The following is a 142,787-nucleotide window of genomic DNA, read 5'->3' on the forward strand; positions in this document are numbered from 1 at the left end:
AAGATGCAAAATGACCACAAAGCGATGCAAAATGACCACAAAACGATGCAAAATGACCACAAAAAGACGCAAAACGACCACAAAAAGACGCAAAACGACCACAAAAAGAAGCAAAATGACCACAAAACGATGAAAAATGACCACAAAACGATGAAAAATGATCACAAAAAGATGCAAAAAGACGCAAAATGAGCACAAAAAGATACAAAATGACCACAAAAAGATGCAAAATGACCACAAAATGATGCAAAATGACCACAAAAAGACGCAAAATGACCACAAATTGACCACAAAACGATGAAAAATGACCACAAAACGATGCAAAATGACCACAAAACGATGCAAAATGACCACAAAACGATGAAAAATGATCACAAAAAGATGCAAAATGACCACAAAACGATGCAAAATGACCACAAAGACGTAAAAACACCACAAAAAGACGCAAAAACACCACAAAACGATGAAAAATGATCACAAAAAGATGCAAAATGACCACAAAACGATGCAAAATGACCACAAAACAAATCTTTTTGTGCTCATTCTGGGTTAGGGTTAGGGTTGGGGTTGGGGTTGGGGTTAGGGTTAAGGGTCAGGGTTGGGGTTAGGGTTAGGGTCAGGGTTAGGGCTGGGGTTAGGGTTAGGGTTGGGGTTAGGGTTGGGGTTAGGGTTAGGGTTGGGGTTAGGGTTAGGGTTGGGGTTAGGGTTAGGGTTGGGGTTAGGGTTAAGGGTTGGGGTTAGGGTTGGGGTTAGGGTTAGGGTTGGGGTTAGGGTATGGGTTAGGGTTAAGGGTTAGGGTTGGGGTTGGGGTTAGGGTTAGGGTTAGGGTTAAGGGTTGGGGTTAGGGTTAGGGTTGGGGTTAGGGTATGGGTTAGGGTTAAGGGTTAGGGTTGGGGTTAGGGTTAGGGTTAGGGTTGGGGTTAGGGTTAGGGTTGGGGTTAGGGTTAGGGTTGGGGTTAGGGTATGGGTTAGGGCTGGGGCTGGGGTTGGGGTTAGGGTTGGGGTTGGGGTTGGGGTTAAGGGTTGGGGTTGGGGTTGGGGCTGGGGTTGGGGTTAGGGTTGGGGTTGGGGTTAGGGTTGGGGTTAAGGGTTAGGGTTGGGGTTAGGGTTAGGGTTGGGGTTAAGGGTTAAGGGTTGGGGTTGGGGTTAGGGTTAAGGGTTAGGGTTGGGGTTAGGGTTAAGGGTTAGGGTTGGGGTTAGGGTTAGGGTTGGGGTTGGGGTTGGGGTTAGGGTTGGGACTGGGGTTAGGGTTGGGGTTAGGGTTAGGGTTGGGTTTAAGGGTTGGGGTTGGGGTTAGGGTTGGGGTTAGGGTTAAGGGTTGGGGTTGGGGTTAGGGTTGGGACTGGGGTTAGGGTTAGGGTTGGGTTTAAGGGTTGGGGTTGGGGTTAGGGTTGGGGTTGGGGTTAGGGTTGGGGTTAGGGTTAAGGGTTGGGGTTGGGGTTAGGGTTGGGACTGGGGTTAGGGTTAGGGTTGGGGTTAGGGTTGGGGTTGGGGTTGGGGTTGGGGTTAGGGTTGGGGCTGGGGTTAGGGCTGGGGTTGGGGTTAGGGCTGGGGTTGGGGTTGGGGTTAGGGTTAGGGTTAGGGTTAGGGTTGGGACTGGGGTTAGGGTTGGGGTTGGGGTTAGGGTTAGGGTTAGGGTTGGGACTGGGGTTAGGGTTAGGGTTAGGGTTGGGACTGGGGTTAGGGTTGGGGTTGGGGCTGGGGTTAGGGCTGGGGTTAGGGCTGGGGTTGGGGTTAGGGTTGGGGTTAGGGTTGGGGTTGGGACTGGGGTTAGGGTTGGGGTTGGGGCTGGGGTTAGGGCTGGGGTTGGGGTTGGGGCTGGGGTTAGGGCTGGGGTTAGGGTTGGGGTTGGGACTGGGGTTAGGGTTGGGGTTGGGGCTGGGGTTAGGGTTGGGGTTGGGGTTAAGGTTGGGGTTAGGGTTGGGGCTGGGGTTAGGGTTGGGGTTGGGGTTGGGGTTAAGGTTGGGGTTAGGGTTGGGGTTGGGGTTGGGTTTAAGGGTTGGGGTTGGGGTTAGGGTTGGGGTTAGGGTTAAGGGTTGGGGTTGGGGTTAGGGTTGGGACTGGGGTTAGGGTTAGGGTTAGGGTTGGGTTTAAGGGTTGGGGTTGGGGTTAGGGTTGGGACTGGGGTTAGGGTTGGGACTGGGGTTGGGGTTAGGGTTGGGGTTAGGGTTAAGGGTTGGGGTTAGGGTTGGGACTGGGGTTAGGGTTAGGGTTGGGGTTAGGGTTGGGGTTGGGGTTGGGGTTGGGGTTAGGGTTGGGGCTGGGGTTAGGGCTGGGGTTAGGGCTGGGGTTGGGGTTGGGGTTAGGGTTAGGGTTAGGGTTGGGACTGGGGTTAGGGTTGGGGTTGGGGTTAGGGTTAGGGTTGGGACTGGGGTTAGGGTTAGGGTTAGGGTTGGGACTGGGGTTAGGGTTGGGGTTGGGGCTGGGGTTAGGGCTGGGGTTGGGGTTAGGGCTGGGGTTGGGGTTGGGGTTAGGGTTAGGGTTAGGGCTGGGACTGGGGTTAGGGCTGGGGTTGGGGCTGGGGTTAGGGTTAAGGGTTGGGGTTAGGGTTGGGGTTGGGACTGGGGTTAGGGTTGGGGTTGGGGCTGGGGTTAGGGTTAAGGGTTGGGGTCAAGGTTAGGGTTAGGGTTGGGGCTGGGACTGGGGTTAGGGTTTTGTGGTGGTTTTGCATCTATTTTTAGTCATTTTGCATCTTTTTGTGCTGGTTTTGCATCTATTTTTAGTCATTTTGCATCTTTTTGTGCTGGTTTTGCATCTATTTTTAGTCATTTTGCATCTTTTTGTGCTGGTTTTGCATCTATTTTTAGTCATTTTGCATCTTTTTGTGCTGGTTTTGCATCTATTTTTAGTCATTTTGCATCTTTTTGTGCTGGTTTTGCATCTATTTTTAGTCATTTTGCATCTTTTTGTGCTGGTTTTGCATCTATTTTTAGTCATTTTGCATCTTTTTGTGGTGGTTTTGCATCTATTTTTAGTCATTTTGCATCTTTTTGTGCTGGTTTTGCATCTGTTTTTAAATATGAAACTAACTTTGATCATTTTGGATCCCCTCTTCTCGCTGCTGTCTCAGTTTCTGTGCAGGAACTTCTTCATATTTGGCGTTGAACAGCGAGACGGGGAACGTGACTTTGACCTCTGACCTCACCCACGTCTCCAATGACACCACGCTGGTGCTGACGGCCGCGGCCACCGACCACGGCCGGCCGCCCCTGAACGCCACAGGTCAGTCACGCTGAAGCAGCTTCTCTGTTCACTCACTTTTTAACTTTTTTAATTAAAATATTTAAAATTTAATAAAAATCTGAATAATAATTTTTATTTGTGATACATTTAAAATATTTTGATTTCTTTTGAATCATTTAAAAATCTTTTTAATACTTTTTTTTAATATGTTTTATTTTATTTACAATATTTTAATTTATAAGACATATTTTTTTTAAATTTTAATAATTTTTATTTGAGATGCATTTGAATTATTTGAATTTTTGAATAATTTAAAAATATTTGTAATAATGTAATTATATGTTGCTCCACCCTGGTGGTGTAAATAAATAAAGCGTTGTGTGTGTGTGACGTGTGTGTGACGTGTGTGGTGTGTGTGACGTGTGTGTGACGTGTGTGTGACGTGTGTGTGACGTGTGTGTGACGTGTGTGTGTGACGTGTGTGTGACGTGTGTGTGTGTGTGACGTGTGTGTGACGTGTGTGACGTGTGTGTGACGTGTGTGTGTGTGACGTGTGTGTGACGTGTGTGTGACGTGTGTGTGACGTGTGTGTGTGTGACGTGTGTGTGACGTGTGTGTGTGACGTGTGTGTGTGACGTGTGTGTGTGACGTGTGGTGGTGCAGCGCGTGTCGTGGTCGACCTCAGGCTGGTCAGTCTGGTGGAGGGCGTGGCCTTCAGGGACTCCTCCTACAACTTCAGCCTGGAGGAGAACCAGGCGGCGGGGGCGGCGGTGGGGAAGGTCCTGGCCTCGGCAGGAAGTGACCTCTACGGCGTCACCTACGCCCTGAAGACACACGGCCACCTGTTCTCCGTGGACGCCAGCGGGGCCCTCGTGACCACGGCGCGGCTGGACAGAGAAGAGCAGGAGTGGTTCATCCTGGAGGTGGAGGCCGTGGACACCAGGACCCCCCCCACCACCGCTGCTGCAATGGTACGGTCCGGTTTCACCCTGCAGGCGTGGGAACAAGCTGATGATATTTGATATTATAATTAACAATAAATTATTATATATTATAATATATATATTACAATTATTAACTACTAACAATACTTTTTCTCCTTCCTCCTCTTCTTCTATTCCTTCTTTCTCTTCTTCCTCCTCTTCTTCTCTTCTTCTTTCTCTTCTTCTTCTACTTCTTCTTCTTCTTTCTCTCCTTCTTCTCCTCCCCCTTTTTCTTCTCTCTCTTCTTCTACTTCCTCCTCTTCTTCTTCTTCCTCCTCTTCTTCTTCTTCTTCCTCCTCTTCTTCTTCTTCCTCCTCTTCTTCTTCCTTCTCCTTCCTCCTCCTCCTCTTCTTCTTCTTCTTCTTCTATTTATCCTCCTCCTTCCTCCTCCTCTTCTTCTATTTCTTCCTCCTCTTCTTCTATTTATCCTCCTCCTCTTCTTCTTCTACTTCTTCTTTCTCTCCTTCTTCTCCTCCCCCTTTTTCTTCTCTCTCTTCTTCTACTTCCTCTTCCTTCTCCTCTTCTTCTTCCTCCTCTTCTTCTTCTTCTATTTATCCTCCTCCTTCCTCCTCCTCTTCCTCTTCTTCTATTTCTTCCTCCTCTTCTTCTTCTTCCTCTACTTCTCCTTTTTCTTCTCCTCTTCTCCTCCTTCTCCCCCCCCCTCCCTCAGGTCAGAGTTCAGGTGGAGGACGTGAACGAGTCTCCTCAGTTCCTCTCTGACGTGTTTAAAGCGTCTGTGTTCAGCATCGCCCCGTACAAGACCCCTGTGCTCCGAGTCCAGGTACACACACACACACACACACACACACACACACACACACACACACACACACACACACACACACACACACACACACACACACACACACACACACACACACACACACACACACACACACACACACACACACACACACACACACACACACACACACACACACACACACACACACACACACAGAGATGATGAGCTTTTATTTTGAAACTCTCCCAGGCTTCAGACCCTGACGTGGGGGAGGCGGCTCAGCTGCTCTACAGTCTGACGGCCGACAGCGGCTCCTTTGACGTGGAGCCGTCCTCGGGTCTGATCTACGTGGTGTCGGCGCTGGAGCTGGCCGGACAGACGGCCGCGGTGGAGGTGAAGGCCACGGACCCCCGGGGGCTTCACGCCACGGCCAAGGTGGAGGTGAGTGTGGAGGAGCGGAGGGAGGAGCGAGGGGGGAGCGGAGGGAGGAGGGAGGAGCGAGGTAGACTTCTTCTCTTCTCCATCTGCTAAAAATGTCCCTAAAAAGCTGAAAACGCTGTCGACGACTGACTTAAACGTCCTTATTCATCGGATTATTCCAATACTCCTGAGTGCGTTTCCTCTGCAGAGCTGTGGACGTAGCTGAGTGCGGGTGTGTGTGCTCTTGCGCCCCCAGGTGGAGGTGCAGGGCGGAGCGAGCAGCGCTGACGTGGTGGTCCTGTCCCTGAACCAGCCCCCGAACACGGTGGAGAGGAAAGTCCCGGAGCTGGAGACGTGAGACGCCTCTCTCCTCATTAACACCACGTCTGCGTTTATTCTCTTCAGATTTCTAAACACGTGTTTCCCGGCTCAGGTCTTTGGGCGCGGCGCTGGGCTGGACCGTGAACATCCTCCAGGTGTCGGGCGCCAGCGGAGGATCCTCCAGGACGCCGAGCGCCGCCGTGAAGACTCTGGTCGGCTTCATCAGTGTGGACGGAGGAGACGTCGTTTCCTCCGCAGACGTCACAAAGTAAGTTCACTTAACCAGGAACAGTTATGATCACACACGCACACACGCACGCACGCACACACACGCACACACACACACGCACGCACGCACGCACGCACGCACGCACGCACGCACAAAATGGAGAGATGTCAGAGTGAGGGGGCTTCCAGTGGATCAGCGCCCCGGGCAGTTGGGGTGCCTTGTTCAACTCAGGAGATGAGTCCCAGTCCACACTCCATTCATGCTCCGCACAGGGACTCGAACCCGCGACCCTGTGGTTCCCAGCCAAGTCACCCATGGACTGAACTCCTGCGGCCACTTTGACGACACTGTAGAGACGACGGGGGGACGGAAACTCCTCCAGCTCTCTGTTTCTCTGCTCAGCCGGGAGATCCTGAACTCTTCTTCTTCTTCTTCTACTGAAAGCACTCGTTCTTCTTCTTCTGTTCTCTGACAGGAAGCTGCAGAGCCAATCAGCCGCCGTCCGAGCCGAGCTGGTCAAAGTGTTCGGGGACGGTCTTCATTTTGAGGTGGAGACGACGCCTCTAAGCCCCGCCTCCACCTCTGACCAGGCCGCGGTCATCGCCCTGGCGACCCTGTTGGCCCTGAGCATGCTGGGACTGATCGTGGTCGTGGCCTTGATCATCAGGTGAGAGCGGTTCATACGTGACACACGGGCTCACGGGGGTTTGGTACATTTAGGGGTCAGCGCCGCACGGATTAAGACTCTTACATACAATCATAATAAACGAGCACGGTGATTTCTATATTTATAAAAAAGAGAGAAAGCCTCTAAAAATCATTTCACGTTGTCGATGAAACAAAAATGGCGACGGCTGAAACTGAAGGTCACGAGGGTTCGGCCGGAAGAACGAAGAACGCAGTTTTTCTAACTCCTCAAATCTCTGCACGGAAAATCTGTCGCTCTGGAGAAAAGGGGGGGTTTGATTCTCTCTGGTTACTTTAGATATAAATATATTTATATTCAGTAAAACACGTGAAACAGGTCGTACTTCTAATAAAAGTATATTCAGTTTTTATAAAAACTTAATAAACTTTATAAAGTATAAAACGTTATAAAACTTATTTAAGACACTTTTGGCTGCAGGAAAAAGATCTAACGACCCTCAACTCTGGAGCAGTGATGTGGGATCCTCCTCTTCTTACTCTCCTCCTCCTGTTCTTCTTTCTCCTCCTACTCTTCCTCCTAAACTTCCTCCTCCCTCCTCCTCCTCTTCTTCTTCTTCCTCCTCCTCCTCTCCTCCTCTTCCTCCTAAACTTCCTCTTCCTCCTAAACTTCCTCTTCCTCCTAAACTTCCTCCTCCTCCTCTTCTTCTTTCCCCTCCTCTCCTCCTCCTCTTCTTCTTCTTTGCCCTCCTCTCCTCGTCCTTCTGCTCTTCCTCCTCCTACTCTTCCTCCTCCTCTTCTTTCCCCTCCTCTCCTCCTCCTCTTCCTCCTACACTTCCTCCTCCTCCTACTCTTCCTCCTCCTCTACTTCCTCATCTTCTTTTTTCCCCTCTCCTCCTCCTCCTAAACTTCCTCCTCCTCCTCTTCTTCTTTCCCCTCCTCTTCCTCCTACACTTCCTCCTCCTCTACCTCCTCCTCTTCTTCTTTGCCCTCTCCTCCTACTCTTCCTCCTCCTCTTCTTCTTTCCCCTCCTCTCCTCCTCCACTTCCTTCTCCCTCTTCCTTCTCTTCTTCTTTCCCCTCCTCTCCTCCTCCACTTCCTTCTCCCTCCTCCTCCTCTTCTTCTTTCCCCTCCTCTCCTCTCCTCCTCCTCTTCCTCCTCCTCCTCTTCTTCTTTAAAGAAAGTTTGAAAGAACTTCAGATTAATTCATCGGGTAAAACACGTTGATGCAGGACTTTCTGACACTGATGAAGCTCCACAACCAGCTGCACCGACTCGTTATTAATTATTAATAATTAATAATTAATAATAATTAACGTGTTAATGAGCAGATAAACAAACTTTAACAGACGCTGCATCGTTTCTCTACAGTTTAACAAAATTGTAATAAAATACAGACTTTTCTCACGACCATTTCCAGCTTTAACGGCACCTTACGGTTTAGGTAAACTACACTTTCTACTGATGTTAAAAATGATTATTTCACCTTTATTTTGACGTTAAACTCACGTTAAAAGAGACGATTTAACGCTAAAAATGTTTCAGAACAGCAGAAGAGTAAGACATTAAATTACATTTGTTGTGCGGCGTCTTCTTTTTCCACGTTCAGCACTTTTTAAGCCTTAAACACATTAAAATCGGAGCGTGTTCGAGGGTTCGATCCCCGTACGCACCTGAAACAGAGCGGCTTCACTGTGAGCGCCTCGTTTCCTCCGTCAGGTTCAAGGTGACGCAGAAACGCCACGAGGATTCGGACACGGAGAGCTTCGACATCGGCCGACGCGCTGAAGGTTTCACGTGAGTCCGTTCAGATGCTGTGTTACGTTCAGATGTTCTTCGGCGCTCCGCGTTTAACGGAAATCCTCCGTTTTGTTCCAGGAACTGGTCCCAGAAGAGTCCGGAAACGTCCGCGCAGGTAAAGGAAACACGAACATTCGGCTTCAGCGCGGTTTTCACTGAACAGGAAGTGGAAACATGAAAAGTGTCTGAAGCTGAAGAACAAAGTTCACCGCAAATGATTCTGACGCTTCACAAAATGTGATATTTTTAAAAATACCTTAAAATATCGCAACTTTTATTTTATTAAAATATTAGGCTACGACTTCCTTTTTTGAAAATACGACGACTTCTTGAAAAATTAAGGTTTTTTTTACAAAATATTACGAATTTATTTTTTTAATATTACGACTTTTTGCTTAAAAAAATTGTTTTTCACGACTTTTTTAACTAAAAATCATAATTTTTTTCACGAATTAGGCTACAACATCATTTTACTTGAAATAGTCCAACTTTTTGAAAAATTGCATTTTTTTCTCAAAATCTTAATACTTTTAGCAAAAATCACGACTTTTTTTGCTAAAAAATCTTCCGACTTTCTTAAAATATTACGAATTAATTTTTTTAATATCACGACTTTTTTACTAAAAAAAATTCTGACTTTTTTCACAAAATTACGAATTTAGTTTTTTAATATTACGACTTTTTCCAGAAATCTTCCGACTTTCTTAAAATATTACGAATTAAGTTTTTAATATTACGACTTTTTTGCCACAAATCTTCCGACTTTTTTTTCACGAAATTATAGCTTACAACTTAATTTCTCTTGAAATAGTCCAACTTTTCTTCAGATCTTCGCTCTTTTGGGAACAATCAACTTTTTTTTTGCTAAAAAAATCTTCCGACTTCTTAAAATATTACAAATTCAGTTTTTTAATATTACGACTTTTTAAAATATTACGGATTAAGTTTAATTTTACGACTTTTTTGCTAGAAAAATCTTCTGACTTTTCACGAAAAATTAGCTTTAACTATTTATTTTTTTCTTGAAATATTACAACTTTTTTTTCTCTTTAAAAAACTAAATTCTTATATTTTAATCTTCCAACGTTTTCTTGAAAGAGCTTTTTATGTCGGCATCAACACGTTTGCAGAGTCGTGGTTTTCATCGGACAGGAAGTGGATGAAAAACTCTGAACTTTAGTTTCGTTTCACCAACGATTTGTGTTTCAGGGACAGAAGACGGAGTCACAAGAGCAGAGAACAGAGGACGAGCAGCAGGAGACGGACGGAGACAGTGTGAGATCCACACAGGACGGACAGACGGAGGCCGGACAGACGGAGGCCGGACAAACGGAGGCTGGACAGACGGAGGACCGACAGACGGAGGACGTAGATGCCGATGAAAGCCGCACTTCTCTCTAGATTACAGAGGACGAGCAGGAGACGGACAGAGACGGTGTGAGATCAACACAGGACGGACAGACGGAGGCCGGAGACGAAATTATCAAGGCTAACTCTTCTCGGTGTAGGCTAGCGCTACGTTAACTAGATAGCTAACGTTTTGCTAACATTAGCTAAACAGGAAATGCGAGATTAAAGAGCAAATACAAGGAATCGGCTTTTGATAATTTTTACAAAATGTAATAAACTGTTAAATTGATCCTGTGGCGCTCTGCGACCTCCGTACGACTGCAAACGTTTATTAAACGGTTTTTAATAATAATGAAAATCAACTGGACTTTTATTTTGAAGTAATTCTCTGTTCAGACGGAGACAAATCAGGAGCTAAACGGCACTTTATTCTGGAAAAACACAAATTATTCCTTCAGTTTTTAACGAAGAGTAAAAGACGCAGAGCAGAATGTTCTGGAACAAACACATTTATGTTTCTGATGCAATAAAGTTTTAATCGTTTTTGTCTGAAAAGGCGCCAAACTGAATTTTTCATGTTTATAATTTAACAAAAATGTTCAAATGTCACTTTTTGTGTTTTTGTTTTTTCTTCTTTGACGCACTTTATTATGAGAAAATGTAAATAATATTATTGCATCTGTGCAGAAACACTGGAACAAATCAAGCTAACAAAGAAATGAAACATTCACCGTGGCGTTTCTGTTTCTTATGTTTGCAAATTAAATAAAAACTGGGAAACGTTTCAGTCTCATGATGCTTTGTTGTGTGTGTAGGGACTCTTCTCATGCTGCTGCAGAGGTTTGCTGTTATTTTCAGCAGCATTAGTGGTTAAAAAAGACCTTTGAATGCCTTCACCGTGCTGCCCCGAGCTAACCACTGTTAGCCACGTCCGGCTGTTAGCGACTCTGGGATTTCACTTTAACAGGAAGTTAGCTTAACGTCACATCACCAACATGAGCTAGGTTTGCGTTCTTCTCCTCTCTGTCTGAATGTTAGAGAAGATGAAATTACATTTTTTATTATAATTTTACAAATAAACACTCAGGAAGGATCAAGGCTAGCTCTTCTTGATGTTTGCTAGCTCCGCATTAACTAGCTAGCAGTGTTAGCCACATCCCACTGTTAGCGACGTCTCGATGGTTATTTTGATGTGTAAGTGCTAAAAAATTAGAAGAATTCGACTTTAACCGTGACATAGATCTGACTTTTTTTTAAAGCTTTGACACTTTACGGACTATTAATTGTGTTTATTCTATAATTTTTAAAACGTAACGCGTCTCAAATGTGTTGTTTTGGTGAAATCGGTGCATTAACAGGTGCTTTCATTACATCGTCGGACAGAAAGATTCGACGACTCCCACAAAACTAAACTAACCGACATGATTTTGCACAGTAATCTCACTTGAACAGGAAGTTAGCTTAACGTCACATCACCAACATTAGCCAGGTTTGCGTTCTTCTCTTCGACCGAATGTTAGAGAAGAAGAAATTACATTTTTATGAAGACAAATTATAAACACTCAGGAAAGATGAAGGCTAACTCTTCCTGATGTATGCTAGCTCCGCGTTAACTAGCTAGCAGTGTTAGCCACGTCCCACTGTTAGCTACGTCTCGATGGTTTATTTCATGGGTGTCAAAGTCAAAGAATGATCTTAGCCCCCGGGATGATATTTGATTAGTATTAGAACCGGCCCGCACGCCACAGCCGCCTGCTGGTGTTTTTCACGCACCAAACTACATTACCCACAATGCAACGGTAGCCTGTGAACTCACTGCAGCGCCGCAAGTGGGCAGATGTGCTTTCATTACATCGTCAGGCAGAAAGATTCAACAACACTAAGAGAACGACAGAATAAAAGCATCCTGAGCTGTGACGGAGGATTTCCACACATGAATGAGGAGAAGATAAAAAGATGGCGTACTCACGTTCACGCCGCGGACGCTCGACTCCACGCCGCCGCGGAGAAACCTGAAAACAACTTTGAAACTTTTCCCTCGTTAGACACAAAAAAAAAACCTCAGGGCTCGACAGGGATTTAGTTCATAATCCTTCATATTAAAACTGTTTTTATTAATTTATTCTCTATTAAAATAAAATCAGGAGAAAATCAGAACACAGCAGAAGAAGCAAAAATAAACCATAGATTAAGGAATGTGCTTCAGGAACGGAAATAAGAGCTCCAGCTGGTCCGACATGGGGGCTTTATTACAACCACAGTCAAATAAAGCACCGCTTTGATATATTCATATATATATAAAGATATTTATATATATATTTATATAGTTTTCATATACACCTTCAGGCAATGACTAGAGAGGATCCTTTACAGAATCAAGTTTTCTCGTGGTTCTCTTTAATTTACAGGTAAACTCAGTTTCTGGATAATTAAACCACAGAAGAAGTCAAGGCAACCATTTTGTTTTTGCCCCGTTCGTAAAGTTCATAAAGTACAAAACTGGCACAGAGGACGACCGTTTTTATACACAGTAAAAATGCAATAAAATTAAATTACATACAGGAGACGAAAGTCGTGTAAACCTTTCCCCGTCACAGCGAACGCAAACAAATAAAATCACGTTTCAAAACAAAGTCAAATCAGTAAAAAACACGCGAGAAACAAAAGGTGGGTTTTTTTTTGCCCTTTTGGAGAAAAGTGCGATCGCTCTTTTCTTCTTCGCTCGTCACACGCGGTGTGTGTGTGTGTGTGTGTGTGGGGGGGGAGGGGCGTCGGCCGCGCGTGGAGCCGGGAGTTTCTGTGAGAGAGCGGGGACGACACGGCGAGCGCCGAACCGACCGACTGAACATCAGCAGAAGGCGACGGACAGCAGCACACGAACAGCAGAAGAAGAAGAAGAAACAGGAAACAGTTCGTTCCAAAGAGAGAAGAAGAAAAAAAAAAAGGAAAAAGTTTCAGTTAAAGATCTCATGGCGGCTGTGGGTTGATGATGTCATGAAGAGGGCGGGCCCTTAACGGACAGTTTGGTAACTATGGCGATGGTCGCTTCCACCGTCCTGTACAGCATGTCCAGCATGTCGGGTTGGGGGCCGGCGCCCGGAAACAACTGTGAGGAGGCGTGGCAGCCCTCAGGCCCCTCCCCCGCCAGCGCCAGGGAGGACGGGGCGGCGGCGTCCTCTGAGAGGGGCGGGGCCGAGCTGCTGCCGCTCTTAGAGCCCGCCTCCTTCTCTTCCTTCAGCTCCTCTGACGCAGCAGTCGTCGCTTCGCCCCTCCTCTCCTCCCGCCGCTCCTCCTCCTCCTCCTCTTCTTCTTCTTCCTCGCCCGCCGCCACGTGTCGCGTCGGCTCAGGCTCCTCCCCCTGCGCGAATCCCTCCCCCGCCTCCTGCATAAGAGAGGAGGAGGAGGAGAACGAGGAGGAGGACGACGAGGACGCCTCCATCTTCTCCTCTTTGGGGGAGGAGTCCAGGTTTGTGGAGGGGGCAGGGGCGGCGTCGGGCGAGGGCGGGTCCTGCTCCGTGCCCGGGTCGATCAGCGAGGAGGAGTCTCGCGTCTCCGTGTCCGAGGTGCTGGCGGGCGTCAGCGCCTCCTGGTGGTCGGGCTTCGGGTCGCTGCAGGGCGGCAGAGCCGAGGAGGAAGAGGAGGAGGAAGAGGTGGAGGCCACGCAGAGTGGCGGCGCGGCGTCGCCGGCTCTGTCGTCGTCGCTGCTCACCCTCCGCCGCTTCACCGGGGTCGCCCCTTCGTCCTCAGCTGACACACAAACACACGCCGCTTTAGTTCTGACACGTCGTTTAACAGTCAAAGGATAAACATGAAAGTGCTGAGTCACGACTGTGCAGGTTCTCCCACTTATAATGCTAGCAGTATGCTAATGCTACAATGCTGACTCAGCGGCGTCACGTTCATCACAGCTGCTTACGAGAGACAGAAGGAGGACGAGAGACAGGAGTGTGTGTGTGTGTGTGTGTGTGTGTGCGTGTCGTACCTTTAGCTTTGTGGTCTTTGGCCTCCAGCTCCAGAGCGCTGCGCTGCTGCACACACACCCGACAGCGGCCCAGCAGCTCCTGCAGCGCGGGGCAGAGCGCCGGGTCGATGCTCTGAGGAGGCTGCACAGAGAGCAGCAGCAGCAACGCCCGCAGGTCCTGGAACACACACAGAGACACACGCACACATGAGATGAGCTGTTGGTCTGCGCGTGTGTTTGTATGTGTGTGTGTGTGTGTGTGTGTGTGTGTGTGTGTGAGCGTGTTCGTACGGCGTTCAGCAGCCCGCTGGTCTTGCTCAGCTCCAGCCGGTGAGCAGCCAGCTCAGGCTGCAGGCTGCTCTGTTCACTCAGCAGGTTCGTCACCAGAACACTGATCAAGTTGGAGCAGCTGGGACCCGACAGCACCTGGACCTGAACACACACACACACACACAGAGACACACACACACACACACACAAGGACACAGACACACACACACACACACGCAGGATAAACGTTGAGCAAATGTTGCATCAGAACAACGTAAAGCAGCTAAAGATGATTAAGGTAAAGCAGCGGTTCAGCTCAGGGTCGGGCTGGCGTTAGTTCTGCGTACCTTGTGCAGGAAGCGGGTGAGGAAAGCGTACGCCACGTTGTTGTTGAGAAACGTCCTCTCGTCCATCAGGATGCACTTGATGTACTCGCTGAAGGCCGGGTCCTCGCACAGCAGCTTCACACACGTCTTCGCCAGAGCGGACTGAAAAAGAGCAAACGAGTGCGTCAACGTCAAAGAGCACGTCAACGTCAAAGAGCGTGTCAACAACAAGCGCTTCAACATCAACGAGCACGTCAACGTCAACGAGCACGTCAACGTCAACGAGCACGTCAACGTCAACGAGCACGTCAACGTCAACGAGCACGTCAACATCAACGAGCACGTCAACGTCAACGTCAACGAGCACGCCAACATCAACGAGCACGTCAACATCAACGAGCATGTCAACATCAACGAGCATGTCAACATCAACGAGCACGTCAACGAGCGCGTCAATGAGCGCGTCAACATCAACGAGCATGTCAACGTCACCGAGCACGTCAACGTCAACGAGCACGTCAACATCAACGAGCACGTCAACGTCAACGTCAACGAGCACGCCAACATCAACGAGCGCGTCAACATCAACGAGCATGTCAACATCAACGAGCATGTCAACATCAACGAGCACGTCAACGAGCACATCAACGAGCGCGTCAACATCACCGCGGCTGCATTAAAACAAAGCGTGAGACCCACCTGCGACTGACAGAGCTCCGTCCACAGTTTGGGGAAGAGAGCGAGATGAAGAGGAAGTCCTTCGTACGCGATCAGCACACCTGAGACACACAGTTCATATGGAGATGTAATGAATTAATAATGTTAATAATAATAATAATAATAATAATACTCAGATTGATACGTACTTAGTTTGACGAGCGTGTCGGTGAATTTCTCGCAGTTGATGGCGACGCGACACAGCAGGTGACTGAACTGGTGATAGGACAGGAAGTAATCCAGCAGCATCCTGTCGTACACCTCGTCTTTGCCCTGAGAGAGAGGGAGGGGGGGAGAGGGAGAGAGGGAGGGGGAGAGAGAGAGAGAGAGAGAGAGAGAGAGAGAGAGAGAGAGAGACAGAGAGAGAGAGACAGAGACAGAGAGAGAGAGAGAGAGAGAGAGAGAGACAGAGAGAGAGAGACAGAGACAGAGACAGCAACATCAGACCAGGAATTGACGCTGTGCAGGTGATGTGGCGGTGATGTGACGGTGATGTGACAGTGATGTGACGGTGATGTGACAGTGATGTGACGGTGATGTGACGGAGCTGCAGGTGATGTGACAGTGATGTGACGGTCATGTGACAGTGATGTGACGGTGATGTGACGGAGCTGCAGGTGATGTGACAGTTGTGTGACGGTGATGTGACGGTGATGTGACAGTGATGTGACGGTGATGTGACGGTGATGTGACGGAGCTGCAGGTGATGTGACAGTTGTGTGACGGTGATGTGACGGTGACGGTGATGTGACTTGACGTGATGTGACGTGACGGTGATGTGACGTGACGGTGATGTGAGGGTGACGTAACGGTGACGTGACAGTGATGTGACGTGACGCTAAATTTGACAGTGATGTGACGGTGATGTGACGGAGCTGCAGGTGATGTGTGACGGTGATGTGACGTGACGTGACGTGACGTGATGTGACAGTGATGTGACAGTGATGTGACGGAGCTGCAGGAGATGGGATGGTGATGTGACAGTGACAGTCATGTAACGGTCATGTGACGGAGCTGCAGGTGATGTGACAGTGATGTGACGGAGCTGCAGGCGGGCGGTGTCAGGTGAACCTACCTTGCTGCTCTCCACCATGGACGGCAGCAGACACATGTTGAGCTCCGGTCTCGGAGGGCGGATGTTGTTCTTGGCCCCCATCAGCTTGATGTTCTCTCTGCAGGGCAGGTACGGACCGAACGACACTGCGGACACAAACACCGTCACTCACACTGACCCTGGACCCAACTACCTTAAAGAAGGAGGTGGAGGAGGAGGAGGAGGAGGAGGAGGAGGAGGTGGAGGAGGTGGAGACTCACTGGGGATGTTGCTGTGGTGGTAGGTGCAGTGGTTGTGCTGCAGGAAGGGGACCAGAGTGTGCAGGAAGTCGTGAGGACTCAGCAGAACCAGCTCCTTCAGAACGTCTGCAGGAACCAGAACAAAGAGAACCAAGCGTTAGAGCCACAGGTGGAGCCACAGGTGGAGCCACAGGTGGAGCACAGAGGTGGAGCACACAGGTGGAGCCACAGGTGGAGCCACAGGTGGAGCAAAGAGAGAGAACGTCCTGGAGCCAGTCTGTGAGAAGGTGAAGTCCTGCACGCACTAAAGCTCTGTACGTTTAATCAGTAACGTGTTAAAACTGTGACTTTTATATTCTGTCATTATTAATATTCATGCATTAATGTAAAAGCAGGATTTTACTGCTGTGGTTGTTTAAAGTGGAGCTCATTTTATTAAGTTATTATTGTTTTTATTATGAATAAATCTGCAAATTCTCTTTACCGCAACATTTTAACTTAACATTTGCATTTTTGACAATAAATTAAAAATTTAAAAATCTAAAAAAATAATGTAAATAAATTACGATAAATACAAAACAACACAATTAAATTAATTGATAATAATAATTCAAAAATAATAAATAAAAACAAAATAATTAAAAACAAATCTAATTATTTGACACAAACCTCAACATTACCAACATTTTAACATTATTTAAAATGTTTTACATGAAAAACATTTTTAATTTTTTGTCTATTAAATAACTGATGAATTGTTTCAGCTGAACTTTTATAAACTGTTGGAGTTTAATTTATAATAAAACATCAAATCTTATAAACTCATCATATGTGTCTCTGTGTGTGTGTGTGTGTGAGTGTGTGTGTGTGTCCCTGTGTGTGTGTGTGTGTGTGTGTGTGTGTGTGTGTGTGTGTGTGTGTGTGTGAGTGTTACCCAGGCAGGCGTTGCGGAGCTCAGGTGGGCTGTAGGAGTTGAGGAGTGTGAGCAGCTTGTGGGCGAAGTCGATCCTCTCCTGCCACTGGATCAGAGCCTGCTTCACATCTGGGGACGCACACACACACACGGACACGGACACACACACACACACACACACACATACAGAAAAACACACACACACACACACACACAAATATAAATAACAGTATTTCTAATGACTGTATATATAAAAGCGCGTGAGTGTTAGCTGTGGGTGAGTCTGACCTTTGCGCTGCAGGTACGGTCGAGTGGCTTTGAGGACGGACAGAAAGATGGACAGCAGCTCCACCAGGTCTCCTGTGACGTGACACGCCGTCGCCTCGTGGTACATCATGTGCAGAGTGTTGAAGGACTGCAGAGGACGGACGGACAGACAAAGGACGGACAGACGAACAGAGGATGGACAGGAGAGGACGGATGTCCAGAGGACGAACAGGAGGAGGACAGACAGGAGGACAGAGAACGGACAAAGGACGGAAAGATGGACAAAGGACAGACAGTAGGACAAAGGAGGATGGACAGAAGGACAGAGGACGGACAGATGGACAAAGGACAGACAGGAGGAGGACGGACAGATGGACAGGTGGAGGACAGACGGACAGAGAGGAGGACAGACAAAGGACGGACAGAGGACAGACAGACAGAGGACAGTGAGCGTCTTCAGATGCACCACATCAGAAAAAGCCTCACCAAGTTTCTTTTGGATTAACTTTTAATGGTTAAATAAAACCTTTCATTTATTCAGAATTATTAGTTATTGATTATTAATTCAGCTTCATTAAAACACTTCAGAGTTCCCGTCTGTTCCTGAACGCACCAACAGCAGATACATAAACATATATTTATATGTTTATGTTTAAATAAGTGGTGGTGGTCGTACCTCGGTCATGAGGATGAGTCCTCTGTTGAAGACCACCAGCAGCCGGTCCTCGTCGTTCTCCAGCAGAACCCTGAAGGCACTGAGAGGAGCAACACACACGGCTGTTAGGACACGCACAGGAGAGGACGCACGCCCAGGAGAGGGCGCACGCCCAGGAGAGGACGCACGCCCAGGAGAGGACGCACGCCACTTTATATGCTAACTTTGGGATTAATAAGAAGCACAGAGGCCGTGTCCGTGCCCGCGTCCTGACCTGATGAGCGTGGTCCAGCAGGAGCGTCCGTCCAGGCAGCGCAGGTAGCAGCTGATGGTCGTCTTCTTGAACTGTTTGACGTCCTCCAGCTCTTCTTCTCTCATGTCGGCTCGCTGCGCCACAAATAGCTGCATCAGGTTGAACAGCTCCTCCACGGCCTGCAGGGGGCAGCACACACGCACACACACACACACACACACACACACACACGGTTGTAGTTTACATGATCCCACATAAAAAAACACAATACCTAGAGAGTTTATTCTTTCTGCGGCCGAATGTTAAAGCTTCTGTGTCTCTCCCGTCATCACACACACGCTGACTTTCATTACGATGGTGTTACAGGTGAACAGGGTGTCGATCGCAGCAGCTGCGCCTTGAATGCCGACCCCTCAGAGACTTGAAGCCCAGCCCGAGGTTGTACAAACGCCCCCGTTGAGAAACCCTACTCTAGAGTTGTCTTACAAGTTTGAAACTCACGAGTCTGAATCAGTCCAACAGCAGCCGCCAAAGGAATCTAAGGGCGCACTCACACTGTGCCTCCATACCGTGCCCAAACAGGTTCCACGGCTAAAGTCTGGTTCCTTTGACCAGTGTGAGTGCAACTGGACCGCGTCTAGGAGCAGCACGCTTGCCGTCCACGGGCCGTTTGGGAGAGGTGGGCTTTAGTAAAGCACGTTTGCACGTGTACGAGCACGAGCGTGCGCACGTGTACGAGCACGAGGCCTACGGCGGTTCTGAGGTCATTTCCTGTGCGCCTGTTGGGACGTAGAGAAAAGAAGGAGGGACCATGCGCGGACATTTAAAACAATGGCGGTGAAAGGTTCACGTTGGTGTGATGCGGAGGTGGAGTGTTTACTGCAGATTTGGTCGATGAAAATATTCAAAAACAGTCGACAAGACGCACAAAAACTCTGAGGTCTACGGAAAGATCTGGAAACAAAGCCACGCATCGCCATGACGTCATCAATGCGTGTGACGTGTTACGGCGTGATGACGTATAGGCAGCAAGAAGCATTCTCCGAGGCCCAGGTAGTGTGAGTACAAACGGGCCTAGAGGGGGGGACAAGGACCCTAAAGCACGGGGCACGGGACGGAGGCACAGTGGGAGGGCGCCCTAAAAGAAGAGTTTAAAATCCCTACGCAGGAAATAAACTGTTTCACGAGCACAGCGCTCAAACAAACTGATCTGAGGTCAGCCGCTCTGCTCACCCCGGGGTACTGGCTGGCGTGCGGCGTCAGGTTCTTGAAGGCCCACTGGATGTTCTGGTGCGAGGCCAGCTGGCGGGTGAAGGCGGGCGACTGCTCGCAGCACATGCGCAGGATGCCGTAGTAGGCGGGCAGCATGCCGCGGTTGAAGAGCACCACCTCCTGGTCGTCGTGGTCGGCCAGGATGTAGTTGAAGGCGATGTTTTTGGTCACGACGGGGTTCTGCACCACCAGGCGCACGTTCTCGGGACACTCCACGCACATGTTGTACCAGAAGGACAGCAGCGCCTGCTTGTTATGGTTGGTGGCGATGGCCGGCTCCGACAGTTTGGGCTGGAGGAGGAGGAAGAGGAAGAGGAGGAGGAGGAGGAAGAGGATGAGGAAGATGAGGAAGAGGAGGAGGAAGAGGAGAAGGAGGAGGAAGAGGAGGAGGAGGAGAAGGAGGAGGAAGAGGAGGAAGATGAGGAGGAGGAGGAAGAGGAGGAGGAAGAAGAGGAGGAAGAGGAAGAGGAAGAAGAGGAGGAGGAAGAAGAGGAGGAGGGGGAGGAGGAGGAGGAGGAAGAGAAGGAGGAAGAGGAGGAGGAAGATGAGGAGGAGGAAGAGGAGGAGGAAGATGAGGAGGAGGAAGAGGAGGAGGAAGATGAGGTGGGGGAGGAGGAGGAGGAGGAAGAGGAGGAGGAGAAGGAGGAGGAAGAGGAGAAGGAGAGGGAGAAGAAGAGGGAGAAGAAGGAGAAGAAGAGGAAGAAGAAGAGGAGGAAGAAGAGGAAGAGGAGGAGGAAGAAGAGGAGGAGGAGAAGAAGTAGAAGAAGAAGGAGAAGAAGAAGTAGGAGAAGGAGAAGAAGAAGCAGAAGGAGAAGAAGAAGAAGAAGGAGAAGAAGAAGCAGAAATGAATTAATAACGTAACATTTTGACCCTTTTTTAAATGTTAAAGTCCACATTTCCTCGTCGTTCTCGCTGCTTTAAGGGAACTTTTCCCAGCGGAGACAGAAACACATGAGGTAAAAGCATAAAACAACAGAAACAGAAGGATGTCCGTACCTGGAACAGGTTCCAGAGGTCCATGAAGTATCCGGAGAACATGAGCTTCTCCGTCTTGGAGATGAGGCAGTAGGTCATGAAGCTGAAGTACTGCACCAGCTTGGTGGTGCCGTGGACACTGGCGTCCACGTACAGCTTGGCGCGTCCCAGCAGCCCCAGCAGCAGGTTGTAGACCTGGTGCAGGACCACGGTGGTGTCGGGCGACAGCGGCAGCTCGCGGGTGGGCAGGTGGAGCGAGCGCGTGGAGCGAAACATCTGGCGGAAAGAGTTGCTGGGGATGAGGGAGACGAGGAGGTACGCCGCCGCTGCAGGGACGAGAGAGAGGCGGTTTGATTCTCAGTGTGTTTAAGAGTGTTTTAAAGTCTTTAAAGTCTAAAGTTCTGAGTTCAGAGTCACTTCTTTCAAACCTCTGGGACCAACGTCGCCTCAGGAGTCGGACAGACTCCTAAACTAAGACGAGAGGGCGGGGCGGACCTCGCTGCTATGGATGACATCACGCTCATCCATGCTATGCCCACAGTGATTGGCTGAGAGGGAATGAGTCCTGTACCAGCTCCTCTCATAGTAAAGTCCATTACAGTGGAAGGAGCCCATTGGTGCTTTGTTGTGTGTGTAGGGACTCTTCTCATGCTGCTGCAGAGGTTTGCTGTTATTTTCAGCAGCATTAGTGGTTAAAAAAGACCTTTGAATGCCTTCACCGTGCTGCCCCGAGCTAATCACTGTTAGCCACGTCCAGCTGTTAGCGTCTCTCTGGGATTTCTACGTTAATAGTTATTTGATGTGGAAAAAGACCATGGGATGATTTTTCGCTGGAGTGACACTCTAAGTGTGGGCTGCACTTGTTAGCTGTAAACACTGGGGGGCAGCAGAACGCTTGAATCACAGTCTGAACTGAAAACTTGAGCCATGAGATGAGATTTCCCCGTCTTGATTTAGCAATAATTAGATTAAACAGATGATAAAAACACTATACACCGAGGTGTGTCTGCACACGATGCATTAGCTCATGTTTATCAGAGGTGGCTGGTTTTTGCCCAGAGACTCTCTAATGTTTCATCAGGTTAACTCCTGGAGACTGAGGGCGCACTCACACTGTTCCTCCGTACCGTGCCCAAACAGGTTTTATGGGTAAAGTCTGGTTCCTTTGACCAGTGTGAGTGCAACCGTACCGCGCCTAGGAGCGGCACGCTTGCCGTCCACGGCCCGTTTGGGAGAGGTGGGCTTTTGTAAAGCACGTTCGCACGTGTACGAGTACGAGCGTGCGCACGTGTATGAGCACGAGGCCTACGGCGGCTCTGAGGTCATTTCCTGTGCGCCTGTTGGGACATAGAAAAAAGAAGGAGGGACCATGCGCCGACATTTAAAACAATGGCGGTGAAAGGTTCACGTTGGTGTGATGCGGAGGTGGAGTGTTTACTGCAGATTTGGTCGATGAAAAGATTCAAAAACAGTCGACAAGACGCACAAAAACTCTGAGGTCTACGGAAAGATCTGGAAACAAAGCCACGCATCGCCATGACGTCATCAATGCGTGTGACGTGTTACGGCGTGATGACGTATAGGCAGCAAGAAGCATTCTCCGAGGCCCAGGTAGTGTGAGTACAAACGGGCCTGGAGGGGGGGACAAGGACCCTAAAGCACGGGGCACGGGACGGAGGCACAGTGGGAGGGCGCCCTGAAGGTCACTTAGACGTATTGAGGCTCTTACATGTGCGGACTCGGGGGTAGTTGTGGGCCAGCAGGAAGCGCTCCACCCAGTTCTCCATGTTCTGCAGCACCCAGCTGTGGGCCAGCTTGTTCCTGGGAGTCTGGACGGCGAGCCAGTCCAGACACTGGGACGGGTTGTACTCGATCACCTGACGGGAACAACACAAACGGGTTCATGAGACGACAGCTTCATTTAGAAAACGCTGCTGCATCCAAAGAAGCGAGGAAACAGTCTGCTGCACGTGTGTGTCGGTGCTTTACCTCCCAGATCCTCTGCAGGATGTAGGAGGCGAAGGAGGGCATCCCCGGGGGTCCGCCCGCAAACTCCATCAACATGGTGAGCAGCTTGAAGAAGGGATTGGCCGCCTGAGGGAGGAAGAGAAGAAGAGAACAGCCGTATTTCACATGGTCAAGTGTCTCTGAACGCTCCGACTCACAGACTCAAGAACAGCAGCAAGTTTAAACAGAAATATACATTTAACACATTTTATCATTTAATTAATTAATATCTACATTTAATTTTAATATTATTTTACATTTAAACAGGAATATTTACTATTTTTGGAGTTATTTATTTAATATGATTTTTCATACATTTAAAAAAACATTTATCATTTATTTATGGAGTTATTTTTAATATTATTTTTGGTACTTTTAATGGCATATAAAATTATTGTTTATTTTTAATATTATTTTACATTTTAACAGGCTTTACTATTTTACTATTTATGGAGTTATTTATTTAATATTATTTTTAATACATTTAAAAACATATTTATTTATTATTGATTATTTATGGGGTCATTTCTGTAGTTATCTTTAATATAGATTTAAAGGCATATTTAAAACTAAATCATGGAGTCATTTATTTAGTAGTTTTTAATATTTGTTACATTTAAATTTAACATGAATAAAAAATATATAAATGGAAAAAATATAGTAAAATAAATAAATGGAAGAATGAAGCAGATGTGAAGCAGCACATTTAACACATTTTATCATTTAATTAATGAATATCTACATTTATTTTTAATATAATTTAACATTTAAAGTGGCAGATTTATTATTTATGGAGTTATTTATTTATTTTAATATTTTCAATACATTTAAAAAACATATTTATTTATTATTCATTCATATCATTTATGTAGTTATTTTTAATATTATTTTTATTATTTATTTTTATAAGTCATTAATTTAGTTGATTTTAATATTATTTTTGGTAGATTTAAAGGTATATTTAAAACAAATTATGAAGTAATTTATTTAGTAGTTTTTAATGTTTGGACACATTTAAAGGCATATTTCATTATTTGTATTTATTATTTATAAGTCATTTATTTAGTTATTTTTTATAATATTTTTAGTACTTTTAAAGGTTTATTTAAAAAAAATAATGATGGAGTAATTTCGTTTGTAGTTTTTAATATTTGTGTTACATTCAAAGGCATATTTCATTATTATTTATTCTGTATTTTGTTGTTTTTGACGCGCTCACCTCAGGTGTCAGCTTTGCGATGGAGGTGAAAAGCATCGACACAATCTGTGAAGTCAGGAGGAAAATTATACTTTTAATACATAAACGATGATGTGAACGGCTGCAAATGTGAATATATTCTTAAAACATCTGACATTTAAAGCCAAAAACAGTTTCTTCTTTCAAACAAATCAGAAATAAAATGAGTATTTTTTTATCAGACGGAAGAAACGGAAACATCACAGCGATCAAAAAGGAAAATATCCATAAAACACACATTTCAGACGGACTAGAAGTAAAAAAAACATAATACAGGATAGCGTTATACATGCATTTACGTTTTTATGATACAGAAAATTAGATTTCTGCGTTTGCGGTGAACCTACGTGCTCGGCCAGCCGGTTGTTATAGCGACAGAGGCTGAAGATGAGGTTGCAGGTCTGCCTGATGTTGATGCCGTCTCTGATGTGCTGGAAGAGGAAAGGGAAGCCCTTCCCGCCAGTCAGCGCCGCCAAGTCGCTCTGAGACAGCGTCAGATGTCTGCGGAGAGAGAGAGAGAGAGAGAACAGAGTCACGTGACCTCCTGCGGCGTTAGAAAGAGCCGACGGCGTCTGCTTCCTGCGGTCGCCGTACCTCTCGGAGCGAGACTGCTCCACCAGCAGAGCGATGAGGGCGATCATCTTCTCCAGAGCTGCGGGACGATACTTCTCCTCCGCCAGAGACAAGATGTCCTCCTCCTCGTCCTCCTCCTCTCCCTCCTCCTCCGACAGCACCTCCACCTGAGGCTGAGGGAGAACACGCATGATGTCATCACGCCACATACATCACACGCCATCCAGCTCAGACACGTCGGTGTCTGCGTGAAACTTGACTAAAGTCCTCATAAGTGTGTGAAACATGACTAAGGTCCTCATAAGTGTGTGTGAAACATGACTAAAGTCCTCATAAGTGTGTGAAACATGACTAAAGTCCTCATAAGTGTGTGTGAAACATGACTAAAGTCCTCATAAGTGTGTGTGAAACATGACTAAGGTCCTCATAAGTGTGTGTGAAACATGACTAAGGTCCTCATAAGTGTGTGAAACATGACTAAAGTCCTCATAAGTGTGTGTGAAACATGACTAAAGTCCTCATAAGTGTGTGTGAAACATGACTAAGGTCCCCATAAGTGTGTGTGAAACATGACTTAAGTCCTCATAAGTGTGTGTGAAACATGACTAAGGTCCTCATAAGTGTGTGAAACATGACTTAAGTCCTCATAAGTGTGTGTGAAACATGACTAAAGTCCTCATAAGTGTGTGTGAAACATGACTAAAGTCCTCATAAGTGTGTGAAACATGACTAAGGTCCTCATAAGTGTGTGAAACGTGACTAAAGTCCCCATAAGTGTGTGTGAAACATGACTTAAGTCCTCATAAGTGTGTGTGAAACATGACTAAGGTCCTCATAAGGGTGTAAACTCACGTTCTCGGGGCCTTTGGTTCCCATGTAGAAATGCACCATGATGGAAATGGCTTGAAGCGACAACAGGAACTGACTCTGGAGACACAAACAGACGTGTGACTCACTGAGAGAAAGACCTGACATATAAAATACAGTTGTAATAACACGTGTTCCTGTGTTTCACGCGTGGACTCGAGTGTGACCGACCTCCTCCTCGCCCATCTTGGCGAACTCGTAGAGAAAGGCGAAGTACTCGGTGAGGTGTTTGCTGTGGGGCTTGACGCCGTGCTCCATGATGGACAGGAGGGTCTTGACGAAACGAGTGACGCAGGAGCGGCTGCCGATGTCCTCCACGGGGCCGTCCATGTCGTCGGAGCTGGGACGCAGAGAAAAGGTGGTTTTAGTGCAGGAGGAACGGTTCGATCCTCTTTGAACAGCTGAGGGGCTCTGGTTTGTAAAACAACGATGTGGAGCCGCAGACTTTCTCAGAGTCCAGAGACAAAGACGCTGAGAGACACGCGGGTCCTGTTTGGGTTTCTGTCGCCGCCGGATTTGACAGCAACACCACTGTGTGTGTGTGTGCTGCACGCTCTCAGGGCGCGGAGGGAGGTATAAATAAATACAGTAAAGAGTAAACAGTTAACTCTTAGTTAAATAAATACAGAAACTGCAGCAGCGACTGAAGCAGCGACTGAAGCAGCGACTGAAGCAGTGACTGCAGCAGTGACTGCAGTGGCGACAGCGGTGACTGTGGCGACTGCAGCGGCGACTGCGCTGCGACTCACCCGTCCTCCATGCCCGGCTGCAGGTAGAGGTGCGCGTGAACCGGACGCAGCCTCTGGATGACGTGGATACACAACCTCTGGAACATCTGGAGGAAGGAAAGAAAGAAAAGAGCGGTCGTTTACTTCTCCTCTATTCTGGAGACGCAGACGCCAGTGTGGTGCACGTACGGCAGGTTACCATGGTAACAGAGATAAGAAAACTCACCTGTCTGACGATCTGGTTGGGGCACTTGATGAGGATCTGCATCGGCCACCAGTTGTCGTCAGCCATCCGATCCAAAAACCACTGAAACGGAGGAAAAGTGAAATGAAGAAAACACAGAAACAGGAAAAAAGACAAAAATAAACGAGAAAAAAGAGAGAAAGAAGCTGGAACCTCGCACGCAGCCTGACTGTTGTTGAACTGTTTGGTGAGGAGCTCGATCCACTGCAGCATGGTGGGCTGGAGGACACACACACACACACACGGACACACACACACACACACACAGGTCAGTCTGCAGCAGTTATGAATCACATATTAATAATAAAGTAACGCAGTGAGAGATGTGTTACCTTCTCCTTAGAGTGGATGAAAGTCTCAAGGACGAACGACGTGCTGAGCTGCAAAGAAAAAAACATTTACAGGAAAAAAAAAGCACAAGTTTTTCTGAATTTCTTACAAAAGCAGCAGCTTGATGTTAAAATAGCACACACTTTTATAACAGCGCGTAACACCGCAAACACCTTTACCTATGAGGCTACATGATGCTCAGAGTCTCTGCAGTCTACGGTTTCGTTTTGTCTCATTAAAGCTGCTACGGTGTGTGTGTGTGTGTGTCTGTGTGTGCGTGCACGCGTGTTGGTGTGTGTGTGTGTGTTGGTGTGCGCGTGCGTGTGTGTGTTGGTGGCTTGTTGTTGCCAGTGCGATAGTGATGTTGGTGTTGTTTTCACATAGTGCGTGTGTGTGTGTGTGTGTGTGTGTGTGTGTGCGTTCGGTGTGTGTGTGTGGTGTCATGATTACTGCAGAAGTATTGAGTTAAGGACAGAAGGTCACAGTGACCTTTGACCTCCAAAATCCTGACACAGAGAACAGGAAACATGACGTTGATCTTCCATAAAAACAGGTTTAAGTCGTGAGTCGCTGCATTTAAATCAAAATAAAAGCCATTTACCTGATTTCAGTGTAAAAACTGACAGTAAAGGGTAAAGTTCTCACCTTGGCGGTCATGAGGGAGACGGCTTTAGGGTCGGGTAGAGTGCTGGGGATGCTGCTGCAGAGCTGCCACATGAACCTGGGACCAGAGAAAAAGTTGTGATTATCAGCAAAAGTGGATGCGGAGTCGTGTGAAACACATCTGAGAAACGAGCCTGTGAATGTTCTCATGTGTTCAGGTCGTCGTTCTCCTCAAAGCAACTTCAGTCCAAAGCAACTGGACTTGGTTATTTATCTAGGAAGACGTTTCACCTCTCATCCAAGAGGCTTCATCAGTTCATGTACGCATCTGACCAGGACCAGGACCAGGACCAGGCTGGGACTGGACCAGGACCAGGCTGGGACTGGACCAGGACCAGGCTGGGACTAGCTGGTGTGAGATCCAGGTATTTAACCTCTCACAGGGCCGATGATGTCACTGGAACCCTTTGTGCTCCAAGTGCCAACGACCGTCGTTAGAGTGACAGTCATTGGTGGGAAGTTGGTTTGGACTTCGTTAGTGCTGGTCCAGTCCCAGCCTGTTCCTGGTCCTGGTCCTGGTCCAGTCCCAGCCTGGTCCTGGTCCAGTCCCAGCCTGGTCCAGTCCCAGCCTGGTCCTGGTCCTGGTCCTGGTCCTGGTCCTGGTCAGATGCGTACATGAACTGATGAAGCCTCTTGGATGAGAGGTGAAAAGTCTTCCAGGACAAATAACCAGGTCCAGTTGCTTTGGACTGAAGTTGCTTTGAGGACGTGTAAGAAACGGAGCTACTCACCCAAAGTAGGTGTGTTCAAATATGTTTTTATCCTGGAGGAACTGCATGTTGTCGTGCCAAATCCACTGAAAGAGACGACACGTGCGTGAGTTTAACATCTATATATATGTTCTCACATCATTCACACGTTAATCACTTAAAGTACCTCCAGCAGATCAGGAGACACGTCAAAGCTGAAGTCCTTCCCGTTCTCCTCCTCCAGCTCCACCCTCTTGTAGAAGAGCATGTAGGCACTGTGCGTCTGCAACATCAAGCAACATCATTACCTTCTGAACCGCAAATACAACACAAGGAGACTAAAAACATCAAACAGACGTCATCTTCACCTTCTCAAAGGAGAAATCCATGAACTTGTCGGTGACGGAGTCGTAGGTTTTAGTCTGGAAGACAAAGGGACGTCAGTGAAATCCAAAGTCACGGATGAAATAAGGTAAAAGTGAGTGTTGGAGTCTGAGCGCAGCCGTACCGTCATCTCTCCTCCGAAGCACTCGGACGCCAGCTGGGCCGAGTCGAAGGGCTTCACCTCGGCGTCGTTGAACAGGTACCTGCAGGACGAGTTCAAAACCTTCAGATCTCACTGGATATTAAAATGTTCACGTGTAGAAGACATCACATTTAAAGCAACACCATGTCGTTTTTCAGACCCTGGTGATGGTTCATCAACTTAATAATAACGTTAATTAGACTCAGACGTCTCTTTATTGAGCCTCTGGGATGAACTCCCGCAAGAAGATTGAGGTTCCAGCAATGAACTCTTAGCTAAATAAATACAGAAAGTATAAAACAACAATAAACTCTTAGTTAAATATATGTGAGGTAGATGTGAGAATACAGGTCAGTGGACAGTGGGAGTGCGCCCTTAGACCGTCAAGCGGTCGCTCGAGAGACTCACGTGCAAATTAGGTATTCGACCCTAATGGAAACACAACTCAGGGGATAGTGACAGAACTTTGAGGGTGGACGAGGCTCAATGTTGGCCCAGCGTTCTCTCTCTGGCGTGAACTAAAGGAGGAAGAGACTTGGCTCTTCCCACCAGGAGGTATATCGCTTGGACACTATCTCTGGTGCATTCCACTCTCTGCTTCTTTGGGCAGACTGCGTTGCGTGTCTCCCTGGCTTGTCAACGAATGCATGTGCATTAAATAATACTAATGACGTAATAAAAATGTACTTCTCACTCCTTTTTGTGTCTGTCAAACCTCCATCACCGCGCTGCTGCACTCACCACTTGTTGTTCTTGTAGGCGTGCGGGTTGACGATGTCTCTGATGAAGCTGTAGTAATGGCCGCCGTCCGCCGTGCCCGTGTGCACCGTGACGCCGATGAGGTCGTACTCGTAGCTCTCCGTCACCTTTGCCTCGCCTTCTTCCCGGAAACCTGCAGCACACAAACCAGGACGCCGCTCACAAAACTGTATCGAGGCTCGTTTGGACATTCCCGTGGTTCCTCTCGTGTCTCGTGGACGTTTGGACGCACCCTCTTTGCGCTCTCCTTTGCCCATGAGGAAGTCCTCGGTGTAGGGCGTCATGTCCAGGCGCAGCGGGAAGGAGAAGTGCGTGTTGACCTTCTCCTTCATCATCGTCACCATGTTGAAGGTGTACCTCATGGTGTTGAAACTCAGGATGCGGGGCAGCTTTTTGAAACACGCCCTGCAGAACGAGAGACAGAGGAAACGATCACACGGGGCTAAAGAGGGAAACTTTTGTTTTGTTTTTTTATGCCACTTTAAAGCGATTCTTCCCTTTCTGGTATTTTGTATCTTAAAATGCTCCTAATAACTTATGGCACTAAAATGTAAAAGAAATCCACCAGGTGTTGAAACTCATCAATATTCAGTTCTCATATAGTTCTGAGAGAAGTCTGACCGATCATTTATTCGGTCTCCTGTGACAGACTGGCGTCCTGTCCAGGGGGAACCCTGCCTCACGCCCGATGTCAGCTGGGATCGGCTCCAGAGAGGCAGAGTTGTTCATGTTCAAACGTGCTGTGACACGTGCCAGAAAGGAAAGAACTGCTCTAAAGCTGTAGTTTCTAGCGGCGCCTTTGGCGGTAAGTTGTAACTGCAGGCGCGCCTGTTCCTTCAGAGCCTCCTCTCGTCATGTTCACGGTCGTTAAGTGTGCAGACTTTTTGCTCTTTTGTAAACTTTACTGACACACATTCGCCTCTTTACGTCCGGTCAATTCCCTACATGTTCCCCTCTTAAATCCACACACACACACACACACACACACACACACACACACACGTTCCTGTTACACTTCTGCCCTCACTACAAGTCTGACTCAGAAGTTGGAAGTTCCAGATGGATACAAATTTAAGGTGCACGACTTAAATTCAACAGATTAGAGACACAGAAATGCCTCAAATGCTGATATCTGTAATGGCGAGACTGTAATTATTTGCTCGTTAAAACACGCTGGCCGTGTCGACGTCACCGGGATACGACCGTGCAGGCGTCGATACCCAACGCCATCCAACGGCTTTAACAGACAGTTACGAAGTGAGGCGACACTTTTTACTGTGAGGAAATGACAAATATAATAAATACTATGAACTTCGTCAGGAATCTGATGTGAAATGACAACAGCAGACGTCACTGCTTGCTACATGCTAACGTCAGGGAAAGCTGTAATCTCTGTTGATGTTATTACTGCTGGGAAGTGTTTGATTGGACTGTGTTGTTTTTGGTGTATAAGCCTTTCTTGGTGATTTCTCGCTGTAATAAAGTGAACCAGGTGCAGCTGTACCCCGTTAATGTACACGTATTCTTTTAAACGCACTGGGACGAGTTCAGGTGTTCAGATCCACAGACCTTTTCTCTGCGCGGACCTTCTTCCCGCACTGAGAACAGGTGTACATGTTGTCGCCCTCCAGAGTGTCTTTGATGGTCACTTCATCCAGAGATTCCTGAATTAAAACCACAAGAAACAAACAGTTAAGAGCCTTTTTTTGCACCATGTTACATCTGTAAAAGTGCCAACGCCACACTGAAAACACCAGGAAGAGTGTGTCTCAGCTAAATGTAGTTCAAGGCTGCTGTAGTTCAGTAAAAGGCTCAAAATCCTAAGACTGGGGCGGCTGGTGGCATAATCGTTAGAGCAGTCGCCCCAGTGTAAAGAGGCTGAAGGTCCTCGAGGCAGCGGCCGCGGGTTCGACTTCGACCTGCGGCCCTTTGCTGTATGTCTCACCCCTCACCCTGAACCTTTCACCGCCATTGTTTGAAATGTCCGCGCATGGTCCCTCCTTCTTTTTTCTACGTCCCAACAGGCGCACAGGAAATGATGTCAGAACCGCCGTAGGCCTTGTGCTCGTACACGTGCGCACGCTCGTGCTCGTACACGTGCAAACGTGCTTTACTAAAGCCCACCTCTCCCAAACGGGCCGTGGACGGCAAGCGGACGCAGCTAGGTGCGGTACAGTTGCACTCACACTGGTCAAAGGAACTAGACTTGGAACCTGTTTGGGCACGGTACGGAGGCACAGTGTGAGTGCGACCTAGTACGACTTTAGTCTGAAAATATTACAGCTACTAACTCAAGCTGTCAGACAAAAGTAGTGCAGTGAAAATGACATTTATTGAAGTATAAAGTGACGGAAACAGGAAATAGTCGAGTACCTCAAACTGACGCTGACGTGTTGTAAATACTCACGTAGATGTTTTTCATGTCGGCCACTTGACATCTGACGGTGTAAAACTCCTCCGCCGTCTGACTGACGTGGTCACAGTCCTGCAGGACACAAGAGGAACTCAAACACTCAACAACTGGAACTTTAAAGTCGCCTCCAGGTTCAACTTTCTAACTCCTGAAAGAATCAAACTCAACTTAAATCAACATTATTTCTCCAAAGTGTCAGAAAAATCCTGTCACGGATGTTTTGTTTTCTTCTTTTGGACCTTTGTCTCTCGTTGATTTGATATTATATTACGTGCTTTTTACTGTTTTATCATTTTTTTGTATGCAAATAAAACAAAAGTGTCAGAACATTTTAAATGGTGAATAAAACAGGGCCTTAAATGATGATTAAGGTGGGTTAAAAAGTAAAATACACATAATTAAAGCACGACACGGATCATAATTAAAGGTTTTAGCACCCTGAGAATATTTGAGATGATTAAAAAAATCTAAATTTCTGTTTTTAATGTTTAATGTAAAAATGAAATGAATGTCTTTGAACTCACCAGAGAGACCACGTTGTTGGTGATGACGCCTCCGAACAGCGTCTTCACCGTGTTTTTCTGCCAGAACAAACGTTCATTAATAACATTTTTCATCCGCTGGGATTCATGCTGTTAAATATGTGAACATTAATCCGTCAGTTCTGTCGTTCGTACGCTTCCTTATGTGCAAACGTGTGCGTTTTATCCCTTTAACTCCGAAGCACTTGGATTCATTTAAATATGAGAGTTTTTCATCTCAAACTTCCGTCATTATCGGATCATCCTCAGGAACTTTACTGTATCGTCCTGAATATAAGACGTGTTGTTTTCCTGGAAATCCATCTAAAAAAGGGGGCAGGTGATATTTTCAGGGTGTGGATTTTAAAGTAAGTGCTGCTATAGACACAGAGTGTTACATGTCAGTGCACAGTCACAACAGCAGACGGAGCCAAACATCTGTAAAACGAGTTCAATCACAACACTGTTTACAGGGACAGCTAGCTTAGCTTAGCTTAGCTTAGCGGGACAGGGGCCTGGGACGTGGAGAGACACAGTGATGTCCTGAAAAAGCGGCACAAACGTGTGAGGACGAGTTCTGGTGCATTTTAATGGTGACGCTGATGAACGCAGCCGAGTCCAACAGCTGTGAAGCAGCCGAGAAACACGGGAGGAGCGCTGTCGCAGATTCACGGAGCTGCTCTAAATCAGACGCAGGAGGGGTCACTTGGTTTTGTTTTTGTTGACCAATATTTATTTTGATGTTGTTGTTTACCTGTAGCTTGTGTGTGTGTGTGTGTGTGTGTGTGTGTGTGTGTGTGTGTGTGTGTGTGTGTGTGTGTGTGTGTGTGTGTGTGTGCTTGTGCGTGAGTGCGTACCAGCTCCTGGGACATCTCCTCTATCTTGGTGATGAGGTCGGTGAAGAACTCGGTCATGTCCTTCTGCTCGCCGGTGTTCAGCGGCTGCTTGTCCATCGTGTAGGTTTTACAGAACGGGCGCGGGTTGTACGCTTTCCTCTCGCTCTCCTGAACGGACGAGAGGGCGAGGACACATCGAGTTCAGACGGTGGAGCGGTTCATGGGGTTGATTCTGACAAACGTTTTTACAAACACTCACCATGAGATACGTGAACATCTTCTGCAGTTCCAGCAGCGTGGTCTTGTGTTTGATATCCTCGGCGTACTGCACACACACACACACACACACACACACACACACACACACACACACACACACACACACACACACACACACACACACACACACACACACACACACACACACACACACACACACACACACACACACACACACACACACACACACACACACACACACACACACACACACACACACACACACACTCGCAGTATGAGAATGGACGCTCTTCTCCTCCGCCCTCGTGCCCTCAGTATGTCTCGCAGGTACTGACCTTGGCGGTGAAGACGGCCTGGCGGGCCTCAGGGATCATGTAGAGCTGCTGGATGGTGGAGGCCAGGTAACAGGTGGCTCCCAGGTTCGTCAGACCCACGAAGCGGCACTCGGCCCGGACGTCGTCGTGGGGCCAGTAGTCCCACTTGTATGGAGCGTGAGAGGCTGGAGGAGGAATGTACGAAGGAAGTGTTTAATGTTCGGCGTGCAGAAAACAACTTAGTGTCACGTTGTTCACAGAGAAACGTCACCAGCAATCACACACAGTACCGTATTTTCAGCACTGTAAGGCGCACCACATTATAAGGAGCATAGAACAGACGCTACAGTGGAGGCTGGGGTTACGTTCTGCATCCATTAGATGGAGCTGCGCTAAAGGGAACGTCAACAAAACAGTCAGGGGAGGTCGTCTTGTTGCTTCCTCCACTTCGGCACCATTGATTGGTTCATGTTAAACTCTCTGGCTGCTGCTCTATTCCCGTGTTCTACTGCGTGACTAATGGCCTTGAGTGTAAACTCTGCGTCGTAAGCGTGTCTCTTAACAGGAGCCATTTTGGGCTCTTTACACAAACACACACATGGAAATGAAACGGCACGCTTCACGCAGTCGTATATCTCAACATGCACCGCACGTTACTTCTTCTACGGGGGAAAATAGAGTCGGCGGCTGCTCACCGTAGTTGGAGACCTGTTGTGGCTCAATATTGGTCCATATATAAGGAGCACCGGGTTATAAGGCGCACTGTCGGCTTTGGAGACATTTGAAGGTTTTTAGGTGCAACTTATAGTGCGGAAAATACGGGACTCCCAATGGTCTTTCCCCAGTCGAGGGAATAATCAGATTATTTAAGTTCCCCACGTTTACATGAGCGGGGTTGAATGAGAAAACGACAGGGTAACTCTTCCTCTGGTAGCGCTTTCTGTCAAAATCACAACAATTTGGAAAGCGGGGGGGGGGGGGAATGGACGACTTTTGGACAGAATTAGACGCAAACAGGTTGTCTTGGTAGTGATGTTGGTCGCCATGGACCTCAGGAGGACTCCACCTCCCTCGGTTTAAAGGTAACACTCCGTTACTTCCTGATTTATTCTATTTCCGTGTCAAACACCACTGCCGCAGTGGGGAGGGGCAGTTCTAACCCCTGTAGCATGAGCAGACGCGTAACCCGGGTAAGACGTTTACATGGATCCTACAAATACTGATCTAGTTCTCTACGGGTATGGGAACTCCGAACTCTCCCCGGGGTACGGTGTTTACATGGTGTTTGATCTGGTTTTTAAACTGCATGTAGACGCACTGACTGCTGTGGTGCACTGATGCTGTCCCAGTGTGTCCAGCGTTAATCCCACCACAGGGACAACGTCTCCCAGAAACACACTGGTGTCTCTGTAGCAGAGCTCAAATTGAGTCAGATCATCGTCCCGCAGGACTTCTGACACAGAGTGTAGCCTGCAGAGGAGTTTCATGCTTCAATAGACAAGAGGATATCTGTAGCTTTGGTTTCTTTGATTTCAAACATGGAAGAAAAACAAACAAAAGAACAGAGAGATTTAAAAAAGAACATTCTGGTTGTTTTTTGTCGTTTTCCCTGGTAAATTCTGTAAATACTGATAATATCAGTGTAGTCAGATCTTTTCCTGCAGCTGTGCAGAAATAACGGCTTTAAACATATTGAGTCTTTACAGGATTGTACAGTACTTTGGTCAACCTCTGGTTGTTTTAAATGGACTTTATAAATAAAGTTATAAACATGGAATAAACATGAAAAACAACCATGATTCAAAAACCTTTCAGCAGTGGAGGCTCTTCAGAAGCCATGAATGTTTAATGTGCCCAGATGCAGGACTGGCCGGTTTAATGTGCCCAGATGCAGGACTGTCAGGTTTAATGTGCCCAGATGCAGGACTGCCAGGTTTAATGTGCCCAGATGCAGGACTGACAGGTTTAATGTGCCCAGATGCAGGACTGCCAGGTTTAATGTGCCCAGATACAGGACTGACAGGTTTAATGTGCCCAGATACAGGACTGACAGGTTTAATGTGCCCAGATACAGGACTGACAGGTTTAATGTGCCCAGATACAGGACTGACAGGTTTAATGTGCCCAGATGCAGGACTGGCAGGTTTAATGTGCCCAGATACAGGACTGGCAGGTTTAATGTGCCCAGATGCAGGACTGACAGGTTTAATGTGCCCAGATGCAGGACTGACAGGTTTAATGTGCCCAGATGCAGGACTGGCAGGTTTAATGTGCCCAGATACAGGACTGGCAGGTTTAATGTGCCCAGATGCAGGACTGACAGGTTTAGAAAATCCTGGGTTCCAGTGGCTGTTGGCCTATTTAACAATTAACAGCACTTTGCTCACTTTAACTCCTTATTTTGATCCAGTGAGGCACTGTTGCACTTTGTTTGTTTGTTTTTGCTGATGGCTGCAGCACAAATTGCCCTCCAGGGAAAATAAAGATCTCTTGACTTGACTAAAAGAAGTTGAAATCTGAATTTTACGGCTTTCTGTTTCCTCAGAGCCGCTCTACCTGTTAACAACCTGACCAATCACAGAGTCGCGTCGTCGGCGTGCTCACCCTGCATGTGCTGCGACATGACCCAGTTGTGGAGCAGCCGGTAGTTCTCCACCGAGCCCTTCACCGTCTCCACCAGCAGGTCGTAGGCGGCGGCGCGGGCGGCGTGGGACTTGCATTTGGGCTGAGCGCGGTCGGCCAGGCTGGGCAGGAGGAAGAGGAGGTTGTGGACGTCCCGCAGGAACTCCTGACCCTCGCGGGAGAACTTGAAGGGAGGCTTGTGTTTGAGGACGCTGGTGGCGAGACGCAGGAGGCCCGTCAGCCCGTCGTCCTCGATCATGCCGTCCTGCTGGTCCAGGATCTCGCGGCTGAGGGGACAGAGGAACACTGGAGGTCACGGTCTACGCTTCAACCCTCAACAACAAGCCCCACAGTTCAGCGTGAGTCTTAACCAAAGGATCAAGCAGCACAAACTCTCCTTAAACAGAATAAACAGAAAGCTCCTGTATTCAGCGCATGACTGTCTGACCTCCTGATGCAGTCGGCGAGGTGTCGGGCGAGAGCGTCCAGGTCCAGCAGGGTGGTCTGCATCGAGCCGGCCAGCGACAAAGAGGGAGAGACCTTCTGTGAGTTCAAACAGACCAATGCTAACAACGGCTCAAGAAAACATCACAACGATGCCAAAACAAACGTTCAATGAGCGAATCATCAGGACTGTGAAGTGTCAGGAGGGCTCCCACCTGGCTGGCGTCTTTAACGTGGATGTTGTCGATGAGTTTGCAGAGCAGCCAGAAGTATTCCTTACAGCCCGTCCTCAGCAGAGGCTCCTCTTCATAGTCCTCCACCTGCAAAACACACGTTACCGTCAAACTCCACACTGTACAACTGCAAAGTACACACAGGAGCATCCTGTAGGGCTGAAGGATTCATTGCAGTCCCTAACCGCAAGGGGCGGGATTACACGGGTCACGTGATACGCGAGTGAATCAGTCACGCTGTCTTCCACCTGCTGCTCAAAGGCCTCAGACTCAACAGAACCGTCAGAAACTGACACAGCGGAGACTTGAGACGTTGAGACCTTGAGAGGTTTGCTGTTATTTTCAGCAGCATTAGTGGTTAAAAAAGACCTTTGAATGCCTTCACCGTACTGCCACGAGCTAATCACTGTTAGCCACGTCCGGCTGTTAGCGACTCTCCTGGATTTCTTTGTTAATAGCCTTTCGCCGCCATTGTTTGAAATGTCCGCGCATGGTCCCTCCTTCTTTTTTCTATGTCCAAACAGGCGCACAGGAAATGACCTCAGAACCGCCGTAGGCCTCGCGCTTGTACACGTGCACACGCTCGTGCTCGTACATGTGCAAACTTTCTTTACAAAAGCCCACCTCTCCCAAACGGGCCGTGGACGGCAAGCGGTTGCACTCACACTGGTCAAAGGAACTAGACTTTACCTGTAAAACCTGTTTTGGCACGGTACGGATGAACAGTGTGAGTGCGCCCTTAGAGATGTACCGATCTGATACCCGGATTCGATTTCAGCTCAAATGACTAATTAGCTGGATCGGATATCAGACGAATGAGGCCGATCCAGTCATTTCTCACACACAGCAATAGTTACTTTATTTCCTTTTTGCTGCCAATGTACACTTCGTTATGTGTTAATAAACAATATTAAGTACATTAATATCTGTGTTAATTTGTTTCCTTTATTTTAACAAGGCTAAATGTTTATGTCAAGCCTGATGCCTTCACTCACATGGACAGGTAAACGCTTCATTCATTCAACATCAGGTATCGTCTGATACACTCGGCGCAGATATCAGTATCGGAAAAAACTGGGCCGATGCATCTCTAATGTATGTAAGTGCAAACTACACTTTAAATCGCAATATATTAGATGATTTCCCCAAATCGTTCCGCCCTAGCATCCTGATACACTCAAGCTAAAGGAACATAACATCAGTCAGAGTGTGGAGAACTCTTTAACCCACAGTGTGTCCCAGTGTCTCCAGCGTTAATCCCACCACAGGGACAACGTCTCCCAGAAACACACTGGTGTCTCTGTAGCAGAGCTCAAATTGAGTCAGATCACGGCCCCGGAGGACTTCTGACACAGAGTGTAGCCTGCAGATGAGTGTGAGTGTGTGTGTGTGTGTGTGTGTGTGTGTGTGTGTGTGTGTGTGTGTGTGTGTGTGTGTGTGTGTGTGTGTGTGTGTGTGTGTGTGTGTGTGCGCGTGTGTGACTCACCCTGAGAGGTTTGAGCGCCTGTGCGTCGGGCAGGAACTTGAGGAGCGTGGAGGCGGCGAGCAGCAGGAAGGACCTGTTGATGGACTCTCCGCCCTCCAAACCAGAGAGAGAGAGCTTGTAGAGGCCGTTACACGCCTCGTGTCTCACAGCCGGCTGCCAACAACAACAACAACATCAACAACAACAACCAGACGTCACCAAACTCATCATCCCTGAAGTCTACCATTGATTGTTTTTGTTTCAGTTCCTGTAACTTTGCCTGTGTTTTTATCAGGTTGTGTTCGTACCAGTTAAGATCACGTCGTGACACATGAGCTCAGACTTCAGAAGGGACCTTGATGTTGAAGCTACGTCCATTTTTTATATAGTCTATGGTTTTCATGTGTGTTTTTATGACACACACAAGGGAAAAAATCTGGCAATGTGACACTTAACAGGGTTGTGCAGAGGTCTGTGTGTGTGTGTGTGTGTGTGTGTGTGTGTGTGTGTGTGTGTGTGTGTGTGTGTGTGTGTAGGTTCACTCTCTAGCTCGTGTTGTCTTGTTGATCCAGGCAGAAGCCGTCAACTGAGAATACCGTGTTCACAAACACCAAACAACACCGTTACATCTCATTTGATAAGCAAATATAAATCACAACTTGTTGTTTTTATCCACTGAAGTTTTTGCAAGGAAACAAACAAGGTACTTCGTATTGATCAGCGAGCTTTAGAGGCGCCGGCAGATCGGCTCGGTCACTTTCTAAACAGGCGAGGGAGCTGTGAGGGTTCGGGGCGGCTCACCTCGGGCACCAGCAGGGTGAGTTTCTTCAGCCAGTCGTGAAGGTGGTCGCTGTCGGCCAGACTGGACTTCACCGTGGAGGAGCAGTGCGCCCAGCTCACCAGCAGCCACATGGAGTAGTGAGTGACTTGTGGAAAAGGAAAGAAACATCACGGTCACGTCACTGGCAGGTTTGATTTTGGTTGTTTCCTTTCTGCATGCTTTTGTTTGCCTTTCATCATTCTATCATGTCATGGGCGCCAAATGTTGATAGTCTCGTATTTTCCACACTATAAGTTGCACCTAAAAACCTTCACGTCTCAAAAGCCGACAGTGCTCCTTATAATGCAGTGCTCCTTATATATGGACCAATATTGAGCCACAACAGGTCTCCAACTACGGTGAGCAGCCGCCGACTCTATTTTCCCCCGTAGAAGAAGTAACGCGCGGTGCATGTTGAGATATACGACTGCGTGAAGCGTGCCGTTTCATTTCCATGTGTGTGTTTGTGTAAAGAGCCCAAAATGGCTCCTGTTAAGAGACACGCTTACGACGCAGAGTTTACACTCAAGGCCATTAGTCATGCAGTAGAACACGGGAATAGAGCAGCAGCCAGAGAGTTTAACATGAACCAATCAATGGTGCCGAAGTGGAGGAAGCAACAAGACGACCTCCCCTGACTGTTGTGTTGACGTTCCCTTTAGCGCAGCTCCATCTAATGGATGCAGAACGTAACCCCAGCCTCCACTGTAGCGTCTGTTCTATGCTCCTTATAATGCGGTGCTGCTTATATATGAGAAAAGTTTCAAAATAAGACGTTCATTGAAGGTGCGCCTTATAATGTGCTGCACCTTAAAGTGTGGAAAATACAGTAAGTTCTCACCTTCATGACGAGAGCGGTGATCAGACTGAGCCTTCAGAACCCTGTTGAAAGAAACGAAAACGTGAATTATGTTATAATATGATTAGGGTTAAAAACCAGGAGGGTATTCGTGGTTCTCACCTGTGCGCGAGGTTGTCGTAGGTGTAGGCCACGTTGATCAACCGCTGAATGAGGTTGGTGCCCTGAACGAGGCTGAGGAACACCTGCAAACCAACGGACGGGTCAGCTGACAATCAAATCACAGGATGTCGGAGATAATCGCCACCGAGCGCTTCGACAATCAGTTGTTGGTTTACCTCCGTGAGCCGAGGGATGTGCAAGCCTTTCCCGTGCTCCACCGTGGACTTGCGGGATTTGCCCGGCCACGCCCGCTTGCGCTGGCTGTCGGCGAGGCCGGACCAGGAGAACACGTCGTGGTAGGCGAGATCCAGGTCTGCGGGGTCCACAGCGAACTGGCAGATCAGCTTCAGCAGGCAGGCCAGACAGTCCAGCAGCCACTGCAGAGGAGACACACGGAGAACCAGAGGACAACACGTGAAGAAGCTGTGAGACTTAAAGGGATTTATGTTCTTTGCACTGAAGTGAGAACTTTTGCTTCAAAGGCTCCGTTCACACTGCAGGTCTTCATGCACAGATCCCATTTATTGTTTGTCTGTTTTGACGGTTTCTTTTGATTTCTGTGTGAACGGCTCGCGCTCCTGAAGTGACCCGCATGCGCAGGTGATCACTGATGACGTCACGCCACAACAGAGTTTACGGAATCGAACGTGGCAACGGCGACCGGCGTCGTAGGACTTTACGGTTTAATGCTAAACTGACAAAACTGCTAAACTAACCAAAGAGTCCGCCTGCTTCACTGCTGTCCTCTATGTTTGTTGTGATTCTGTTCCTGGCTTCAGTCTGTGGCACACTTTCATTTTTCTATCAACTTTATGTGTCATTCATTTCCAAAACAGTGCAGCGCGGGAAAGAATAATGTCAAAGTTCATTAAATGCCACCTGGCTGTTCAGATTGCTGTCGCATTCAAATATAAAGTCCAAAACGTATCCGATTCAGTAGCACATTTAAAATAGGACTGATTCCGATTTAGTCTCCCTTAGAGAGAGGGGGAGAAGTTCAGCATCCGTGAGGAACTCGGAGTAGAGCCGCTGCTCCTTTGTGTTGAAAGGACCCAGTTGAGGTGGTTCAGGATCATCTGGTAAGGATGAACCCTGGGCGCCTCCCTAGGGAGGTGTTCCAGGCACGTCCAGCTGGGAGGAGGCCTCGGGGAAGACCCAGGACCAGGTGGAGAGATTAGATCTCCACACTGGCCTGGGAACGCCTCAGGATCCCCCAGTTAGAGCTGGTTAATGTGGCCCGGGGAAGGGAAGTTTGGGGTCCCCTACTGGAGCTGCTGCCCCCCCGACCCGACCCCGGATAAGCGGTCGAAGATGAGATGAGATTCAATGTGACTTGTGCTGTTCACACTGTCAAAGCAGATCAGATATGGGTCACAGATGACAGGAATAAGTCGGGTTCATGTCACTTGGAACTGCAGTGTGAACGGAGACAAGTGTCACTCAAAGTTACGCAGACTCTCTCTCTCACCACAGTCCAGGACTCCTGGTCTTTGGGCTCAAGGATGCCCGAGTTAAAGATCTCCAGGAGCAGCTGGAGGCCTCCGGACGAGACAAACTGCAGGACAGAAAGACAAAGACTCAATCTGACTGTGACTGTTTTTTCTTTTCTACATGAACACACTGTTGAAGGTCATATTTCAATCTTTACTTCAACAAACACTGACATTAAAAAGACGTTTAAAGCGAGAGAACAATAAAGTTCCTCGCCGTCTAAACAACAGGTGAACGAGTGGTTTCTAGCACTAGTGTGTCGGACCTTGCAGCTCCAGGTGTTCTTGCTGTTTTCGATCTGATCCTCACTGGAGTCGTCAGAGTCTGGATACAGATCGCTGTAGCTGCCCTGCAAACACACACACACACACTCGGTAAGACTTATAAATGATAAAACCACGCCGACGCGTCTCTTAAAACATTAAAAAAAAACTGATTTTCTCACAGTGGACTCTCGGTGGATGCGTCGGTTGGGTTTGCCCAGAGCTTCGATGATCTCCAGAGCGTACAGCAGCTTGTGGGGACTTTTAATCCTCAGCAGCTCCTTCCAGCACAGACCCTCGCCGTTCTGCAAACACACACACGCACGCACACATAAATATATAAAAAAATATAATAAATGAGAATCGCAGTTGACGGTAACCATGGTAACCCGACACCATTCTACAGCCAGCTTGATTAGTTTCATATCATGAACAGTTCGGCTGTGTCACGTTAGTAAACTTGTTTTGGTTTGTATATATTAATATATTTTATTTTACAGTAAGCAAGTAAAGATAACTAGTCTGGAAACAACACAAACATTTTTCCAAACTGATCCAGACCTGGAAACGACTCAAATTCCACACTTTTCCAGACTGCGTAGGAACCCTGAACTCACCATACTTCACTACTACACTTGTACAGAAAATGCACCAAACAACGTCTATGCCGTGACAAGAGTGTGTGGATGAAGCGTTGTGTTACTCATTTAGTGTCTGGCTGTCTGCCTAGTTAGCGAGCTTGCTTTTAATGAGAAAATGAGCCAAACGCGCAGCACAAACGCCGGCCCCTGCGCTTCACTGTGTTCGCTGGGAGAAGAGCGGACAGCGGAGTCTTCAGCTCCGGAGAGAAGGTATGAACCTTCAGCTAACGGCTGCTGCTACAGTTGTGCTACATCCGCCACATGCCTGTGAAGGTTATTGAGGTTCTAACGCACGTGTGTGTGATGTTATTGGTTGTGTGTGAGACGCTTCAGAGATCCGTACACAGATACTCAGAGACTTCGAGTGCTTGTTGAACATTGGAGCAAAATGGCAACGCTAGAAATCGAACCGAGAATCTGAGACGATGACGCCAGAAGTGTTAGTGACTGTGTTGGTGACTGACCGTGTCATCTGAGATGTTCTGGAAGGCCTGAAGCATCTTGGGACATGTAGGAAGCAGCATCAGCAGCTCCCAGACTCGACGAGACAGATTCTCTGCGTGGAGGTGAAGCTCCTCACACCGTGCACTCTGCATGGACACACACACACACACACACACACACACTCATTACGAGTTGCTCTGACAACATTAGAAGTCTAAAGCGTCCTCCGTCCGTCACACCCACCTCAGGGTTTTCCTGGACGTTCTCTGCATTGGGACTGGGCGGTTTGAAGCACGCCAGCATCTCCAGCAGGTCGAACAGCGTGGTGAGGTGCGGCTCCTGGAGGAGCAGCAGCATGGGGATGTGCTCCTTCTGGGGAGGAGGGAGGCAGGAGGCCGGCAGCTGGACGCCCTCGCCCTTCCTCTCCCTCCGCGGAGCTCCCAGAGACACGAACACCATCTGGGATTAAAAACAGACACCTCGCTGATGAGTCACTGCCTAGAAACACTTCATATTTAATGCACTTTAGGAGGTAATTAAATATAAAACGATCTTTCATTTTCACCAGAGCATCCGACCAAACTGTGCAGGAACCGACAGACGTAAGAAAAAAAAAGCAGGCGGTCACCTGCATGTCTTTGAAGCCCAGCTCATGCAGAGTCTTCTCGTCGTAGTCCGTGGTCAGCTCGTGGCCAGAGGAGATCATCCGGACCGGCCCCATCAGACCTCCTGCAGGAGAAAGACAGACGTCACACACCAGCTCATCACCAGCTCACCACCTCCTGACAGTGCGATAGCCGTTAACGTGATCTACAGATGTTTGTTTGTGGTGAACAATAAGGAGGATCTGTGGGAGCCGACCTGGGAAGTCTCCCGACTGCCGACCGCTCTGGCCGAACTCCTGCAGCTGAGCCTGCTGGTTCATCTGCTCCTTCTGCAGGTTCTCGTACCAGTGGGTCACCTCAGCGCGTAGGTCTGCTACCTGGTCGCTGGGGTACATCTCGATGGTCATCTGCAAAGAAAACAAAAGAAAACACAACACATTTACATTAAAATGTCAAACTTTGGTCTAAAAGAGTAAATTTGTACATAAAACCCCTTTCCCTCCAGAGGAAACACTGAATATAAGTCATTTTAAAAATCACTCGACTTGTTTTCTATCGAATGCTTCATGACGGAGCTCCAGTGAATTCAGAAACCTATAAAAAGCAGGGGCGGACGAGCTGAATATGGAAATAACTGATGAGATTTGGGAAGAATGTCTACGAAACGTACAAAAGAAAGTGTTCGGTTAACACCAGACACAAGCTAATACAGCATGAAGTGCTTCATTACCCGCAAGAAAAGCTTTTACACGGTCAGTGTGAGTGCGCCCTCAGGCTATTGTACAAAAACTAAGTTTATTGACCTATTTATCTTACTTTTATTATTATTATATATATTTGTCTGCTCTTATATTCTGTCAATAGTAGATACTCATTTTATGACCATGAACTATCGTTGTAATGCTTGATGTGCTGCGTTCTTTGCTTTTCTTCACTCAGACGTAATCGTTCACGGTAACGTTTCCTAAGCTGAGGTATAGATTTGTCACCTTGTCAGGAAGTCCGGCGGGCTGACAGACGATCCTGAGCGGCAAAGACTGTTTGTCGCTCAGAGCCTTCAGGTGGCTGCTGATTCCCGTCCCCTCGATCTGCCACTGCCGCAGGTGGTACGCGAACCTGCCACAGACAGAAAATGATGTGTTTGTTAGGATGTTTTTCACAGCGTACTCATATGAATGTCTCTTCATCTCGTATTTGCTCCTCCTGGTGTTCCCACCTGCGTCGAAAGGCCTCCAGGTGTGTTTTGAGCATGAGAAGCCCCCGCTCGATGCTGGTCAGGCTGGAGTGGGCGTCCTTCTCCAGGTTGGCTGAAGCCATCAGCAGACTCTCCATGCACTTCCTGATGAACTCCTGCTCCTTCTCCAGACCCGTCTTACCAGCTGGACACGCCAAAATACACACACACGCAACATGAGACATGACTCATCACACACATTTCAATAACATTCAATTAGGACACGGTGCAGCGACGTCACACTACGACAGAAATCCTGATCTGCAACTGTGCAGAAACATCACATTTAAAGAGAATGAAGAGACGTGCAGTGGGAGTGAACTAACCGTTGATGTAGTAGGAGTTGATGTACTGGATGGCAGCGCGGCTGATGTCAGCAGACTGAGCTCTCAGAGCGATGCCCCACAGCTGGTCCATGCCACACAGCTGGACACACACACACACATATATCTTGGAGTTAAACGTCTGTCTACGCTGATTCACGTACTTGTAACATGTCAGTATAAAATGTTTTGAGCATAAAGGTGAGAGGTGTTTGTGTACCTCACAGCTGGAGGCGTTGTCCAGGGCACTGGTGGCGAGGCGGGCCAAGTTACAGAGGTGTTGAAAGAGGTTGAGGCCCGTCATGCTGATCGTCTCTGGCTTCAGCTGGGGCATCTGAACACACACACACACACACACACACGCACACACACACACTTTAAGACTGATTTACAACGGATGATTGACAGCTCTACTTCTGACACCTGATATGTCCAACACACCACTCATGGTTTCCTGTAACCGCACACATTTGGTATCGTTTAGCCGACAATCCACAGCAGCCGACGTTATCGGAGCCTGAAAACGGGATCTTTTGAAAACGAGTCCTAGAGAAGGAAGATTTGAAAACGCCCCCCATGGCGTTGTGGTCTGGACGGTGAAAGCTCAGACTTTGTTAAAGGACGGCGTCATGGCCTCACCTCCGACCTCTGACCCCGCGGCGTCACATAATAACAACAGTGCTGCTGCGTGAGAGGACAGAGACGGACCCAGAGACTGTTTACTGAACTGGACTCTGAACCACATGCATGGGACTGAATGAGGCCCAGCACAGATGTCTCCCTTTTCCCTGATGCTCTGAATAAGGAGCTAAACTGCTCTAGGCTCTGTTTCTAAATCCAGTTCTAAGAAGCTGTGAAAAGTCTCTTAATGTAGTGAGAAAGTGGCGCCTGGGAGTGCTTTGGGACGGGGAAGAGCTCCCAGCAGCCCCCTCTGCTCAGTGAGGACACTAACTGCAGAGTGCAGGGGCTCCCAGCAGCCCCCTCTGCTCAGTGAGGACACTAACTGCAGAGAGAAGGGGCTCCCAGCAGCCCCCTCTGCTCAGTGAGGACACTAACTGCAGAGTGAAGGGGCTCCCAGCAGCCCCCTCTGCTCAGTGAGGACACTAACTGCAGAGTGAAGGGGCTCCCAGCAGCACCCTCTGCTCAGTGAGGACACTAACTGCAGAGTGAAGGGGCTCCCAGCAGCCCCCTCTGCTCAGTGAGGACACTAACTGCAGAGTGAAGGGGCTCCCAGCAGCCCCCTCTGCTCAGTGAGGACACTAACTGCAGAGTGAAGGGGCTCCCAGCAGCCCCCTCTGCTCAGTGAGGACACTAACTGCAGAGTGAAGGGGGTCCCAGCAGCCCCCTCTGCTCAGTGAGGACACTAACTGCAGAGTGAAGGGGCTCCCAGCAGCACCCTCTGCTCAGTGAGGACACTAACTGCAGAGTGAAGGGGCTCCCAGCAGCCCCCTCTGCTCAGTGAGGACACTAACTGCAGAGTGAAGGGGCTCCCAGCAGCACCCTCTGCTCAGTGAGGACACTAACTGCAGAGTGAAGGGGCTCCCAGCAGCCCCCTCTGCTCAGTGAGGACACTAACTGCAGAGTGATGGGTGCATCAGAGTCCAGAACAGCACCAAAGTCTCCACTAAGACCAGAACCAGGGACACGTTTGTCTCTAGGATGGAGGAGGATTTGGAGAGGAACTCTCCGGTGTTTGGATTCTCCACAGCGTCTCCCCGTCTCTTCTTCTCTGTTGTTGGTGTGTTTCTGTGGCAGTTACAGCGCCACCTCCAGGCCTGGCATGGGTACTACAGCGTTTGGGGTCGCTGCACCTGGTTTCCTGTGGTTGCAGATATTTCTTGAGTCGAGGCCGAGTGGACGGAAAACTTTTTAAGAACGACGACGGAGAAAAAAAAAGGTTGTTTTCAATCGTGTGGACGAACCCTGAGGCTCTGGTGATGGACGCTATTCTGGGAATGCTGTCACATTTCTCCTGAACTATCCATTAAGTACATGCTGGGGAAACCAGACACCATAAAAATGTCTGACATGTAATTCTGCAGCAGTGCGTTTGCCCTCCTCGTCCGTACCTTCTCCAGGAACAGGTGCTTGTAGGTCTCCATGCCCATTGCATGCTGGTCCTTGCTGCGGACCTGATTGAGGAACCAGTGCAGCGCGTCATCGTAGCACTCGGCGTCCTCCACCAGGCAGTGCCACAGGATGTCCACCTGCTCCAGACTCAGTCCTGAGAGACAGAAACACCACTTTAATTACACAATCCTGTGTTTGTAAACCTTTCCCAGGTCAAATTCAAGCACTTTCAAGAGACAGTATTAAGATTATAGACAACTTATAATAATAACAATAGATTCATTTGATATAGCGCTTTTCTCAGTACTCAAAGACACTTTACACATAATGATATAAAATAGATTAAACAACACTCGAACAAAAGATCATCACAGAACTAAAATTAAAAGTTTTGTAACACCGGAAGGATAAGAAATTAAATTATATTTTTAGAAATGCGGATACAATTTTAAGCATTTATCCCAAAAAGTTCAAGCACTTTTAAAACCTCGAAATGAATCTTGAATCTTACTGAAGTGGTCTGGAGACCCCAGTGTAGAGAAGACGCAGGTGAGGAACTGCAGACGGACCTGGACCTCCGCACTGTGGCTGTACCTGCAACCACACACACACACACGTCAGCGTCACCACAGCATCATGTCAGCGGTGACGATTTCTAAAGCGAGAAGACAAAACACCGGTGACGGTGTGTCGCTCACAGTGCAAACTTGTGCCGGTGTTCACGGACTTCCTGGATGTAGTGCTGCAGGTTGTCGAAGAACAGCTTCATCATGTGCAGCTCCTTCTCAGCCCACCTGAACACACACACACACACACACACACACACACACACACACACACACACACACACACACACACACACACACACACACACACACACACACACACACACACACACACACACACACACACACACACACACACACACACACACACACACACACACACACACACACACACACACACACACACACACACACACACACACACACACACACACACACACCACATTTGTAACTATTTACATATCATAATATCTTGTTTTCTAAATGTTTTCATTTAGAAAATGTATTTAGGATCCTTTTAACGTCTTAAGTTTGCAGGAAGACGATGTAGAAAGGTTCCTACAGCAGCCGGTCGACAAATTAATCTGAACTCTCTGACGCTAGAGTTAAGACGTGTTACTCACATGGTGATCCAGTGCGTGTCGTAGCTGGAGCCAAACTGCTGGAAAGTGCCAAAAAGTTTCGGTAGAAGACGCAACGACACCACAACAGACCTGAGAGCAGACGAGAGCGAGAGGGTCCAAAACAAAAGGAGAAAAGAAAACAGAGAAGTTAAACATCGACAGGCGCATTCACCAAAAGGATTGCGCGGCTAGGCCTCACACTCGTGCTCGTACACGTGCGCACGCTCGTGCTCGTACATGTACATGTGCAAACGTGCTTTACTAAAGCCCACCTCTCACAAACGGGCCGTGGACGGCAAGCGTGCCGCTCCTAGGTGCGGTACGGTTGCACTCACACTGGTCAAAGGAACCAGACTTTAGCCGTGGAACCTGTTTGGGCACGGTACGGAGGAACAGTGTGGGTGCGCCCTAAAAACCAGAGCAGCACGAGTCGCTCTTACCTGTGGTGGGCCAAGTTGTCGAGGCAACCCTCGATGAAGCGCATTCGGATCTGTCTGTCGGTGAACCAGCAGACGAGCGAGCACAGCAGCTTCTCCGCCTCGTTGATCAGACCCTCAGACAGATGAATCTGAAAACACACAAATCAAACAAAGAGGGTTTCTGGCTCTGACGGGATTCACCTCTGAAGGACTGACCTGCTTTCATGCATGCATATAAAAGAGTCTTACTGCGTCCTCGTCCTGCACCAGGTCCCACAGCAGAGTGTTGCCCTTCTTACAAACATTGTCCAGGTTGATGTCGGTCACAGCGTGGCTGCTGGAGTACTGGTGCTTATGGACAGCTGGACCTGCGGAGAGAAAGAGACCTCGCAAAATCAGCTTCACTGCTCCTTTATTCGGGATTTAAAGTGGAAAAATCCTCACATGGGTCATTTTCAGCACGTGTATACATTAATAAGCCATCGAGACTTTTCAGGTAACAACCATTAACAGACACGTGGCTAACAGTGTTTAGCTCGGGGCAGCACGGTGAAGGCATTCAAAGGTCTTTTTTAACCACTAATGCTGCTGAAAATAACAGCAAACCTCTGCAGCAGCATGAGAAGAGTCCCTACACACACAACAAAGCAGCAACAGCGTAGTTAGTGAAGCCAGAGTTTATTAAAGAGTGTTTTAAAGACTTACCTACTGGCCCCTGTACCAGCTCCTCTCATAGTAAAGTCCATTACAGTGGAAGGAGCCCATTGCTGCTTTGTTGTGTGTGTAGGGACTCTTCTCATGCTGCTGCAGAGGTTTGCTGTTATTTTCAGCAGGATTAGTGGTTAAAAAAGACCTTTGAATGCCTTCACTGTACTGCCCCGAGCTAATCACTGTTAGCCACGTCCGGCTGTTAGCGACTCTCCCGGATCTCTCCGTTAAAAGTTTATATACGAAGAAAAACTCTCTCAGTGGCTCATTTGATGTAAGTGCCGAAAAGACCCTGGGATGATTTTGCACAGGCATTACACTTTGAGACAAACTCAACCTGGTGTTTTGGTCAAAACAGAGCTCGGCGTGCGGCTCACCTTGCACCAGGTGCTCGTGGTAGATGGAGGCCAGGTTGGGGAGGTGCTGCTGGAGGTGGGAGCTGAGCTCAGCGTGGGAGTTGATCTGGACCAGCTCCTCCTCGCAGCCCGACTCCTCGCCGTCAAAGTCGGCCATGTTCTTCTCCGACTTGGCGCTGACCTGGGAGCTGCTGCAGCTCACGTCGTCAGCACTCAGCATGTCCTCCACCATTGGTCTGACGGAGGAGGGAGGGTTTTAGAAAAGAAGGGGGCAGAGAAGCAGATTCAGTTAAGGTCAATCAGCCAGAACCATGAAGGCTCCCAACTGCACCTTTTAAATTCCTGTATCATCAGTATATAAACAACTACAACCCAACGATGTGCTATATTTCTCTCTTCTCCCGGAGGCGTAGTTCAAATGGCTGCACGCAACTGGACGGTCCTTCAACCAATCAGACCAACGATAATGATGACGTACTTCATTCGTTTGGCCACCACGGAGGCAACTGGTAGATTCAACTTTTGCCAAACCCGTCGGTATTAAAGAGAATACATCTTTTCTTTGGAGGAACTGCTCCAGGACAAGTTTCTGCTCAGTTTCCAAAGTTTTAACCTGTGTCTGAAATCATTTCAAACTACAGGAACAGTTGCATCAACGGGGAGCGGTTGCTGCGCTTCGGTCATTCATTCATTCATTCATTTTCAACCGCTTGTCCCTGTCAAGGTCGCATGGGGGCTGGAGCGGATCCCAGCTGACATCGGGCGTGAGGCGGGTCCACCCTGGACAGGACGCCAGTCTATCACAGGACACAGAGACGAACAGAGACAGACAACCATTCACACCTACGGGTGATTTAGAGTCATCAATGAACCGAACACCTGCACGTCTTTGGACTGTGGGAGGAAACCGGAGAACCCGGAGAAAACCCACGCAGACACGGGGAGAACACGCAAACTCCACACAGAAGGGCCCCAGCAGGGATGGGAACCTGGAACCTCCTCGCTGTGAAGCGCTTCGGTCATGTTGAATGTAAATTGTAAACGCAAAACAGCTTGCTACATTTCTCTGTCGTCAACGGGTTTAACCAGCCAAAAGTGCGATAGGTGAAAAAAAACACAGCTTGGTGATTGCATCCAAAAAAATGGGACCGGAAAAGGGGGAATAGAGCTCCATCTAGATCCATATTTTCTGAACAGTTTCTTTTTTATACTTTTGATATGTATGAATAAATGTGTTTATGCACCAAACTCAACAATGAAGGAATTCTATTCCATTCTTATTTTTGACGACAATTACGATAATTATTAATTAATAAACAGACAAATCTTTCATCTCATCTTCAGCCTCTTATCCTGGATCAGGTCATGGGGGCAGCAGCTCCAGCAGGGGACCCCAAAGGCCACATTATCCAGCTCTAACTGGGGGATCCCGAGGCGTTCCCAGGCCAGTGTGGAGATCTAATCTCTCCACCTGGTCCTGGGTCTTCCCCGAGGCCTCCTCCCAGCTGGACGTGCCTGGAACACCTCCCTATGGAGGCGCCCAGGGTTCATCCTTACCAGATGATCCTGAACCACCTCAACTGGCTCCTTTCAACACAAAGGAGCAGCGGCTCTACTCCGAGTTCCTCACGGATGCTGAACTTCTCCCCCTCTCTCTAAGGGAGACTCCAGACCCCCTCCTGAGGAAACACATTTCAGACGCTTGGACCTGGACCTGGTTCTTTGGGTCCTGACCCAGCTTTCATGACCACAGGTGAGGGTAGGAACCAAGATTGACCGGTAGATCCAGAGCTTTGTCTTCCTCAGCTCTCTTTTCATCACAACGGTGCGGTAGAGCGACTGCAGCTCCGCCCCCGCTGCTCTGATTCTCCGGCCAAACTCACGCTCCATCGTCCCCTCACTCGTGAACATGATCCCGACGTACTTGAACTCCTTCACTTGGGGTAAGGACTCATTCCCTACCTGGAGTAAGCAAACAAATCTTTGCAGCTCAACATTTACACAAACACTGACGACACTTCCATGATACTCGCTGTGGATTCTCTTGGTCCCTGGGGGTTAGACCGTCACCATGACTCTGGCCTTACCCTTCGTGATGGTGGTGGTGGTGATGGTGATGGTGGTGGTGCTGGGGGCCAATGAAGCGCCGGCAGTTAAAAAGCTCACTCCCCATGGCCTCTCCCAGGAAGTCCCCGGGCCGCGGCAGGCACGGAGGCTCCTGAGGCCCCTGGACCATCTGCGAGGGGCCGATGTCTGGCTGTTGCTGCTGAGGCTCCGCCCCCTCGGGCCGAGCGGACGACGACGCAGAACAAGCGTCCAGCATCCTCATTCGTCCCTCCAGTGACGTTGACGCCGCTGTTACCATGACGGCAGAAGTCTCTGGGTTGAAGGGGAGGACTTTGGGCTTGGCCCCGCCCCCTGAACCACTGGGCCCCGCCCCCTGGCTCGACCCCTCGCCCAGCGCCTCCCCCGCCTTCCTCTTCCTTGACTCAGTCTGCTCCCTGGGCTCCTTCGACTGCCCGCCTTCAGCCACCAACCGGTTCCCCTCGTCTTCGTCCTCTTCGTCGTCATCGTCATCCTCCTCGTCATCTTCCTCTTCGTCATCCTCCTCCTCCTCCTTCAAGGCCTCGCTGTCCGCCATGTCGTCGGAGTGCATCTCGCTGCCCGGGCTTCCGGCTGACTGGCTCGCCCGGCTGGAGGCGGCTTCGTTGCTGGAAGCCTCGCTGCGCCCGCTGCTGCTGCCCGGCCCGCTGCTGCCTTCCTCCACACTGTTGGCCGTCTCGTCAGAGCTGCCCTGCATCGACTCCTGAGGGGAAAACACAGAAACAAATAACAAACAAATGGATTTCATTACTTCAGTGTGACAGTCGGAGGTCAGAGCACTGCTTCAATTCCCTTTAAACATGTCTGATGATGAAACTCAGGGGAAAAACAAGGACAGAACACAGAATAGGGGGTCACAGACTGTATTTAACGGCTTGACGGCTACCTAAAGGTGAAGTCGGCTGGCTGCAGTAGAGCTCATAAATAATTAGGCGGCCTGAATCAGGAAGCAGCCAGACAGACAGCTCTGCACATAAAACCAATGCACTTTTTGTGTGCATCTTTAAAATAGATTGACAATGTCACCAGGCTGCTGCAGTTTACACCACACTGACCTCTTCACACGTCAGACTGCTCGGTTATAACGTGACACAGTCACACATTTCTACGTTCCCGGCAGAGATGGACAGGTTGAGTTAATAAATAAGCTGCTAGCGGACTTCCTCTGCTCAGAACGCAGCAGTGAATTTCAGCCTACTTGCACATCTTTAAAGCCTAACACTGTTGAAACAGAGCGGCTAATGTTGGTAGAAGAGCGATAAATTAGTGACCGCTCTCGTTTGGCGTGAGGAGAAAGAAGCAACCGTAAATGACAGCAAAGGGCAGCGAAAACTCACAGTGAGCTGCAACACAATATATATTTATAATACATTACATATAATTATAGGATATCTTTAATTCTATAGTCTGATTTAAAAATTTAAAACTGAATAACTACCCAACAAACGAATATCTGACTATTCGGGTCCAGCTGTGCATATTTCAGTCTGCAAAGTTTCTGTAGGTGCAAATTTTGTTTTAAACTATTTAATTTAAAATGACTCTCTTTGCATTTGAATGTCAGATATGCAGCTCAAAAGTGTCCCTCGTGTGTGTGTGTGCGTGTGCGTGTGCGTGTGCGCGTGCGTGCGTGCGTGCGTGCGTGTGTGTGTGTGTGTGTGTGTGTGTGTGTGTGTGCGTACCTCTGTGTCAGACAGCCTCTGCTGGCCCCTCTTGCTGCCCGTCATCATCTGGTCGTCCATCTCCATGTCGCTGCCTCCGCTGTGTTGAGTGTCGCTGTTGTCGCTGCTGTCCGGACTGGCAGCCGGGGAACCTGAGAGCAGACGGGGAAGACTGAGACCGGGAACCAGACTGAGATCTACCACACACACAAACTCACGCACAGACACATAGCTGATACACACACACACACAGCGGGGTTACAGAGACCACGGAGGTCGGTCTGTTTAAAGGGGGATTTCTCTCATGTTGCTGCAACTGTTTACTCAAGAAAGACTCTGAAGGACTTGTTCTTTACTTGAGTTTTTACATTTTCTGCTACTTTCCTTCTCCTCTAATCAAGACCTGCGTAACCGATTATTGGTCTTTGGTTGCCACCACTTCTTAACGTAAAAAATTGAGAACCCCAAAATAATATTGCTGTTACAGTCAGAACTGAAAGCGGACATCTCTGCGCGTGTTGGTGTGTTTCAGATCAGAAATACTTTAATAATCCCGGGGGAACATTGTTTTTGTTTCAAACTCCAGCAATAAAAACAACATATTTAACAACAACAATATGATACAGATAACTGGAGCCGATCCCAGCTGACATCGGGCATGAGGCGGGGTCCACCCGGGACAGGACGCCAGTCTATCACAGGACACATAGAGACGAACAGAGACAGACAGCCATTCACACCTACGGGTGATTTAGAGTCATCAATGAACCGAACACCTGCACGTCTTTGGACTGTGGGAGGAAACCGGAGAACCCGGAGAAAACCCACGCAGACACGGGGACAACATGCAAACTCCACACAGAAGAACCCCAGCCGGGATTTGAACCAGTAACCCTCTCACTGTGAGGCGACAGTGCTGACCACCACACTTATACTCAACTTTAACATTTAACAGAGTATTTCTACACTGTGATTTTGCTGTTAGTACCCAAGACCTTCTGCTTAAGACTTCATAAGAATCCAAAAGTTCAGATTTCTCTGGAACATTTTGGTTCATTCATTGTCTTGGAGCCGTACACGAGCGCAGACCGACCTTTCTTGTTGCCCATGGGGATGTTAGTGTTGAGCAGGGAGGCGAAGGAGCTCTGCTTGGAGAGCTGGGCTTTGGCTGCCAGGGCGTTGTTCCACAGAGCCTTGATGAGCATGGAGGCCAGATACAGAGTCTGAGGAAAGGAGCGGACACGCAAAAGTGTTACTTATAGAAAACAAACACCTTAAAAACAACAGCAGCAGACTGGTGGAGACGTGTACCTGCTCGGTGTGGGCGCTGGGGTGCAGGCCTGACACCAGGTTGAGGACGTGGCGGAGCGGCACCGGGTCCAGGTTTTTGATGAGTGACGGGAAAAGGTCGTGGATGTAACGGCTGCAGTGTTTCAGCTAAATCAAAAAAGGCAGAGTTCGTCATTTCAGGGGTTCCTACAAGTCAAACTCAAGCAATTCAAGGTGTATTTGTTATTTTCCAGCTCCGTACAGACGTGGTTTGTATACGGTACCAAGAGGATCAGAGGATTGCACTTTTCCATCACATTAAATCAGATGCTATTGTGCCGTATCATTTATAAAAAAATAAATAAAAAGTTGAATGTCAGAGAAATTATTTTTTCTATTGCATCACACATTTTTCTTTTTAAATTCAATTGATTTTATCGTGTCAAATAAAAAATAAATCCTAACAGTCCAGAGTCATGTCAGTTATGAGCTCCCCTGATTAAAATGTTGAAGTAACCGTGACTTTATGAGCTGCGGCTAAATCCAGAAGTATCCGGATGATAGAAATTCACCACGATCAACTTATTGTGAGTGTTTTTATTTGAGATCTGTGAAACAACGATCGCTGTGGCGTCGTTAGTGGTGATGTGAGGGTGAATACTCCGTCACGCTGCTGCACAGAAGAACGTAACAGTGTCCGCTCTTACCTGAGCTGCAGCCCAGATACAGTCCACGTGCTGCGTGCTGAGTCGGCCCTCTGCAGCCAAGAAGTTCAGGATCACTTGGCACTGTTTAATGATCTGGAACACACACACACACAACCACACACACACACACACACACACAGACACACACACAGACACACACACAGACACACACACAGACAGATACACAAACAGACACACACACACACACACACACACACACACACACGTGTACATTTAAGATGTGTGCGTGCTTGGAACAAATAAAAAGATCTCCACTGTTGCACCGTTTAAGTGAAGAGTTGCAATGAACTGTCTGTAAACGCAGAGTCATTGGCCTGCTAAACATTTGTTTAACGTGTTAAAAAAGGACAAATTGACTGGTCGTACATGTGTTTGGAGCCCTGGGTACGATGCAAGTTTATATTTTGCTTCATAAAATATATTTACACGATGTAAAATAGTGCCCTGTGTGCATTTTCTTTATTCTTTAAGGATACGTGCGGAATTTTAGTGATTAGGAGGACTTATTTTATTTTGATGCAAATGATTGGGGCGACTGTGGCTCAGTTGGTAGAGCGAGTCGGCTAATGTCCGAAGGGTCGGCGGTTCGATCCCCGCCTTTCCCTACTTGTGTCATGGTCGTTGTGTCCTTGGGCGAGACACTTCACCCACCTCGCCTCATGTGGATGTGTGTGACTGCTGTGTGTTTGAGGAGGTGAGAGGGGCCGTAGGTGCTGATTGGCTGCCACGCTCCCGTCAGTCTGACCCAGGGCAGCTGTGAATACTGCGTAGTTTACCACCACAACCATGTACGTCTGTGTGAAACCTGGACTCTATGCACTGAGCAAGGCGCTATATAAATCTAAGCCATAATAATAATAATAATTAGCAGGAATGTAGAGTTTTAACGAGCCTATGTGACGTTAAAAATCAATAAATAATTGTGAATATAATTTTGGCCATAATCGTGCAAACCCCGAGTCAGAGTTGATTTGATTGCAACGAGTTTGTATGACTGTGCTGTCAGCTCACATCACCGGATCGAAGGTCTCACCTCGATGTGCAAATTTGGTCCGAATATGTGCTCCACCACGTTGTTGTGGATCAACCAGTCGGCCAGTTCCTTCGCTATGGACCTGAGAGGACGGAGAGGTGAGGTCACAACAACAACAACAACAAGTGAACCAGAGCTCAACAGCAGAGCAGAAAGAAATCACTGCTTCAGAAGAAAGTAACTGTGTGTAAAGAATTACAAGTGTGTGTCTCTTATAAACGTGTTGTGGCCTACAAATACGACACTGACAGCTCTGAGGAGACGCTTACGTTTCTGTGTCGGACACCAGGGACTCGTTGTTGCAGACGTCGTTGAAGGTGTGGAGTTGGTTCTGAAGGGAAACACAGACACACACACATAATAAGACATCATCATACGTTGTGTTATTTCCCGTCAGTGCCACACAGACACCGCCAAATTAAAAGAGAGCTGCTGAGAAACTGGCCCTTGGCGGTGATCATCACAGGCAGAGTCAAAGAGTCTCCGTTGGCCTTTATGCATGAATGAAATTCATTAACTAGAGCACCGGCCGTCTTTCCATCGGCTCCACGGTCCTTACTGTAAACACACTCACTTAGAAAGATTGATTTGACAGCAGGTTTATTTAAAGTGACACCAGTTCTACTGTGTATATCTACAAACAACGTATTCATATATTTTACAATAAGAGAGTCCTTCATGTTTTGACTGCATGGGGTTTTGGATGAAGCACAAAGCGGAGGTTCTCAAAAGTTGGCGTAAGGCTGAAACAATTACTCCAGTGACTCGAGTTACTCTGCAAATTCTCTGCCTCGATGATTCGTTTAATTCCTATCTCACGCGTTCTGCGTCCTGTTCAGCGCAGGGATTATTGTTCCACACGGACCGTTTTTGCGGATGCACACCACTACGTCTGGAAAAATGCGGAGAATAAGTTTGGGATCAATTCACACTTAACGGTGAAAGTGTCAACTGTGAACTAGAACTGTTGTACCACAACAGAAGGACATCGATGATTCAGGCGATGAGTCAGCGTCTGAGCTGAGAGCAGCCCGTTGTTAACGCCACTTCACCGAGCACCTCTGTTCCGCTTTAAGGAGGGCGGTTCCCGTAGTTACCGTACCGTAGTTACGTTAACTGTCCTGGTGAACGCCTCCTTGTTTAGTTTTTTGTTGTCACGGTAACAGGAAGAGCGACTAATTCATTTATAAATTCTTCTGTTTGTCTTTAAACCTGTTTGACTAAACACGTGCGTCACCAAGAATTTTATGATCCACTTTGAATTGTGTAAATAGAAACTTATTCAAGGGAAATTTTGAGTGTATTTTCAACACACACACATCTGGTCTCTCTCTCTCCCGCACACACACACACCTCGTCTGTCTCTCTCTCCCGCACACACGCACACACGCACACACGCACGCATTCGGTAGAATACTCAATTACAAAAAGATTCGATAGCTGCAGCCCTAGGTTGGAGCACCGCCTACTGTCAGTACACTAACACGATAAATTTCCTTCTATGGAAATTGAAAGATAAATTAATACACTGTGATATAATACTGTTACTGTCACTACGGTGATATACATTTTAGCCCATACAGCTCTGACACAGAGCATGTTTCCCTGAATGATAACACCGACACAGTGCCGCGGAGTCCGGTCCGTGTTATGAGACCCGTGTTTGACTCACGGTGATCTGGCTGAGTCCTGCCAGCCTCATGGTGAGCGTGGGGGACATGAAGTACTTGAAGGCGAGGTCCAGGCTCTCCTTGTCGAAGCACAGCGCGCTGTCCAGCGGCTCCTTCACCGTGCTCCACATCAGGTCGGCCATGTTGCGCGCCGCGCTCTGCCGCAGCTCCTGGTCCGACAGCTTACACAGATACCTGCAGACGGACGGACGGACAAAAGTCATTGTAAGAACGATAACCGACTGTTCTTAAAGGGGATGTGTTACTGCTTATGTTTCTACTAGAACATGCTTTAATGTAAACTCTGGCTTCCCCCTCTGCTGCAGCGTCTGTCTCTGTAAACTGCCTCCTGGGGCCGGTCTCACAGAGACAGGTTAGACTGGACTTTAGGGTTAGACCAGTCTTTTGTATTAGTCCAGATATTTCAGACTATACTGATTAGCTCGGGGCAGCACGGTGAAGGCATTCAAAGGTCTTTTTTAACCACTAATGCTGCTGAAAATAACAGCAAACCTCTGCAGCAGCATGAGAAGAGTCCCTACACTCAAAACAAAGCACCACCTTCCTTTGCTAATCCACTTTTAATGGACTTTACTATGAGAGGAGCTTTATTTGCACTATGTAAAATAGTGCAGTGTAGACATTTTGTTGCATTTTCTTTGCGCTGAGTTTTTATTAATTAAGAGGACCTATTTTATTTTGATGAACATAATTGTACATGAGCAGGAATGTAAAAATGTCAAAAGCCGCTGCCGCTGAGTGGGGAGCATGCGCAGATGAGAAACCCGATAATAACCTGAGAACGCTGTTTACATGTGTCAATAATCGGGGAACTGAAGCAGTCCTCTAGGTCTGTTAACCGGGGTGTGAGAACTCTGATTTTACCCGGGGTACAGTGTTTACATGGTGTTTTAGAAACCGGGGTATGACCTTAACCCGAGTATGATCGGGTTTTGAAACCGCATGTAAACGCAGAGTCATCGGCCTGCTAAACATTTGTTTGACATGTTAAAAAAAGGGCAAATTGACTGGTCCTACATGCGTCTGGAGCCCTGGGTACAATGCAAGTTTATATTTTGCTTCATAAAATATATTTACACAATGTAAAATCGTGCCCTGTGTGCATTTTCTTTATAGTTTTCTTTTCTCTTTAAGGATACGTGCTGAAATTTTATTAATTAAGAGGACCTGTTTTATTTTGATGCATATATACATTAATATTACCTCTATTTTTTTATCTTAAATTATTGTTCTGTGTTGTTCTGTTATTGATATGTAAATGTTATTGTTATTGTTATGTTTCTGATATAATTGCACATGAGCAGGAATGTGAATGAATTATAATGTGCATATGTGACAATAAAATGAGTTTTGGTTAAAATCAATAAATAACCGTGGTCCCAATATTTGTCAGAATAATTGTGATTATCATTTTGGCTGTAATCGTGCAGTGAGACACCCTGACCCCAGACTCACTGCGGACTAAGAGCCGTGTTATTTATACATATGTATCCAAGTATTAAATCAGTCAATGCAATATAAATACACATTTCATCATCCTATAATAACATAACATATCTGTGGGAATTGACAGTTTTGTCGATTATGACACCTTTGATGCATCTAGTGTTTTGTGTTTTTCAAATTAAAAGCCTATTATCTAGCATGCGCTTTCAACGTACGAGGAAATGTGAGGTACGAACAATTCAGCAGTTTCAGGACACGTCAAGAATCAAACGAAGAATGTGAATAAGGCAGAACACTACGCCCACACTGACATGACACGAAGTGGGTGAAATATCCCTTTAAACGAATTAAAACTTTCTGTGTCCCGGCCCACGAGCTCATGTGACCTCGGGTCTGCAGAGTCGGCATCTTTCTTAAAGCGTTCCCCCGTGTGTGCACTTTTAAAGCTCCTGCATTTCCCACTGTGTCTCTTACTCCGAGTGTGTGTGTTCATGCATCACACACTGCGCTGCTGGTGTGTGTTGACCTTTTAGCGTCCCGTGTGGCTGTTTTTAAAAGCTGGAAGAAAAAGAATCTCCTCCTAATCTAACAGATCTCGATGACATTAACAGCTATAATCCCTTAAAACATCGACATATTTTGATGGAAGTCAAAATAAAATCAAGGGAACGTCCATTTATTCATGATTCCTGTCCGAGGAGCGTCGTGTGCGTCTCAGCTCAGTGAGAAGGAGCATGACCGGGGGCCCGCTGCTGCTGCCGCGCTGCCTCCTCTGTAGGGTCATGTGAGGAGAGGTTCGCTGGAGGCCTGGCAACTGTTTCCATGGCGACAGAAGCTCTACCTAGCAACACATGTGTGGCGCTTTGGTATTAGGGGGAGAGAGCACGAATGAGCGAGGCGCGCTGACTGACTGAGTGAGTGAAAGGGAGAGGGAGAGAGCTGTGAGACGACATCGACCACGTCTGGTGTCCGCGCTTCAAAGAAGCACCTAAAACTGTCACAGTACGGTGCATCAAGTTCGGTTTTAATGTGTGACAGTGCAGAGTGACACAGGGTTTAGATGATTACCAATTAGTACCTGGTTGTCGTATCTAGAGTTTTGTTTGGTTCTGCAGAAACTACATTTTCTTCCTGTCTGCTCCGGGGCGGAGGACGCTGTGCAGGCAGGGAAACAAGGTGTTCAACAAAATGGCAGCTACGCTCTCATGTACAGAGTGAGGTGCACGAGCCAAACGGGAACGAGTCTTCTCCTTATTTCTGGTTTTCCCTCAGCTGAACGGACGAAGCGCGGCCGTAGAAGCTGCTGAATTCATGAATTTATATTTATTTCAACAACAAACCCGAGCAGAAAGGGTGGGTTTGGCACATCTGTATAGAGACGGCTGCAGACTCACTCACAGGTGTGTGTGTGTGTGTGTGTGTTTATATCTGCAGGATTAGTCATTTGATGTATGCAAAGCCTGATAAATTGGATGTTTTGTGGCTATTGTAGGTAATTTTATAGCTTGACGACGATATATATCAGGATATAGCGTTTTTTTGGCAATTCAATTCAAGTCATCAATGAACCGAACACCTGCACGTCTTTGGACTGTGGGAGGAAACCGGAGAACCCGGAGAAAACCCACGCAGACACGGGGAGAACATGCAAACTCCACACAGAAGGGCCCCAGTCGATTTCGAACCAGGAACCCTCTCGCTGTGAGGGGACAGTGCTAACCAGCACACTACCGTGCTGCCATATTAGCTTTATATCACAGCTAATATCACATGTAAAGGGCATTTATCAAGCCGACGTGAAGCCTGTCGTGAGCTGTTGCTTAAACATCGCCCGGCCACGACACCGAAGAACAAGAGTAACAAAATTCACCAGCTGTCGGGAGTGAACTCACCGTATTACGTAGGTGCGGAACGGTATGATGTGCTGCATGACCGCAGGAATGTGCAACCATATTCGGATCTGTGGGCGGGACCAAAAACATCAAACACGTAAAAACACAGCAGATTATGATGATGGATCAGTTTGCACCGGAATTACACTTAAAGATTGACTGACTTTAGAGTTTAAGATATGAATTGAGGAGTGAAGAAAGGAGTAAGTGACTGTTTGTGTCGGTGGACTCACGTTGGAGACGATGGTGATGAAGGCGTGGGCGATGGGGAAGGGGAGGCTCTCCGGCGTGCCCGACTCGAAGCACTCCTTCATCAGGGAGAGGCCGTGCTTCCCGCAGAAGAGACAGACGTACCGCAGCAGGTGCAGAGGCACCTCCACGTCCTGCGCCGACAAGAGGAGACGACATCAGACACAGAGGGGGAAAAGGTTGGGATGCGTTATCACCGTAGTGACCGGGAGTCTCTGCAACGACTATCTATTTAGTCTGCACTCTAAGTCCTTTATACTGCACATATTCATTTTCTTTAGTTTTCTCTGCTGTTTGGCGTCGTCTTTCTTTTGCATTATTATTTAAATATATATAAAATCCATCTTTGTCTTTTCTTCCCTTTGTACTCATTGCTCCGTGGGTCGGAGAGAAATGTATTTTGGCACATTTTGTAGAAATTACATTAAAGTTGACTTTGACTTTGACTACATTCATTTGAAATTCATTAAAAATCAAGTCAACACCCTCTCTGAACTCTGCTGCGGTGATGTTTGAACATGATCTGCAGAGTTTATTCATATTTATTCATATTTAGCGTTTATTTCTGGCTTAAACAACAACAAAAAAACATTTCAGTCAAGTGAAAACACGACGACGCCACACTGCGACACACTCTTTTATATTAACGTACCCAAATCACGTGTTATATTACCCCCCCCCCCCTTTTCACTGGACAGTGTAACTTGCACACTACCACCTGCACTGGTCATACAAACACACTCACTTATATTTCATGTATATAATTCAATGCCATATGTTTAGTTTGCTCGTGTTCATGGTTATATTTATGTAGGCACTGTCAAATCAAGTCCAATTCCTTGTAATGAAAATTGCCTGGTAATAAACCTGATTCTGACGCTTAAGTATAAATCAGATATTTTTATGGTAAATACAGCGTTCCTGCACCTTTTCCAAGGTCAAATTCCACCACTTTCAAGCGTTTTCAGGTGCATTTCCAGTCTTTTCCAGCACCGTGCAGCTATAAAAACTCCATATTTGTGTCCAGAACAATCCTCAGTGTTCAGTAAAGTTATTATGTTGTTTATCACATAAATGAGACGTTATCGTCCTTTAAACAACAACTAACATGATGTTTGTTGACGGCTTTCTACAGAAGGACGACGAATAAAAGGAAAACGAACTCCTCAGAAATGTAATCACAACTTTTCTGATCACCTGAGAATCAGCAAAAGGGGTTTTTTTAAAGCACAAATGACAAAAAAAAGCTGTTTTCAGTCTCAAATATGCAGATCTGCTTTTCTCTGTTACATCATATTTGCCTTCATCATATCACAGAACACTTCAAGCACTTTTCAAACCTTGAAAACACTTGAATTCACCTGTTTTCAAGGATTTCCAGCCCCCGTATGAACCGCGTTTCAGGCTTAAACAAGAGCGCGTTGAAAAGTGTCAACTCGTCGTGTCAGTATTTGGTGCACAAAACCATAATTTGTGAACTTGCTTTAGCGTGACTGAAGTGTTTTAGATCAAGTATAAAGTAACTTTTTTGTGTTTTATGTCAGTAATTTAGGACAGAAACAAAAGATGGTGGTTGTTTTTTCCCCGAGCTTCATGAAAACTTGATCACAGTAGGAAGTCACATGTTTGTTTTTTTAAAAGTGCACAAACACAAATCTGTAAACTCCAACGCAGCGATGAGCTCATTCAGCTCCGTTTAGACATGCTGCGGTTCTTTCCCTTTGTTATTAAAGTGATTGTGATCTGCAGCAGCATCAGGAGCACAGACTGATAAAAAACCCTGTTACCATGGAGTTCATGAGGGTCGGCGCTGGAATAATAATATTAATAATAAAGTTTTGACTAAACATCCACAGAGGGCAGGAAATGTGGACAATACTTGGCCAAACACAGAACTGCACTCAATTCAAAGAAGCCAACACTGACTGACATGAACCGTAGCTGTGATACTGAACTATTACAGATAAAAATATTCTGCTTCTGCGACTCATAACTGAACACGCGGACCATCTTATTCCAAGGAAACAGCCAACATGAGCGGTTCAAAGATTAGCCGGTGTTTCTGCATTTGATTTATTTATTTATAGTGACAAATCATAACAAAAGTCATCTCAGGACACTTTACGCAGTAGGTATAACCCAACAATTCCCCCGTAGAGTACGGTGGCAACGTCACATGGCAATGGTTCAGGATCATCTGGTAAGGATGAACCCTGGGCGCCTCCCTAGGGAGGTGTTCCAGGCACGTCCAGCTGGGAGGAGGCCTCGGGGAAGACCCAGGACCAGGTGGAGAGATTAGATCTCCACACTGGCCTGGGAACGCCTCAGGATCCCCCAGTTAGAGCTGGTTAATGTGGCCCGGGAAAGGGAAGTTTGGGGTCCCGACCCCAGATAAGAGGTTGAAGATGAGATGAGTACGGTGGCAACCCTACCCACAACAGATTATTTTGTTTACATGACGTGAAACATGTGCGGTCTAGAAGGGTGTGCCATCTTAGCTATGTGTGTTTGTTGTGGAGCTACTGGCAGTTTGGGGGGAGGTTAGCTTAAACGCTAAAGTGGCGTCGAGTTTTATCAAAACTGGAGAAAACAGAACGACACTGACGGCTTTTCTCAATGAAAAGGATGTTTTCTCTCTTCCAAACTGACGTCAATGAGAGTTTGATTGACAGGTGGTTCATCCAATCACCTGCCAGGTATGTTGTTAAAGTACCCGCCCCCCTTTTCCCATCACTTTCTGACGACGCCTTCTCGGACGGTTCTGTGTAACAAACCATCTGAGGAGTTACAGGTTGCATCTAAAAGGTGCGTCACACCCAAAAGAAATGTCTTTATTTTCACATTAACTGAAGGAAAGAAAAGAAAAACGTCACATTTTTGTTGCTAATCTATCAGGTATTTTTGGAGGCTTTTCCGTATCGTACGTTTTCATTGATATCCAAACACAAAAGAAAGCCGAGTCAGCAGGACGAGACAGATTCAGGCTGTGCCACGTCGTAACATGAAACCTCACATCAGACGGCGTTTATATTTAGGCGCTCGGCCGCCCGGTGATCAGGTTTCTGACTCTCCTCTCGGGTCAGGAGAAACACTCACACGTGAAGAGCAGAAAGGATTTGAGGAGAGCGTTTGAAAGACTGACAGGGAGCAGAGAAAGGTAGAGTTCTTACGTTCATGTCGCAGAAGGAGCCGAGGATGTTGCTTTCGTGAGCGGAGATGTCCTGAGGGAAAGAAACAGACGCAGTGAGGTTCAAGTTTTACAAGGATAAACCTGGGGAAGAGTCGTTGTTAGAGGATGGATTCAGAGGTTTGTCAGTTACACTCCATTGGTCACTTTCAAAAGGAAGTTAACAAAAGAAGTTTTGGTGTTCAGGAGAAAAGCTACGATACGTTACAGGTTCACACCACAGGGCATCGACCAAAACACCGCTGTGAGACCGAGAAACTAAGGGCGCACTCACACTGTCCTTCCGCACCGGGCCAAAACAGGTTTTTCGGCTAAAGCCTAGTGCGTTTGACCAGTGTGAGTGCAACCGCTCCGCGCATAACTGTGGACAGCTGGCCGTCCACGGCCCGTTTGGGAGAGGTGGGCTTTAGTAAAGCACGTTTGCACGTGTACGAGCACGAGCGTGCGCACGTGTACGAGCACGAGGCCTACGGCGGCTCTGAGGTCATTTCCTGTGCGCCTGTTGGGACGTAGAAAAAAGAAGGAGGAACCATGCGCGGACATTTCAAACAATGGCGGTGAAAGGTTCACGTTGGTGTGATGCGGAGGTGGAGTGTTTACTGCAGATTTGGTCGATGAAAAGATTCAAAAACAGTCGACAAGACGCACAAAAACTCCGAGGTCTACGGAAAGATCTGGAAACAAAGCCACGCATCGCCATGACGTCATCAATGCGTGTGACGTGTTACGGCGTGATGACGTATAGGCAGCAAGAAGCATTCTCCGAGGCCCAGGTAGTGTGAGTACAAACGGGCCTGGAGGGGGGGACAAGGACCCTAAAGCCCGGGGCACGGGACGGAGGCACAGTGGGAGGGCGCTGTCAGAGAGCCAAAATACACTTTAATTTTGTGTTGGGTCATAAGTTTAATTTTGAGTATTTAAGTAGTAAAAGTTCTCTGATTGCAGCTTCTTTAAGTGAGTATTTTCTGGTTTCTTTCCTCTGTGACAGCAAACTGGACATCTTTGAGACATCTGAGGACGTCGTCTTGTTCCACATTTTAAAGACCAAACAACCAACCGACTAACTAACAGAATAACAAACAATGAAAAGAACAATTGGTTCCTAATCAATATCAGCATCGGCCTCATGAATGGAGCGCTTGTTTGGCTGTAGCTTGTGTGTGTCTGTGTGTGTGTGTGTGTGTGTGTGTGTGTGTGTGTGTGTGTGTGTGTGTGTGTGTGTGTGTGTGTGTGGCGGTGTGTGTTGAGTGACGGGTCCTCACCTCTATGGTGGGGTGTGTGTTGTGTTTGTAGGCCGTGTAGAGGGGGAACTGGATCTGGAAGATCTTGGCGGCACACAGCAACAGTTTCTCTCTCTCCTCTGTGCTCCAGGAACTGAACGGGTCCTGGTTTTCACTGCTGCCGCCTGCTGCGTCGCCCCCGTCACCACCCCCAGACCCGCTGCCGCTCTCCCCGGGCCCCAGAGCCTCCATCTGGGCTTCACACGGCTGGTTACCCCCCTGAGCCTGGTTTTGACTCTGGCTCTTGTTCTGGTTCAGGTCGGGGGCGTCGGCGTCCTCTTCCGCAGAGTCTCTCTCCACATTCACGGGTTCGTCCTCCCCGGGTGAGGACGGCTGGGGGAGGGGCCCCGGTGCGGCCTCGCCCCCGCTCCATTCAGACCCCGCCCCCTCCGTCCCGGACGCGCCCCCTTTGTGCGTGTGGTCCTGGACGCTGCAGAGGCGGTCTCTCAGGCTGCTGATCTGAGCGATGACCAGGTTGATGAGGGCGTAGACCAGCTGATTAAAGACCTCCAGGTGCTTGTACTCCTTGAAGCAGCAGAGACATTGTCTGAAGACACAACACAGGACAAACAGGAAGCGTCAGAGACGATCGACTGAAGGGTCCTACTGAGTGGTAACCAACACCTGCAGCCCTTACAGAGAAACTGCTGTTTTGTTCATTTACAGGCTGTTTGGAGACACCTGGAAGCTGCCTGAAGCCATTTACTTCATATATATTCACATAAATGTTATTTTATTATGTTATTTATTCCGTACACACATCAGGAAGTTGCTCTTCAGGAGTTTCTTCCATTTTGTTCCCTGTTAAAGACGCTAAAAACGCCCAGATCATCATTATCTGGCGCTCTTGTTCCCTGCTCTTTTACAATATTACGATCTTTATGTCACTTATGTCCTATTTCAACGCTTTTAATACTGTATCTGCTCCTACTTTACCTGCTACAGACGGAAATTAGCAAGTGTTGCTCGCACCTGAATCAACGCATCTCTTCTTATTTTACAAGATTCAGGTTTTTTTGTGCATTAATTTGTTTTAAATAATTAAATTCATTCATTATCCTTAGAAATCTTTAAGCTAGTTTTGCATTCTCTCACTTTCACACTGGTTTTCCAGCTTATTTTTAATTACTGTTCCTGAGACAGAGATGAAAGTGTGAAAGTGTGAAAGTGTGACGTCCACCTCCGCGGAGGTGCAGGCATCGATCCTGCGTCTTCCTCAGCAGCTCCGTATTTTCTCAGTGAACTGCAGAAGCACGGAGCTGCAGGTGCTGACGTAGAGCCTGTTAATGTAAACGTTTATCAGCTGAGTGACGGGAGCTTTCAGACGAAGGACGCACTGACCTCTGTGTCCAGGAGCTGATGTAGCCCAGCACGCGCAGGGCATGTTCCTTCTTCAGCTGGAAACCTCCTTCACTGCCGTCTGCATCCGATACTGAGGAGGAACAAGAGAAGAGAGGCGTTAGAGAACAGCTGGAGACGACGATTTAGGAGTCTGGAAATAATGTTTTATTCATTCATTCATTCATTCATTCATCTTCAGCCTCTTGTCCCTGTCGGGGTCAGGGGGGGGCTGGAGCCGATCCCAGGTGACATCGGGCGTGAGGCGTGGTCCACCCTGGACAGGACGCCAGTCTATCACAGGACACATAGAGACGAACAGAGACAGACAACCATTCACACCTACGGGTGATTTAGAGTCATCAATGAACCCAACACCTGCACGTCTTTGGACTGTGGGAGGAAACCGGAGAACCCGGAGAAAACCCACGCAGACATGGGGAGAACATGCAAACTCCACACAGAAGGAACCCAGCCGGGATTCGAACCAGGAACCCTCTCGCTGTAATTGTTTTATTTAGACACTTTATTCTCAGAAGAGCAGCTGACGAAACACCAGTTTTATAGCACGCGCTGTTACTTACAGGAAACTGAATTCCCAACAGTTAACGGTCATTCAGCAACGACGACAATAGAACAATAAGATACTTTATTAGTTATTGTATCATTATATAATTATTCCAATTTTACATAGTCCACAGCTGACCAGTCAGTTTGCCCTTCCATCATATTAGCTGGAAAAACTGCTGTGTAGAGACGGGCGAAATGACAATATTAGATCATGAAGGATCAGAGAGTGCTGACGATCAGCCAAATCACACCAATAGTCCACAACTCTATTCTCGTAGATTTGCTCCTTTTGAGTTTATAAATCTGCAACTTTTTAATCTCATAAATAAATAAAAAGTGAGTTCATCAATAACTGTGTTCACAGATATCAACACCTTCATCGGATGTACTGCCTGCTACAAAGAAATTAAAGAAGAAAGAAGGAGGGACCATGGGCGGACATTTAAAACAATGGCGGTGAAAGGTTCACGTTGGTGTGATGTGGAGGTGGAGTGTTTACTGCAGATTTGGTCGATGAAAAGATTCAAAAACAGTCGACAAGACGCACAAAAACTCCGAGGTCTACGGAAAGATCTGGAAACAAAGCCACGCATCGCCATGACGTCATCAATGCGTGTGACGTGTTACGGCGTGATGACGTATAGGCAGCAAGAAGCATTCTCCGAGGCCCAGGTAGTGTGAGTACAAACGGGCCTGGAGGGGGGGACAAGGACCCTAAAGCACGGGGCACGGGACGGAGGCACAGTGGGAGGGCGCCCTAAAGTTACTGCTGTCGTATCAGAGCCACATCATGAGTCACACCCTGTTTTAGAGGAATCAAGCGTCTCCGCTGAGTCGCTGACCTGAATGTGACAGCGACAATAGCACTCCACAAGCGTCCTGGCCGTGCCGACAGGAAGTGATTTCATCAATGAACCCAAACCCTTCCAGCTTGTGAACAGAAGCTCCTCTGAGGCCGCACAACCGCACTTCCACTCCCCGGGATGTCGGCCCGCCAACTTTGCCCGTTTTCCTACAGCCGTGATGACGACGACGGCGTTTGGGGACGGGCGCACAGGTGCCAACATCGAACCCAGTGTACGGCTGCAGCTCACTGTGGATATAAATACAAGCAGGGGGCGGACGCCTGCACCGTGTGATCACACTCCTCGCCGGCGACTGCGACTGCAGGCGTTCAAGCACGACGAGCCCTCCAGCTGTGACGCGAGCCGACACGCTGACAAAGATCTGAAGCGTATTGAATGACAGCATATGTCAAAAAGACACTGAGCACGTGATGAATTCTTAATTTTTCTGTGATTTACTGATGAATATAACACATCAGCTGCACTCCTGTATCTCAGAGACCGGCACACTCACACATTTCTTATTTAAATATGCTCGCTGAGTTACTCCTTAAAGGCGTTTGCCACTTCTTAAACACACGTTAGTTTTAATATGTTTAAAAAAGACATTTCTAACTCATCTGTGTCTATTCTGCAGTTTCTCCACAAAGAATCCAGCACAAGCATCACTTTAAAGCATGTGTTGTCATTATTTTTATAAATCATACACGAGATAATAGATGGAAGTCTTTTCTCCCGGTGGCCGTCAAACTCTATAATTCATCTACAGGTCAGGGAAGCAACAGTGGAGACACTGAGTCCTGAGCAAATGTCACTTTGGATCACTTTATATCATCACTGCATCACTTTATATCACCACTTTATATCATCACTACATCACTTTATATCACCACTTTATATCATCACTACATCACTTTATATCACCACTTTATATCATCACTACATCACTTTATATCATCACTGCATCACTTTATATCATCACTGCATCACTTTATATCATCACTGCATCACTTTATATCACTTTATATCATCACTGCATCACTTTATATCATCACTGCATCACTTTTAAACTAGCACGTGTGGAAAAACTCCCTTAAAGAATAATTTGAGCATTTTTAAGTGAAAAACGTCTGGCTAGATGCCGGTCTACTAGATACACGAGTGCAGCCGATGTGTTTTATTAATCAGTGTAAATATGGAAAACGCAGAAATGCTATGAATTCATCACATGCTCAGTGTCTTTTTGACATATGTGTTCATTCATAAAGCTCAGAACACGCGGAGGAGCGAGCGTGAACCGCTGCTCGAGCCCTACGTGACCTTCCTCCAAACCCAAAACGTCCACACATGAAAACAGAAAAGAAGTCAAATCCTTGCACTTTTGTAAAGCACGTGGATCAGCCCAGTGTGAGGACACACACACACACACACACACACACACACACACACACACACACACACACACACACACACACACACACAGACACACACACGCTGCAGCAGCAAATCTGAGTTCAGAGGTCACCCACACACCCAGCACATGGACCCGTCAGTCTGCATACAGAGCTGTCACAGCTGACGGCACCACGCTGCCTCTGTGTGTGTGTGTGTGTGTGTGTGTGTGTGTGTGTGTGTGTGTGTGTGTGTGTGTGTGTGTGTGTGTGTGTGTGTGTGTGTGTGTGTGTGTGTGTGTGTGTGTGTGTGTGTGTGTGTCTCAAACGTGAGTCTTGCCTCACAAAAGTACAGAAACACTAAATATTCACACTTGTACGCGTCTGCACACCGCTCTGAATGAACTGTGGATGTTTTTAGATCGTGAGCAGGGACGGGCATCGAACCAAAACACTTTTCTCGACCAACTAAAAGGCGTCTGTAGCAGGTGTAGGAGTCCTGAAAGAAAGCTCGATGACGTTTTTACTCTTTGTTTTAAACTGTATTTTATTTAGACACACTCCCAGTGTGCAGAGCCTCTTCTGTTTCCTGCAGCTGAATACTTCTTCGTATCGCACCTGACTATTTTTGCTGGATGTGCGCGCACTCGAATCCCCGGACCGGCGCGCACAGAGCTGTGACTTCCACCGCATCCAGAGCCTTTTAGGAGGAAGTGCAACGGCAGCTGCCAACACCAGCGTCCTCCCGCTTCACAAATAACAGTCGAACCGACACGTCCGCCTGACTATTAAGAATGGAAAATTAATGATGCTGACCTTTAAATGTCACTTGATGGACTCCCGAACGAGGGAGCGCCAAAAGGAGAAACAGACGAACAGAGAGCGCGCGGGCATGCATGCATGTTTTAACTGTACTGTATTTAACTACACGGCTGCAGACGTCAGTCTCAGAGAAGAAGAAACACAGGGTGACGACCAGATATGTGACTGCAGTCGCTTATGAAAAGCTCCAGCACCGTAACAACGAATCCCCAGGGTTCACACTCTTTTCTGCACATCGTTTTCAGGGAGGATCGAACTAAAGACACACGGTGGTACACGGGCGACACGGTGATGTAGTGGTTAGCACTGTTGCCTCACAGCGAGAAGGTTTCAGGTTTGCATGTTGTCCCCGTGTCTGCGTGGGTTTTCTCCGGGTTCTCCGGTTTCCTCCCACAGTCCAAAGACGTGCAGGTGTTCGGTTCATTGATGACTCTAAATCACCCGTAGGTGTGAATGGTTGTCTGTCTCTGTTCGTCTCTATGTGTCCTGTGATAGACTGGCGTCCTGTCCAGGGTGGACCCCGCCTCACGCCCGATGTCAGCTGGGATCGGCTCCAGCCCCCCGCGACCCCGACAGGGACAAGAGGTTGTAGATGAATGAATGAATGAATCTAACAGGCAGACAGGCAGGGGTCAGGACGTGCACCAATGTGTTAGTCCAAGTGAAAAAAAACAAAGCCTTACTTAAAAGAATTAACCATATAAAAAAAAAAGGCTGTTTCGATTGTTTGGCGCCTGTATTCTCATTAGTTGTTTCAAATTCCTCCAATACTGCAGAAACTGCTGGATTGGATCAGGTAGTACGCAAATCCATGCACCAATCTGACATCACATGATTACGCCCTGAAAGAAAAATCGACTTTAAAGGTAGTTTCACTCCGGTCAAATGGACCTTTTTGTCTGTCATCAACTCTTCTCCACTGATCCAAACACTAACTGAAGAACAGCCCGTTTAAAACTCTCTCGTCCGTAAACTAACGTTTACATTTTAACGTAAATATGATCCTGAACAGACGACAACGTGGGTCGTTTTGAGGAGCTCGGATCGACGGACTTGGAGCTCATTCTCAGCTGAAAGGAAACTCTACGGAGGCCCGCAGGTGACACTGGATAAAAAAAAAGGATTGCATGAGCACGCATTAACCATCTCATGGCCACGAGATAATTCCCCTTCAGTAACGGGATGATGTCAGTGATACGGTTTATTATTCACGAATAAAGGTAATTAAAGTCTGAGGATGTCAGCGACGGGTTCGAGGATGCCTGCACCGGCGGTGGCGTGCACACATACGCTGTTTTTGACCCGGGATCAGTTCTTACGGCCACAGTCCTTCCATCACTGCAGTAGCTGGAAATTACAAACTGGTCCTGTGTCGGCAGATTAGCTGTCGTTATCGATTGAGCAGCGTTTTTCTCGGCCGTGTGTTGAACTTCACCAACAACCTTTCAGATCTGGGGGGCGCGCTAAGATCCCAGGGCCTTCCAGCTGCTGAATGAGGAAATCTGGGACGTCCCCGACTTCAGCATATTCTTCGCCTTTAACGGTGCGTTCCGTTTACCTCGGATGCTGGAGGTCGGAAATGGGAATGACGTCACACCCGAGTTATCAGCGTTTCAGATAAAAAGTTGGAAAAAACGCGGCTGAAACTACCAGGCTGCAGCTAGCCGTTGTTAGCACGGCCTGCTTCTTAGTTCGCATACACACATGAAAAATGTAAATTACACTGTGACAGCATTTCTTTATATATACACATCTAACAATACCATGTGTACAGCTGACACACATTTGTTGTGACAACAAACAGTAAAAAGTCTTAATAAAAGGATTATTACAGGAGCTTCTTCGCTGTTTACACCCGGGGGCAGCCATCTTTAAAAGTCAACTCGGGGGTCGTGTGGATCGTCCCACTTTCTGAGTTGAAGATCCGACCTTGGGGGTCGTTCCAGTTCAAAGTTCGGACTCGGAGCTCTCTTAATAAGAATTACTCAATGCCTAACCACAAGTGACTTAAGGGCGCAATCACACTGTCCTTCCGCACCGGGCCAAAACAGGTTTTTCGGCTAAAGCCTAGTGCGTTTGACCAGTGTGAGTGCAACCGCTCCGCGCATAGCTGCGGCCAGCTGGCTGTCCACGGCCCGTTTGGGAGAGGTGGGCTTTAGTAAAGCATGTTTGCATATGTACGAGCACGAGCGTTCGCACGTGTACGAGCACGAGGCCTACGGCGGTTCTGAGGTCATTTCCTGTGCGCCTGTTGGGACGTAGAAAAAAGAAGGAGGGACCATGCGCGGACATTTAAAAACAATGGCGGTGAAAGGTTCACATTGGTGTGATGCGGAGGTGGAGTGTTTACTGCAGATTTGGTCGATGAAAAGATTCAAAAACAGTCGACAAGACGCACAAAAACTCTGAGGTCTACAGAAAGATCTGGAAACAAAGCCACGCATCGCCATGACGTCATCAATGCGTGTGACGTGTTACGGCGTGATGACGTATAGGCAGCAAGAAGCATTCTCCGAGGCCCAGGTAGTGTGAGTACAAACGGGCCTGGAGGGGGGGACAAGGACCCTAAAGCACGGGGCACGGGACAGAAGGACAGTGGGAGTGCGCCCTAAGTGTGTCATTGTTATTCAATACTATATTAATATAAAATGAAAAGTATTCAAACTTGTACATGTTAACAATCAACAGTCTCTGCATGGAATCGACTGCAACACCTAACTTGTGGCCATGCATTATTTCTTTTACCCAATGTCACCTGGGGGGGGGGCTCCGTAAAAATCAGAGAATGCTGAAATAACAGGATTTTCCAGGACATTTGACTTTGTTTCCTCTCATTTTCCATGAATGCAAAATTGTATTCCAGGTTTTCCAGGATGCATGGGTACCCCCCCTGACCCCCCTTTATGCACGGGTCATGATGCACTTGTTGCAGCCGATCTCGTGGAACATCTTCCCAGTAGACGGGAGGCTGTGAGCAGCCGTCAGCAGCAGAACAACAACAACAACAACAACAACAACCACCACCAAACACCCGTGTTCAGCTAGAATCACAGATCTGTAATGTCTGGGTGTCCACACACTTTCAGCCGTATATTACAGGACTCTCCAAAAACAGGTGGTCACATCTCACACACTCGCAATTTAAAAAAACACACATATCTCCAAGTGCAGATCTTCTTATTGAAAACAACAACGTGTCAGAAAGAAATGAGCCTATTCAAAGTGTGCATCGTGAGCCCGGGCTACAGTCAGGTGCAGCACTGATTGTCTGTGAAAGTGGATTCCTACAGAGCCCGCAGGAGGAGCTTTCCCCTTCACACACACACATGCATGCTTATGACACACACAATAGGCTGCACACACACACACAGGGGACAACGTCAAAATACACCGTGGATCTCTGCATAGAAACGGCTTTAAAAATAGTGTTATAACACAAAATAAATGCTTTATACAATGATCCCAGACAGCCCTGAGGCTGCAGCAGGGCCCGGTTAGCACACACAGGCTAACTTGTAGCTATAAATGCAACCTTGCATTTACGTTTTGCTGGCTTAAGTTGACTCTCGCGTGTGAAATGACTTTAATTTTATAGCTAAATTCATTTTTTCCCAATAAAAACCACCAAGAAGCAGTGAAGCTGGTGCACACACGACACAAGCCACCGGAGGATTAACGATGGGCACAAATCTGCGCCCTCGTTGCAGCCATTAATATTTTTGGTGTGCAGCTTTAGACTTCACATTAAAAGGAGACAGCCACGCCATAAATTCATATTAATAACCGTGTGTTATTGTCAGTTATTGTCGGTTATCAGAGGCGTTTTCGGGGCTGTGAGTGTGAACCATCTGCACAACAATAGGGCAGCGGAGGAGGAGGAGGACAGCCAGCAGACTTGACCTGACAAACACATCAAACAAAAGTCAGGCTTTTTGCATCGCTGCTAGCCCAATTAAGCTAACTCGGCTAACACACCAAGGGGAAATAAAACCCTAATTTAAGCAGCATTTAGCACCCTTTAAAAACCCGCGGTAAAAACAGTGATAGGGTGTTTTAAGTCGGGGCTGCAATGTCACACACAGAAACCCGATTTATAGCGGATTAAAAGGGGAGTAAATGAGTGTTTGACAGACAGACAGGGCCCCAAAAAACTGCCAATTTAGGGGAAAAGGGACAGAAAACGGCTTTAATATGAAAACGTTAATTCATGTCACTGATTTTAAAACACACAGAAACGATGTCGGCACGTGTGTTTGTGTCACGGCTGCAAAAGCGTGCACGTAAAAGCGAGTTAATGACGAAAACACACAAAGTTATATTCAGCTTAGCAACAGCGATGCTAACAGCGATGCTAGCATGAAGCAAGCTAGTTCACCCACATCGTCTCTGTCCCCCTGTGTGTGTGTGTGTGTGTGTGTGTGTGTGAAATATAAATGTATTTTCACTTACTTTCATTTAAAACCTCCACCAGCTCGGCGCAGTTTTCACACATTGTTCATGAAGAGGAGACTGAGTCAAACCATCGCACTGGAGCTTGTTGTTGGTTGGCAGTTGGTTGTTTTTAGGGTAAAAGAAAAAAGGCCCAGTGGAGGGATGTGATTGGTGAAGGTTATGTCCCACTACAGGTAACCAGGGGCAACGACAAAGTGTAGATTTTGCATCCGAGCGGAAGTTTGACGAGCAGCTAAAAGTTCAAGAGGCACTGGAAGTGAAGGAAATCGAGTCAGTGTCCAATCTGAGCGTCACTTGAGAGAGTAGACACGGCGGCCATGATGAAAAAGGAGGGAGGGGGGGCGACGGACGGTTCGGCACTTTCCGGCCTGTCTCCTTCAGCGGGTTCGGCTTTCTTCGCTAGTCTCGCGATATTTTCCGAGATAAAGTGCAACGGCCGTAAAATAAATAAATAAATAAACTTTTTAATAAATGGATTTTATAACTGTTTTATTAGTTTATATTTTTTGTTATTTAGACTGTAAGATATGGAAGTCCATTAAAAAGTCATTATAATAAAATAAAAATTTATAATTATGAGATAAAAAGTCGAAATTATGAAATAAAAAGTCGAAATAATGAGGAAAAAGTCATAATTATGAGATAAAAAATTATCATTATGATAAAAAGTCGAAATAATGGGATAAAATAACCATAATTATGACATAAACTGTCAAAATAGAGATAAAAAGTCAAAATTTTGAGATAAAAAGTAAAAAATTAGATAAGTCATAACTATTGAGATTAAAAAATTGAAATTACGAGATAAAAATCATGATATAAAAAAGTCAAAATAATGAGATTAAAGGGTTGAAATGAGACAAAAGTGAAAAAATTTAGATTAAAAAATTGAAATTATGAGATAAAAAAATCATAATTATGAGATAAAAGTAAAATATTTTAGTAAAAAAGTCAAAATAATAATAATAAAGTTAGTTATGAGATAAAAAATTTTTGATTAAAAGTTGAAATTATGAGATAAAAGTAAAACATTTTATTTAAATATTACTTTCAATATGTGCAATATTATTTTACAAAATTATGTGAATTATTCATTTAATTTCAATATCATGTTAAACATTTTCAAAATAATGTGCAATATTACTTTCATCTCATCTTCAGCCTCTTATCCTGGATCAGGCCTAAGGGGCAGCAGCTCCAGCAGGGGACCCCAAACTTCCCTTTCCCGGGCCACATTAACCAGCTCTAACTGGGGGATCCTGAGGCGTTCCCAGGCCAGTGTGGAGATCTAATCTCTCCACCTGGTCCTGGGTCTTCCCCGAGGCCTCCTCCCAGCTGGACGTGCCTGGAACGCCTCCCTAGGGAGGAGCCCAGGGTTCATCCTTACCAGATGATCCTGAACCACCTCAACTACTTTCAATGTTAATTTAATTTCAGTACCATGTTAAATATTATTTGGATACCATGTGCGATGTTCCTTCACTTTACTTAAGTGTATATTACTTTTGTTAGACTCTGTTAGTTTTAATCTTTATGCATTTATATTTATTACTGTTTTTATTCTGATGCAGTTTAGAGCTGCAGACTTTCCTCCAGGATTCTGGAAAATTTCTATATCGTTTCATCTTGGGCTCCAGGTGAGACTCCAGGTGTGACTCCAGGTGTGACTCCAGGTGAGACTCCAGGTGAGACTCCAGGTGAGACTCCAGGTGAGACTCCAGGTGAGACTCCAGGTGAGACTCCAGGTGAGACTCCAAGGTGAGAATCCAGGTGAGACTCCAAGGTGAGACTCCAAGGTGAGACTCCAAGGTGAGACTCCAAGGTGAGACTCCGGTCAGACTCCAGGTCAGGCTTCGGTGAGACTCCGGTCAGACTCCAGGTCAGGCTTCGGTGAGACTCCAGGTCAGACTCCAGTGTGACTCCAGGTGAGACTCCAGGTGAGACTCCAGGTGAGACTCCCAGGTGAGACTCCAGGTGAGACTCCCAGGTGAGACTCCAGGTGAGACTCCAAGGTGAGACTCCAAGGTGAGACTCCAGGTGAGACTCCAGGTGAGACTCCAGGTGAGACTCCAGGTGAGACTCCAGGTGAGACTCCAGGTGAGACTCCAAGGTGAGACTCCAAGGTGAGACTCCAAGGTGAGACTCCAAGGTGAGACTCCAGGTCAGACTCCAGGTCAGACTTTGGTGAGACTCCAGGTGAGACTCCAGGTCAGACTTCAGTGAGACTCCAGGTGAGACTCCAGGTCCTCTGCACTTCCTGTTTGGAAACCTTTCCCTCAGAACGTCGCAGCACCAAACTTAATGCAACTTTTTCCAAAACCTTTTATAATAAACGTCATTTGCGATAAACCTCCAGGTCGTGGAAGCCGCGCGGAGACACTCCTGCTGTGTTCCGTGACCTTTTCCGTGACCTCCAGGACTGCGGGGGGGGGGGGGGGGGGGGGGGGGGGGGGGGTTAGCAGAGTCACACACACACACACACGGTTGTTTTTTTGTAAAAATAGCCAACTTTATATTCTCAGAGTACTAAGACAGCTTTACAAACAGGATGATATGCACACAGCCTTCCTTCTCATCCAAACGCAGAGCGGTCCAACTGAAGCTCCGACTCCGTCACCGAGTCAAAGGAAACCAAACGAGAAACACGCGCACAAACCAAACCAAGACAACACAGGAAGCGGGGAAGAGCACGCCTTCCCCCTTTGAGCGTCACATTCGTCCCGCACCACGGACATGGCACTTCTGAACCCAGAGCGGTCTGTCGTCTACCCACCGCTAAGTGTCTCCACATTATATATTACATATTAACAAACACGGGAGGGGGTGAGCTGAGGGAACGAAGAGAGGGTTAAAAAGAATTATTCCAACTTCATGCAGGTGTAAAAAGAACCGTCTGGCTAAACATAGAGTTAAATTAGCAAAAAACAATTAACAAAAGATGGCATGTTGCACAAAAAAAAAAAAAAACCTTTGTATAAAATGAGTTTGTAGGAAAAACAAAAAGAAGAAGAAGAAGAAGAAGAAGAATCCGCGCCGGGGTTTGAGGAGGTCAGGGGACGATTCTCATTTACATATTGACATTGATTTGGTCGACGTACAACCGAGTGCTGGGGTCCTTTTCCCTCTGGCCCCTCGTTCTCTTTTCAAAAACACACACACACACACACACACACACACACTCGCACACAAACACGCTTGAAAAGAAAACAATTCATCAACAGGAAGCGTCCTTGCTCTCTTCTCGAGCCTCTCAGAGCTGTTTTGTACACGCCGTTCACTGCCGTTCACCGTCGCTTCAGTCGCACATCTCCTCCGGCAGCTCGTGAGGGTTGAGGATTCCGGGCACCGACATCTGGAGCTTGTGCTTCTCCTCCTGGGCTTGGCGCAGAGCCGTCTCCCTCTCCTCCAGGAACAGGTCCGTCGTGTCCTCGCCAGCGAACTCCTGCGGGACCACACAAGCAGAGGCTCAGCGGCGCTCGACACCAGACTACAGGCGTTAAGATTCGAGCCGCTTCTCCCCCCAGAGGGAGACGACGCTGCTCAGACGTTAAAATGACCTCGGCTCTGACGCAGGCTGCAGCTTTCAAGCCCTTCCCGTCAGATTATAATATATGTAACGTTGATTTAATGATGTCTGAGCTCAGAAACGTGAGTAACAGAAAGCGTTACACCGGCTCGCTTTATTTTTGAGCCCGGAATAATTGTTTACACGTTGAAGGAGACTCAGATGAGATGATTTGGTGTTCAATATGCTTTGTTACAAATCTCTCTCCCAATATTCAAGCTGGAAAGTTATGCAGCACAGGTAATAAGTTGCACCCTATTTCAGTAAAGACCCAAACACGTGATAAAAACAGTTTGCGCTGGCCGTTATATTCATTTCCTATGGAAGAGGCAGCGGGCGTTTATTATTTTTCTGGCAGTTTTTCAAGCCTTTTATTATGAAGGACAGACAGGAAATGGGGAGAGAGAGAGAGCGAGAGAGACATGCAGCAAAGAGGCTGAAGGTCCTCGGGGCAGCGGCCGCATGTCCAACTCCGACCTGCGGCCGCTGCCTCGAGGACCTTCAGCCTCTTTACATGGGGCGACTGCTCTAACCACTGAGCCACCGGCCGCCCCACATCAGTTGAACTTTGACCTCGTTGCCGCTGACCTTTCAAAAGTTTAACCAATGAGATGGAAGCTTTGAGTGATGTTTACGTTTCCTAGGCAACCAGAGAGCAACATCAAGCCGGTTAGAAAGATGGAGGAAAATCGTATCGTGTGTCCGAGACGTGAGACGGCGCCAAACCTCGCCTAAACCTTCCAGGGGATGAGAACTCGTCGGACACAAACAATCTCCGGTCACAGTGTCGACCTGATTCCCTGAAACATCGTCTGGATGCAACTGTCGGTTCATTTCACTGCTAAGTTTTCATTCATTCCTCCTCGTTCTGTTTAAACTCACCTTGATCTGCACCAGGAAGTCCCTCAGGTGCTCCTTGAAGGCGGGGATGTCCTGATTCAGGCTGAACAGACCCGTTACAAACACCTTCACCTGGGCACTGGAGACAAGAAGCTCAATTAGCCGCTAGTCTGCCAGCAGCGCAGCACAGCACAGCACAGCACAGCACAGCACAGCACAGCACAGCACAGCACAGCACAGCACAGCACACACATTAATAAACAAATATGACCTTTTAATTAAAGGTTGAATATGTAGAATCAGCATAAAAAGCTATATTATATATATATATAAGCTGGTTGCCAGGGTTGTCTGTTGTTGGGTGCAGCTACTGTAGGCTGGCACTGGGTGAAATGGAGTTAGCCAATCCTGCAGCTGCTTCTTTGTCCCAGCAGCTGAGTGAGCGGAGACGGGCAACAACCAGAGTCACTATAGGCCGAGCATTCACTCCATGGACTGAGAGAAAGGAGAGGAACGCCATTCAAACGCACGCCCACATGGCTACGCTGCTCCTGGATGCTAACATCACTTTCATCTGCACTTAGCTGGAACGGCTAACGGCTAACGCTAACTGTCAGTCAAACTCCTCTAATCCTTGTTTTGATGCTGTGATTTTCTGGAGGGGACGGGTTCAAACAGGCTCAAACAGTCCGCTCTCCTGGAGCTACTGGGCCGGGTCTGACCAACCTGGCAACCCGACTGCTGGACTTCTTTTTTGTTGTTGAGATGACAATCTCGAGACTCTAGATGGAGCTGTTCTGCTCATTCTACACATTCAACCTTTAACATCTTCTCTGTCGTCTGCACACAGGCGTTTACTTACTCCTGTAGATGGGGGAAGGCCGTCTTCAGCAGGTTGGCGATGTACTCCTGGACGTGCGCCTGGTTGTTGGCCGGACTGGCCGCACTCAGAGCCACGCTGACCTTCCCCTCCTCCACCAGGTTAAACATGTAGGCCAGGATGGTGGCGTGCATGGTCAAACCTGCAAACAGTTACCTTTATTATTGATGTGTCGAGGGTGTTCATGAAATTAGACCTCGAAGAACTGTGCAAAACCCTACAGAGTCACTTCGAACATCATAGAGGACAAGACATATATTAATGAAGCTCACCGTTTGCTTTTACATGTTTGAGTTTTGGAACTTTAAACAGGTTATAATGAAAGTTTACCTGCAGTGTGCGAGGTGTCGGTGACCACAGAGAAGATGTGCTGCAGGATGTCACAGAAGTACGTCTGGTAGAAGCTCTGTGCAGCTGCTTCTTCTCCGGACACGTTCTGCAGGAGCGTGTACAGGATCTGCAGCCCTGCAGGACAAAAACAGTATGGTGGTTGTATCACATTTGAGATCCTGAACCCCGTGTTTTTACAGAAGAATTTTGTTGTCTGAGCATAAAAACAACAATTCGTTGATCTTCAGTTTCGAGTGTTTTCCTGAGTGATTTCATCTGAAGTGACAAGTAGAACTCATAAACACTCTTTGAAGAATCTACAAGTGAATTTTCATACATTTCCACGTCTACTTAAACATACGAAAGTGACTTAACCGTGGTACGTGTAAAATGGAAAATGAAGGAGCTTTTTCTGCATCGTTTGGAGTTGTTGAAGTTATGTTATTGTGAAGGACTGAAGTACGGTCCTGGATGTGTTGACAGTGTTGATGCTAATGTGGACGACCAGCAGCTCCCAGTGTTTACAGACAGGAGACAGAAAAGGCTGCCTCAGCAGAGCCGAGGGTGGCACGCGGCTAATTCCCCTCTGTTAGCGTAGTACCGGAAGTAATCGGTTAAAATGATATTCGGTTTGAAAGATAAGACGTTAGACTTCAGTTTTACACCGTTAAGTTAATCTTGATCTTTCCATCTATCTGACGTGACGTGAGTTGAGTTCACACCTGTGTCGGCCACATTCCTCATGGTGTGCTTGAAGGCCCAGATGATGGAGTCCAGGATCAGTTTGAACTGGGCCGGAGCGATGGACAGGAAGGCTGGGAAGCACTGGGAGGTGGCAGCTTGAAGGAGGTAGAAGAAATGTGTTCTGTGTTCTGGGAACTCTTCAAAGTCCTGATGGAGACAGAAGGAAAAGCACCGGGAGTTAAAGTGTGTCGATGGAGGAGGTTTCAGCGGGTGTCAGCAGGTGTTACCCTGAGTGACTCAAACACACCTTGTTGATCATGTTCAAAGTGCACTCGAAGACGGCGTCGAAGATTTTGGGGATTTCTCCCGTGATGTGGACGCCCAGCTTGTTGACGATGGTCGCCATGGTGCTGAGGACCTCGGGCTCCCGGGCGGCGGGGACGTTCCTCTGATAGTCGATGAGCACCGCCTCCAGCAGGGGGGGCACAAAGTTCTCTCCCACCTGGAGCACAGAACAACACATGAACAACACATGGACACACAAACGACACATCAACTGCACACGAACGACATATGAACGACATAAGAACGACACAGGAACGAAACACATGAAGGACACACGATCGATACAAGTACAACACACAAACGACACAAGAACGACAGAAACGTCATAAAAACGTCACAAACGAAACACTAATGACAGACGAACGAAACAACGACACACGAACGAAACACTATTGACAGACAAACACGAAACGCGAACGACAGACAAACTACACACGAACGGCAGGGGAACGAAACACGATCGACACACGAACGACACATGAACGAGACGCTAACAACAAGCGGACGACACGCGAACCACAGACAAACGACACACGAACGACAGACAAACGACACACGAATGAAACACCAATGACACACAAACGACACACAAACGTCACAAACAAAATACTAACGACACACGAACGAAACAATAACGACACACGAACGACAGAGGATGCTTCTTATGCTGCTAATAAGTTCTTATAAATATAACAAACATTTAAAAAATGACAGAATCAACCGGGGAGAATCAAAGTCAGACTCACCATCTGCGGGTCGTTGGAGCGACTGACCCAGCCAGAGATCAGCTTTAAGGTCTCCCTCTTCACCGTCCTCATGCTCCTGATCAGAGGCTGTTTGGTCACCATCTCACCTGCGGGGATCACAAAAGAGTTATTTATTCTGCGGTGAACGCAACATCATGCATCCGCCATGTTTCTACAGAAGAAGCTAAGCGTGGCTCTAGAGGGTCATTTGCAGTAGTAAACTGCACTTATGACAGCTCCCATTCAATCATGCACATACTGGAGGGAGACGCCACCGCAGTAATGGCGGAAGAAGAAGACTCCAGACATCTTGAATTCACCACCAGTCAACTTCAAACCCACGGGGAGCAAACAGGAACTAACCGTTGGTCTGCACGGCCGAGGAGATGTTTTCACTCAGACACTTGTAGACGTTGAGCATGTCCAGGTAGATCCGTCCCAGCTGGACGACAAAGGGATGCCCGACTGCTTTACACGCTCTGACGTTCGTCTTCAGGATGCTGCCCAGCTGACGCACCGTCTCCGCGTCCTTCAGGATGTCCACGTTCTGAGGCAGAGAGTCCGCAATTTAACCACAAGTAGCAATTTTTTTAAGGAACGACAAAGGTAGTCCGGCGTTGAATGAGAGCGTTGAATGAGAGCGTTTTCTTTCCCGCTGCGCTCACCTTGGTGGCCTGCTGGATGATGCTGTCCCACACCTGGTTCGGCAGCAGCATGTACTTCTCTATCAGAAGCTCCTGGACCGCCTGGTCCGTCTGAGCTCCAATCATGTAGCCAACGGCCTCATAAAACGTGTGGACCTGCAGGGACGAGGGGCAGTTTAGTGTTTTTCAAATGGAAAGAACCAAACAGCCTTTAGAAGAAGCAGTGATGAAGGTCCCCACAGGGAGTTAATCAGTTATGAACCCGTGGTTATGAATAATGAAGACTAGCTGAGTCAACTTTGGGCGTGCCAAGTCTGGAAATAGCGGCACAAAAGCGAAGTGATTTACTGCTGTTGGCGGCACATGAGGCAGAGGTAACGGACGCTTAAACTGATATTGGTTTTTGGTGTTATGTTTAATACGTTTGCTGCTGTCCCCGTCCAAGGCTGTTAATATCACCGAGTCAAAGTCATCAGTCTGTTTCCTTCAGGAGCTGATTTTCAGCAGTGGGGGCCGGCAGAGTAAAAAAAAGTGTACACAGTAATAAAGCTGCTCTCAGAATAAAGTGAGATTCACGTTTCTCTCATCTGAAAATGCAATCATGTAACTTTAAATACAAATTTTATGACGTAAAAACCTCAGCACAATAACAGACCCGCTAAAAAGTGAGCCGAAGCTGACCTGCTGTGGCTGCAGGTCACAGATGATGGTGTTGATGTTGTTGAGGATCTCGTCGATGAAGGGCATCACCTCGCCCACCTGGACCTGCACAAAATGCCGCCGGCACTTCTGGGCGATCTTGATGAAGGTGTCGCACGCCATGTCCTGCACGCCGTCGTGGGTCTCTGTGTGAAGAAGAAGAAGAAGAAGATGATGAAGCACACAAAATGGCATAATGAGCGATCATTATTCTCCTCTACCCGCTGAACAATTGGATGGACAATTGGACGCTTTGTGCTTTTAAAGTGAATTCAAGAGCGCTGCGGAGAGCGAGCTGAGGAGCAACACAGTCCGCGGTCACCAAACCGCTGCTCCACCAGAGAAAATAAAAGTTATAGACAAAGATGTTATCAGAAGGATTTGGAGCTGATGGCTTTTCTCACCGTGCATGAACTCAAACAGCTTGTTGACGACGGTCTTAAGGAACTTCCAGTGGGCTCGGAGGAAGCGGGGATACTGGCCCACGATGTACATGATGTTTGACGCTATGATGGCCTTGTTGTCCTTCCCTCTCTTCTGCTCACACAGGCCGAGCAGGTCCTGACCAAATAAACACAGTCCGTGAACGTTCAACAGGCACATAGGATGCGTAACGCGGTTATAATATAAGAAAATATGATATCGTCTGTTTCTAACCTTGATGACGGTGACTAAGAACCTCTTCTCGTCCTCCTCGTGCATCGCCCCGCTGATGGAGCCGATGGCCCAGCAGAGCATGTTCAGGTTCCTCCACGACCACTCGGTGCCGTTCACCTGGTTGTGGAGCTTCTCCGTCATGATGCGTTCGGTGTCGGCGTAGTCCAGATGGGTCAGATACACTACGGACGGAAGGACAGTGAATACTTTACACGTAAGAACTCAGCAGCTGACAGTCAGGTTAGTTTTTCTTTGTGCCGTGTCGACAACATTCAAACTTTCTTAAAAAAAAAAGACATGAATGAGTCGATATAAGACTAAACGAACAATGAGTAGACTTGGTGTGCAGCTATCGAACCTTTTTGTAATCCAGTAAATAATAATTTTGCAATCTCTTCCTGTTTTTAACATCTGCAGTTTCTACGGCAACTGCAGACACGCTCAGCTGAAGTCGCCAGTTAACAGGGTCACACGTTAAACATAAACAACGGCGCTCAGTGGCGTTAACAACGGGATTATTTCGGCTAAGAGGCTGAATCATAGATGACGTGCAGTGGTGGTAGAACAGCTCTAGTTAACAGTGGGTACATTTCAACCTTTTGGATTCTTTTTTAAGTGTAAAATGATCCCAACCGTTGGACATTCTCTGTCTCTTCCGGGCGGTCACTTTACTCTCCACCATCGCGCCAGCTGAATTGCAGACGTGGTGGTGTGCATCTGCAAAAACGGTCCGTGTGGAACAATAGTCGTGTTTCCACTGGCGCCCTCTCAAATGGCTGTTCACTTGTCCCGTTTCCATTACAAAAAAAAAGGCCTGAGAGGGATTAACGTGACTCCGGAGGTGACGTACCACTCTGAATGGGGTTTGATCGCTGGCGATCAACTGAGCAGTGTTACACACGCGCCCTGAACAATAAAGAAGAGACGCCAAGATGGAAGGAGCAGAGCAAACCAACATGGCGCGGACCTCTTTGTCAGTTCACCCATCGATAACTCTGCTCTTTGATTTTTGCTGATCCATATTCTTGATCAAAGTTGCTGCTGCTTTGTTGGCTTTTAAAAATGGCGCGGGTTGTTGTGGCAGGAGTACTACCTCACATCCTGTGCTCTCCGACAGCCCTAGAGTGGACTGTCTATATAAATCTACACTAAGTGAAACTATAAAGAGGCACACTCAAAAGAAAGAAGCGGCATCACTCATCACTCACCCAGAGTCTCCCTCATGTTCTTGTAAAGGTTAATGGCATCTGTGTCCTTCATGAACTCCCGGACCACCTCGCCCTGGTCGTTCTCCACCACCAGCACCTCCTCTGGTTTGGCCATGCGGCTCACCATCAACAAACGCACCTTCAAAAATGAAGAAGAAGAGGAATAAGCCGGACGTGGCCTCTCACTGAGCCATGGGTGTCAAACTGATCCAGTAAAGAGTCGCTGTGGCTGCAGGTTTTCATTCAAACCAAGCAAACACACACCTGGTCCAACAAATCAACTGTGTGAAGGCAGTTCAGGTGATGGAGTAAGTCGAGTCAGGTGTGTTCTTGCTTGGTTGGAATGAAGCCACAGCACCCCTATACTGGATCAGTTTGACACATGTGCACTGGGCCAACAGATGAGTCAATGCAGATGACTCCAAAGCATCTTAGTCCACATGTTATAAATCATTTTGGGGGGGTAAAAGGGTTTCTGATTATCTGAGTGTGTGTGTGTGTGTGTGTGTGTGTGTGTGTGTGTGTGTGCTGACGTACCTGGGAGAGAACGGGAAGGTAGAGGTGTCTGCGTGGCGGGACGTCAGAGAGCAGCGGGGTGCTGGAGGTGGAGAAAGGACTCTCCCTGTAGAGCTCTGCTGCCAGGTGGTTCCAGTACTCCAGACAGATCTTAAAGATCTCCGTCTCCTCCACCTCCGACACCAGCAGCATGAAGTGCAGCGCCTGAGGGAAGCACAAGCAAGTCTTCTGTTACAAAGACGAACAACAAGGGGCCATCACTGGTTAGAGCAGTCGCCCCGTGTGAAGAGGCTAAAGGTCCCCGAGGCAGCAGCCGCCGGTTTGACTCCGACCTGCGGCCCTTTGCTGCTTATTTTTGCACATCTGGGATTTTCATTTGAGTCTGTGCGACTAACTGAATGAACTCTCTCTGACTTCCTTCGTCGACAGCTCAGTCGCCTCCTGAAACTATTATCTCCAAGTTTGTACTTATACAAGTTGGAAAAACAGCCACAGGAAAGGGGGACACTTCCCACTGTAATCTGTCCCAAATGTATGTCATTAAAAAGGTTCAATCAGGGCGAGGGAGGAGAGACGGGGGAGGCGAGAGAGGAGAGGAGAGAGACAATAGAGGAGAGACAGGAGAGGAGAGACGAGAGACAGGAGAGGAGAGACATGAGAGGAGAAACGGGGGATGAGAGACAGGAGAGGAGAGACAGGAGAGGAAAGACATGAGAGGAGAGGAGAGACATGAGAGGAGAAACGGGGGATGAGAGACAGGAGAGGAGAGGAGAGACGAAAGACAGGAGAGGAGAGAGGAGAGACAGGAGAGGAGAGACGAGAGAGGAGAGACAAGAGAGGAGAGACAAGAGAGGAGAGGAGAGGAGAGACGAAAGACAGGAGAGGAGAGACGAGAGGAGAGACAAGAGGAGAGACAAGAGGTGAGACATGAGAGGAGAGACGAGAGAGGAGAGACAAGAGAGGAGAGACAAGAGAGGAGAGGAGAGGAGAGACGAAAGACAGGAGAGGAGAGACGAGAGGAGAGACAAGAGGAGAGACAAGAGGAGAGACATGAGGAGAGACAAGAGGTGAGACAAGAGGTGAGACATGAGAGACGACATGAGAGGAGAGACATGAGAGGTGAGACATGAGAGGAGAGACAGGAGAGGAGAGACAGGAGAGGTGAGACATGAGAGGAGAGACAGGAGAGGAGAGACAGGAGAGGAGAGACAGGTGAGGAGAGACAGGAGAGGTGAGACAGGAGAGGTGAGACAGGAGAGGTGAGACAGGAGAGGTGAGACAGGAGAGACATGAGGAGAGACAGGAGAGGTGAGACAGGAGAGGTGAGACAGGAGAGACATGAGGAGAGACAGGAGAGGAGAGACATGAGGAGAGACAGGAGAGGTGAGACAGGAGAGGTGAGACAGGAGAGACATGAGGAGAGACAGGAGAGGTGAGACATGAGAGGAGAGACGGGAGACAGGAGAGGAGAGACATGAGGAGAGACAAGAGAGACATGAGAGGAGAGACATGATGAGAGACGGGAGAGGAGAGACGAGAGAGGAGAGACAAGAGAGGAGAGACAATAGAGGGGAGACATGATGAGAGACATGAGCAGAGATGGGAGAAAAGACACAGAAACTAGAGAGGAGAGACATGAGGTGAGACAAGAGAGGAAAGACAGGAGAGAGAGGAGAGACAGGGGTAAAGACAGGGGGAGGAGGTTTCTTGTTGAACACTGCAGCAGAGTCTGAGCAGAGACTAAACGCCTCCAGCTGAGAGTCGTAGGTTTGTTTACAGTCATTTCTGTTCACTTCTCCACGCGGTGAACAGAACTCAATCTGAACGTCCTCCCGTCCTCCTACCTCCATGAGCGTCTCTCGCAGGTTGGGTCTCTTCTCGATGAGCTGGCCGTGTTCTTTGAGGAAGGTGCAGAGGAACAGGCTGAGGTTCTGGATGAAGTTCTGCTCGTCGTCCTTCCCGTTGGCGTAGGCCACTCTGATGTTAGTGTTCAAAGGCAGCATCTGAGCGGACGACACAACATCAAAAACGCACCTTTATTCATTTATCCTCAAACTGTGACTTCACCTCACTTGTTTCACCATAATTGCCTCCGCGGTGTGTTTTGTTTGACGTTGCATTTACTGTAAATAGTCTTAAACCACTGAGCCGTGGGACCACCCAGGAAAACGTAAATCTAACAAAGCCACCACGCAAACACCGTCAGGGGAGGTTTAAAGGCTTTGGAAACAGTGACACACACTCACAGACATTCAAACTCAAAACAATACTTTCTTTCATTGTATCGACGGATATTTGTGATGTTCAACCTGGAGGCTGAGATCACATTAATGTTGAAGGATGACATGAGAGGGAGTCAGAAGTAAACGTTAAAGGGATGATAAATAAACAAGCTACTGCTCCTGATGTTATAAATGAACATGGTGACTGGCATCTAGTAAGGATGCCCCCTGGGCGCCTCCCTAGGGAGGTGTTCCAGACACGTCCAGCTGGGAGGAGGCCTCGGGGAAGACCCAGGACCAGGTGGAGAGATTAGATCTCCACACTGGCCTGGGAACGCCTCAGGATCCCCCAGTTAGAGCTGGTTAATGTGGCCCGGGAAAGGGAAGTTTGGGGTCCCCTGCTAAAGCTGCTGCCCCCGCGACCCGACCCCGGATAAGAGGCTGAAGATGAGATGAGACTGTAAACTGATGTTAACTGAGCTTTTTTAGAGCCCACAGCTCAGCTGCGCTCACAGTGACTCTTCCACTGTCACAATGCCAGCAGCTGCAGGCAGGTGGAGCCGTTCACATCCACCTGAGGAGTGCGTGTGTGTGTGTGTGTGTGTGTGTGTGTGTGTGTGTGTGTGTGTGTGTGTGTGTGTGTGTGTGTGTGTGTGTGTGTGTGTGTGTGTGTGTGTGTGTGTGTGTGTGTGTGTGTGTGTGTGATAAAAACACATATGAACCTGAGCTGCAACAGAAAGAAATATTACACTGAAGAGTCTCAGAGGAGCCAAATAAGCTCAAAATCATCTGGTTTTCTTCTGATTTTCTTCACTTATTTTGTGCACTTTGTCTTTATTCTACATAAATAAAAGGTTGATTGCTTCTGTTTCGGTGCTTTTGTGAGCGCTTTTAGGACGTATGGATTGTAAAGTTCATGTCATGTGTTTTTCATTTGTAGGATGTAATTGGTTTAGAGCTCCCGTGTAACGTGTGTAACGCGTGATCGTCTGTCCTGTTCACAATGGAAATAAGTGTTGACATGTTGTCTCTCAGTGTGTTTGTCTTCTGTCTTCAAATTTACCTGATTTATTTAAAAACATTCTGCACACAGAAACCCATTAGGTGATATTACAGCCTCCTGGAGAGTATTTCTTTGTTTTGCTTGTAGCCTCAGGTGAGTGAACTCTCTACAGGTGTGTCAGCAGCAACCACACCTGCGTCAGCCCGTTGGGTTTGTACAGTGAGACAAAGCGTGTCACCAGCTGTGTTCGAAATCGTTCCCTCATAGTGTTTATTAAAAAGTGCACTATGTAGGGAATGACCAAACGAGATTTCGGACACTTCACTGGAATTTCCTAACAAATCGTTGTATGTGTGACGGAGGTGTGTGCGTCCAGCATCATGTAAACCCATTTTACAGTCTGTGTACGACATGTGTGTGACGGACATGTGGGTGACGGACATGTGGGTGACGGACATGTGGGTGTCCAGTATCATGTAAACCCATTTTACAGTCTGTTTATGATACAAACCCGCCCTCAGGAGGACGGTAAAAGCTTGTACTGATGTTGATGTTAAATCCAGAATAAATTCTTTATAATTTGATTGTGTTAAAGTGGTTTTGTTAAAAATGGTTGTGTGTCCTGATTGTGCGCTGAGTGAGTAACGATTGTTGGTAACTGCAGTTAGCTCTTTGGCTAACGTTAGCACCTCTTCTGCTTCTTCTTCTTCTTCTCCTCCAGTAAAACACGACCGCATTGCATCGTGGTACACGGGATTACGATGTAGTGGACATCGTATTTACACTCATATTAGCAGTGCATTGTGGGTATTTTTCTTATAGTGGACTATATAGTGAGTTAAACTAACCACGGATAGTTCAAACACCACTACAAAATGGCGTACACACTTTATAGTGCACTACTTCTGTGATAGGGAACGATTTTGAACACAGCTGCTGTCTGTGCTGCTGGAGGAGTGATTCTCTGAACAAACAAAGAAACGTGCAAATTACTAACAAACAAAGAGCCACGCCCTTTTTCTTGTTTTGGAGTTTCCCCTCTGCAGCTTTCAACTGTGTCAAACTGTTGAAATCACAGGTTCACTCTTAACTGTGTCTGCTTGGGGAGGAACACTGCTAAGAAACGTATTACACTGCCTGCCAATGTAGTGTTTGTTTGTGTGTTTTTGTGCAACAACAGGCTTGAGAGTGTGTGCTGCCTGCAGACTTTATGCACTGTGTGTGTGTGCGAGTGTATGTGTGGTAGGAAACAGAGGCGGTTTGCACAAAGTGTGTGTTTGAGTGTGTTTAATAACAGAGTGGACACATGTACGGGTGCTTGAGTGTAATCATATGAATGGCAATTAAGTGAAGCAGCACTCAGACCGCTTGTGTTTGTGTTTGTGTTTGTGTTGTGTTGTGTCGTGCGTGTACCTGTTTGAGCTGGCACATGGTGAGGGTAAACAGGTTCACAAACTGCTCCTCGTACTGGTTGACGCTCACTCCGGCGATCTCCGTCAAACACTTCAGCGTCACGTTGCGAAACATGGGCACGTTCAAGAACTGGAACACACGTGAAAAGAACAGGTGAAGTCAGCGCGAGAGGAAATACTCAGTGTTTACAGCGCTGACTGCAGGCTGCAACTAAGGGCGCCCTCCCACTGTGCCTCCGTGCCGTGCCCCGTGCTTTAGGGTCCTTGTCCCCCCCTCCAGGCCCGTTTGTACTCACACTACCTGGGCCTCGGAGAATGCTTCTTGCTGTCTATACGTCATCACGCCGTAACACGTCACACGCATTGATGACGTCATGGCGATGCGTGGCTTTGTTTCCAGATCTTTCCGTAGACCTCGGAGTTTTTGTGCGTCTTGTCGACTGTTTTTGAATCTTTTGATCGACCAAATCTGCAGTAAACACTCCACCTCCGCATCACACCAACGTGAACCTTTCACCGCCATTGTTTGAAATGTCCGCGCATGGTCCCTCCTTCTTTTTTCTATGTCCCAACAGGCGCACAGGAAATGACCTCAGAACCGCCGTAGAGTTTACACATGCTCATACATGTGTAAACGTGCTTTACAAAAGCCCACCTCTCCCAAACGGGCCGTGGACGGCAAGCTGGCCGCAGGTGCGGTGCGGTTGCACTCACACTGGTCAAATGAACTAGACTTTACCTGTGGAGTGCGCCCTAATGTGTAAGGTGAAACCCACTTCAGGCAGAGCAGCTCTCAGCGTGCAGAAACGCCGCACGCCAACACATATTCACACTTTCTTTAATGTAGTTTTCATCACTCTGATTTGGACGATTATGCGAGCTCGTCACCCAAACGACGGGATGAATATCAGCTGCTTTACCTTGTAGACCAGAGTGCTGATGAGCTTGGTCTCGAAGATGTAACCTAAAGGAATCCAATTCAGGAAGCGGAGCAGAGTCTCCAGTGTGGCGTGGACCAGCGGGGCATTCTGGGAGTTTTCCTACACAAAGTAAGAAAAACAGATTGTGACATTTATTTTAAAAACATCAGATGCTGACAGACGCTGTGGGTCTTCAGTAGGACTTTGACTTACCATCACAAACTGGCACAGCTGGAAGATTTGGGAGAACTCGTTGCACATGCTGGAAGACAAAGAAGAGTCGTGTTTAAACTGAGCCGCCGCGGTTTAAGCAGATTTAACTCTAAAGTTTACACCGAATCCACCGTCTTTGGTCGCTCAGTTTGAAGTCGCTGTGACATGTGATCAACTGGTTTTGACGACTTTTGACACATTAGAAACTGAAGTTCGCTGTCAAATGATCCGTTATAAACAGTTGTGTGCTTGTGTTAATATTACTGAAGTTATCTTTTAAACAATTTGAGATAACTTTACATGTTGACACTAAAACGGCAGCCTTTACTGAGACTGTGCTCTGAACTAGTGATGGTCTGATTCTGAGTCACCCTCTAATATTATTAGCGTTCAGTCACTTTCACCCGCTTGCTGATGAAACTTGATCCTTTGATGTAATCTACAGTTCAACTACTGCTGCACATTTTTCAACATTTTATAAACCAAACAACTGATCGATGAATCGAGAAAATAATCAACAGATTAATCGACCCAGGCAGTTTCCATGTTTCTACAGAAGTGGAGGAAGGAGCAGAAACCACAACAGCCACTCTTCACATCATCCGTCATCGGTTACCTGTCTTTGAGGTGCTTGGCCTTCACCTGGGTCATCTGTCCACTGGAGAAGTCAAAAACCTCCTCGCTCAGCAGTTTGAGGATGATCATGTTGTTCTGGCAGAGGCTCTCGCTGGTCCGACTGGCGCCCACGATGTCACTGATGAAGGTGGGCCAGTGTTTGGGCCACTCCTGCTTCAGGATCTAAAAACCAGTCCAGGGAAAGAAGAAGAGCTCGGTGTCAGCGGACCTCACCCCTCATGTCAGCTCTGGTACCGTGAGTCAAGAAAACGACCAGATGTGTTTACCTGTACGAGGATCATGTTGAGTTTGGAAATGTACACGCCCTCTTTCTGCAAGTGAACAAAGAGCGGCGTCAGTATCACAGCGTTCATTCACAAAGTGCCAGCGCGTGATGGGACGCTAATGTCGCCTCACCTCCATGTTCGCAGGATCAGACGACGTCTTGATGATCAACCCCACAACGTATTTCTTGATTCCTGGAAATTTTATTGGAAAAGTTATTTTAAGGAAAATGCAAAAAAAATACAGAAAAGCTCTTTCACATCTGTTTATTTGGGGTCGTTAAACGGACCTTCACACTGGTTTCGGGGGAGAATCTTCCAGCGTGTTTTGATGACTGTCTCCAGAATCTGCAGAGCGTAATACTGTGGAGAAAAGGGGAGACGTCGTTACCATCAAGAGCTGATTAACAACAAACAGCGGCTATCCACGCTAATTTGCATCATGTCTAGCTGATGATGTTATAACATACATGAGCGTGACATGACACGGACCACACACACACACACACACGACCAATATCATGATCGTTATATATAGAAATGGATGGAAATGTTTGGAAAATAACAGTAAAGCTGCAGAATATGAGACAAATATCTCAATATGGAAGTTAATTAAGATAAATTCAATTAGATAAAAGTGTTCTCAGTTCTGCTGTTTCAACAAACTGCTTGGAAAGGAAATTATTTCCAACATTTTATTTGACAAATTGAACATTTAACTGAACACAAAAGCAATTAATTTCAAAGCTTTAAAGCAGTTTCTTTCTCGGAGAATGCTTCTTGCTGCCTATACGTCATCACGGCGTAACACGTCACACGCATTGATGACGTCATGGCGATGCGTGGCTTTGTTTCCAGATCTTTCCGTAGACCTCAGAGTTTTTGTGCGTCTTGTCGACTGTTTTTGAATCTTTTCATCGACCAAATCTGCAGTAAACACTCCACCTCCGCATCACACCAACGTGAACCTTTCACCGCCATTGTTTTAAATGTCCGCACATGGTCCCTCCTTCTTTTTTCTATGTCCCAACAGGCGCACAGGAAATGACCTCAGAACCGCCGTAGGCCTCGTTCTCGTACACGTGCGCACCCTCGTGCTCGTACACGTGCAAACGTGCTTTACTAAAGCCCACCTCTCCCAAACGGGCCGTGGACGGCAAGCGTGCCGCTCCTAGACGGTTGCACTCACACTGGTCAAAGGAACCAGACTTTAGCTGTGAAACCTGTTTGGGCACGGAACGGAGGCACAGTGGGAGTGCGCCCTAAATCACTGGAGTAAACCTTTTATCTATCAATTTATGAGATTACCAGAAAACAAGCAATGACCAATATCGAGACAGAAGATTTTTGTCTCATCCAGCCGCACTTCTACTGGCATCAGAGACTGTGGAAGGTCATCACGAGCGTTGGAAGACACTTATGATCATATCATCACAACAACAAATGCCTCAACACTAAAGTTTGCGGCAAAAATGGAAATCTAACCGCAGGTTTTAACACAGCAAGCTTCTGTTAGCCGGAGAAAATCCAATAACAACAGACACAGCGGAGGTAAAGCGAAGTTAAAGCTCAGACGTCGCTGCCCTGATGTGGACACGGTGATGAACATCAGCTCACAGTATCACCGTCACCCAGATAGACGGGCGCTCACAGCTTCTCTCGTCAGGTACGTACTTTAGTCTTCATGTTCTGGGAGAACTCCAGGATGGTGTCGACCCTCGTCCAGGCGTCCGGGTGGTCCTTCAGGTTGGTGAGAACCTCCTGGGCCACTCTTTGCTGCAAGAGAGCAACAACACGGCGAACATGAATCAAGGGTTCACACTCTTTTTCTTTCTACAGATCATTTTCAGTGAGGATGTAGCTGGCGTGACGGACAGGGACGGCCACATACACTAATATGTTCCTCTCTCCGTGGCTGCAACATTAAGTTTTTAATGACATCTCTTTCATGCTTAGACATGATGACACGTTTCACGGGAGTGGGATAACTTAACCAAACTAGAAGACACATAATAAACTAAAAAAGCACAAACATTAAAAATCAGCCATAAGTAAAAATAAGTCTTTTAAGAGGTGAGAGCAGCAGCATCATTAGACAGTGGCAGTGCATTACACAGTAAGTCTAGCAGCAGTTTCAGGTACATTCAAAGCCTTTTCGACGGACAGGGAACGGGCTACGTTCTGGTTCGTGCACCAGAGTTTGAACCGGCCGGAGCAAAACATAACTGGTTCTGAAGCTGGAACGTTTGTGCCGAACTGGAACCTGAAATCAAAAGGTAGAGCAGTGCAGCCTTCGTCTCTGGGGGAGTGACTAATAAAGGACATGAAAATGTGAAAGGAGGTGTGTTCTGAGTGGATGAGTGGACTCATTTTCTCAACACAGCTTTGATTCGTCTTGTCCGAGCCGTCGACTCTCTGTCCACTCAGACACATGTTGAGTAAGTGATGTTTTAAGTTTTCCGTTCAATTAATTTAATCCAAGAAAATGGAACAAGAACAAGAAGTCACCGAAATCACACCGTACCTTTCAAATCGTTCAGAAAATGACGCGTGTGTGTGTGTGCGTATCGAATGATATCGAATCGTATCGTTGACTGAATATCGTTATATATATCCTATCGTGAGATTGGTGTATCGCTATCGCCCTAATGAGGCGACGCGGTGCGATGGTGGTCAGCACTGTCGCCTGGTGTTGGGTTCATTGATGACTCTAAATCACCCGTAGGTGTGAATGGTTGTCTGTCTCTGTTCGTCTCTATGTGTCCTGTAATAGACTGGCGTCCTGTCCAGGGTGGACCCCGCCTCACGCCTGATGTCAGCTGGGATCGGCTCCAGTCCCCCGCGACCCCGACCCCGACAGGGACAAGAGGTTGAAGATGAATGAATGAATGTTATCGCCCTGATGTTTAGCGGTGCTTTTCATGGTCATATAGAAGTGGAGTTCATTTTTCATTCATTTATCTTCAGCCTCTTGTCCTTGTCGGGGTCGCTGGGTGCTGGAGCCGATCCCAGCTGACATCAGGCGTGAGGCGGGGTCCGCGCCCTGGACAGGACGCCAGTCTATCACAGGACACATAGAGACGAACAGAGACAGACAACCATTCACACCTACGGGTGATTTAGAGTCATCAATGAACCGAACACCTGCACGTCTTTGGACTGTGGGAGGAAACCGGAGAACCCGGAGAAAACCCACGCAGACACGGGGACAACATGCTAACTCCACACAGAACGGCCCCAGCTGGGATTCGAACATGGAACCTTCTCGCTGTGAGGCGACAGTGCTAACCAGTGGAGTGAATTAGAGGTAATTTCTAATCAAACGGGTCCTCACCTGGGATCCAATGTCGTGGTACATGGAGTTGACAACATTGTCCAAGAGGTTGATGTCCATTTTCTGACTGAAGTCCAGCAGCTGTCTGGCCGGGTGATCCGCCAACATCGTCATTTCTGCTGGCATAGAGCTTCTGAGGGGAGAAACACTCTTAGTCACCTCACTTTACCTTTAAAAAGTCACTTTACCTTCTTTTTTATTTACTACATCCCTGTTTATGTTACAGATGAGTCACTTTAATTATTGTACACCTGCCCGACACACATTACACTATTTTATATATGTTATATTTAAATTCTGCACCGTTTCACGTCTGAGATCCTTGTTTTCTTTTGTTGGGGTGAATCTGTGATCTAAGGTTTCCGTGACGACTCTGCTTGTGATTGTTGTGCAAACGAGTGTAAATCATCTGAAACTACATATTTTATTATTATCTTAAACACTTTTGCAAACTAGGGAACTTAAACTTTCACATTTAAACAGTGGTGGAGTGTAACGCTGCTTTAAACCTCTGCTTCCCCTCGGGGATAAATAAAGTTATCTCTCTCTCTTAGTTTGCACTTATTTAATTCAACATGCTGCTAAACTGCACGCTGCGTATTGTTGTTTATTGTATAAACCTGCGTTTAACCACAATGTCTGATGCACTCTGTCACATTTAGTTACTGTTTGATTTCTTTTATTTTAGATTTATTTTGATATGATTTATGTTTTTATGCTTATTGTCACTCTGATCCTTTCACCTTTGTATTGAAGCTGTTAATAAGTTTAATAATAATAATTTCCCTGGGGATAAATAAATAAATAAAGCTTCTTGCATCATCAACACTTCTTTACTTTGACTTGAGTGAGACACTGAGCGCAGGACTCTTGCTCCACATGGAGTGTTTTAGACTGTTTTACTACATTTACTTCATTATTACAGCTTAATACTTTTTCCACTGGATGCATAAATATTCTGAGAGGTGACAGGAAAGAAAGAAAGGTGCATTTAATCATTAAACGTAAAGGTTAGAGTTTGATATTAGAGCCTGGAGCACTTCGTCTGAAACAAGTTATTCCTGTTCAGCCCAAATGTGTCCAGACCAACTATGACACCCCTGACGGTGCAGAGGGTGAGTCAGCGCCCCCACCCGGCCTCCATCGCATTACCCACGACCTGACCTTTGTTTTTAAGACTTTTTTAATTAAAATGCATGGAAACGACATCCTTGTGTCATGTGTGGCTGATGTGAACAGCCAGTTAACACCAACACACACAAACAGCACATCACCTTTAAAACAGAGGGAAGCTCAACGTTAGAAACACGAGTATGGAGACGACACATGACTTTTGTCTCCATAAAGAAACGCATCAATACGTTTATGAATAAATACATGCATTAATGAATGAATGAAAGAATAAATACATGCAATAATGAATAAAATAATAATAAATAAATGCTTTACATTTATTGTCTGTATTTGTCTGTGTCCATATGCTAATGAGGGAGTAGGTCCTATTGATTTATACATTTATTTATTCATATATTTCAGTATTTATTTATGTATTAATGTAGGTATTTATACATTTATTGATGCATTTAATTACTATTTTATTTATACATGTATTGCTTTCAGCATTTATGTATTCCTGTATTTATTGATGTCTGCATTTATTCATAAATTTCAGCATTTTATTTATTTATTCATTCCTATATTTCAGTATTTATTCATTTATTCCTGTTTGTATTTATACATTAATTGATTTCAGCATTTATGTATTCCTGTATTTATTCCTGTTTGTATTTAAACATTTATTTATTGATGCATTTATTTAATCCTATATTTCAGTTTACGTTTTTTTTTCAGTCAATTTATTTATTAATGTATTTATTTATACATTTGATTCATTTATTTTTTATTCATAGATGTATTAAAGTATTTAATAATTTATTCACTTATGTATTGAGGCATTTGTTTATTCTTTTATTTATGTATTTATTGATTACAGTATTCATCTCAGAATTTGTTTATTCCTTTATTTATTGATGTCTTCATTTAATCATTCATATATTTACGATTGAATTATGTATTACTGTATTTATTTAGTTCAGCATTAATTTATTTACTCCTGTATTAAAAAATGTATTTTCTTATTTTATTTCTACATTTATTGATGCATTTTTTTTCTAGTATTTATTTTTTTTCAGCATTTATTTATTTCTGTATTTATTGATGTCTTCATTTATTAATAAATATATTTCAGATTTAATTATTACTGTATTTATTTATTTCAGCATGCATTTATTTATTCCTGTATTTATTAATGTCTTTATCTATTATGTCATAAATTTCAGATTTAATGATTTATTACTGTATTTATTTACACCTGTATTTATTTGATGTCTTCATTTATTCATTCAACCATTTCAGATTTAATTACTACTGTATTTATTTATTTCAGCATTCATTTATTTATCCAAACACGTATTGATGCATTTATTTACACATGTATTTATTTACCTCAGCATTAATTTAAAAATATATTTCAGCATTTATTTACACATGTATTTATTTATTTTAGCATTAATTCATTTATTTAAAAATATATTGATGCATTTATTTACACATGTATTTATTTATTTTTGCATTCATTTATTTATTTAAAAATATATTGATGCATTTATTTACACAAGTATTTATTTATTTCAGCATTCATTTATTTATTTAAAAATATATTGATGCATTTATTTACACATGTATTTATTTATTTCAGGATTCATTTATTTATTTAAACACGTATTGATGCATTTATTTACACATGTATTTATTTATTTATTCCAGTATTTATTTATTTACCCATGTATTTATTTATTACAGCATTAATTAATTTCCTCCTGCATAGATTTAGACATTAATGTTCTTGTTTCCTGGGACTTGAGTCACGGTGGTCAGTCCTCCGCACACGCTGGGGTAAGCTGGGCTACAGAGGACCGGGCTCACTCACCTGGTGTGTCCCGTCCCGCTCCTCGAAAACAAGTTTGGGTCCAAACAGATGAAACTCGCCCCTCAATAATAATCCTCTCCAAAAACAGGACGAAAGACGGTGGAACAGTTATCTCATGGCACACACACACACACACGCTTACCCTGCTCCTAACCTTCGATAGCAACAAGCTAACGTTAGCTCGACTCAACCAACAACGGCGCTCTTTTAAAAATCAACCGTTACGTTTTAAACTCATCGAGTCTCGGCCACGTATTAAAAAAGCGTCCTGGTCTTCAGCCAGTCTGAAACATTTCTTACTTTACAGCTATTTACAGCCGACTCTCCACCACCACCAATGCTAGTAGCAACCTAGCGCGCTAATAGCAACCTAGCGTGCTAATGGAAAAGTCAATGATGATTCGCGTCTGCGTGCTAATGCTAAGCTAAGCTAACAACACAGATTGACGGAGTCGCACTTTGAGCGGTAACCCGGGTCATAATCACGGAGTAAAAAAAGACTCGTGGTTTATTTTCTAACTCTTAGACAGTGTTGTTGGAGAGCAGAGGTGTTTTAGTGCGTGCTAAAGTGTGCTCTTCCTCTATAAGCTCATGCTTCCAACAGACGGACCGGTTGGAACCGGTTGAGACCGGGATATTCACTCTCGGTGCTTCGGCCCCGCCGCGCGCCGCGTAAAATTTGGACTATGTACCCGCCCACCGCGGCACCTGATTGGTTGCGCCGCTGCAGACGTCACGCGGTGTCATAGGCTGGGTGGAGCTGTCAATCTGTCTGACCCTCCCTCCCTCGGCCTGACCTCTGAGACATAAAAACATATTTTTATTTATTTATTTATTTACTTATTAATTTGATTATGTTTTAAACATGCGATTATTTTCACACATTTTTTTTTAAATCTAGATTTTTGAAGGTCTTTGACTGATGGATTAAGTGTTTCTTTGTGTGTAAAATAAAGATAAATAAAGTCTCTTTTACCTTTTTTAATTGGTTTTTTTTACATAATACCTACATAGGCTTACTTTAAAACATACATTTAAAAAAATTACTTACACATACACAAGTGAACCTTCTCCCAAATTGAACATTTATAAAACAATATTAAAAATATAAATATATAAACCACTTCAAAATAAAATGCTAAACATACAGTTTAAAAGGACAAATATATAGATATATCTATATAAAAATAGATAGAGTCCCTACACATGAAACGAAGCAGCAACAGCGTAGTTATTGAAATCAGAGTTTATTAAAGAGTGTTTTAAAGACTTACCTACTGGCCCCTGTACCAGCTCCTCTCATAGTAAAGTCCATTCCAGTGGATTACCAAAGTCAATCCCAAAGGAAGGAGCCCATTGGTGCTTTGTTTTGTGTGTAGGGACTCTTCTCATGCTGCTGCAGAGGTTTGCTGTTATTTTCAGCAGCATTAGTGGTTAAAAAAGACCTTTGAATGCCTTCGCCGTGCTGCCCCGAGCTAATCACTGTTAGCCACGTCCAGCTGTTAGCATCTCTCCTGGATTTCTCCGTTAATAGTTGTTACACGAAGAAAAACTGTCTCGATGGATTATTTGATGAAGGTATTTGCCGAAAAAGACCATGGGATGATTTTAAGCTGGAATTACACTTAACAAAAATATCTGAAACTTCTTCCTCGGAGTAGAGCCGCTGCTCCTTTGCGTTGAAAGGAGCCAGTTGAGGTGGTTCAGGATCATCTGGTAAGGATGAACCCTGGGCGCCTCCCTAGGGAGGTGTTCCAGGCACGTCCAGCTGGGAGGAGGCCTCGGGGAAGACCCAGGACCAGGTGGAGAGATCAGATCTCCACACTCCAGTCGGAACGCCCTGGGGTCCCGCATGGTTGTCAGGATGGCCGAGTGGTCTAAGGCGCCAGACTCAAGGTACAATACCTTCCTGTGAAATGAGGATTCTGGTCTCCGAATTGGAGGCGTGGGTTCAAATCCCACTTCTGACAATACTTCCCTGAATTGCCCCCGGGGACAAATAAAGTTTTTTGAATTGAATTAGAGCTGGTTAATGTGGCCCGGGAAAGGGAAGTTTGGGGTCCCCTGCTGGAGCTGCTGCCCCTGAGACCTGATCCAGGAGATAAGATGGGACTTCGTCCTCCGCTGCTTTGAGTTCATAACAAAAATAAAACAGATTTTTGAACAAGTGGCTTTATTATAGGTTGTCTGGTGTGACATAAATAAGGTTATGATGACAAACAAACAAACAATGAATTATTTATTTCAAATATCAATAAACATTATTCCATATATGTCATATGGCTGGAACAGTGTTGCGTCATGTCCGGCTGCTGACTCGGCTCAAACTCTGGATGAAGAACGCTGCCGTCGTTGTGTCGTCTTTTATCTGAAGTGCCGTCGAATTTAACAACTGTTACTTGTCCCCGAATCAACAAGTCAGAGCCATCAACATTACACAAACGCATGTGTGTGACAGGCCCTTTAATGACAGCGTGTCCCAATGTCCTCATGATTTATACACATACTCCATATCAGCAGGTTTTTAGTGGAAACGTGATGAAATAAAGTGTATTTGATCCAAACAGCATGCAAACTCAATATGGTGGATTTGTGTGTGTGATGTTGACTGTTACTCTACAAAGCAGCGCTCAAGTGAAATGCATAAATTATGAATGTGGGTGATAAATTTGATTGACGTCTGATGTTGCACGTATTATTATCGTTTCCTGTTAGTATGAAATGGTTCATGGCTGCGTCCAAAACCACTCCTGTGAAGGTATGGAGAATGAGTAGAACACCGCCGTCTAATATCTCAAGATCATCGTCTCAACAACAAAAAAGAAGTCCAGCAGTGGGGTTGCCAGGTTGGTCAGACCCGGCCCAGTAGCTCCAGGAGACCGGAGTCAGTTTGAGCCTGTTTGAACCCGTCCCCTCCAGAAAATCACAGCATCAAAACAAGGATCAGAGGAGTTTGACTGACAGTTAGCGTTAGCCGTTAGCGTTAGCCGTTCCAGCTAAGTGCAGATGAAAGTGATGTTAGCATCAAGGAGCAGCGTAGCCATGTGGGCGTGCGTTTGAATGGCGTTCCTCTCCTTTCTCTCAGTCCATGGAGTGAATGCTCGGCCTATAGTGACTCTGGTTGTTACCCGTCTCCGCTCACTCAGCTGCTGGGACAAAGAACGCCCCCTTCACTGAGGCTCCCAAGCAGCTGCAGGATTGGCTAACTCCATTTCACCCAGTGCCAGCCTACAGTAGCTGCACCCAACAACAGACAACCCTGGCAACAAGCAACGCCCAACGCTATTGGCTGCTACCATGGAAACACAACGGGACAGGAAGTCAATGTCAAACCCGTCAAAACATTTAAAATATTAAGTCAGACTAAATATATTTTTTATGGAAAAGCAAAACCTTCATTCTGTTCCCCTGTTCTACATATTCAACCCTCAGCTGTGAAACTAGGACTGCATTTAAGTCCCACAATGCAATGCTTCACATTTGCTGTGTCAGTTACAGTTAATGAAGCATAATGAAGCTTCAAAAGTGTCTAAAATCTCAATTAGCAGCTCACTATTATAGTTAATTTAAAAACATAACACCTCGTGCTTTAGGGAATAAGAAGATTCCTCCTCCGTCAGAGTTTCTGAACATAGCGACGGCCGCTTGTGTCCTCACTTCTCTTCCTGCTGCTGTGTGGTGTCAGCGTCGTGCTCGCTGTCGTCTGAATAGTTCTCATGGTCGTCTGAGTAGTGGTAACTGTCGTCTGAGTCATCATCGTCTCCAGGGTAATCCCGACCGCCGCCGTCCTGTCCGTCGCTGTGCTTTAGTGAAGCCCCGTCGCTCGCTGCGTCCCTTTTGTCTCCATCCACGTCCACGTCTTCATCGTCCAGGAAGACCTTTCTGTAGTGGACAGGTTTGTATCCCATGTCTGGCTCCTCTTGGTCACTGACAAACAGAAGAACACATTAAGCACCGTTAAAGATGTCCCGATCATTCACCGAAGTCCCCCCAGATGCTTCCTCTCTGCTGAGTCAGTAAACCTCAGATTCACCTGTGTTTGCTGTCACTGCACGTGGAGGCTTTGCGTGCTGATCCTGATTTCGCCGCCTTGCTGCTGATGAACTCTTCAGTCAGATCACACCCGTGCAGGGCGTCTGTGTAGCGCTTCTCTGCTGCCTGTTTGGCGTTCCTCTGTTAGCAAAGCAGAGAGTCGGTGTAAACAATGACACGTTAATCAGAGCTGCCGTGTAAAGAAATAACACATAAAATGTTCCTGAAAAAAAATACAAAACGACCACTTAAGAGACAAAATGCCTACAGGGATGCAAAATTACCACAAAGAGATGCTAAATGACTAAAAATAGACAGAGAGACCACAGAGTGACAAAAAATGATGAGAAAGTAAAAATAGATGTTAAATGGCCACAGAGAAAAAACAAAGTAGAAACGTAAAATGTCTAAAAATAGATGGAAAAAAACACAAAAAGATGCAAAACCATCAGAAAAAGATGTGAAATGTCTAAAAAAAGATGCAAAACCACCTCAAAAAGATGCAAAACCACCACAAAAAGATGCAAAACCACCGCAAAAAGATGCAAAACCATCAGAAAAAGATGTAAAACCACCACAATAAGATACAAAATGACTAAAAATAGATGCTAAACCACCACAAAAAGATGCAAAATGATTAAAAATAGATGCAAAACCACCACGAAAAGATGCAAAATTACTAAAAACAGATGCAAACCAATTACAAACACATACAAAACAACTAAAAATGGACGCAAAATGAGCACAAACAGAAACACAATGACACAACCGTCTAAAAATACCGTCTACGTAGACAGAGTGGGGGCCCCTGACATGTCTGTGCCCAGGAGCCCGTTGATACTTCAGATATTCATGCATGTATATATCAGCATGTGGTTTGGATGTGAGCTCTGTATTTGGGCGACAGCAGGCTTGTCCTGGGGATGACCTCACGGACACCTGTGTTGTCTGGTTAAAGGCTCAGCTCAACGTTCACCTGTGCAACCTGCTCCAGCAGCAGCGGCCGGCCCTTCACTCTCTGATGCATCTCCTTAATCTCCTGCCGGTACTCCTTCTTGCGCTGGAGCTCTTGTTTCCTGCAGAGAACACAGAAGTTACAGACCGTCCCATTTCTTTCATCGACAGTTCAGCTGTTTTTTTTTAGGGGTACCTGAATTCTTTGAGTTTGTTGTGGTGCGTCTGCGAGAGCGCCAGGTGGGGGTCGTTGGCATTGGCGCGTTTCAACACCACCCTCTGCAGCTTCTTCTCCCTCTGCTTCTGCCTCTCCTTCCACCGCTCCTCCTCCTCCTCCGCCTTCTTCCTCTGCTCCAGCGCCTTTCTGCTCAGGGAGACAACCCGGTCACAGGGGCAGGAAGGTTTGGATGGGGGGGTCGGGAGGGAGGCTTCGGGAGTTCAGGGGCAGATAACTGAGGGAGGGCGTGGGGCTGTGAGCACACTGCGGGGGCGTTGGGAACGGGGGGATCGGACACTCGACTCCTGGGGTTGTCTCTAACTCAACTAACACGGTGGAAGCCTTGGAGTCCTACAACGGTACCTCACGGCCTCGTGGCGCTTTTTGGTGGCGTCCGTGACTTTGGTGGGCAGGATCTCCAGGCTGCCGGAGAGGGACGAACACAGACTTGAGTTTGGCGTCCGAGACGACCCGGGGCCGATGTACGGCCAGCGCATCATCCGAGGGCTGCTCTGCTCCTTCTCGATCTCTGCCAGGATGCGTTCACGGTGCGAACTGATGTGTGACGTCCTCAGTTCAAAGGGCTCGCACGCAGTCGTGGGCTTCACCTCTTTTTGTTTCTCCAGGTGCTTCTGGAAGCGTCTGTAACTGGCGTCGAAGTCGGGTACCTCTTTGTTAATGTGGGGCCTGTGGGAGAAGCTGTCGTCCCCTCCGGCGGCGGCGGCAGCGCTGTCGTCCTTGGTCTTCTTGCGGTCGCTGAGCCGTCGTGCGAGCATGCTGGGAGGCATCGCAGCACTGTGGAGCATCTCCTGAGCTCTCATCTGTATCTTGATCGATCGGTACAGCTGCTCCTCCTTCATCTGCTCCCCTGATGCTGCTGCGTACACCGACTTGGGCACCGGCTTGGCCTTGAAGGGTTTGATTTTCTCCTGGTCGGACGGCTGAGACCGATGCTGCTGTTTCTGCTCCTTCTTTAGTCGCTCCCTCTCCAGGAAGCTGAAGGGCTTCTGGACGGATCGAAGATGCTGCTCTTCTCGCTCTCTCGTTCGCCGCCGTTCCTCGTTGCGCTCCTGCAGCTCTTCATAAAGAGGGAGGTGAACGTGCGCCGGTACGGGGCTGGCCCGGAACTTCCTCTGGCACTCCGTCAGTTCTTCCAGCTGCCGTCGGAGCTCCGAGTTCTCCTGCTCGATCTCTGAACGCGTCTTAATGCCCTGCTTTCGCCTCTCAGCCTCACGCGTCGTCATGTGGAAAGGTTTGGGGACGGTGAGTCTGTGTCTCCAGTGCTCCTGCTCTCCATCTTCATGCCCCTGCCTCTTCTTTCCTTTTCCCCTTCGCGGCCTCCTCTGGTCCGTCGGCAGGCTGTGCATCGAGGAGGACGACAGGTGGCGCTGGTGTGGGGACAGCTTAAAGTCCTGCCACATGTTCTTGATGTGTTCTTTAGGAGAGAAGAGCAGACCTTTCTCCACATCGTTACCGGCAGCTTCATCTTCACCTGACGAGTCCGACTGTCCCGAGCCCCTCCTGAGCTCCACGGCAGAGTGAGACTTCCTCAAACGGCGTGGAGCTGCCGGGCTGTTCGACCACGGAAGCCTGTCAGAAGAAGAGGAAGAAATGAACACGTGATCCAAACTCACCACATCACCGTGACATTCTGAAAAACATGGGAAAAGGTGTTTTCTTTAGTAAACTCACGTAAAATTTGAGCAGGAATTGTAGAAATTGACACGATTATTATAAATAATCAAATTACACTCAGACTATTGTCTTTACCAATTCATCTGTTGATTATTTTTATTAACTGATTACTGTTTTTATCTATATAATGTTAGAGAACTGTTAACTGTCTCAAAGGACTTATTTTGTCCGACAAACGATCAAAAATCCCGTGTTATTCAACTTATAATGATGAAAAAAGCAGCAAATCTTCACAGTGAGGAAGCTGAAAACAGCAAAAGTTTAACATTTTGCATTAAAAAGTCAAACAATTTATTTTTAAATGAGTTGCAGAATCGGTTTCTGTCCATAAGCTTTATGGATTAATACTTTCAGCTGTAATTACACTTGTATAATGAAACAGAACCTACAATTGAATTAGTTAAAATAAACTGATAAGAGGAGAAACCCACTGAGAAGGGAGACCTGGCCAAGACGGGCAGCAGCAGAGTAAAAACAGTTTTACGATTCATCATATCAATTAGAAATAAAAGTAACCGGGAACAATTTAAAAACATTAAACACATTGACATGCTAAGGAGTCTGACACACTCTCTTTCATGTTTGATTTAAAACTACTTAAAGGAATTAAAGTGATTAAAGTTTTTAAGTCATTCTGCAGCAAATTAAAAGTAGCTGCACAGAAGTAAACAACCGTGTCGTCTGCATAAAAATGAATATTTGCATCAGACACACAGGAATGTTAATATAGCCCCCCCCCCTTTAGGCCACAAGGAGTGAGCTCAAGGGCGACTGCGGCTTAGTGGAAGAGCGGGTCGTCCTCCATTTGAGAGATCGGCGGTTAGATCCCCACCTCCCCCGGTCCACATGTCGAAGTGTCCTTGGGCAAGACACTGAACCCTGAATTGCTCCCCGTGCTGCGCATGGGTGTGTAAATGTGGTGTGGATGGTTAGATTAGATGGTATGTCGATGTCTGTGTGAACGGGTGAATGTGACAAACACTGTGAAAGCGCCTTGAGTAGTCAGAAGGCGCTTTATAAGTACAAGTCCATTTACCAAGGTCTCATGTTTGCATCCCTGCTCTTTTTGTCGTTTGTTATTTGAAGCTGTGCAAATTCTCCGTGTGTTAAAGCCACAAAACAACAGAGGGACAAACATCCAGACGCAGTTAAGCGTGAGCCGCTCTTGAGATAATCCGGACCGCCCACCTGTGTCTGCCCGTCTCCAGCATCGTCATGTCCAGAGGCTCCAGGGCCTTCAGCTGCAGCTTGCGGCGGTACATGCTCTCCAGCTCGGCCATGGTGCGGAGGTGGGCCCTCTTCAGCTCCTCCAGCTTGCTGTAGTACTCCTCGTTGGAGAAGAAGATTTCGCTGAGGTGGAGGCGGTCTCCTGCTGCTCTGTAGTCCGTCACCAGGAGAGGACCGCCCTTCCCCGCGTAGTCCTCGTCACAGAAGTCAGAGCCTGAGTCCTCGTACTCCAGCTGAAGAGGTCAGAAGTCGAGTAAAAGCTCGTTTGTCAATCAGACGCCAATTTCTTTCTAAATCTTAAGCAGCTTTTGAAAAGGGAACAACAACAACATTAAATTCACAACAGAATATAATATTAAAGGATTCATCGAACACTGGAGCTGCAGAAGGGTGGAATCAAGTTAAGCTTGGGAATTTTGTGAATTTTGTGATTTTTTTAGCGATTTTTCTAAAACTTTCCGTGGGAATTAAAGAGGAATACAAAATGATTAACCTGCATGTGTGGGAGTAAATGGGAAATAACAGGAACTAGGCGTTTTGGGGTAATTTATACTAACTGTATTTAACTGTGCACTTCCATCTCATGCACAGATTATTGATATTTTGCACAACACTGCAGAGTTTTTGAGGCCAATTCCTGTATTTGACTCCAAGAACCTGATCCTGTCAGCTCAGTTTGGATGATATTATTGCCCTAAATATATTTTTATCAAAGATATTTGAGTTAACGAGCAAATACATAATAAAAAACAAATCTAGCTGTTTGATTAAGCATGCTGATTCATCATCCATTCATCCAGCCCAGGAGTCTGAACCTTTACTACCTAAAGAGCCTCTTCTGGTGTCTGGAGCCACAAAACACATTTGATGTCACAGCTTATGAAGTTTTATCTATAGTTATATAATATATACAAAAACTATAGTTTGTTGCATTTATTAAGTTACAGAACGACAATAAAGAAAACATTGTATTCCTCTAATCAGGGTTAGCTTAAAGACAGAGCGGGTCAGAAATACAAGATTAGCACCTGCAGGGAAAGGGGCCGGGCCGAAGACCAAGGATGTGACGCATATTTTAGTTTCACGTAATATTTTTTTTAAAATCACCTTGAAGGCCAAGATAACAGGTGTTCCCTTCAAAAGATTTTCCCCTGTTCAAAAAACACGTTCTTTATCTCCATGTTATTTTTTTGCAAAGCTACAGAGACACACTGAAAAGGACTCAAGACACAAGAGCCGTGGGTTGCAGACCCCTGACTTAAACCCATTTCTGTTCAGATTCACATTATACATGCATGCATATATAACATGTTTATATTTATGTGTGTGTATGACAGTTAGTATCCAGTTAATTCCCATATATTCCCTTTAATTCCCACGGAAAGTTCCCGTTTTTTAATATTCCTGGACCTTTGCAACCCTATGTAACATGATGTGAAATGTACTTTATGTCTTGGAGCTCAGGTTATATTATTTTTTATGCTGCAGGTTGTTTTTTTAACCTGTGGAGCAGAGCGGCCCTGTGCAGGGACACTCCTCCAGGACTAAGCCTATTAGCAGCAGAGACGCGGTGGAGCCATATGGTGGAGCACAAAGAGCAGCTTAGCGTGAAAGAAAGGGCTGAACCGACCCACGTCCTGCATCATCAGGCGTCTGGCTCTTTTGATTCTCAACATATTCGTGTACGGTGTTCGTCTTCACTGAGACGAGAGCACCGCTGCAGGATCCTGCGTGTGCGTTGCTGTCCTAACGGATAATTAACTGTTAACTGTGGATAATGAACTGAACGTGGTGACGTCTGGTAATCTAATCAAGACGGGAAGTCTCAAAATAGTCAGACCAACAAATTATACAGACGGTTTAAATCCGCTCCGCTGCACGTACTGACCTGAAACTGTCAGGTGCCCGTGAACCGGACACGATCAGTGGAACATGTAATAACAAAGTATTGTGATTTAACTCATTCAACTATGAAATGTTGAGTCTTAATTCTCCTTTTTGAATGTTTAGGTCGGCTACTCAGACACATGGGATCTGTAATCATCAGTATTATGCATAAAAGCTACACATGAATGCACGAAACTACAGTTTAAATTCAGTTTTTAACACAAGCTGCGCAAAAGTCACTGCTTACATCGTTTCCAGCATCAACAATGTGAAACAAATATTAAATGACATTTACATCTTTTGCCTGTTTTTTGTTTTTCTTGCATAAAATTTCAAAATGTCCATGTTGGAAATTGAGTTTACTGTTCTCAGTCAGTGGGATATAACTGATGTTTACTTATTTAAGTTATCATTAAATGTAGTTTTTTAAGTTACCTTTTGGTTTAGAGCTAAAATGGATCCGTGAATGAACCATTTTCAAGGTGTTTTAAATTAAAGGTCAGCAGTAAAAGTAGCTTTCCTTTTTACTTAAATGAAAATACCATAATCTGGGTCCTGGATTCAAAATGTTACTTCAGTAAAAGTAACAGACAAACTTCAAAATGAACTTTAAGTGTTTTATCATTATAGAATATTATGTTATATGTTATTCTGTTTTCATCACTAAAGAATACATGTAAGAGTATTTTACGCTGAGACAATTTTACATACTTTATACTGAGTAGGTTAGTAATATATGAGGAATAGTGCATCACAGGTTCTTTTAGATGTAAAAAATAAGGCATCTAGTAACTAATAAGTGTCAGATTAATGAGTACAAAGTATTTTTTTAACCTCTGAAATGATTTTGACTAGAGGAGCAGAAGTAACATTATAAAATAAAGAACAATAATTAAAAAAAATACATAAATAGAAATAAATAAAAAGATGACATCAAGCAGCGGACTATGAGGACTAAACATGATTTAAGTCTCAATAAATAAATACATTCATAAATAAATGAATGCATGAATAACTGGTACCAGATTTGGACACTCAAATACATAAATTAAATTATTAATTAATTAAATTAATTAATTAATATATAAATGCTAATACGAATAAATGCATGAATAAATGGGACCACCTACCTTATCATCATATGGACAGAGAAGTACATAAAGTAATAAATTCTGAAATTAATGAATTGACCAATATCAAAATAAATAAGAGCAGAAATAAATAAATGATGCAATAAATAAATGCGTGAATAAATGGGACTACCTACCTTATTAACATATGGGCACACAAATGCATAAACAAATGCTGAATTAAATAAATGCTAAAAAGAATAAATACATGAATAAATGGGACCTTCTGCCTTATAGACATATATAAATACATATATAAATACATATATAAATAAATGAATGAATAAATAAATAAATGAATGAATAAATAAATGTCGAAATAAATAAATTAATACATAAATGCTTAAAAGAATAAATGTTGAAATAAATATGCTACCTACCTTATCAACACACAGACACATAAATAAATAAATAAATAAATGCTGAAATTAATAAATTAACAAATAAATGTTGAAATAAATAAATGCATGAATAAAAGGTACCATCTACCTTTTTAACATATGGACACAGACATAATAATAATAATAATAAATAAATGGTAAAATAAATAAATAAATGCATTTATTTATTTATTCCTGTATTTATTTATTGAGACTTAAGTTAAGCCAACAGTACTGTAGTAAACGTGCTCAGTTCCGGGTTAGTAACTCCCGGTAACGGCGGTTGTTCTCGTGTCTTTACCTCGTTCTCGTAGTCCCGGTTGTCCATGTGACCGGTGGCCGTGTACGGCAGCACTCTCCCCCGCTCATAGGACGCTAACGGCGCCTTGGTGTTCGGGTCGACCGGCGTCTTCAGACACGAAGTGACCAGCACGTTGGTCCGGTGGGCGTTCGCCATGGCAACGCGGTATTTGTTCCAGTTTTTAAAATAATAATAAAATAACGTTACAAAGATTCGGTTTTTTTGTTCCAGTTTAATAAAAATAGAAATTAACGTTAAAATTAACGGTATTTTCAGGAGTCGCTGTCCCGCGTGCTGAAAACTGAGCGTCGGTATCCAAGGCAGCAGGTCGGGTGCTTAGCAACGGAGCGGGGCGGAGCTTTGTTGGGAAGGAAGTGACGTAGAGACGAAAAGAAGTGGGTTCCATACAAAATAAAAGCAGTAAAACTTGTATTTTAACAAAATATGTCGTAAAAATGTATATTTATCCAAATTCTTGGTTATTAAAAACAAATGATAAACCAGAATCTTTAACGTGTTTATTTTTATCATTGTCAATTACTTTTTGTCACATATATAATCAATTATATCAGAATCGAGTGTAAAATGTTAATTACGCCTTCATTTTTGGAACAGGTTTATTAATTTAATTGATTGTAAAAGTATTGGTTTGATATGGTTAATGGTACCAAAATAAATCAGGGTTCAGTCACTTTTTCCAAGGTCAAATTCAAACCTTTTAAGTATTTTAAAGGTCCATTTTCATGCTTTTCCAGCTCCTTATAGTTGTGGTAAATTCCATATCTCTACAAATACACACATTTTTTCACTTTTTTGTAATCACGTTCAAAGAGATGGTATTATTCTATTAACAACTAAACTTTAGTTTCGTAATATTGAAGTAAAAATCAAATATTTAAACATTCTATAGACATTTGCTGTGAAAGAAATGCAGAAGCAACTTTAAGCATTTTCAAGCACTTTATCCAAAATTTAAGCACTTTTCAAACCTTGAAAACACTGAAATTCCAGCATTTTTAAGGGTTTAAAGCACCTGTACTGATAAATGCAGTTTCCCCCAAATTCACACAAGAAAGTCCACGAATAACTCTTTAAACAACCTCTCGCCTTTTTTAATTATACATTTATATTTAAGTTTTAACAAATGTTTTTTCCACTGATGTTAAATCAGATGAGATGTATCATTATGTTGAGCACATGCCTGAAACGTTCTGTATTAAAATGTTTGTTCAATAAAGAATGAAAAGAATAAAGTAGTAATCCGTCTTTCATAAGCAAATAAACATTTGAACCATGAAAGATACTTTTTCCTAAATTTGATCTCAACTGATAATAAACCTTTATAATTATATTTGTTGAATTTTATTGTATTCATTGTCAGAGGACATTTTGTAGCATTGAGTATTTTACTTTTACACCTGCACACCATTACTTTAACATTTCCCTGTGTGGTGATTCGTGCTTTTACTCTGAAACGGCATCACAGGTGGGGCAAAAGAATCACACAGGCAGCAGCTGGAGTGTCAACAAAAACAGAAGCCTTTTTATTAAATTACGCGACGTAACAACTACAGTGGAAATCTGAACGGACTGACGTCGACAGAGTCCTCTGATCCCTCGCGGTACGAAGAGGCTTAGTGGACAGAACTCACCGGACCGACTCGGCTTTCTCTTTATCGGGTGTTCACCTGTAACGAAACAACGTGGGGTACAGTTAACTCAGATCCAGCAATATAACCAGGGCTTGACTTTGACACTCGCCCACCCGCCACATGCAGGTGGATTTCAGCCACGGCGGTGACACAGTTTCTCCTACTCGCCACTTTGGCTGGTTAAATTTAACTGAATCCTTCTCAAAGGTCATCTGAATTAATAACAGCATCTCTCGAAGCTGCCCTTTATAGAGGGTATTGTTTTCTTAATATTGTATATACACAAATGTGTGGCTAGTGAGAATGCTGAGTGGCTCGTATCTTTTGAAAACCTCTAGCCAGCTTGAATCCACACGAGAGACTTACCACGTCGTCGATCTTGAGGATGCTGCGGACCGTCTCTGTGGAAAGGGTCAGGGCGCTGATGGAGACCAGTAAAGGCTGCACCACCAGCTCCTCCAGGATGTTGGAGATTCCTCCCTGTCACACACACACACACACACAAAACCAGTCAGACAGTCTATTGGGAAGTGTGTGGTGGCATCTGTTAAAGTGCAAGTCCGATGTAAATGGACCCCATGATCTTTTTCAGCATGAGAACACAAATAAACCAGGGAGACAGTTTTTTTTTGTTGATCAACCATGTAGAGAGAGTGCCCGGAGAGACGCTAACAGCCCCAAAGGGCTAACACGGATTAGCTTGGGGCGCTGAATGCGTCCAAAACAACATTTTTTAACCACTAATTCTGCTCAAAATAACAGCAAACCTCTGCAGCAGCATGAGAAGGTCCCCTACACATAAAACGAAGCACCAACAATGTAGTTAGAGAACCCAGAGTTTATTAAAAAGGACTGTTTTACATGCTACAAGGCTTAGCAGAAGATATGTCCATATTGACAGGCAGCCCAAACAAGTCGCACTGGAGTTCAGGTCTATCCGGCTGACGTAACACCCTTTCAAAATAAGATCTCCCGGGCGGCCGCAGGCGCAGTGGTTAGAGCAGTCTCCCCATATAAAGAGGCTGAAAGTCCAGCCTAGCTTTTTCTCAATCACCATATTTACTGATATCAGACAGAAAAAGCAGCAAATCTCTACATTAAAAGGCCAAAGACTGAAGAATATTTGGCTATTTTATTGGATAAAATAATAATAATAAGATTGAGAGGGAGAGCAGACCTTGCGGACGTTTATGCCGGCCATCTTGTCTCCCTGAGCGTGCCTGTTGCGGAGCTCCGTCACAGTGGAGATGGGGTTCAGGCCGGCGTTCTCAGCCAGCGTGGAGGGGATCACCTCGAGGGCATCGGCGTACGCCCGTACGCAGTAGGCCTCCATGCCGGCCAGCGTGCGTGAATACTCTGCCAGACGCACGGCGAGCTCGATCTCTGGGGCGCCGCCGCCAGCGATCAGAGCCCTGAGAGGGGGAGGAAGACAGGGGTAATGAAAAGACATCAATAATTACACAACAGGTCCAACTGTGTTAATGTAAATGTTCTGAAAAGCAATTGAAATCATTTATTAAGTGATAAATGTGTGAATGCTCCGCGGCCAAGTTGCTGAGACAACCAGGAGTGAGTTAGCGGGGAGCGTTCAACGATACTGTTCCTCTGTTTCTTACGCTCCTGCAGGAAGAAGTGCTGCAGGAGCGCCTTTGTGAGAGGGAAGCCGTTATCTCTGCTGTCAGAATGTGTTCCTATGGATTCCTACAATAAACTCTGCATAACAAAGGACCGACCTCTTCTTCACCAGGCAGCGGATGACACACAGCGCGTCGTGGATGGAGCGCTCGGCCTCCTCGATCACCAGCTTGTTGGAGCCCCGGACCACGATGCTCACCGTCTTCCCGGGGCTGGTGCAGCCTGTGATCTGTGGGGGAGCAACGACAACTGTTACTTCCTCATTCTGGTTCCCTGTTCTCTCAGCTCATCGACATTGTTCAGTTGTGATATTATATGTTAAGACGCAGCCCGACGCGTACCTTGATCAGTTTGCCGGAGCCGTCCAGGTTGACCTCCTCTACCAGCTCCGCGGAGCCGAGCATCTCTGGGGTGAAGTGGTCGATGTGGGCGATGGGCTTGGTGCCAAGAGTCTGGAGGGGAGGGGAGACTTTGGTTCACTTTACTGTCGTACAAATGAAAATGTTCTGCTCGCGTATTATTGTTGCATGTCGGAGTCAAACTGTTCACATATAAACAGAGACACTGACAACAAAAAGGTAAAGGTCGTCTAAACCCAAACATCTACTCGTTTATTCTCCCGCCTCGTGTGTAAACGGAGACGTACGTTACAAGCGTTCTCGTCTTTACGGCCCTCATGCTTTCACGCTCCTTTACGCTGGAATGTGCTTCAGAGAGTGGTGGAAGGGTCGTCACATCTCAAAGTGCAGCTGCGGACGCTTGGATGACACTCACCTTGCAGATGAACTCGATGTCCTCTCTCTCGATCTCTTTCACCACCATGATCTTCATTTTGTTGAGGAAGTGGAGGGCGAGGTCGCTCAGAGCGTCTCTGTAACGCCAAAGTTGGTTGTTAGCATGAAACATGTTCCCTGTCCACATCTGCAGAGACGAGTAAACCAGCGTCTGTCCCCGTGTCTGTACCTGAGGATGGACTTCTGGATGAGCAGCATGTTGCAGCCGGACTTCTTGATCTGTTTCACCATGTTGAGGATGTAAGCGCGCTCCTCACGCAGCACGCGGTCCATCTGGGCGTAGTCGGACACGACGATCTGGTTGTCCATCTGCACGGGGAAACACACAGCAGGTTAGAAGAGAAAGGGACCAGGACAGGAGTGTGAAACACCGGGAGTTCTTCTTTAATAACACACAATGTTGTGGGCACAGTTTGAATCAATGGAGACACGTGATTGTGTGTAAATTAATCTTTAGGAGGGGTTTGAGTTGAGTCAAGACACTTTATTCTACTTATTGGGGAAAGATCAGACCACAGGATGTGATCATATGTGTGATTGTTTTTTTTTTTATGTGGCTCAGTGGCAGATTGGGTCGTCCTCCATTTGAGAGATTGGCAGTTCGATCCCTAGCTACCCTGGTCCACATGTCGTAGTGTCCTTGGGCAAGACACTGAACCCCTAATTGCTCCTCGTGCTGCGCATGGGTGTGTAAATGTGGTGTGAATGGTTAGATTAGATGGTCTGTAGATGTTCACTGCCATCAGTGTGAATGTCTGTGTGAACGGATGAATGTGACAAACACTGTGAAAGCACCTTGAGTAGCCAGAAGACTAGAAAGGCGCTTTATAAGTACAAGTCCATTTAATAAATATTTGCTTTATAGGTCCTAAGGTGAACCCAGAAAAGCCTTTTAGAAAAGTATTTCTGCTCTGCAGTCGGGCATCTACATAATCATTAGTTCATAGAAAAGGACGAGTCATGCTAGGCTACCGTTTGTCGCTGAAACTCCAGTTGATTATCTGTGCGTCTATGTTTTATGCAGAACTAGTTTCTTCAAAGCGTAATAAGATTTTAGTCGCGGGTGGTGGCGCGGTTCAACCCCTGATCGTGCTGAACCAATAAGGTAGCTGCTTCATGTCCACAGAATGGAAAGATGCCGCCCCCCGCGGCTCTGAAGAAGCTAGTTCTGCATAAAAAAGATGCAAGGATGATCGACTGTAGTTTCAGCAACAAACTTTTTTTGGTAGCTGAGCATGACTCATTGTGTAGATGCCCGACTGCAGAGCGGGATCAAACGATGACAGGGTTTACCTAAGGGTCTATAAAAACAAAACAGGTGCCTCTTGAAAGTTTCAGCACAAAAAAAAAAACAGAATAAAGACCCATCCAACATTTACTTTAATACAAAGTGGAACAGAAAAGCTGCCATTTGGCCTCCGAGCTGATGTTTATCAGAGGACTCACGTCAGTTTTGGGAGGGGACAGGCAGAACTGGATGAGGCCGATCTTTGCCTTCTCCACGCGGGACACGCTGTTGGCCACCCTCTGGGTCAGCACCAGGCCGTCCACCAGCTCACAGTCATCGATGGTCCCTCTACAAACACGACGAGGAGGAGAAAGAAGTGTGAAGAGTCTCATTTATTCTATAGTGGAGTTTATGTTTCCGTCTTTCCACGTTTCAAAGAGAAACACGCACACTCACCCGAGCTTCTTGATGATTTTGATGTCGTGCAGGTCGACGCCGGTGGCGGTGGCCGGGTCGATGACTCTCATGACGGCATCCACGCTCATGGGCGCCAGCAGGCTGGAGTACTGGGACACCACCTTGGAGCACAGGGATGTGGTGGCGCTGTTGAGCAGCGTCTCGCGGTCGCTCAGCTGCACCGGCCGACTCATGCCCGTCAGCACCTCCACGCCTTTCTCCACCGCCTTCTGGAAGGACTCAGAGATGATGGTGGGATGGATACCTGACCGACGGGACAACGTGTCAACATTAGGACCAAAACTATTCTACCACAAGCTGGTTTATCTGCAGAAAAGTTACAACAAAAACTACTTTTTTTTCTTTTTAACAAAGCAAAAACACTTTGCCTCTGTTTCTCTGCCGCTCAACGTACCTTTCTGCAGCAGCTTGGAGCAGGCGTCCAGCAGCGCACCGGCAATCACCACCACAGAGGTGGTGCCGTCTCCAGCCTCAATGTCCTGGGCTTTGGACAGTTCCACCAGCTGCACACACACAGACCGACACACACACACTTCAGTACAGGCTTGAAACTACTAAGATCATGTGATAACAATGAGGTTAACTGCAAATCATTCCAGGCAGAAGCAAAATAAACTCAATATTCTGCTTTAGAAAGGAGCGTCCATGTTTTTAAATGCAGTGGAAGCGTCCGGGTGGAGCGTACCATTTTGGCTGCAGGGTGGAGCACCTGCATCTGCTTCAGGATGGTGGCGCCATCGTTGGTAATGGTCACGTCACCTTTCTCATCCTGGATCTGAATAAAAAAAAACCTGCTTTAGAAACACGTGTGTGACCCAGGAGCCGGGCGGAGTCAGCCTGAAGCAGGAATGTTTATTCACTGACCATCTTGTCCATGCCTTTGGGCCCCAGACTGGTTCTGATGGCGTCTGCGACAGCTGTGAAACAAGCAGGTGACGCGTCAGCACGGCGACAATCATCAACTCAACATCTACGTTTCCATAAGCACAATAAACACAATATCATTTGTGCTTTATTTGGATACAACTAACTCATAATAACGCTTTATTCTGCTGCAGCTTTCAGTTTAAATACATATTTTAGTGCTCAGTCATTTGCATCTCAGCTTCAGACCATATATAGCATGAATCAGCACTCTAGCACTGAGCTGAGATTGTGTCGAGTCATGAGCATCTCAGCTTCAGACCATATATAGCATGAATCAGCACTTTAGCACTGAGCTGAGATTGTGTCGAGTCATGAGCATCTTGCAGAGGGAGAAGATCAAACCAGACTCTCTGTGTGTCTAATGCAGAATGAGACTTCACCCCAGATAGAGGCTAATCTCATCAATGTCATATATGCCGAATAGAAAAGATTATTATTTTAATTAATAAATAGTGTTAAGTCTTGAAAACACCATGTTATGCACATATTGTTATGCACCCCAGATAGAGGCTAATATCATCGTTGTCACATATGCCGAATAGAAAAGATGATTATTTTAAATGAATATATATGATTTAAATTTAAAAACACCGTTTTATGCACTTTTATTGCGGTGAAAACTGTTAAATTGACACTTTTCTGGATGAGATTTCGCACCGGAAAGACGCTTAAACAACCGCGGGTAACGGTGCCCAGCCCATCCCGCAGCTGAGCCCCTGATACCGGGTTGAAAGCTGATGTTCTGGACCGTTTTAAAAACCGTATAAATATAAATTACCGTACCTTTGGCGGCGGAGATGTTACTGTACCGGATCTGGGCCGGCTTGTCGCGGTCCACGTACGCCCCTCCTTTGTGTCTGCCCATGTTCGAGGCTCTCGGTGCCGCCATCATCTCCGGCATCTTTGTCCGATAACCGGCGGGAAAGGTTCAGAGGAGTGTTCGGAAGAGGACGGGTGAGGTCCCGGGGCTCAGACACCGCGGTTCGGGCTCGGATGGGCTCAGATTAAAGTCTCTCCACCCGGTCCCGTTCAGAACCTTCTAGAGCTGCCGGTGGATGCGGAGACAGGAAAGGACCCGGATGTTAACTCGCCCGGATATGACGTATTCAGACATTAGGCATCGATTACCGATCTGATGATTAATTAACGCGCTTTTAACAGATAAAATAAATAAAAATGAATTTAAAAAGATGTAGAAATAAATAAAAAAGCATTTATTTTATTTATTTGTTTATACATTTATTCATGCGTTTATTTATGTATATATTTATTTATTTATCTATTTATTTATGTATTTATTTATTTATTATGTTCAAAGCTTCCATTGCTGAAGCTGTCTCAAGGTCTCAGGTGCCTCAAGGGGCGGGGACCCTGGACCACCGTGGTGGACCCCGGGGGTCAGGGGTCCCCCTGAAGAAGGAGGCCTTCAGGATCTGGTCTCCCAGAAGACTCCGGAGGTGGTTCTGAGGTCCCCACAGGTCTGAAGGGCTGCAGCCTCTGCTGGGTCAGAGGCAAAGCAGCGGGTGTGGGAGGAGTTCACAGAAGTCCTGGAGAAGGACTTTGGGGGGCACCGAGGTGCTTCTGGACCACCATTCAGCACCTCAGGAGGGGGACACGGGGAACCGTCCAAGCTGTTTACAGTAAGGACGGGACGCTGGTGACCTCAGCTGATGAGGTCATGGGGCGGTGGAAGGACTCTGAGGAAGTCCTGAATGGGCCCAACACGCCCTCTTTTGTAGAGGCAGAGCTGGAGGCTGATGGGGATCATCGTCAACATCTCTGACAGAAGTCACTGAGGAAGGAAACAAGTCCACAGAGGCAAAGCCCCAGGATCCATGAGCTGCATCCACACATGCTGAAAGCTCTGGGTCTGGAGGGGCCGTCCTGGTCCTGGTCCTGGTCCTGGTCCACACGTCTCTGACACACTGGTGGAAGTCTGGGACAGTGCCGAGGGAGTGGCAGACCGGGGTGGTGGTTCCCATATTTAAAAAGGGGGACCAGAGGGTGTGAGCCAGTTACGGGGGGATCACACTCCTCAGCCTCCCTGGTGAAGTCGACTCCAAGGTGCTGGAAAGGAGGTTCGTCCTGTAGAACCTCAGACGGAAGAGGAACCAGGTGGATCCAGTCCTGGACCTGGACCAGGACCAGCTCTGCACTCTCCAGGATCCTGGAGGGGGTCTGGGAGTGGGCCCGTCCAGTCTACATGTGCTTTGTGGATCTGCAGAAGGCACATGACCGGGTCCCTGGAGACACTGTGGGAGGTGCTGGGGGAGTCTGGGGTGAGGGGGTCACTTCTGCTGCCGTCCAATCTCTGTACCCCCAAAGAGAGAGCTGTGTCCGGATCGTCAGCAGTAAGTCGGATTCGTTCCCGATGGGCGTCGGCCTCCAGGGGTGTGCTTTGTCACCAATCCTGTTTGTGGTTTTCATGGACAGGATATTGAGGCGTAGTCGTGGTGGGGAGGGGCTGCAGTTCGGTGGGCTGAGGATCTCGTCTCTGCTTTTTGCAGACGATGTGGTCCTGATGGCATCGTGGGTCAGTGACCTTCAGCACTCACTGGATCGGTTCGCAGCCGAGTTTGAAACGGCCGGGATGAGGATCAACACCTCTAAATCTGAGGCCGTGGCTCTCAGCAGGAAACTGGTGGGTTGTTACTCCAGGTAGGGAATGAGTCCTGACCCCAAGTGAAGGAGTTCAAGTACCTCGGGATCTTGTTCACGAGTGAGGGGACGATGGAGCGTGAGTTTGGCCGGAGAATCGGAGCAGCGGGGGCGGAGCTGCAGTCGCTCTACCGCACCGTTGTGACGAAAAGAGAGCTGAGGAAGACAAAGCTCTGGATCTACCACTCAGTCCTGGTTCCTACCCTCACCTGTGGTCATGAAAGCTGGGTCAGGACCCAAAGAACCAGGTCCAGGTCAGGACCCAAAGAACCAGGTCCAGGTCCAAGCGTGTGAAATGTGTTTCCTCAGGAGGGGGGCTGGAGTCTCCCTTAGAGAGAGGGGGAGAAGTTCAGCATCCGTGAGGAACTCGGAGTAGAGCCGCTGCTCCTTTGTGTTGAAAGGAGCCAGTTGAGGTGGTTCAGGATCATCTGGTAAGGATGAACCCTGGGCGCCTCCCTAGGGAGGTGTTCCAGGCACGTCCAGCTGGGAGGAGGCCTCGGGGAAGACCCAGGACCAGGTGGAGAGATTAGATCTCCACACTGGCCTGGGAACGCCTCAGGATCCCCCAGTTAGAGCTGGTTAATGTGGCCCGGGAAAGGGAAGTTTAGGGTCCCCTGCTGGAGCTGCTGCCCCCGAGACCCGACCCCGGATAAGAGGCTGAAGATGAGATGAAATATTCCAGCATTACTTATTTTTTCATGTATTAATTTATTTATTAATTTATAAATGTATATATGCATGTATTCATTAATGTTTGAATGTATTCATTGAGACTTAAGTCATGTTTAATGCTCCATATTTTATACATTAATGATCTAAATGATATGATTTGTTATTATGTTATTGTTTCTGTGTTATTAAAAGACTGATTGGTTATTATGTTATTGTCTCTGTGTTATTAAAAGACTGATTGGTTATTGTGTTATTGTCTCTGTGTTATTAAAAGACTGATTGGTTATTATGTTATTGTTTCTGTGTTATTAAAAGACTGATTGGTTATTATGTTATTGTTTCTGTGTTATTAAAAGACTGATTGGTTATTATGTTATTGTTTCTCTGTGTTATTAAAAGACTGATTGGTTATTATGTTATTGTTTCTGTGTTATTAAAAGACTGATTGGTTATTATGTTATTGTCTCTGTGTTATTAAAAGACTGATTGGTTATTATGTTATTGTCTCTGTGTTATTAAAAGACTGATTGGTTATTATGTTATTGTCTCTGTGTTATTAAAAGACTGATTGGTTATTATGTTATTGTTTCTGTGTTATTAAAATACTGATATTGTTATTATGTTATTGTCTCTGTGTTATTAAAAGACTGATATTGTTATTATGTTATTGTTTCTCTGTGTTATTAAAAGACTGACTGGTTATTATGTTATTGTCTCTGTGTTATTAAAAGACTGATATTGTTATTATGTTATTGTCTCTGTGTTATTAAAAGACTGATATTGTTATTATGTTATTGTTTCTGTGTTATTAAAAGACTGATATTGTTATTATGTTATTGTTTCTCTGTGTTATTAAAAGACTGACTGGTTATTATGTTATTGTCTCTGTGTTATTAAAAGACTGATTGGTTATTATGTTATTGTTTCTGTGTTATTAAATGATATGATTGGTTATTATGTTATTGTTTCTGTGTTATTAAAAGGCTGATTGGTTATTATGTTATTGTTTCTGTGTTATTAAAAGACTGATATTGTTATTATGTTATTGTTTCTCTGTGTTATTAAAAGACTGACTGGTTATTATGTTATTGTCTCTGTGTTATTAAAAGACTGATATTGTTATTATGTTATTGTCTCTGTGTTGTTAAAAGACTGATATTGTTATTATGTTATTGTTTCTGTGTTATTAAAAGACTGATATTGTTATTATGTTATTGTTTCTCTGTGTTATTAAAAGACTGACTGGTTATTATGTTATTGTCTCTGTGTTATTAAAAGACTGATTGGTTATTATGTTATTGTTTCTGTGTTATTAAATGACTGATTGGTTATTATGTTATTGTTTCTGTGTTATTAAAAGACTGATTGGTTATTATGTTATTGTCTCTGTGTTATTAAAAGATTGATATTGTTATTATGTTATTGTCTCTGTGTTATTAAAAGACTGATTGGTTATTATGTTATTGTCTCTGTGTTATTAAAAGACTGATTGGTTATTATGTTATTGTCTCTGTGTTATTAAATGACTGATTGGTTATTATGTTATTGTCTCTGTGTTATTAAAAGACTGATTGTTATTATGTTATTGTCTCTGTGTTATTAAATGACTGATTGGTTATTATGTTATTGTTTCTGTGTTATTAAAAGACTGATATTGTTATTATGTTATTGTCTCTGTGTTATTAAAAGACTGATATTGTTATTATGTTATTGTCTCTGTGTTATTAAAAGACTGATTTGTTATTATGTTATTGTCTCTGTGTTATTAAAGACTGATATTGTTATTATGTTATTGTTTCTGTGTTATTAAAAGACTGATTGGTTATTATGTTATTGTTTCTGTGTTATTAAAAGACTGATTGGTTATTATGTTATTGTCTCTGTGTTATTAAAAGACTGATATTGTTATTATGTTATTGTCTCTGTGTTATTAAAAGACTGATTGGTTATTATGTTATTGTCTCTGTGTTATTAAAAGACTGATTGGTTATTATGTTATTGTTTCTGTGTTATTAAAAGACTGATTGGTTATTATGTTATTGTCTCTGTGTTATTAAAAGACTGATATTGTTATTATGTTATTGTCTCTGTGTTATTAAAAGACTGATTGGTTATTATGTTATTGTCTCTGTGTTATTAAAAGACTGATTGGTTATTATGTTATTGTTTATGTGTTATTAAAAGACTGATATTGTTATTATGTTATTGTCTCTGTGTTATTAAAAGACTGATATTGTTATTATGTTATTGTCTCTGTGTTATTAAAAGACTGATTGGTTATTGTGTTATTGTCTCTGTGTTATTAAAAGACTGATTGGTTATTATGTTATTGTTTCTGTGTTATTAAAAGACTGATTGGTTATTATGTTATTGTCTCTGTGTTATTAAAAGACTGATATTGTTATTATGTTATTGTCTCTGTGTTATTAAAAGACTGATTGGTTATTATGTTATTGTTTCTGTGTTATTAAAAGACTGATTGGTTATTATGTTATTGTTTCTGTGTTATTAAGACTGATTGGTTATTATGTTATTGTCTCTGTGTTATTAAAAGACTGATTGGTTATTATGTTATTGTTTCTGTGTTATTAAAAGACTGATTGGTTATTATGTTATTGTTTCTGTGTTATTAAGACTGATTGGTTATTATGTTATTGTCTCTGTGTTATTAAAAGACTGATTTGTTATTATGTTATTGTTTGTGTGTTATTAAAAGACTGATTGGTTATTATGTTATTGTTTGTGTGTTATTAAAAGACTGAGTGGTTATTATGTTATTGTTTGTGTGTTATTAAAAGACTGATTGGTTATTATGTTATTGTTTGTGTGTTATTAAAAGACTGAGTGGTTATTATGTTATTGTTTGTGTGTTATTAAAAGACTGATTGGTTATTATGTTATTGTTTCTGTGTTATTAAAAGACTGATTTGTTATTATGTTATTGTCTCTGTGTTATTAAAAGACTGATTGTTATTATGTTATTGTTTCTGTGTTATTAAAAGACTGATTGGTTATTATGTTATTGTCTCTGTGTTATTAAAAGACTGATTGTTATTATGTTATTGTCTCTGTGTTATTAAAAGACTGATTTGTTATTATGTTATTGTCTCTGTGTTATTAAAAGACTGATTGGTTGTTATGTTATTGTTTCTGTTATTAAAAGACTGATTGGTTATTATGTTATTGTCTCTGTGTTATTAAAAGACTGATTGGTTATTATGTTATTGTTTCTGTTATTAAAAGACTGATATTGTTATTATGTTATTGTTTCTGTGTTATTAAAAGACTGATATTGTTATTATGTTATTATCTCTGTGTTATTAAAAGACTGATTGGTTATTATGTTATTGTCTCTGTGTTATTAAAAGACTGATTGGTTATTATGTTATTGTCTCTGTGTTATTAAAAGACTGATTGGTTGTTATGTTATTGTTTCTGTTATTAAAAGACTGATATTGTTATTATGTTATTGTTTCTGTGTTATTAAAAGACTGATATTGTTATTATGTTATTGTTTCTGTGTTATTAAAAGACTGATTGGTTATTATGTTATTGTCTCTGTGTTATTAAAAGACTGATTGGTTATTATGTTATTGTTTCTGTGTTATTAAAAGACTGATTGGTTATTATGTTATTGTCTCTGTGTTATTAAAAGACTGATTGGTTATTATGTTATTGTCTCTGTGTTATTAAAAGACTGATTGGTTATTATGTTATTGTTTCTGTGTTATTAAATGACTGATTGGTTATTATGTTATTGTCTCTGTGTTATTAAAAGACTGATTGGTTATTATGTTATTGTTTCTGTGTTATTAAAAGACTGATTGGTTATTATCTTATTGTCTCTGTGTTATTAAGACTGATTGGTTATTATGTTATTGTTTCTGTGTTATTAAGACTGATTGGTTATTATGTTATTGTTTCTGTGTTATTAAAGACTGATTGGTTATTATGTTATTGTCTCTGTGTTATTAAGACTGATTGGTTAATATGTTATTGTTTCTGTGTTATTAAAGACTGATTGGTTATTATGTTATTGTCTCTGTGTTATTAAAAGACTGATTGGTTATTATGTTATTGTTTCTGTGTTATTAAAACTGATTGGTTATTATGTTATTGTCTCTGTGTTATTAAAACTGATTGGTTCTTATGTTATTGTCTCTGTGTTATTAAAAGACTGAGTGGTTATTATGTTATTGTTTCTGTGTTATTAAAACTGATTGGTTATTATGTTATTGTCTCTGTGTTATTAAAACTGATTGGTTATTATGTTATTGTCTCTGTGTTATTAAAAGACTGATTGGTTATTATGTTATTGTTTCTGTGTTATTAAAACTGATTGGTTATTATGTTATTGTCTCTGTGTTATTAAAACTGATTGGTTCTTATGTTATTGTCTCTGTGTTATTAAAAGACTGAGTGGTTATTATGTTATTGTCTCTGTGTTATTAAAAGACTGATTGGTTATTATGTTATTGTCTCTGTGTTATTAAAAGACTGAGTGGTTATTATGTTATTGTTTCTGTGTTATTAAAAGACTGATTGGTTATTATGTTATTGTCTCTGTGTTATTAAAAGACTGATTGGTTATTATGTTATTGTCTCTGTGTTATTAAAACTGATTGGTTCTTATGTTATTGTTTCTGTGTTATTAAAAGACTGATTGGTTATTATGTTATTGTCTCTGTGTTATTAAAAGACTGAGTGGTTATTATGTTATTGTTTCTGTGTTATTAAAACTGATTGGTTCTTATGTTATTGTTTCTGTGTTATTAAAAGACTGAGTGGTTATTATGTTATTGTTTCTGTGTTATTAAAAGACTGACTGGTTATTATGTTATTGTCTGTGTGTTATTAAAAGACTGACTGGTTATTATGTTATTGTCTGTGTGTTATTAAAAGACTGATATTGTTATTATGTTAATGTTTCTGTGTTATTAAAAGACTGATTGGTTATTATGTTATTGTTTCTCTGTGTTGTTCCTTAATCAAACACCTCTGATCTCTTAAAGGGCTCTGGTTTGATTAGTTGAGTCTGTCGCAGCAGAAACAAGCATGGTGGCTCAAACCAACATGCTGAGCAGAAGCTAAACCTCTGGTTCAGGTCTCTGTTTCACCGTGAACCGGCTCCTCTGTGCCCGGTAGGTCTGTTCCCTCACACTTCAGCATCTTTGGGTGTTTTTTATTTACAGTCTGAGGTTTAAAGCTGGAGAGCTGCAGTGTTAGCTCAGTTAGCTTAGCACACAGGCTGCACAGAGGCTGCACAGAGGCTGAGTGTTGAGCATGTGAGTGCATTAGTGTGCAGCTTATTACAGGTGTGATGTTCAGCACAGAGGCTGCACACACTCGTTATTATCTTTATTATCTTTATCTCATCTGTGTCTGAGTGAAATGACTGTTTTCATGCAGCTGTGAAGTGAAAGCAGTGTGACTCAGTGTGTGAGCTTCATAACTTCAGCTTTACTGTGGAGAACAAAGCTCCAGACACTTTATATATGATGTATAATAATGTTATATATTATAATTCAATATCATTTAACAGTCATTTTGCTTTTAAGCACCTTTGAAGACTCATGTTGGTGCAACATCCCCATAACTGTGTATTTCTCATTTAAACACAATTGGTGTGTATTGCTTCATTTATTCTGTCATTTATTTATTTATTTACGTATCTATTTATTTATGCATTTATTTATTTCTGTGTTTATTTTTTTATGCATGTTTTTATCTCGTCATTATTTATTCTTTTTTATTTATTTACGTATTTCTTCATTTATTATTTTATTTATTGATGTATTTATTTATTTCAGCTTGATTTTTTTCTTTAATTCATTTATAAATGCATTTATGCATGTCATTTATTTATTTATTCACGTATTTATTTATTTATGCATGTTTTTATTTTGTCATTTATTCTTTTATTTATATATTTCTGTATTTATGCATGTCATTTATTTATTCTTTTATTTATGAATTATTTATTTAACCATCTATTTCAGAATGATTTATTATTATATTATTTTATTTATGCATGTATTTATTTATTTATGCATGATTTATTCTTATTTATTTATTTATAAATGTATTTATTCATTAATTTATTTTGACATTATTTATTTTATTTAAGCACAAGAATGTTTCCCTCTAGAATCAGTAAAGAAATTATTATAAACAACAAAATATCAGCGTAAAAAAAATGAATTAGATACCTGTTTACGAAACTACGACATAATAACCTGATAAATAAACAGACTGGTTTGATTTGACTTGATGCGTTTGTAATAGTAATAGTTTATGATTTTAAGCTTTTTATTTTTCGTCTGCACTCGACGACGGACCGACATAATATTAATAATATTAATGTGCTAATTTTACTACAGAGGACACTGGATGATGCCTGCAATTAGGTGCAGCGAAAAATACACAGACACACACACACACACACACACACGCACACATGCACACCCCATAGAGAATCTCTTATTCTTTCGACTTCTGAACAATAAAAAACAACAATATTTCAGAATAAATCAAGTATTTATGATTTAATTTCATCTTCATGTGTGTCAGTATCGACTGTCGGCCAAGTGAGTTGTAAAACCTCAGATATCTGTAGAAACATCCCCCATGGTGCGTCCTCCTAACTGATGTCAGAGTGAATAGAGTTGATCACCTGTGCTCATGGAGCGAGCGTGTGCTCCTGTGCAGGCTGCCGTCATGCTGCCGCTGAAGCCCAAGGATAAACCCGTGGTCCAGAAGCTGCTGTCGGCCGGCTGCTGCGCTCGCTGCGTCCTCAGGTTCTGCTGCGTGAGCGTCCAGGCCGCCTACAGACGAGCCCCGCAGGTGAGACACACCTCCCGCGTTCAAGTGTGAACGTTTATTTAAAAAGAAACGGATCTGACCTCCGCTGTGTCGTCATCTTTCATCAGGAGACGCTCAAAGAACTCCGAGCTTTCATCAGCGACACAGAAGAGAGCCAACCCCAAGACTCAGCAGCAGAGGAAAACAACAAATCCCATGATGCAACAGCAGCAGCAGCAGCAGCAGAACCACCGAGTAAAAGAGTGAAACTGGAGGCCGGCGGGTCAGAAGACGCCAACGCCGCCGCAACTGCTGCTGCTGCTGCTGATGATGAGGAAGAGGAAGAGGAGAGAGTGTGTGTGGTGTGTTTGGGGGTCCTGCAGGAACTCTGTGGCACCGCTCAGGCTGCAAAGGTGTGTGTGTGCTTGCGTGTGCGTGCGTGTGTGTGTGTGTGTGTGTGTGCGTGCATCCGTGTGCGTGTGTGTGTGTGTGTGTGTGTGTGTGTGTGTGTGTGTGTGTGTGTGTGTGTGTCACAGTGAAAAACTGCATCATGGTTTTGTTTTTATTCACAGATATCGGAGAAAGTGAAGGCAGAGAAGTACGAGTTCGACACTCTGGTGCTGTCTGTGTCTCTGCCTGCTCAGCTGTGTGTCCGCGAGGTACGTGTGTGTTTGCGTGTGTGTGTGTGTGTGTGCGTGTGTGTGTGTGTTTTCTCAAGGTTTAAAGAGTGCTTGAATTGTGGATAAAGTGCTTGAAATTGTATCTGCATGTCTTTAACAAAAGAACATCTGTAGAATAGAAATAAAATAAGTCGTAGAGCCTGAAATGAAATGGTGAAATAATCATTTTCACCATGTTTGTGTTCATATCTGTAATTTACCACTTTACCGCAGCCGTACGGTGCTGCAAAAGCTTGAAAATGGACCTTGGAAAGTGTTTGAATCTGACTTTGTAAAAGTTGTAGGACCCGTGAGTGAAGAGCTCCATTCTTTACTAAAGCTCAACAAAAAATCAAACCATTACAGCAAAAGTAAAAACCCTGAATTCAAAATGAACAGAAGTGACGGCTCCTCTCAAAGTGTTATAAACGTAAAACATTCCACTGTTCCTCCGTCCCGTGCCCCGTGCTTTAGGGTCCTTGTCCCCCCCTCCAGGCCCGTTTGTACTCACACTACCTGGGCCTCGGAGAATGCTTCTTGCTGCCTATACGTCATCACGCCGTAACACGTCACACGCATTGATGACGTCATGGCGATGCGTGGCTTTGTTTCCAGATCTTTCCGTAGACCTCGGAGTTTTTGTGCGTCTTGTCGACTGTTTTTGAATCTTTTCATCGACCAAATCTGCAGTAAACACTCCACCTCCGCATCACACCAACGTGAACCTTTCACCGCCATTGTTTGAAATGTCCGCGCATGGTCCCTCCTTCTTTTTTCTACGTCCCAACAGACGCACAGGAAATGACCTCAGAACTGCCGTAGGCCTCGTGCTCGTACACGTGCGCACGTTCATGCTCGTACATGTGCAAACACGCTCTACAAAAGCCCACCTCTCTCAAACGGGCCGTGGACGGCAAGCGTGCCGCTCCTAGACGTGGTACGGTTGCACTCACACTGGTCAAAGGAACCAGACTTTAGCCGTGAAACGTGTTTGGGCACGGTACGGAGGTACAGTGGGAGTGCGCCCTTATACAGTAAAACGTATCCATATTTTCCTCAGGAGTAGAAGCACAATGTTTTCTCTTCTCTGTCTGTTGATGGGCGTGTCTTTGTTGTCTTGTATTTGTTGTTGTTTGTTTCGAACACTGCAGCATTCGTGTTGGCTTCACGTGAAGAAGGAACTGAGGTGAGTGGATTCGTCTCCGTCGTACTTTTAAAAAAACACAAAACGAAACAAAGCAAATACAAAACGCACGTGGTCGACTCACTCAGGGAGAAGAGCATGGCCGCGGAAAAGGACGACGCCGTCCAGGTGAAGGAGGCCTTCAAGTGGATCATGCAGGGCCTGGTCGCCAAGGAGCTGGGGGGCGTCGCCGTGGTAACCAGGGTAAGGCGAGGAACATGTTTTTTATATGATTTTTAAAAAACAGCCAGTTTCATTTGTCTTTTCTGCCTCTTGACGTGTTAAAAAGTAAAAAAAAGACGTTCACAGACGGAGCCGACTTCCTGTTTTGTCGTTTCAGAGCTTGTTCGAGGTCAGCGTGGAGTTCACTCACCCAGAGACGGACGCCGACTGCCACTTCCTGTGAGTCCCGATCTCTCTCTGAACACCCGCACACACCTGTGATGTTTGACTTTTAAACAACAGCACAATTCAGGTTTTTATAGTTTTCACAGGTGAGAAAGGAACAAGCTGAGGATGAAGCAAAGAGGCGTTCCCTTAATGACGCTCTACTTCCTGTTTCCTGTGTCTCTCTCTCTCTCAGTGCGACGACGTGTGCCGACTGCTTCAGACCCACCAAGAACAAACAGGTGAAGTTCATTGTCGCACAGAAAACGAAGCAGCAATAACGTAGTTAGTGAACCCGGAGTTTATTAAGAGTGTTTGAATGCCTTCACCGTGCTGCCCCGAGCTAATCACTGTTAGCCACGTCCGGCTGTTAGCGACTCTCCTGGATTTCTAAGTTTTTTAGTTGTTACATAAAAAAAACTTTCTCAATGGTGCAGAAGAAGACGATGGGATGATGAAGTGACGATAAAACAACTTCTCTTCTTTTAACGTATCATCATAATGCAAAAAATTCTCATCTGCAGCTTCGTACGCTAGCTTTCGGAAACGTTCTGGTTCGGCTTCGTTCTTCCGGGACCTGAACTCCAGTCGCCTCCCTACGCGGGGAGAGTTAGGGCGCACTCACACTGTCTTTCCGCACTGGGCCAAAACAGGTTTTTCGGGTCAAGCCTAGTGTGTTTGACCAGTGTGAGTGCAACCACTCCACGCATAACTGCGGCACGCTTGCCGTCTGAGAGAGGTGGGCTTTAGTAAAGCACGTTTGCACGTGTACGAGCACGAGCGTGCGCACTGGTACGAGCACGAGGCCTACGGCGGTTCTGAGGTCATTTCCTGTGCGCCTGTTGGGACGTAGAAAAAAGAAGGAGGGACCATGCGCGGACATTTCAAACAATGGCGGTGAAAGGTTCACGTTGGTGTGATGCGGAGGTGGAGTGTTTACTGCAGATTTGGTCGATGAAAAGATTCAAAAACAGTCGACAAGACGCACAAAAACTCTGAGGTCTACGGAAAGATCTGGAAACAAAGCCACGCATCGCCATGACGTCATCAATGCGTGTGACGTGTTACGGCGTGATGACGTATAGGCAGCAAGAAGCATTCTCCGAGGCCCAGGTAGTGTGAGTACAAACGGGCCTGGAGGGGGGGACAAGGACCCTAAAGCAGGGGGCACGGTGCGGAAGGACAGTGTGAGTGCGCCTTTAGGGTCTGCTTTTAATACGTACGAATTACAGCGCATTACTTCCTGTGTTTATTCTGACCTTTCACAATAAAAGCCCTGTTAGTGGTTTAAAAAAGACGGTTTGGATGCGTTCAGCGCACCGAGCTAATCAGTGTACCGAGCTAATCAGTGTTAGCATCTCCATGGCTTATTTGATGTGCAGAAAAGACCCCGGGATGATTTTACGCTGAAATGACACTTTAAACGTGGTACAGTTTAACTCTGATTGTGAGTTTTGTCGATCCAGGTTATCCAAAGAAACTCCAGGTATGTTCAGCGCGCTTCGTAGTACAACCCTCGTGCTAAAGGTGTGTGTGTGTGTACGTGTGTGTGTGTATGTGTGTGCAGTCGGTGTTCACCAGGATGGCGGTGGTCAAAGCTCTGGAGAAGATCTCTGACGCCAATTTTCTACAGTAAGCTTCATCTTTATATCTCACTTCATCTTCAGACGTTACTCTTTGATGATTGTTTCATCTTCAGACGTTACTCTTTGATGATTGTTTGATCTTCAGACGTTACTCTTTGATGATTGTTTTATCTTCAGAAGTTACTCTTTGATGATTGTTTGATCTTCAGACGTTACTCTTTGATGATTGTTTGATCTTCAGACGTTACTCTTTGATGATTGTTTGATCTTCACACGTTACTCTTTGATGATTGTTTGATCTTCAGACGTTACTCTTTGATGGTTGTTTGATCCTCAGACGTTACTCTTTGATGATTGTTTCATCTTCAGACGTTACTCTTTGATGATTGTTTGATCTTCAGACGTTACTCTTTGATGATTGTTTCATCTTCAGACGTTACTCTTTGATGATTGTTTGATCTTCAGACGTTACTCTTTGATGATTGTTTTATCTTCAGACGTTACTCTTTGATGATTGTTTTATCTTCAGACGTTACTCTTTGATGATTGTTTCATCTTCAGACGTTACTCTTTGATGATTGTTTCATCTTCAGACGTTACTCTTTGATGATTGTTTCATCTTCAGACGTTACTCTTTGATGATTGTTTCAGACGTTACTCTTTAAAGATTGTTTGATCTTCAGACGTTACTCTTTGATGATTGTTTCATCTTCAGACGTTACTCTTTGATGATTGTTTCATCTTCAGACGTTACTCTTTGATGATTGTTTGATCTTCAGACGTTACTCTTTGATGATTGTTTGATCTTCAGACGTTACTCTTTGACGATTGTTTGATCTTCAGACGTTACTCTTTGATGACTGTTTGATCTTCAGACGTTACTCTTTGATGATTGTTTGATCTTCAGACGTTACTCTTTGATGATTGTTTGATCTTCAGAAGTTACTCTTTGATGATTGTTTGATCTTCAGACGTTACTCTTTGATGATTGTTTGATCTTCAGACGTTACTCTTTGATGATTGTTTGATCTTCAGACGTTACTCTTTGATGATTGTTTGATCTTCAGACGTTACTCTTTGATGATTGTTTGATCTTCAGACGTTACTCTTTGATGATTGTTTGATCTTCAGACGTTACTCTTTGATGATTGTTTGATCTTCAGACGTTACTCTTTGATGATTGTTTGATCTTCAGACGTTACTCTTTGATGATTGTTTGATCTTCAGACGTTACTCTTTGATGATTGTTTGATCTTCAGACGTTACTCTTTGATGATTGTTTTATCTTCAGACGTTACTCTTTGATGATTGTTTCATCTTCAGACGTTACTCTTTGATTGTTTCATCTTCAGACGTTACTCTTTGATGATTGTTTTATCTTCAGACGTTACTCTTTGATGATTGTTTGATCTTCAGACGTTACTCTTTGATGATTGTTTGATCTTCAGACGTTACTCTTTGATGATTGTTTCATCTTCAGACGTTACTCTTTGATGATTGTTTGATCTTCAGACGTTACTCTTTGATGATTGTTTCATCTTCAGACGTTACTCTTTGATGATTGTTTGATCTTCAGACGTTACTCTTTGATCCTTTTATCTTCAGACGTTACTCTTTGATGATTGTTTATCTTCAGACGTTACTCTTTGATCCTTTTATCTGCAGACGTTACTCTTTGATGATTGTTTCAGACGTTACTCTTTGATGATTGTTTATCTTCATACGTTACTCTTTGATCCTTTTATCTGCAGACGTTACTCTTCTCCACCCGCTCGACCGTCCAGCAGCTGCAGCGCTCAGGACGTCCAGTGTCTCCACGTGTCCGTCTTCGTAGCAGGTATCGACTTTTCATATTTTGAATCGATCAAACGTAAAAAAGAATCTAAAACAAAGAAACAAAAGACAACAAAATGAATTTCATTGTTCCCATTTTCCTTAATCAACATGCGTGAGACGGAAGAAGCAATAAACGTATTTAATCCTACCTTAAAATAAATCATATTTACAATAAACTCAATTATTGAGCTCGACATACTTTACATTTATATATTTACAGGTATGTTAAGAACATAATGTACACGATTATACATAGAACCTTAGGGCGCACCTGCGAGGCGACAGAGCATAAACAACTCCAGGGAAGACGTTGATATACACACACATTAAGTGAGCTATAAAAGCAACCTAGTGTAGTGAACCTAGTTTAATTTATTTATTTACACCCACAAGACTGTGTCCCAAATCATCAAACGTGTCGTGTAAAAGTAGTTTAGTGACAACTCAACTAAAATAGTGAGTCATGCATTTAGAAAATATCATCAAATATCTTTTTTTTCCCTTCAGTAATGGAGATAACTTAGGAATTCAGAAATGTCTCATTCAGGGCGCACTCACGCTGTCCATACGTCCCGTGCCCCGTGCTTTAGGGTACTTGTCCCCCCCTCCAGGCCCGTTTGTACTCACACTACCTGGGCCGTACACGTGCGCACGCTCGTTCACGTGCAAACGTGCTTTACTAAAGCCCACCTCTCCCAAACGGGCCGTGGACGGCAAGCGTGCCGCTCCTAGACGCTGTACGGTTGCACTCACACTGGTCAAAGGAACCAGACTTTAGCTGTAAGACCTGTTTGGGCACGGTACGGAGGCACAGTGGGAGTGCGCCCTTATTGGGTGATGTTTGCAACTTGATGACGATATTAAGCTAAAAAAATGTCCCTATATACCTTAATTCCGCGTGGATGTAAATATATATAAATGCATAAACACAAACGCGTGTTGTTGTTCAGGGAGGTACAACAAGTTCTGCCGCAGCCTGCCTCAGACTCCCTGGGTGATCGACGGGGAGCGGAGGATGGAGTCGTCGGTGGAGGAGCTGATCGCGGCGCCCCTCCTGTCGTCCTTCAGAGCCGACGGTGAGTCCGCGCCGACGGCCGCTTGTGCCGTGGATCACCGTCGAACGCATCACAACAACTTTCTTTTTTCCGTTTCAGGGTTTAATTTCTCGTCGTCCGGCCGGGAGGACGTGGACGTGCGCACTCTTGGAAACGGTGAGACGCACTTCTTTGTTTTGTTTTGTTTGTTTTTGAAAGAGCTGCAGGATTTTATCTTCATACACGACGTCTTCTTCTTAAATCGGCAGGTCGTCCGTTTGCGATGGAGCTGCTGAATCCTCACAGATCCAGACTGAGCAAAGTGGAGATGAAGCAGCTACAAGAGGTCGTCTTCATCATCGACTTTAACCACATTAACACTTTCTCATCATCTCATCTTCAACCGCTTATCCGGGGTCGGGTCGCGGGGGCAGACAAAAAGATATCACTTTAGGGGGAGAAGTTCAGCATCCGTGAGGAACTCGGAGTAGAGCCGCTGCTCCTTTGCGTTGAAAGGAGCCAGTTGAGGTGGTTCAGGATCATCTGGTCTGGATGAACCCTGGGCGCCTCCCTAGGGAGGTGTTCCAGGCACGTCCAGCTGGGAGGAGGCCTCGGGGAAGACCCAGGACCAGGTGGAGAGATTAGATCTCCACACTGGCCTGGGAACGCCTCAGGATCCCCCAGTTAGAGCTGGTTAATGTGGCCCGGGAAAGGGAAGTTTGGGGTCCCCTGCTGGAGCTGCTGCCCCTGAGACCCGACCCCGGATAAGAGACTGAAGATGAGATGAGATATCACTTTAGGGTGTTCTGTTGCTCTGAAAGCCCAAAGCTTTGGTTTGATTGAACGCTGGCGACACGATCGGCCACAAATGTGGCGCCAGTCTGACTTTCTGTTACGGACCCTGGTTGAAGAAAGTCAAACATATTTATTTAGAGGGCGGTCCAAAAAAAGATGCACGCAGAGTCGGTTGAAGTTGAACAATTATTTTCTGGTCCCAGTCATAATCTGTCCTGGATCACACACATTACCCAAAGGTCTTTTTCAGCATGAAAACACGTTCTTTCGTAACCTCTCACCTCTTCTTCTTTCTCTGTGTTCAGACCATCAACTCGTCCTCAGACAAAATCAGAGTGAGGGACCTGCAGATCGTGTCCAGGTGAGAAAACGTGAAACTAAACACAAACAAGGTTCCCACAGATCATTCATTCAGATTCATGAATCTAAAAACAGTTCTTACCTTTGTTGGCGTGTCACTCAGAGCGGTGAGTAAGTAGTGAGTAATTCTGACATGTCGTTGCGTAGACGTGAACGATCCTCCTGCGTTGTTAAATATCATAAATGATGTAAATCTGCAGGGACGCCATGAGTCGCATGAAGGAGGGCGAGGAGGAGAAAACCAAGTCGTACACGGCGCTCGTCTGGACCCTGAAACCCATTCAGAGTGAAGACATCGCCTTCATGGACGACATCAAGGTCCACGCACGCACGCACGCACGCACACATGCACGCAACCCACGCACGCACGCACACACAGCCTCGCTGACTCTGATTGTTCTCGTTGACCCCCCTCAGGATCTGACCCTGGACCAGAAGACCCCTCTGAGGGTCCTGCACCGTCGGGCGCTGGCCGTCCGTCAGCGGGTCGTCCACAGCATGAACACGCGCTTCCTGGACTCCCATCACTTCTACCTGGGGCTGAAGACGCAGGCCGGCACGTATCCTCCTCTGGTGTTTAGAGTGACACACTAAAAATTATAATAGTTAGATTAACAGTTCTTGAGTAAACGTTTGTTCCTGAACGTTGCGTCAGTTACATCAAAGAGTTCGTCCACGGAGACTTCGGACGCACGAAGCCCAACCTGTGCGAGCTGCTGAAGACGGACACGGACATCCTGGAGCTGGACGTGGAGGTCAGGTCCAAAACGCCAAAGCACGTTCTGAGTTACCACGATGAGTGGTGGGGACGTTAGGGGGGGAGATACGTCTGTCTGAGTGACGTTTACAGAGTTAGCCACATTAGCTCCATCACTGGGGAGCTAATGTGGCTAACAGAACACGTTACTAGAGAAACGGGAGTTAGAGTCCCGTGTCTCTAGCAGAGATCACATCGTCTCCAGGAGGGAAGAGCAGCGTTTATGATTAAAACTGATGCTCAACACAGTCCCACGCTCACAGACTGTAAAACACCGACCCTCACGGCCCCAATCCTCCCAGTGCTCCAGATTAGCATTAGCGTTAGCATCTGTGTCAGAGCTAGCCGGCTGGATTCAACTCATGGGTCAAGTGCGGCTATTTAATCTTTAACTATTTACAAACATTACAAAACCACATTTGACTGAAGTTTGAAGTGTGTGTGTGTGTGTGTGTGTGTCTCCTCTCTCAGTCTGTGGATGTGGACTGGCCTCCCGCCATACCGGAGTGAACGCCGCCGCCCTCACAGGTCGGACGTCACAGAACCCTGGAGCAGGTTCAGAGCGTCTGACACTGAAAAACTGTTGAATCAGGTCGGAGGTGAAGAGGAAACCTCCGTCACGCTCCTGCTGTGCTTAAGTTTGACCTTTTCGACCGTATCACAGAAAAAACCCTTTCTGTCGTATTTAGTTTTAGTTAAACGAGTTATTTTTGTAACGAGAACGTAAGAAAACGCTCATTAAAGCAGAATAGTTTAGTTTTGTTTGAGACTTTTCTGTCTTTTGTTCTTCGTTTGTCCTGAAGGGGGCGCCAGAGGAGAGAGCGGGGGTTTATCCTCTGTACGGTGGCCTTTTTAGGACATCTCAGGCTCTGCCTTTTATCTTCCATCACTCTGACCACCTATAATGTTCTTTTATATATTTATACATCATGTTTTAATGTCAACCACACATCGGGACGGGAGTTTCTTTATTTTACAAAGGCTGCGTCGTGTTAAAGGTAGAATCCGTCAGATGTTGATGTATTTAATGTTCCTCTCTGTCGCAGAGTGAGTTAAAACAAAGGTGACGGGGGCACGGGGACGCACCACTTACATTTACCCGCAGGGTTTAATACACACAGGGTTTAATTAGTCAACGTGATGGCAAATAGCACGTTTGCATGCTCACATTACGTTACACATACGTTAGCTGTTGTTAAAGTTTAGTTACCTGATGGTAAAATAAAAGCTTATTCAGGTTTAGTTACGAGGGTGCACGTTACTTACAGGGATGAACTCAACGGGTCTACGGGGCACAGGCCCGGGGGCCCGGACGCCTAAAATGTGGCTGAAAAAAACATAAAATGACCACAAAGACACACATGGTTAAAACATAGGTAAAATGACCAGGGAGAAATGAAATTATGAATGAAGAAATGTAAAATGACAAATACCTGAAAAACCAGCACAAAAAGATGCAAAATGACCAAAAAATAGATGGAAATCCACAAAATGACTAAAAATAGATGCAAAACAGTACAAAAAGATGCAAAATGACTGAAAATAGATGCAAAACCAGCACAAAAAGATGCAAAATGAGTAAAAAAAATAGATGGAAATCCACAAAAAGATAAAAAAAATAGATACAAAAGAACAAAAACATGCAAATTTAAAATAAAAAAAAGATCAAAACCAACACAAAGACTAACAAAACGACTAAAAATGGACATGAAATGATCACAGAGAGAAACAAAATGACTAAGTCGACTCTTTGAACGTGGGTGTCTTGTAGAGTGGGGGGGCTCTCACAGGTCTGTGCCCAGGGGCCCCCGTTGTCTCATGATCCGTCCGTGGTTACTCACTAGTTGTGAATGTGTATATTTTACAGACTGTGTTGGATCTAACACGAGTTACTGAGACGACTGTTAAAGTAGAGCGGTGAAAGAACCACGGACGCTCCGACGCTCAACGTGAAGAGAGGAGCTGTCCGCTTCACCGCGGTGCTGAAACCAGCGCCGCCTTTAGGTGCAACAAAGACCGAGACACACACATGAGTCTGCAGCGACCGACGAGACAGAACAAAATAACAAACCCAGCTGTAATAAAGAGTCACGACAGCAGAAACCCTGAAATGTATTTCTTTTTAATTTAATTCAAAATAAATACTACCACGGCAACGCAAGTCCACTACTGGGGGCTCGCCCTAATGTTTTGGTAAGAAAACAAACAAGCAAACGATCCAAAAATAAACAAAATAAGAGACTTCAGTTAATGCATCCATCATCATCATCATCATCATCATCGTCGTCGTCGTCGTCGTCGTCGTCCTTCAGGCGCCTTTCTAACGACGTACAAAGGAAACACTGCCGAGAAGGACGGACATAAATAAAACAAACACTATGGTACAAAACAAAGAAAAGGTGCAGGAGCAAAGGATGATGGGATTGGAACAACCTGATGAAACCAGCACTGCAAAGAAAATAAAATAAAATAAAATAAAGTTAAAGTCATCCATGGTCCCAGTTTTCTGTTTTAAAGAGGGTGAAGGGAAACGAGGCGACGCCACAGTTTCAGTCACGTTCAGTCGCTCACAACGTCGGGAGTCCATCAGTTTGTCGGGGACCAGGAGGGAAAGCGGAGGGGAGGGGCGTAAGGGGGCGGGGTTTGTCTCTGTGGAAACATCCTCCTCCTTGGACGATAACGAGTCGGCGTATCGACCCGAAGAAAAACAAAAATGGATGGAAGGGTCCGGTGTTTGTTATTTTCCTCTGAAACGCAGTTTTTCAGTCGTCCGTGGTCACGATTCTCAGCGAGCTCCACGTTCAGTCACACGGGAACAGAGAAAGGAAAGTGGCGTCTGTCGGGACGCCACGAACGCCCCCCCCCCCCCCCCCCCAACAAACAAAAACAAAAACAAGGCGTTGCATATTTACACCAAGAAGTTTCGGGGGCGACTTTCCTCCGTCCGGTTCCTCACAGTCTTCAAACATGAGTGTCTCACGGCTCAGTGTTCGCGTGATCTGTGATTTAGTGATTTATTTATTGACACCCTTAGGTTCAGGTGTGTGTGTGTGTGTGTGTGTGTGTGTGTGTGTGTGTGTGTGTGTGTGTGTGTGTGTGTGTAACTATAATACTGACAGGACAGAACACTCCTGCTGAGCTCCGGAGCTGGAAGCCTCGTTTTCCGTGTGAGAAATTAAAACTTTCTTCACTCTGATCTTAAAAGAACTCAAATCTTTCGTGTTGGACGTGAATGAAAACAGGGTTCCTAAACAACAACCACAACAACAGGACACACACACACACGTTTGTACTCGCTCTTCGATATGTTTCAGTCACAACCTCAAGACGATACCCCCCCCCCCCTAAAAAGAACATTTTTAAACAGCTTTTTTAAAACGAATCCCCCAATTCTTCCATCCTGAATGTTTCCAGGTGTGTGTGTGTGTGTGTGTGTGTGTGTGTGTGTGTGTGTGTGTGTGGAGGAACCCTGCAGAGTGTGAAGAGAGTAGATGAAGTGGGCAGTTTTCTCCAGAGACAAATTCAACTTGACGTCACATTTAGTTTTGAGTCACGTTCTCTCTCCGTCCACCAGAGGGCAGCGTCGCCGAGTTAAAGTCGACTCCCAGGGTCTTTTTTTCAGCACTCATCAAATAATCCATTAAACTATAAACGGAGAAATCCAGGAGAGATGCTAACAGCCGGACGTGGCTAACAGTGATTAGCTCGGGGCAGCACGGTGAAGGCATTCAAAGGTCTTTTTTAACCACTAATGCTGCTGAAAATAACAGCAAACCTCTGCAGCAGCATGAGAAGAGTCCCTACACACACACACACACACACACACACACACAAACACACACACACACACATGAGAAGAGTCCCTACACACACACACACACACACACAAACACACACACACACACATGAGAAGAGTCCCTACACACACAACAAAGCACCAATGGGCTCCTTCCACTGTAATGGACTTTACTATGAGAGGAGCTGGTACAGGGGCCAGTAGGTAAGTCTTTAAAACACTCTTTTAAAGTCACAGTCCGAAACATTTGTTTGATCGTATTCACTGAAACGGACACTTTAAATCATAAGTTAAAAAAAAAACCTCCTCTACGTGCACCTAGAGCCTGTTAACAAAAATCCACCGCGCCCGTATCATCCAGTCCACTCTCAGACACAGAGTTGACCCTTCACAGTTTGTGCAAACGCCACAGACACCCCCCCCCCCCCCCTGCTACAATATCAGACGCACGCATCAAGCTAGCATACGCTAAATGACGTTAGCAGTTGCCATCCTACCTCCATGTAGCTTGTACTCTATGCTGTTTATTGATGAGAGAAGACACAGGAGCGTTCACAGGAATCTGGTGCACGTGGGCTGACGAGCACTCAATGGGAGGGGGGAGGAGCTCGTCAGTAGAGGGGGAGGGGCGTGAGAGTTGGAAACATTCACAATTTGACCGATTCAACACGACCTGCAGCTTTAATAAACTCTGGCTTCACTAACTACGCTGTTGCTGCTTTGTTGTGTGTGTAGGGACTCTTCTCATGCTGCTGCAGAGGTTTGCTGTTATGTTCAGCAGCATTAGTGGTTAAAAAAGACCTTTGAATGCCTTCACCGTACTGCCCCGAGCTAATCAGTGTTAGCCACGTCCGGCTGTTAGCAACTCGATGGCTTACTTGATGACCGAAAGTGCAGAAAAAGACGACGGGCTGATGAAGTGACGATAAAACAACTTCTCGTCTTTTAACTTATCATCATAATGCAACATATTCTCATCTGCAGCTTCGTACGAAAATATTCGCACTAAGATTCGTACGCTAGCTTTCGGAAACGTTCTGGTTTGGCTTCGTTCTTCCGGGACCTGAACTCGTCGCCTCCCTACGCGGGGAGAGTTAGGGTCTGCTCTTAATACGTCGAATACGTACGAATTACAGCGCATTACTTCCTGTGTTGATTCTGACCTTTCACAATAAAAGCCCTAAGACATACATGCTAACGTTACACAGCCTCTCTGCATCTCCAGTGAGCTGTTTTGTTGAGTGGTAATCTCCAGCCGCCTCCCTACGCCGGGACATTTGCAGTCTTACATCTGCTTTAAATACATTGAATACGTACGAATTACAGCGCATTACTTCCTGTGTTTATTCTGACCTTTCACAATAAAAGCCCTAAGACATACAGCCTAACGTTACACGGCATCTCTGCATCACCAGAGAGCTGTTTTGTTGAGTCGACTCTACAAAAGAAGCGGTCATCAGGTTGTGTAAACGGGTTGCAGAGGAACAACAGATCTTTCTACTAAACTCGACCAGGAAGTAACAAAAACCTGCACACTTTGCTTTTTTATTCTGCTTTTATCAGAGCGCACGCCGTCACATGTTAATATTAACGCCAACCTGACGAGCTCAGTCAACAGCCAGAAGATACGTTACCAGGTCTCCGTTGTTGAGTCCATTTGTGTGTCCTGTGTTTCGCTACCGGGGGAGGAACTGATGAAAAGTCGTCCGTTTCTATGTCAATCACACGACACATTTACATTTCTCCTGTTAAAACTCTTATTTAAGAAAACGTGTGTGTGTTTACAGACGTCTACAGTTCAAACCGCGGATATCAAGACATCTACAAAGTCATTAAAACGTAATTTAAGGA

At 45.6% G+C, this 142,787-nt stretch overlaps 5 protein-coding genes across 8 annotated transcripts; 1 reads left to right on the forward strand and 4 right to left on the reverse strand.

Moving 5' to 3' along the window:
• Nucleotides 1-11,825: 11,825 nt before the first annotated feature.
• Nucleotides 11,826-76,050, reverse strand: usp34 (ubiquitin specific peptidase 34). Of its 4 annotated transcripts, none has more exons than XM_083930511.1 (78): nt 75,768-76,050; nt 67,694-67,784; nt 66,335-66,899; nt 65,056-65,106; nt 61,870-62,019; nt 61,637-61,704; nt 58,280-58,472; nt 56,877-56,938; nt 56,608-56,689; nt 55,554-55,646; nt 54,889-55,014; nt 54,671-54,800; nt 53,599-53,729; nt 51,901-52,619; nt 49,835-50,049; nt 48,999-49,117; nt 48,771-48,898; nt 48,331-48,420; nt 47,840-47,935; nt 47,653-47,735; nt 47,141-47,295; nt 45,292-45,405; nt 45,075-45,174; nt 44,731-44,893; nt 44,504-44,630; nt 43,771-43,921; nt 43,538-43,638; nt 43,153-43,368; nt 42,930-43,055; nt 42,007-42,129; nt 41,827-41,910; nt 41,539-41,625; nt 40,247-40,447; nt 40,071-40,153; nt 39,951-39,991; nt 39,091-39,215; nt 38,311-38,463; nt 36,807-36,911; nt 36,596-36,651; nt 36,130-36,434; nt 33,547-33,710; nt 33,231-33,296; nt 32,993-33,139; nt 32,139-32,195; nt 31,609-31,686; nt 30,771-30,865; nt 29,434-29,606; nt 29,184-29,334; nt 28,425-28,503; nt 28,285-28,338; nt 28,104-28,199; nt 27,959-28,023; nt 27,210-27,285; nt 26,567-26,614; nt 26,388-26,453; nt 26,217-26,297; nt 26,012-26,097; nt 25,434-25,602; nt 25,248-25,322; nt 24,417-24,568; nt 24,170-24,323; nt 23,805-23,849; nt 22,568-22,672; nt 22,308-22,455; nt 20,600-20,904; nt 19,565-19,894; nt 18,353-18,510; nt 18,100-18,178; nt 17,445-17,571; nt 17,178-17,285; nt 16,265-16,369; nt 16,026-16,150; nt 15,100-15,223; nt 14,933-15,012; nt 14,255-14,395; nt 13,929-14,069; nt 13,659-13,815; nt 11,826-13,423 (listed from the first exon to the last, which is right to left on the reverse strand). In XM_083930511.1, the coding sequence occupies exons 1-78, from the start codon at nt 75,808-75,810 to the stop codon at nt 12,669-12,671; spliced, it is 11,016 nt and encodes a 3,671-aa protein (XP_083786637.1). In that variant the 5' UTR covers nt 75,811-76,050; the 3' UTR covers nt 11,826-12,668. The 4 variants fall into 4 exon arrangements, with proteins under 4 accessions (XP_083786637.1, XP_083786636.1, XP_083786635.1 ...); XM_083930510.1 differs by having other exon boundaries at nt 36,596-36,690; XM_083930509.1 differs by having other exon boundaries at nt 29,184-29,606; nt 36,596-36,690.
• A 2,279-nt stretch (nt 76,051-78,329) lies between these two features.
• xpo1a (exportin 1 a) lies at nt 78,330-100,483 on the reverse strand. Its single transcript, XM_083930547.1, has 25 exons — nt 99,877-100,483; nt 96,888-97,020; nt 95,228-95,329; nt 93,844-93,916; nt 93,687-93,748; nt 93,557-93,601; nt 93,271-93,452; nt 92,655-92,703; nt 92,442-92,561; nt 91,523-91,651; nt 88,729-88,887; nt 86,906-87,088; nt 86,369-86,507; nt 85,161-85,342; nt 84,908-85,064; nt 84,486-84,649; nt 83,826-83,960; nt 83,524-83,707; nt 83,161-83,267; nt 82,377-82,571; nt 82,108-82,276; nt 81,386-81,520; nt 81,038-81,197; nt 80,218-80,314; nt 78,330-79,212 (listed from the first exon to the last, which is right to left on the reverse strand). Exons 2-25 carry the CDS (start codon nt 97,011-97,013, stop codon nt 79,066-79,068), a joined length of 3,201 nt encoding a protein of 1,066 aa, XP_083786673.1. The 5' UTR covers nt 97,014-97,020; nt 99,877-100,483; the 3' UTR covers nt 78,330-79,065.
• Nucleotides 100,484-103,529: 3,046 nt separating this feature from the next.
• On the reverse strand, nt 103,530-111,855 carry fam161a (FAM161 centrosomal protein A; the record flags this gene model as incomplete). Its single annotated transcript, XM_083936311.1, has 7 exons — nt 103,530-103,803; nt 103,910-104,049; nt 104,885-104,984; nt 105,059-105,226; nt 105,443-106,669; nt 107,963-108,234; nt 111,700-111,855. 7 exons carry the CDS (start codon nt 111,853-111,855, stop codon nt 103,530-103,532), a joined length of 2,337 nt encoding a protein of 778 aa, XP_083792437.1.
• Nucleotides 111,856-113,217: 1,362 nt separating this feature from the next.
• On the reverse strand, nt 113,218-119,493 carry cct4 (chaperonin containing TCP1, subunit 4 (delta)). Its single transcript, XM_083938149.1, has 13 exons — nt 119,196-119,493; nt 118,350-118,402; nt 118,171-118,260; nt 117,880-117,988; nt 117,465-117,729; nt 117,227-117,356; nt 115,950-116,089; nt 115,761-115,857; nt 115,328-115,438; nt 115,085-115,215; nt 114,529-114,763; nt 113,718-113,831; nt 113,218-113,387 (listed from the first exon to the last, which is right to left on the reverse strand). Exons 1-13 carry the CDS (start codon nt 119,311-119,313, stop codon nt 113,373-113,375), a joined length of 1,608 nt encoding a protein of 535 aa, XP_083794275.1. The 5' UTR covers nt 119,314-119,493; the 3' UTR covers nt 113,218-113,372.
• Nucleotides 119,494-126,787: 7,294 nt separating this feature from the next.
• pus10 (pseudouridine synthase 10) lies at nt 126,788-137,902 on the forward strand. The gene is made up of 18 exons (XM_083928000.1): nt 126,788-126,883; nt 128,451-128,585; nt 128,672-128,956; nt 129,116-129,202; nt 130,354-130,388; nt 130,475-130,589; nt 130,726-130,787; nt 130,969-131,014; nt 132,340-132,404; nt 134,110-134,195; nt 135,145-135,270; nt 135,349-135,405; nt 135,498-135,574; nt 136,329-136,384; nt 136,584-136,701; nt 136,801-136,943; nt 137,039-137,138; nt 137,612-137,902. Exons 2-18 carry the CDS (start codon nt 128,460-128,462, stop codon nt 137,648-137,650), a joined length of 1,623 nt encoding a protein of 540 aa, XP_083784126.1. The 5' UTR covers nt 126,788-126,883; nt 128,451-128,459; the 3' UTR covers nt 137,651-137,902.
• Nucleotides 137,903-142,787: the final 4,885 nt, after the last annotated feature.

Source organism: Echiichthys vipera (genome assembly GCF_963691815.1).
Source record: "Echiichthys vipera genome assembly, chromosome: 2".
In the NCBI taxonomy this organism is placed as follows: Eukaryota; Metazoa; Chordata; class Actinopteri; order Perciformes; family Trachinidae; genus Echiichthys; species Echiichthys vipera.

What these genes read in the sequence shown, in the direction of transcription:
- usp34 (XM_083930509.1), bottom strand. Translation starts at nt 75,810, where the DNA reads ATGTGTGAAAACTGCGCCGAGCTGGTGGAGGTTTTAAATGAAA. An exon ending in GGGGTCTCCAGACCACTTCA is followed by an intron (nt 47,296 to 47,652) that starts GTAAGATTCAAG and finishes TCTGTCTCTCAG; the next exon opens with GACTGAGTCTGGAGCAGGTG. An exon ending in CAGCCGGGCATGGAGGACGG is followed by an intron (nt 25,603 to 26,011) that starts GTGAGTCGCAGC and finishes TCTGCGTCCCAG; the next exon opens with CTCCGACGACATGGACGGCC.
- xpo1a (XM_083930547.1), bottom strand. Translation starts at nt 97,013, where the DNA reads ATGCCAGCAGAAATGACGATGTTGGCGGATCACCCGGCCAGACAGCTG. An exon ending in CCCAGAACATGAAGACTAAA is followed by an intron (nt 93,917 to 95,227) that starts GTACGTACCTGA and finishes TTTTCTCCACAG; the next exon opens with TATTACGCTCTGCAGATTCT. An exon ending in TCATCCAGCAGGCCACCAAG is followed by an intron (nt 83,708 to 83,825) that starts GTGAGCGCAGCG and finishes TCTCTGCCTCAG; the next exon opens with AACGTGGACATCCTGAAGGA.
- cct4 (XM_083938149.1), bottom strand. Translation starts at nt 119,313, where the DNA reads ATGCCGGAGATGATGGCGGCACCGAGAGCCTCGAACATGGGCAGACAC. An exon ending in CCAAAGGCATGGACAAGATG is followed by an intron (nt 118,261 to 118,349) that starts GTCAGTGAATAA and finishes TTTTTTATTCAG; the next exon opens with ATCCAGGATGAGAAAGGTGA. An exon ending in TGTCCCCTCCCAAAACTGAC is followed by an intron (nt 116,090 to 117,226) that starts GTGAGTCCTCTG and finishes TTCCCCGTGCAG; the next exon opens with ATGGACAACCAGATCGTCGT.
- pus10 (XM_083928000.1), top strand. Translation starts at nt 128,460, where the DNA reads ATGCTGCCGCTGAAGCCCAAGGATAAACCCGTGGTCCAGAAGCTGCTG. An exon ending in CGTGTCCGTCTTCGTAGCAG is followed by an intron (nt 134,196 to 135,144) that starts GTATCGACTTTT and finishes GTTGTTGTTCAG; the next exon opens with GGAGGTACAACAAGTTCTGC. An exon ending in CTGAAGACGCAGGCCGGCAC is followed by an intron (nt 136,944 to 137,038) that starts GTATCCTCCTCT and finishes ACGTTGCGTCAG; the next exon opens with TTACATCAAAGAGTTCGTCC.